The 109261-nt window shown below is 40.1% G+C and overlaps 1 protein-coding gene across 1 annotated transcript; it reads right to left on the bottom strand.

The window, feature by feature from the left end:
* Positions 1 to 30201: 30201 nt before the first annotated feature.
* Ano5 (anoctamin 5) lies at positions 30202 to 95745 on the bottom strand. Its single transcript, XM_035441657.1, has 23 exons — positions 94761 to 95745; positions 94568 to 94693; positions 88077 to 88120; positions 86363 to 86416; positions 78559 to 78594; positions 76336 to 76449; positions 70531 to 70599; positions 68340 to 68624; positions 61864 to 61977; positions 59312 to 59427; positions 52180 to 52314; positions 51382 to 51487; positions 51232 to 51292; positions 49678 to 49829; positions 47366 to 47440; positions 45279 to 45501; positions 43573 to 43742; positions 42507 to 42604; positions 38719 to 38849; positions 37146 to 37351; positions 36206 to 36384; positions 34233 to 34338; positions 30202 to 30423 (listed from the first exon to the last, which is right to left on the bottom strand). The coding sequence occupies exons 1-23, from the start codon at positions 95743 to 95745 to the stop codon at positions 30202 to 30204; spliced, it is 3807 nt and encodes a 1268-aa protein (XP_035297548.1).
* Positions 95746 to 109261: the final 13516 nt, after the last annotated feature.

Raw genomic sequence — 109261 nt, 5'->3', positions numbered from 1 at the left:
TCCCCTGTTCTGGAAGTCAGCTCACTGAAAAACAACGTAAATTCCCAGTTTTGAAGGCTTATTGCAATCAAATCCGCTGGCTATTAATCTGAGGGACGAGAAACGTCATCGAACCCTTGTGTTAGGGAAAAATCAAAAGAACCCTACTGTTTAAAGCTGTGACTTTGCTGATCAGAACTCATAGCTCTCAGAACCCTTGGGAGCTTCCCAGGCCTCAGGTGAGCGATGCTGCTGTTAGCTTCCTGCCTTAGCGTGGTCTCCTCCCATCGCGCCGGCGTAACTGTGCTCTGCCGCAGAGTGGCAGAGTCGAATTAAGACTGAGGTTAGCTGCTTTTTGTGAACGTGCGTGAGTAACAGACACACAGCTGTGATTTAGGGAGCGTCAGGGGAGGCTATCCAAAAAAGCTGACCGCACCCGTTAGCGCGCGCGTCGCAGCTGAACATTTCAGCACCACGGACAGAGGAAGTTCAGGAACCCAGAATGCCGCTTTTGGCTAGCCAGCTTGCCAACTTCCTAGGGGAGCTGGGCGGATCGCCCTGACCAAGGGCCTTTCTAGGGCTCTTCAGGAACGGATGCTATGGAAACCAAGTGGGGAGATGTCATCATCTGCAGAGTTCTCAGGAGGAAGGCTGCATTTGGGTATGCAAGTCAGGAGGGCTGTATTAAGCATTGACAAGTTACTCTGCTTGGTCAGCTTGTCCATACCAGCTCTGACAACATGGTGGGGGAACCAACACTGCAGAAGCTTCCAGCAGTGTGGTATCCAGATGAACACCTGGTCTCCCTTGGATATAAAGGATGTGTTTATGGGATGTGTAATAATATTCTTGTGTGTTTGATTCCATCCCTAAGACGAACAAGAAAGGATGTAGAGAGAAAGAAATTGAGGGAGACAAAGAAGATGTGGGAGAAAGAGGATAAATAGAAAGAAAATGACAGCTGTGATCTTAGAGTACTCTGTTAAGTAAAGACAGGCAGTTTGATATGAACTCTCCGGAATTCTAAGCTGTTTTAAATTAACTAGTATACAGCACACTACTGAATTATCTCCATACAGGTAAAATTTATGCCTATACTTATACTTGTCAGCAAATACTAATGGATAATGTTTTAAAATTTATTTCAATATACTTGCACTCTATTGAAATCTCATTTTTCGCCTTTATGATACCTTCTCCCAATGGGGAGGAGGCTATTTTTGCTGCTGTTCTTTGTTATGGGAAATGGTCACACAAGGTTTTCCATCTTGGTTGCATATGTATAACATAAGTGAGCTTACTTCATTAAGCAAAACAATTAAATAGTGCCAAATTAATGTAAATTATTAATGCTGTTCACATGGATTATAACCCTCTTAGATGCAGTTCAGGCAAGAGCTTATGAAACAGACTGGCCTTGAGCTACATCCCCAAGGTCAAACTTTCCATGCTATTTAAACCAACCGGGGAAGGGGGTTTATATAGGGACTATTGAATTACATTCTGAAGGTATAGCTGTACATGCAGCATCATGTAAGAATATCCTTATATATTCTTACAATATAAGAATAACATTTCAAATGATATGTAGAAATGTATTTTCCAAAGACAGAGATGAAAAAATATCACAAATAGCTAAAACACTTTTGCAATTGTTCAATACAATGCTGGTAAAATTATATTTCACTAGGAAGTATAGTTGAGAAAGGGTATCAGTCACATATCTCTGTTATTTTGGTACATATGCATTATGTGAATGTATTATATGTTACATTAAATATATATTTCAAAATATGTGAAGTCATCTTCAAAAAGATATCCCTGGAAGGCCACTAAATGCTCTGTACTTCCATAGGAGATTGTGTATAAAGAAAAAAATTTCTTATCAAATTGTTTCATCACAAACAAAATTTCATGCCCCTCAGAACATGGTTGTCTTTCAAAATACAGGTTTCACAAATCCTTAGCTACTGAAGTCTCTGAAATGAATTCATTTAGGACTATCTGTGCCCTTTTCATTGTGGAAGTTTATGAAAAATGGAAGTTACATTAAATATCTGTGAGGCTGAGATGATGATGCAAAAGTGATTCTCCTAAGCATTTCTCAGTTGACTAGAAGTCAAAACCACCAAAAACCAAGATGGCTGCATCATTCATATATATTCCAAGCAATAGTACTCTGGCATGATGATATTGCTTCTAGAATAAATAATTGCATTCATTGGCATTGAGAAATACTATCTAGTTTTTCCTCCTTTTCCCAGAAATGGTCTCAGTGTCTGAATTGAAATAAGAGCTAATATTGATTTCTTCATTCTAAAAACATTTGTTGAGAGCCGAGAATTGCACTAGGCTGGAAACATCTCTTTAAAGATCTCAGAAACCACGTGGCAGATACACATACATTTCATTAAATATAATTATGGATAATATTAGACACAATAAAAAATAGTCTCTGTGTAAAGGTGTACGGGAAGCATTTTAGGAGGCAAGGCATCCTTGTTTGTCTTAATATTTAAAAGAACTTAGAAAATGATGACAGCCCAGTGGCCAGGGAAGTTGTACAAAGAGAGCTGGTAATACTTGGAGAACATTTCCATCAGTGGAGAGATTAAAGCATAGTCATGAATAAGAGGAATCACCGAACAGTGAAAATTATAAGAATTGATGCTCAGTCTCCATAGTCTGAGTGTGCCCTCAGGCTCTGCTCACATGAGTAGCTGGTCCCATCATAGCACATCTATTTACCAACTCAACAGATTTTCTTCAGCCTTTTTAATGTGTTCCAAAATCCCAGACACTGACCATAAACTCATTGGGCCCTAGTGAATTCATTAGATTCATCTTTAGGCAAATATATGGTAATACTTATGAATATGACTTAGATAAAAGCATTCATTTCTATGGACACTCTCCTTTTCCCTGTGAATTAATAGTATATCAAATTTTAACCATCTCCTCTATTCCACCATTAGCTTTCCCTCTGAGAGCATACCTCCTTTCCTACAGGGTTTCATTAATTTAACTCATGTGCATAACTGATTATAGTTTATGAATGGTTCACACTCAGATGACCTCATTCATCCCTGGCAATTCTCTGAACTGAAATTGATTTTTACTCCCATTTTCTAGAGGATAAGAATGAGGTCTACAAATTGCAGTAAACTGTGTACCTGGTAATGAAGATGAGGGAGCTGTATAGGTTGTAATACTCTCCCATATTCAGAGATCCTGTTAAAATAAAGAAATAATTCAAGAGGTCCAGCTGGAGTCCCAGATGAGGCAAATTTCTAAGGCACATCTCTCTCTGGATCATACTTTGAACACCAGCACCCTGGAGAATGCAGCTGAGAACAGCTGTTTTGGGGTTGGCTCAGATTGTATTGCTGTAATCAGAGGCTCAATGACTCTAAATAAAAAAAAAAAAATCCATTTCCCATTGTTACAGGGAAAGGTTTATAGTAGGTTATCTCTATCATGTCTTCCTTTTGCAAAATCACTTTCTATTTTTTATTGATGAGAATTGTTTGTTTTGCTCCCCCTGTAGTAAGATGTTTCAATATTTAAACTTTCTTTTAATAATAAGATATGCACAGGGTAACAAAAATAATCCTTAAAAGCAGGTTTCTTTTTGAAAATTCTATTTTTTTATATAGATGTATTGCTTGTCTTTGACTAGATAGGTATTCATATGTGATTGTTCAAATAACTGTATGCATGGATACCTTGATATTTACATAAGGGATTACCCACAGCAATGAGGCAGGTTTACATTTGTTTATGTGAGGAAATACTTGCAAGGATTATTTAAATGTCTTGCAAATGTTGCCCTCTGGTGGAAGGATATGTTATCACATTAAAAAAATCATAACCCTTAATTATGTAATTTACACTATTTGCTCTTTTTATTTTCTTTTGCTTCTTCCTTTCTTATTCCTTTCCCTGTTACCATTTGTTAAAATTAAATCTACAACTAAAATTATAGAGTTTGTCTTGTAGACAATGTGTTTGCTATTGTCATACTGATTACTAAATTTCTGCTGTATACTAGTTAATTGCTTGAGTATCTCTCACTTGAACACAAAGCAAATTTCACTGTGATGAGGTCGAGAAATGCCAGCTAACCCTACACAGGGGATGGTTTAAAATGGGACTGCACAATAGATTATATTATGTTTCTCTTGTAGGCTGTGCTTCCTCCCATATCACTGTATACACATTTGTGTGTGTGTGTGTGTGTGTGTGTGTGTGTGTGTGTGTGTGTGTGTGTGTTGTGTGTGTGTGTGTGTGTGTGTATTATAGACATCCTGCTTGGCATCATATTGGAAGTCATACATAAATCATTTCTAGGGGTGTTGTAATCACAAGTCAAAATTATCAATTCTCCAAGTATTTTAAATGGAACATTTGGTTTGTTGTAGACATTTAGCGCTACTATGGTTCCACCCTTTGCTTGATCACAGTAAACTCATGAGCTCAGTAAGAAAAGCATGAGTGCATATTCTCAAAGAGAGAAATACATTTCAGTGCTTTCTGACAGCACAGCTTTGTTTGCTTCTGGATGCTTAAGTAAATGCTCACTGTAATAACCCCACTACTTTCAGGTTTAGGCCAAGTAAGCTCCAGGATTCCACTTGGCTCTTTTCTTATCAAGGGTTTTTAAGTGGACAGTTTTTAGTTCATCTTTATTTACTTCTACTCTGCAGCATTATCCTCAGAGACATTTTAAATAAGTTATTATGATACAGTTTCTTGAGTGACAGAAATAGAAGAAATAATTCATTTTGGGTTTCATGTACAGAGCACAACTATGCTGTTGTGTTAAGTGGCCTATCATAAATTTTCTTTTGATTTCTCTGTCATCTGCCCAAATAAAAATATGTAAGCAGGGAAAGTTAAATAAATATACATTCCTGGGGCTGGGGAGATGGCTCAGTGGAATTCTTGCTGTTCTTCCAGAGGACCAGAGTTCAGTTCCCAGCACCTCCATTAGGTAGCTGACAACCAACCACCTGTAATTCCAGTTCCAGGGGATCTGACACCATCTTCTAGCCTCTGCAGGTATCTGCACGCACATGGATATGTACACAGAGAAACAAACACATACATATAAGTAAAAATAACTCTTTAAAATATGTATTCTTGCCTTGGCTATATATTTTAATCATGAAAAATATATGCATACAATCACATGTAAGACATATCCTTTTTGTATGACCCAAATCTGTATGTATGATTAAAAGGAATTAGACATCTAATTCTTTCTATACTCCAGGGAAAATTAACTTACTTCAGACTATGCCCCTGGGCCTAGAAGAGCCCATGTTTTAAAGCAAACGGAAAACACTAGCAGAAATAATAATATCCTTTATGTTCCATGCCAGAAAAGAGTTTCCAGGTTTTAATTCCTCAGTCAATCGTTCTCTGCACAGAGCCTGGTGATAAGTTCCAAGACAACATTGAAATCATTGGTCTCTTTGAACCCCTAAGAAGTATTTCCTTACAGAAAAAGTTATGATCACATAAAGATTGACTTGTGGAAAATAAGATTAAAAAAGAGGTACAAACTATATAAATATATAAACACATTCCCTTTATTAAAGATACTAAGGCAGAGGTCATCATGGCTTATGACATTTCTGTCTGGTTGTCTTTCTTCCTTCCTTCCTTCCTTCCTTCCTTCCTTCCTTCCTTCCTTCCTTCCTCTCTCTCTTCCTTCCTTTTTTGAAATAGGCAAGTAGCCTTGACTGGCCAGGAACTCACTTTGTAGACCAGGCTGGATTTGAACTCACAAAAATTCACCTGCCTCTGTCTACTGAGTGCTGGAATTAAAGGCACATTCCACTGTGCTTGATGCTTATGGTGTTTCACAGATGAATAAAAAGAGTGAATTACAAAGATGTGTTGGTATTTGGGTGTGACTTTCTTTCCTTCTAGATTCTGCAATAACCTTATTCTCTCTCTCTCTCTCTCTCTCTCTCTCTCTCTCTCTCTCTCTCTCTCTCTCTCTCTCTCTCCCCCCTCTCTCTCCATCTCTTCCTCTCTCCCTCTCTGTCATCATATATTGACATGTACTACCTTCCCTGAAAAAAAGTTATCCAAAATTATTGAAAGCTTCTACCTGTCAGTCAACATCTAGAGAGTTTGTAATTTATACTCTAACTTCTACATACTTCAACAACTGACTACAGAGTGCCCAACCGCAAGTGATGTATCTACTATGCAACCCCTACACCCAAGTCTTAGGGAACATTGTGGAAAGGGGGCAGAAAAATGGTAAAAGTCAGAGGACAAAGGTGCCTTTTGTGAAACAGTATCTTCTATATATGACAGAGAAGCTGCATCTATGAAATATTAATAATATGGCTGTCTAATCAAGACCTGAACAATAAGGATACTATTGGCATGCAGCTGTAAATAGGTAAATCACTCAAGCCCTCACCTTTAGATGAAGAATTACAACAAATCAATGGCTTCTGAGAGAGAGATGATGTAGGTTATACAATCTCAAGTATCCAGCCCTAAACATATGTACAAATGATCAACACTAAACTTGTCAGTTTATACACACACACTCACACTCACACACACCATATATACCTATATTTAAAGAAGAAGTCAAAAAATTGAGAGGCAGTTGGGAGGGATACAGAAGAAATTCAAAGGAAGACAGAGAAGGGTATAAGTGATGTAAACATAGAACTCATCTATGAAATTCTCAAATAAAATTCAAACAAAATAAATAAACGAATACACCATGGAAAGCAGAGAGTGGAGGTCTTTCCCACATTTAGAATAATTATAGTGATATTCCCAAACCAAAGATTGAAATAAATAATTTTATTATAGAACATAAATGTAACCAGGTTGTAAACATCCTCTAACCATAACTAGAAAAAACAAGGTCTTCAGAGTGGTGTTGATATTTCTCTAGCTGCTGCACTCTAGTGGCAATAAAAAAAACAAAGGTTACTTCAATTGGTCCAGACAAATGACTCATTGCAACGAACTTGTGCAGGTGGGGCTGATTGAACAAAAAGGTATAGTGTGTGACAAATAGCACATCTCAAAGTGCTAGGACAAATGAAGAGGTGTTGGAGAGGCAGGGAAAATGGGCGAGCAAGGTGGTTTTGTTTGTTTGTTTGTTTTATTTTGGGGGTGTTTCTTTTATTGGTGACACTTAAGGGGTGAAGGGTGGATATGGAGGAGTTGGGAGGTGAGTGGAATAGAGGTGCATGCTGTGATATTCCCAAAGAATCAGTAAAGCATTATGTTTCTTTAAAAAAAATTAGTAAAGTTACTTGAAAGTGATGGCTGAACAGGTTTCCAGGAATGCTAACATTTTATGCAGGAATTTGTCCTAGAAAGATGAATAATCTCATCAACAAGTCATGATAGATAAGGTGTGCCACCACTGGCATAGTATCTGCTTTGAAGACACATGCTTTGAAGACTTCAGAACTGGCAATGCACTAGAACAATTTCAATAGGGAGTGACAGTCCTGTCATTTATGCTGTAGAAGCAGAGGTAGAGGGATGATCAAGCCACACTGAAATGCAATCTTTAACTGGACAAAGCCAGAATTATTTTTAATTAATATTTTTGCCTATTTGAGTTAGATTTTCTTTATTTGTAGATCATCCTGATAGGTTACTATATTGATTAGTTTTTGCTATTAACTTGAAACAAAGTAAAGACACTTTTTGTGGAAGACAATGTGTGTGTGTTTGTATATGCATATGTATGGATTTATGTGTGTATGCTCTTGTCAGGATTTGTGTACATGTATATATGTACTTTTGTTCCTGTCTATGTATGTCTCTCTCTCTGTGTGCTTGCATCTCTGTGCATACATACATTTGAATGTATGTGTGCTTGCATATGTGTATATATGTGTGTATGTGCATGCTTATATATGTATGTAGGTGTACATGTGTGTCTTTGTGTACATATGTATGTATATATGCATTTGTTTATGTATATATGCTTATTGTGTAGGAGTGTAGTTCAGTATAAATCAGTGTGTAAAAGAATGAGTACCTCATGAGTTAGTTATATAATAGCTATACTTGCTGATTTTCAATTTTTTATGACTATGACTCTGTAGGCTTACTCCTCTGGAAGATGCAGTTAAATCTCTCCCTGCCCATCTCGTTTCTCTGTCTCGCTCTGTGTCTTTCCCTCCATCCATATAAGCACATTTGCTCTGGCCTATATTCTATTTTATTTTAAACCAAGCATTATCTGTACATAATGACTGCAACAATTAGTGGTAGGCTACTCTCCAGGTCATGTGATCCCATGACAGAATTTAAATTCCAAGCCCCACAACCCCTTTGCTGCTCACAGCCTACTCACAAGGTCACCCGGTTATTATGTCCTATCATGCACAGTGTTTCTTTTCCCTGGGCTTCATGACATCCTTCTGTTTGCTGGTGTTTTATAATGTTTCCTGCCCCCTAGTCCCATACTCAAAGAGAACATTAAGATTTCCCAAGTGTGATCAGATTATTGATGCTCTCAGCTCCACGTGGCCCACAAGATACTTCTCTCCAGATGCCCTCTGCTCTTCTGCTTTAATACAAACAAAACACTCATTAGTTGGGCTACTCTGCTGCCTATTTGGGGGGTCCTCATCATTGATAATCTTGAGAGATCACCCACCTCTTTTATGAATCAATTCCTCATGTTTGCTTTTCTACACCCTTCCTTGATGACATATTTTTGCTCATCTCTGGAATAAGGAACACAGGGGTAAAATATTTGGAACTGGTGTATCTGAAAATTGATTATTTTTCTGCCTTCACACTTGATTTTCTTGAGTCTATGAGTAGCAGTATTTTTTTGGTAATCTGTGGCCTTGCTCCATTGCTTTCTGCTTAGTGTTGTCTGTAGTAGCCTCACACTATGATTTCTGAAATTTTATGACACACCCAATAGTTTCATAAAAATTAAAAAAGAGCTCGGTTTTTGTTTTTGTTTTGTTTTGTTTGAATCTGTGCTTGTTACAAATTGCTTCCTGTCCTTCAAATCTCAAATGTTTTCATTAATCTATTTTATAATTTCCTTACCTCTGCCTCCCCCATTGTCTTAATTAGGGTTTCTGTTGCATCCAAACACCATGACCAAATAGCAAGTTGGAGAGGAAAGGGTTTATTTAGATTATGCTTCCATATTTCTGTTCATCACCAAAGGAATTCAGGACAAGAACTCAAACAGGGCAGGATCCCAGAGGCAGGAACTGATGCAAGAGGCCATGGAGGGATGGAGGTGCTGCTTACTGGATTGCTTGCCCTGGCCTGCTCAATCTGCTGTTTTACAGAACCCAGGATTATTAGCCCAGGAAGGCCCCACCCACAACGAACTGGGTCGTTGCTTACTGAGAAAATGCCTTACAGCTGGATCTCACTGAAGGATTTCCTCAACTGAGGCTCCTCTCTTTCTGATGACTCTAGTTTGTGTTGACACAAACCCAGCCAGTACACCTATTCTTTCTTAAGATTCTGTGAGTTAGACATCAGTCATGTTGAATTGGTCTTCAGTTTAAACAATCATTTTCTCTTCTATATATTTACCCTGATTTTTTTTTGTAGATTTCCATTTTTTTCAGGCCCATCGATTTTTAAGACTTCTGCATTGAGATTTTTAAGTTCCAAGATCTCTTTACTCTCTGAACCCCCTTTTCTTTTTTAAATTACTTTTTAAATTTATTCTTTGTGTCTGTCTTTCACATCATGCATTCCAATCCCACCCATCTCTCATCACCTCACATCGTCCCTCTGTCCTGGCAACCTCCCCTAACCAATAAAACAAAGTAAAAATTAAGATAAAAAAGGAAAAAGAAGGGGTAAAGAGGAATAAAGGGAAAAGTCTCACCATGGAAGTTGCAGCGTGACACAGTGAGTCATACAGTAAATCCCTTTACCCATGAATCTTTACAGGCAGGCCTTCATCACAAAGAATAATTGCTTTGGTTTGAAGCTCCTGGCCTCTGCTATACTGTCCACACTGAGCCCTCACTGGGACTCTTCCTGGACATCCCATTACTGCCCTATGTTGTGGAGATCCTGTAGCCCTAGGTCTGCAGGACTGTCCTCCTCCCCACCTGTGCTCCAGCAGATCACAGATGGGGTGGACATTGGGATGGGCCAACACTTAACCCTGTGAATCACCCTTTTATTTTTTTCAAGACAGGGTTTCTCTGTATTGCTTTGGAGGTTGCCCTGGAACTCTCTGTAAACCAGGCTGGACTCAAACTCAAAGAGATCCACTTGCCTCTGCCTCCCAATTGCTAGGATTAAAGGAGTGTGTTACCACTGCCCAGCTCACCCCTCTTTTTCTAATAACATATTATTCTCATTTGAAGGGGATACTACTTTTCTTCTCCCCATGAAAAATTTAAAACTTGTTGCTACAATTTAAACTCATGTTTAGACCTCCATTTCCATCAATGTCCCTTGGTTGCATTGTTTTAGATTATTCCAGGGTATTTTACTAAATGTCTAGTAGTTTTTGGCTATCGATTTTGTTTAAGAGAAAGGCAAGGAGGGCCTATCAAACTTGTCAGTCAGGTTGTTCCTGCAGCATTTCTGGTGCAGCCCAGTGGGTGGCAGGTGGTGGGTACCTTTTGTCTTTAATTTATGAGCTTCCCTCCATACAAGTCCTTCAGTCTTTTTCATAGAGAGGATTAGATCTTATGCAAACAGTTTTCTGGAAGCTAAGCAGGAAAGGGGCTGGGGGCTGGTTCTTCCCATTCATTCAGATTTTAATTTTTAGTGCTTTATTTCATTGAGGGATATCCTTTCAGATCCCTGTGTGCTTTGGGGCTCACATCTGTCTGTGCATCCATCCATAGAGATACATTTCCATTGCCTACCATGATTACAAGTCCATTTCCTTGGTTTTATAGGTTGGGAAATGCAAAGTTCCTTATACAGACATAGAAGTTAAATGTGGTGGTCCATGGCTGTACTCCCAGCACCTAGACTATGGCAGGAGGCTTTCTGGGAGAAGCTAAGTCAGAGGCCAAATAACAATATATAAATAACAACGAAAGACTGGGACAGTATGTCCTACTGACATCCCGGGGACAGCAGCCCTGACAGTGACAATTAAAACTCTTTCTAGTGTGTGCACAATCAGGCTGCTATTCCTAAAAGGCAGTAGGTTTCATCTTTCTCCACCTATGTCATCCCCCCATTTGTTCATTAGTGTACAACCTGTCAACATCTAGTCAAAATTTTTAGAATCTGTGACCTTGGAACTGCTCTCTTTTTTGTACCATTTTTAAAACTGCTGTACTGGGGCTGGAGAGATGATGGTTTCATGGTCAAAAGCACTTGTTGCTCTTCCAGAGTACCTGCAGTCAATTGACAGCCCCACATGGTGACTCACAAACATCTATAACTCCATTTACAGGGAACCCACCTCCCTTATGCCCACTGAGGGCACCAGACATGCATGTGGACATGCATGTATAGGTAAAACACCTACACATGAAACATAAAATAAAAATAATTTAAAAAAATCTCCTGTCTTGCTATTTTAGTAAGGTCCAAGGTGAAAATGTTCATAAATCCATAGGTTCAATCAATGCTTCAGATTTAATATGAAACAAACTGTTTGACTGGGTAAATCCTGAGGAAAGGCATGAGTTAGAAAAACCATTTCAATACTAGCCACAGCATGTGCAGACAGGGTAAGACTTAGGTCAGCTTCTATTTAATCTACAAATTTAACTGAATTCATGGGCCTGTGTATATGTGCATATACCATCAGACATAGCTAGATTTTTTTTCTAATAAAACAATCAATAGCAACAAAACAAAATCAACAACAACAAAACAATTCAATAGTTTCCTTTACTTTATTAAAGATATTTGTGTTGTTGACACAATTTGTTTTTATTTTCTTTTTTAAGTAACTATAGAAAGACAGCTAGATTTCTCCATTGGTAGCGCCTCCACATTAAGTGGCTAAGTACTGGCTGGGGACTGCAATCAAGTATTTAGCAGAGGATTGCTGAACATGTATAGAGGAGGACAAACATCTGCTCTTCTCCACACAGCCTGGAACCTCAGGCTGGGGAGCAATGCACTCATGGTGAGACTGGCTACTCACTCTAAAACTGGTCCTTGGTCACAGCCTTTTCTGCTATAACTGCTCCCTTCCTTGCATCCTTTTCAAGATGTTTACAGAGTTGAGAACAAGGAAGACCTCATGTGGAGCTCATATGCTCTGTACAAGCAGAAGTTTCTAGAACAATATCTATCACACCCAAGTGTGGTGTGACATTGATGGAAGTATTCAGAAAGTAGAGGAAACAAGTATATAATGACAGAAAGTTGTCCTTTGTGTTACTATGGGAGCACAAGCCAAGGTACTATGGACTCTACTTCATACGGAAAGTCTCAAAAGGTGCATTTGCGAAAAGGAAGATAGTCTGTTCAGATAATGACACAAATCAAGTAAAAGTCCAAATAATAATAATAACAACAAAAGTGCCACTGCAAACAAGACTCGGTGCTTGTGTAGGAAACATATATAGATTCACAGGTTCTTGTAACTTCCCTTGTTGGTGGACTCCTCCAAGGACATTCTCAGCTCACTTTTCTCTTGGGATCTTTTTCTGTAGGGATGAGCACTGTTAGAACAGAATCCATTGCTCTAGACTCTGCAGAAGGCTGAGTTGACTACATAACCAAGTTTTGGACAGAAGGGATACTCAGAAATCTAGACTTCACAGAAATATGCATGGAAGAGAGCAAGGCAAGTAAAGTTGCCATAGTACCCTCCTTATTTGGATACACATCTGTGTATCCATTGCTTTTAGCTGCCTAGGTGGAAATCAGTGTCACATCATTGAGTAATCCCATCTTAAACTATTTTAAGACATGGGATTGAGTGTTGTTAGGGGAAAGTTGATGGTGTGTCAAATCTTACCATATGTGGTAAAAGCTCAGAAAGATGGTGCTGAGCACTTGGCAGTGGTAGTGCTTCCTTGGTGGTGGATACAGTATTCATCTTGGTTTGCTTGGAGTTTCTTGTTTCACTACTGAAATGCTCATGTCCCTAAAAAGCCCTATAATCTCAGAGTCATGGACACTTGGTTACCTATAGCTATGGTGATGTTCCTGAAGCAAGTGTCAGTGCATTCTACTCCATTTTCTCTATATACATGCTATCACAGAAAAGATAATTTATAGGAATGGGGTTCCAAGAAATTGAATTCTTGTAGGCAAAGTCATGGATGAGTTGAAGGCACAGCAGTCTAGGAGATGAAACTTGAAAGAGAGCTAGAGGTGAGTTAGAACTTACTAACCATTGATTGCATGAGCTTATCAGCTCATTCATGAAGACCAAGCCCAAACAGCTTCGTGAGATCCTCCCGTCTCCTCTCCATCACTCATAATGAGGATTACCTTTCAACATGTCCTTTGGACATGAAATCCAGTATTCAAACTATAGCATAGTGGAAACAGTCCTTGGATTTAGTGCTTCATGATGGCAGTGGACAATGTTTTTTTTTTGTTTTTTATCATTTTTAGTTTGTGGTGGATGTGGCCATTCCCTCACAGAAGCTGAGCCTTGGGTCTCTCTCTCAAGTTTCCAGTGTTTTCATGAGTTGGTAGATATTATTTAAACACCTTTAGGCATGTAGCTTATAGTCAAGGCCTCTCACTAACACATAATCTTTCTCCCCCAGTTAGAGTAGTCATATGTAACATAAAATGATAAGAAACTAGGGTGAAAGCCAACAATTAATTATGGCTGAGTGAAAAGAAAGGATGAGCTGTGCTCTTGATGGATGTGTTAGCTGGTTTCTGTTGCTGTGGTAAAACAACACCATCAAAAGAAACTTATAGAGGAAAGGGTTTATTTCATCTTACAACCCTCTGGTCACACTATCACTGAGCAGTCAGGGCAGGAACTCAAGACAGGAACCTGAAGGTAGGGACTGAAGCAGAGGCCATATACAGGAGTGCTTCTCATTGGCTTGCTCTCTATGGCTTGCTCATTTTGATTTCTTATACAACTCAGGACCACCTGTCCATTAGTGGCATTGCCCACAGTAGGCTGGGCCCTTCCATATCAATTACTAATTAACAAAATGCCCCACTGACTGAGCTACAGCCAGAAATTATGGAGACATTTTATCAACTAAGGTTATTTCTTCTCAGATGACCCTGGCTGGTAAACAGCTGACAAAAAGCCAACCAGCACTGAGGCAACATTGAAGCAATGGATAAATTCAAGCAATGTCTATCTATGACCTCTCTTAATCCAAAAAATTAAATGTCTGGCCTTACATCATTGTATATGGCTTTAGGAAAAGTGCCACAAGGTTTTAAGCTTTCTCAAAAAAAAAAAAAAAAAAAAAAAAAACTCTGGCTCAAGTTAATCACCTTTGATGTGACCTGCATTTTTCATTACTTAGTAAGATTCAGCTTTGGACTTTTCTGTCAAGAGTGTAGCTGATGATTTCTAGGAAGGCAAACCCCACATTTCCTTGCATGGTTACCCCAACTTTTCAGTGTTTTGAAGTATTTTCTAATTCTTTCATGTATCATAGAAGTTCCTGGATAAAATATAAGAAATGGTTAAAGTTTTATAAAAACAGGGTATGAAATGGTGGTAAAGTTTACCATTTAGAATCTGCTGGAAAGCCTTTACAGCTTTCTGTGGAAGCTCATAGTTCTATGGAATCAGGAATCATTCCTCATTTTTCCTTGTTTATGTTATGACTATTCAAACCGGTCCTGGGAGAGATGGTTGGAATACCTTGTTAAAAACAAAACAAAACAAAAAAACCTCTTCCAAACAAGGGGAAGACAGTTTTCAGCTGGATGAAGTTTTACCAGATCAGATGATGAAGAAGAGAGAAGATTGATAAAGAGGGGCATGAAGGAATGAATGAAGAAAAGACTGAAAGAACCAACACAAATACTGTGACTTAGAAGCTCTGACCCCATTTGTCATCTTATTTTTTAAAAGTCTTTCAAATAAATTTATTGTTTCCTCCCTTCAGCTCAGTGACTCTGTAAAATGCAAGGTGACCTCTGTGTTCGAAGAAAGAACATTTTGTCAAGGGAAGATGCTGTTCTCAGGGCACAGTGCTTCTGGCCAACTTCCCCTCAGCCTGGAATCTATCTGCAGCACCTGTAAAGTAAAGTAGATGTCATTTTCTACATCACAGCAACTGCTCTTCCAGGACCATTGTGAATCATAGCATTGCAATATGGATCTGCTTCAAAGGAGGAGAAGTTTTTCATTTATTACTGGGACTGAAGCCACCTTCATTATTCACAGCCCCTTGCTAGTATGTCAACTTCCTTCCCAGATGGCTTTCTGCATCTTATCTCTTCATTGTGTAATGTATGCCAGAACCCAGAGTGGTAAACCATATCACATACCTACTTGATCAGCCTTCATAAATAATTACCATGGTGATGGAAATCCAGCTATGAAAGGACTTCTAGAGGATAGTTATTTAGTTCTATTTTGAGCATTTTTAGAATGATATTTGTTTATCATATATTACCATGCCATTATCCAAAGCAGCATCATTTTAATTGTGTATCTGAAGCCCTAATGAAGGGCTCAGACACCACAAAATTGGTGAAGGATGAAGCAAGCATTTAGATTGTAAAGGCTTAAGAAGAGCACTGTGAAAATATTGCAGTTCCTCCCTTATCCCTAGTACTGCTTTCCCTCCAAAATTTCACGTTTCCTTCCCCCCATAGCCAGTGTCCATTTGTGCTGTTTTTATATGCATGTATATAGTACCATCAGCTGGGACATGGGTAGCCACTCAGGGGCTTCCCTCAAGCAAACAGATTCCTCCCCAGCAGCTCTCAATTTCCCATAGTTCCTCAGCTAGAGTGGGACTTTGTGATCCCCTTCCCCATCCATGTGCAGGTTGGAGTGGCTCAATACTGTGCAGATCATGGTTGCTATGAGCTTGTGTATGCAATGGAAACCATCATTAGTCTGTTGTTATGGTTTTGTGGCACTCTTCTCCAGTAAGACAGCCATCATATTCATCATCTTTATCGTATCAGCTCTCCAGATCTGCAAAAGTCAGTCATATCTGGACTGTGGACTGTTGAGATTCCCTCACAGAAGAGTGGAAAGGATCATTGGAACCTCACCTGAGTGTCTAGCCACTGGTCCTAGCCATTTGAATGGAACTTGGTACTGATTGCACATGGCCTAGGGGGTCTCATGGAGGTGTTGGAGTATATAGATTGGAGAAAGCTAGCAGAAATGTGCTCCATCCATGATGGGATGGGGGAGCCACCAATCATGCTAGTTGAAGACTTTCCAGTCTTTCCAACTGCTTTAGGGTCATCCATGTTCTGTACTTAAAACTCATGGATTTTGTAGCATGTACTTTGGTAGAATGACAGTGTGGTTTGTTGTTTGGGCATTGTGAGGAGGCATAGGTGGTGTTTACATCTCCTCCAGACCTGAGGAATAGTTTCTTACATCTGACACTAAATTTCTTTATAAGTGACATAGTAGCATTCAAAAGTCCAAGTCAGGAGGATCACAACTTTGAGGCCATTCTTAGCTATTGCACCTCCAGGTGTGTACTCGGGAAGAAAGGAAATGAAAATTGTGCTCACACAAAAATGTGTCATGTGTCTTTAAATCAGATGTCTTTATAATGGTCAAAAGGCTTTAGGGGTCCTCAAGGCCCTGGCTGGTGGGAAGACATCCTGCCACACATCTTGTGCTGCTGGGCAGACGCACCCCCTTATGACAAGCAAATATGTGGTGGAGAAGTGAAAATGGTCCTTGCACTGTGGAAAGAGACAGAAAGGAAGAAATGAAGACAGTGTGGAGTAGGCTGATGTTGGAGGCCTGCTTGCCACCTGGGGCTGTGGTGAAGGCAATGATGAGTAGGCTGATGGGGGAGGTCTGCTTGCCACCCAGGACCATGGTGCTATCCAGTCTCAGCCTGAGACCTCATAGAGGCCATGATCTAGATTGACATACGTGGCTCGTGTTACCACTGAAGGCCACAAGGATGCCCAGGGTCAGGTCAGCTACCTGTGTCCAGGTTGGTGTCATAGGACCAGTATGCATCCAGATCTGAGAGACCTTCACTGCTACTCAATGCCATGGTGACATCCAGGCCAGAGCTGCAGCTGAGGGCCATGTCTGGGTCTATGGTCTTACTGCAGCCAGACTGTACTGATATCCAATGGTCCTGTTACCATTGAAGACCTTGCAGACACCTTAGGTCTGGGGCCATGTTGGTGTCTGAGGTCCACACTGCTGCTGGGGCCAGTGCAGATGAGTAACCTGCACTCTCACCTGGGGCAATGGTGACATCCAGACCCAGCTGCTGAGGACCATGCCTGGGTCCATGGTCTTACTGCAGACTGTACTAAAGCCATTGAAGGTCACATAGAAACCCAGGTTTGGAGGTGCAACCTGAGACCTGTGGCTGAGGGCCTGTAGTCCAGGGACAGCTGGGGTCTGTGTTGATGTCTGAGGCCCGTGTCACCTTAGGGGACTTTAGGAACCATGCAAGATGAATTCAGAGGGCCATGTTGAGCTGGCCCTATGCTTCGCTGACCCAGGGAAAGCTGGCTATGCCTCTTGCTGGACACTGAAACAAGAGAGCTGGCACCTGCAGTTGAGAGATGGCCCTACCCCTCAACACAGGAGAAGGTGAACTGACCCTGATGGCACAGGCATGGGGGGCTGACTCTGCCCTCCAGCTCAGCTACCACCCAGGCCCACAGCTGGGCCTTGGGTTGGCCCACCCTAACATCTACCCCATCTAGGACCTGCTGCAGCTTGTGAAGGGAGCAATACCAACAGGATCCCCAAGACTCAGGACAGCCATCAGATATCCCAGAGGAGCTCCAAGGAGGATCCAGTGAGGATAATGTACCAGAAAGCAGAGGCCTTGAGCCAGATCAGTGACTCATTACAAGAAGCATTTGCTAGTAAAGCTGATAGGACAAAAGGGTATACTATATGACACACCAAGGCCCACAGTGCCACCAGGATGAAAGAATAGGTGTTGGAGAGGAGCGAATGAAGAAGAGGTTTTCTTGTTCTTGGTTTTGTTTGTTTGATTATTTTGTTTTGTTTTGTGTGTTGGGGTGCTGCAGGGGTGAGGATATGGGAGGACCAGGAGGTGAGCAAAATTGGGGTGCATGAAATAGAACCTCCAAAGAATCAATAAAGAAAAGTTATATTTTTAAAAATGTGAGTTCTGTGGTACATATTTATATCTCAATAAGGCTGTTTCATTAGCAAACACATTCATGTCTTAATTTCACAAATGAAGAGATGAGCACAGCACAGCCACCAGAGTGTTCTTCCAGTGAACAACGGGGGAGCTTTGTTCATCCAAAGCTTAAGCACAGCTAGATTTAAGATTGGAAAATGCAAAGCATGGAAAAGGGGAAACTCACTGCTTGCAGCTATGCTGAATGGAGATAAAATGATGGAAACAGAGCTGCAAGTCATACTGACTGGACTCAGATCCTGTCCCTTTTCCTAGGCCTCAGAACAGATGCAAGGGAACACATGTCCTGATACCCATCCCACTCCTCACCCAGAGCTAATCCTTGGCTTGTTTGGGAGGTGAGATTTTCATTCCTTGTTGAAATCTCCAGTCGTGAAGGATCTTGCTTGTCTCTCAGTGGGGTGATTCTGAGCTTGGCTTTAAGCAGTCTGGGGAGACGTCTCAGTGGGGTTTGCTTCTAATTTCTGGTGGTGACAATGCACTGTTAGACCCCTGCTGAATTTCTTGTCTAGTTTTCAACACTTAGAACCCCTTCTAAGCACAGCACCTCACCCACATCATAAGGGACTTCCATATCAATCAGGCAGAGCCTCCTTAACTTTCCAGCTGGGCAATCTAGTGGAGAACTGGAAGATATTACACAGGACTCTGTCTAGCCTGGCACACTAATGAGAGGTAGGTCAAGATGATCAGACAAGATATCTGTTGACTTACCCTCAGTTCCTCTGTATAACCAGTTTTAGAATGTGTGAAGCTCTGTGGCATGAACTATAATGCAGATGGTAACAGAAGGAGGATTGAGCTTTACATGGAACATGGCATACGCCTAGGGGATTGCAGCCAACACATGCCGAAGGGCAGGGAGACTGGACTGTGCAATGCAGTTGTCACTCCACAAGAGTTATGTACAAATCAAAGAATATGCTGCAACCAGGTACTCAGGAGGCAGAGACAGGAAGATCTCTCTGAGTTCAAGGCCAGCTTGGTCTACATACTGTGTTCCAGGACTGCCAGAGCTAAGTAGAAATACTGTCTCAAAAAAAAAAAAGAAAGAAAGAAAAAGAAAGAAAGAAAGGAAGGAAGGAAGGAAGGAAGGAAGGAAGGAAGGAAGAAAGGGCAGAGGTGGCACACTCCTTTATTCCCAGCACTTGGGAGGCATAGGCAGGTGAGTCTCTGGCCAGCTTGTTCTACAGAGAGAGTTCCAGGATGGCCGGAGCTACACACACACACACACACACACACACACACACACTCACACACACACACACACACACACACACAATGCCTTAGAAAACCAAAATGAGAGAGAGAGAGAGAGAGAGAGAGAGAGAGAGAGAGAGAGAGAGAGAGAGAGAGAGAGAGAGAGAGAGAGAGAAGCAATATGCACTGCTGCTTCATTTACCATAGGATATCAGAATCACAGGATCATTTGCCAAGTGACAGTGGATTGCAGCTCACACAGACTCCCAAACTGTGAATCATACACTCTTTTTGAACCACAGCATATTTCTCTCTACTAATAGACCAGACACAACTTTTACAGTAAGAACATGAATGAGGAGGGTTTCCCAAAGATTAAACATTTTTATCCAGGTGAAAAAACAGCTTAGTTTCCTAGTTTAGTTAGAAACCAATTTTTATTTCTCCTTCATAGCCAGCAGGTGGCAACCAAGATAGCAGAAAAAAAATTATAACAAGAAACTATTTTATTGTTTATCTCTGTAGTGGGAATTAAGTTGTACACTTATGCTTTGCAATGCACACTGTGACTATGACTACTGTACTGAAGTGGGTTTATTAGCAATAAACAGCATTATTGCCACATTAATTTTGAGAGGACTGCATTGTTTTTCAAAACTTTTAAAATGAATTTTGGTTGTGATTTCATGTATTTGTCTAATATCAATTTTCTATCCATAGCTCAGAGATTGTATTTCTGAACATAGAAGTATTATTATGCTCAACTTTATAGTATGAGATTACTCAACAGGTGGTATGCAGGGTGTGTATGTGTGAGACAGACAGAGAGAGAGAGAGAGAGAGAGAGAGAGAGAGAGAGAGAGAGAGAGAGAGCTCGTGTGCCATATTTTTACTGTAGTTTTTGAAACATCAGTTTTCAAAACCCACAGGTCTCCCTTACCGAGATAAAAAACATGTTCATATGTTTGTTTTATAAAACTCCCTTCTTATTTAACCTCTCCTTTCCCATCTGGAATCATATGAAGGAGATTCCAGGCACCATGTCTTTTCAGAATATACCTCAGAAATAAATGTACTCTCAAAATCCAAGTAATGCCACATACAAAATGGGCAACAAATTGGACTTTTTTTTGTCTGTGAGTCTGTTTGTCTTTTGAAAGGGCAAAAGGGTGGGAGGAATGGGAAGCAAGTGTGATGGGGATGTGTTTATGAAATTCCCAAATACTTAATAAAAATACTATGTTGGGAGGGGAGTTAAAAGTGATTCATGACTCAGAGTATGGTGTTGCTGGCTCTCAGCCTGTTCTGGTTATCTGTTAATTTAGATTTCATGGATGGTTGAGGTCAGATTCCAAAGAGAAGGCACAAATGAGCGATGTCTCCTGAGCATCTTGAACTGGCAGATTCTCCTTCTCTTTTTGCCTCCAATTCACTTGCATAGGAAAGCTGGTTGTAATCACAGGGAGATCTTTTCAGTCTGAGTATTGGTGACTTGTCTGGTTTAACATGATCCCCAGAAACCCAGGCTTCCTGGGAATGGGTGGATTTAGATGTAAATGAGAATTCTCTTTTTTTACTTATGGAGTTGCTAGGTTTTTTTTTGTTTTGTTTTGTTTTTGTTTTTTGTTTTTTGTTTTTTTTTAGAAAGGGTTTCTCTGTGTATCCCTGGCTGTGGTGGTACTTGTTCTGTAGACCAGGCTGCTGGCATTGAAATCACAGAGGTACCCCTGCCTCTGCCTCCAGGTGCTGATTAAAGGCATGTGTCACCACCACCTGGCTCTTCTAGTGTTTCTTTTTCCTCTGTTCATAATAAACATGTTGAATAGGAGGGATAATTAGAAACCTTCTTAACCAACTTTTATTTGACAGTCTTCAAATACACAGAGTCGAAAACAATATACCCAAATGACAGTATACCTACTTGTAGCTTTGATTCAGATTTTAATAATGTGAAGCAATTGCTCTTATGAATGTGTTCAGAGGTTTAGTAAGTGTGTTGGTGGAGGCCCTTTTCTGGCCTCCATGGACACCTCATACACTTGACAAACATGCAGAGAAAACATCCCTACATATAAAATAAATTAAAATTTAAAACAAAAATCATTTACAAGATTAAAAACTTAAATGCCCATCAGATTTTTAAAATTGCTCCATTAATCACTCTTAGGTAAGTAGTTATTAGGTTTTCCTGTTCTTATTTTTATTTATGAAATAAAAATTGCATATATTTGTCATATATAATATGGTATTTTGAAATATGCAGGCAGTACAAGAAGAGATAGAGGCAGGAATATGTGCTGGTCTCATCCTCTTGAATCAGTAGTATTCAGGCTGGTTCATCAGGCCCAGCTACTATTTATTGCTCCTTTGAAAAATTTCAGTGTGTGTTTCCTCTAAAAAAGTGACATGGCTTCACACAAATTACAACATTTACTGGTAGATATTTGACCTGGTACAGTTTCTATTTAAACCTCAGGCTGCATTTGACCCTTAGCCTTTACCATCAGATCATAATCACACAGTGTACTTGTCAAATTTCTTTAGTGTATTCTGGTCCAGGACATCTCCTTAAGGATCACAAATACTTTTGTGGCTTTCTCTTCCATCTAGACATGTTCACCCATAATTTTATTGAGAGCTTATTTATTTTCAAGATGATTCTGTATTTTTACCTTTCACCTTTTGAGAATTTTCATGCATCGTAGCATAGCAAGATGGCCCAAGATCAATGTAGGTACTGCATGCTCCAGCCCTGTTCCCTATGAGTTCATATGAATACTTGCGTGTTTCTGTGTGTATACACATAGTTACACCGTGAATTGTTTTATCTCCACTTTCATTCAAATGTGACAGTACTTGCTCTAGATTTATCCCTTCAGTTTCAATAGCTACTCCATCTTCCAACAATTACTTGCAGTGTCTTGATAATTACTTACACGTGGACTCTTCCCTTCTCAGATGCCTTCCTTCTTTCTCTTAGGATCCCCCACTCAAATTAGCCACACCCATATAGATGCAAGGTGGCTTTCAATATTTGGCTTTTGAGGCTTCAGTGTGTGTATCTGTGTGAGCCTCCTAAGTCTACTCCCTGGACTCCCACCACCATGGCCAAACATGCAAGTCCTAACTACTGACCTTCAGCTTTCCATGGCATTGGATGGGCACCCTCTTCATGCCACCCAGACTCCAGGCTAACATTATGTATACCCCATCTTCTTCCACTTTCACTTTGCTTCTTGCTCCAAGCTCCCTTTTGTATGGATGCACCGACGGCTTCTCTTGGGCACTGACACCTCATGTTGTACTTCTACCATCACCTCTCCATCCTCTTTAGGCTCCAGTATTTTGGATCAGAACCACTTCTATCTCCACTGAGTGCTCTCATCTCTTCCTGCTCCTAGACTCAGTCTTCAAACCAACTACCCCACAAACTCACCATTCACAATGCTGGGTCTGAGGCCAGGGTGCTCCCTTGAATAGGGAGGGCTTTGACTCCCTCAGCAAAGCAGTTGTCACAGATAGGCATGTAATGGGACTCCCTCAAAATCAGGATTTTAGTTCTAGTTCCCACAGAAAGTCATCTGAGCACAGAGACAATCCCCACCCTCCATCTTCCTGCCAGAACAGCCACCCTCCCAGCCTCACTCTCTGGGCCCCTACCTCATCTTTGCTGCAAGTTTCCTGGCGTTTCTTCCACTATTCTATAAATGGTAATGCTGCTATGGGGGAATATGGAGACAGGCTGAAAATGTTTCACACCAGCTTTGTCCAAAACAATAAATAAATGATTTTCATCTTACACATCTATGCCATGCCTTCTTGTCACAATGGACACACTCTGGGACTGTAGTAAAAAAATGCATTATAGCCAAATTTGTATCTGTTCTGAGAATTTTATCACAGCAACAGAAATGAGCCAGGACTCTCTCTCAGTGCTTTTCATTCTAAAGTCTGAACACATCTCACTTATGATGTGGGTAGCCTTTCCAAGCTTTTCAGCCACTTTATAGTGTTATTTGTGAAATGCTGTTATGTTCTTTGCCTACTTTTACAGTTAAGTTGATCTTTTATAATTTGATTTATAGGACTTCCTTATTTAGTCTAGATGAGTCTTATCTTTAGGGAATGTCATCCTTACCTGTGGTACGCATTTTCTATGTTCTCAGGTAGTGAATTGTTGAAGAGAATTTTATAGTTTTAAAGAAGTCAGTGTAATAACCATTCCTGTCCTGTTTTCTTTTTTATCTAGCCCTCCTTTCTCCTGATCTGGGCAGCTTGTTATTTCTTTTCCTCTCTCACAATTTTAATTATTTAAAACAATCAGCATTTGTGCTATTGCTTTTCAGAAGTTTTCTTTAGTTCACTGATTTCTCATACACTTTCCTCATTCTTTGGATTTACTTAGCTAATTCCCACCTATATATGTGAAAAACATAGCCTAATTTGTTTTTATAGCTTCCTTTCCTAATAACGTGAGGATTATAATCATTATGTATTTCTGTTAAGTCTACATTTAGTTATTTTCCATCCACACTTCAGTGTGACTCCCCATCTGTTTGGCATAATCTTTAACACATTGTGGTTTCTTCTTATCCATATGTCCATAAGAACTTTGTTGCCTGTTTCATTTCATTTTCTTCCTCTTAATGAGTTTAATTTGCTACAGTGAGACATATACTCTGGATCAACCAGTCCTTTGAGGTTAATTTTGTCTGTCTTCTGGTCCAGGATGCTTTTCCTTTTGAACAATAATCTAAAAATACCTGGAAGGAATGTCTGTCCTGCCACTATCAGATGCCATGTCAGCTGTCATGTGGATAGATGGCATTGCTTGAATTTTGCATCTTTACAGAATCTGCTCCCCATGTGGCCAATCATTCATTGTATCAACTGTGGGTTCACTAATCCCACATTTTAACTCTAAGGATTTCTTTTATAGACTTTCTGCCTGTTTTTATTAGCTGGACACATATTTGAAACAGTTCATTTTTTAAAAAAAACATTTATTTCATGTATATGGGTGTTCTATCTGCATTACAGCTTTATGCTAGAAGAGGGAATCAGATTCCACTAGAAATGGCTGTGAGCCACCATGTGGTTGCTGGGAATTGAACTCATGACCTCTGGAAGAGCAGTTGGTGTTCATAACCGCTGAGCCATTTCTCCAGCCCCCAGTTATATTCTTATAATTAGCATTTTAATTTCAAAATCACAATTTTCTGTATTACATCTTACCCCATGCCTATCTTTGCATGATATGAACAGGGACTGACTTTACTTACTTTATTATTTCTCTTATTTTTTCCATTCTCTTATTTTCCATCTCTCTGGGTCTTTACACTTCATGTCTTCAGAGACGGATCAGGGATTTCATGAAGATATGTGATCCTTGGTGGATCCTATACTTAAATTTTTCTTCCAAATACACCCTAAATCTGTTGGGAGTGCAGGGAGACTTTGCTTTCTTTCACACATTGCTTTTCCTCTTAGGAGTCGCCAATTACTCTCATAGAAAATCCACCACACAGTGGACTTATTTCCCTCTAATTGTCTTTCTTCTCAAAGTTACTGGTTCCACATGGGTCCTTTGCCTTATAATTATTTTGAAGTTTTTGATGAAGTATTTAGGGTTGGTGATTTTCTTCTTAACAAACTGCATATTTTATTAATTCATGAAGTATAAACAAATAATGAATATAGTTTTACAATTTTCCGGGGAGGGCAAGAATGTGTTCAACATATATAATATATACCTGCATGCAGAAGCCCTTAGATAACACAATACAATGAATATATTAAGTCTGTTTTTAAATATTTTAACCACTTCTTATCTACCTTTTCTCATAGTTACAATAGTCTGGATAAATCCAGTCTATTACTGATGGATCTGAGGTCTGTCACTGCTGATTCATAAAGTCAGAACTCCAGTAACCTGTCATGATGCGGAGTGACTTCGTGTCCTTTTCTCTTGGTTTTCCTCACTTTCAGTTTCTTTTCCATTGTATTGTTTTATTCTCAGTTCCTAGGATGCTAACCATGGCTTTTCTATGTTTTTAAAATAGCTGCACATTTTCCATAAAAATGGCCCACCAGATTAATTAATTTGGATGAGCATTTTGAAGCTAATTAGTTGTATTTGTTTTTGATAAATACATGTTTTTGATCATGTACATGATCAAATGTTTAAAATGTTTAAAATGTGAGTGAAAAAACTGTTCGTTTTCATTTACAGAGAACATTTTATGGAAATAAACTACATCTAGTTTGCTAAATATGTTGTTTGAGTGGTCAATAGCCTTACTAAGCTTTGGGCAGCATTTGGTTTATAGTCTGTGCCTGGTAAGTAGACTTGTTTGTCTGGAAGTCTTTACCTATGAAGTCTGAGATGGCTAATCCTGTCAATATGGCTGGGCTTTGAATCATTACTAGAACACATTTCTGAGTTTTTCTGTGAGGTATTTCTATATAAGTTTATCTGGAAGGTAAGATGCCTTCCTTGAATAGTGTGGCATCTCCTATAGGCTGGAGTTCACAGCTAAATAAAAAGGAGTGAACGGGTAACCAGTATCTATGCCCCCAATTGTGGATACAATGCAACCAGCTGCCTTCCCACCATGATGAACTGGATCCTCAGGCTGTGAGCTCAAATAAATCCCATCTTCCTTAACTTGCTTTGTCCAGGTATTTTGTCTCTGAAAAAGTAACCAGATCCTACTTGCCAAAGTAATAGACAGCAGTAAAGCAGCTAAGGCATCTTTCTGTGACTTTTCTTGAAGGTTCATATGGTACAATACATGAACAATCCACATGGTATAATGCACACACAATCCACATGGCACAATGCACACACAATTCATATGGTGCAATGCACACACAATCCATCTAGCCTGTTTGCTTTCTTTTCTCCTCATGTCCCTTCCTGACCAGTCCTGGGCTCCCATCAGTGAAACCCAATTGTAGATTGACACAAGCAGTAGAAGACACTGGCCACTTATACAGAAGTTTGGGAACTCTGCTGTCTCAGGCCTGTAACTGATGGTCATGCAGTTTTCAGCTTGTCAACATTTCATCCCAGATTCTCTATAATTTCAAAAGAAACTCCTTCCCTATAATATTGGTAATTTTGTTTTGCTACTTAAGTCCTATATGATAGTATGCTTAATGCATAAAATACTTACAATCACTTGAGTTTCTGATTACTCTGCACTTAAAAAACTTATATAGGTTGAATGAAATGAACAGTGTCTTTAATAAGTGTAGACTAAACGTGTAAGTTTGTCAACTGTGAGTCTCCAGATGAACCCAAAGGACAGGGTTAGAGCAGCAATGGAAGCGTGGCTGCCCTGATGCTACATGACTTTACCTAACTCATGGTGGGCCAGGCTGCCTGGTCAGGAGTCTTTGTCAAAGTGCTTCAGCTGCAGATTTGCCATTTACAGTGTTCTTAACCATCCCCAAGCAACACCTTCCAAAGTCACGGCGAGGGTGGGAGGAGGTAAGCAATACAAGAAAAGTTTCCACTGTATACAACTTCTCTAGATCTGCAGCTGCTCTTGTATGGCTCTGCACTTTGCAGGTGGACAGTGACATTCTGGGCTAACCCTGAGAGTGGAGTGTGCTCAGAAGTCTCTGCGGAGGGAGGGAGGGAGGGGAGAGAGAGGGAAGGAGGGAAGGAGGGAAGGAAGGAAAAGCAAGCTTGTATACTCTGAGTTAACCTCAGGCACAACATCTTGTATCAGGAGAGTTGCATCCTGTATCCAATGATGTTTTTTAGAGGAATGGGCAGTTATATCTCACACAGACTACACCACACTATATATTACATTTTAAACATCGCCATTAATTTTACATAATGCTGAAATAACTGACATACTTTAATTACTACACAGAAAAGTAGATTAAAATTGCAAGAACAGTATCACGATAGTTCTATTGATTCCTTGTGGCAGAGTCCAAAGCCTGACAATGCAATGTTTTCCTTCATGGCATCATTCAATTACATAATAACTATGAGAGGTTTGTCCAAAGCAATAGGTTATTTTTTTGAATGACCAGTATCATTGTTCCTGGAGAGCAGGGCCAATGATTGTCCATGGTACCTGACTCTACAAACACACTTTGCAAGCAAAGGCTTTCTTTTGACACACGATAAATGTCAACCTGTAATTTCTCCAGATATATTCTCTTACCCTTAGTAACTGACACTTAGAAGAGTTCTGCATCTTTCTACCCACAGCCATATCCCCAAAGAATCCAAAGGAAACAGCTCTCTCTTTCCTCTTAACAATGGGAGAAATCCAGTAGTTTAGAAACACTACAAAATTAAGACATCTTTCATTTGTTGTCAGTTCTTTGAAGTATTTTGCTTTCTGTGTGAAAAGAAGCAATGAAGATAATGATTACAAAAGACCTTTGAAATGAGTTGTTTGGTTTGGGACTTTGGCACCTAAAGATCCTATTTTCACATAAGATTCCAAATGTTCCCTGGGATATCAGTGAAAAAATAGTAAACTATTTGTTTGACTAAAGGATAAAAACATCACAGCCACACTCCTAAATATGAACATTCGTCCTGTAGTCAGTTGCTTTTAGCTCAGTGTTCTGACAGCAACTAGTGCACTGGTGAAATGAGGCAAGTCAGCCTGAACAAACTCCACCTGATTTTGGCTAACAGGCCTTCCAGAAAGTGACTCTGGGTAAAACATGAAACAAGAAGAAAGTGCTCAATAAAAAATGATAAGGCAAATATGCAGTGAAAACACAGGTAAATACTAAGAAGCACTTGCCGTAGAAGAAATTCCAGTTTTGTTAATTTCTGCAATTACTTTAGACACTCAGGGCTTGTGTTGATTTTGAACTTGCAGTATAGTGGCAGCTTTTCAAGTCAGCTCTATCCTTGACTGGCAGTCTAGCTCTGCAATACTCTAAAGTCACAAGATTAAAGTGTTTCCAAAAAACTATAATTCCCTTGCCCCCCCTTTTTTTTAAATTAGCACCCATGAAGAAGGCGATGTGAGCTACGTGTGAAGAGCACTGTGGTGACAACATAATTTGACAGTCTACAAGAACCACATCTGTGGCTTGATCATGCCCTAAAGGACAGGTTTTCTTAAGCTGACCATCTCCACATATGAAATTATCTTTCAATTATGAAATCATTCAAGTAACTCAAACATGTAATATACCTACTATATAACAAATCAATATTGCCAATAATGTGATGTGCTAACTCTTCTGCCATCTTTACAAAAAATACATAATCCCTAATTTTAGATACTTAGTATCTATCAGTAGTTAGTTAATACTGTATTATCAGCTATGCTGTAGGACTCTGTTATTGTTAAGGGAACACTACTTTTAAAAATCTTGTGATCTAGTTTCTTTATATGTATGTGATTAAAAAATATTCCTTTGTAGCCAAATTCTAATTTAAATCTAAAGATTTGAGTACTCTACAGCTAGACCATATCTCCCACGCTAGTGGTAAGTACATATGGGTACATATGAGATATTGCATTAACTGAACCAATGACAAGAATTGCTGTATACCCACATAGGATAAATGTGGATGGGATACTTCAATAAATATGCTTTTTTTCTTCCACCAAATTATCACCTTCTCACTTGGTTGATTATCTTTGGTGATAAACTCTGTGCTCACAACACTGACAGTTTCTCTAAATACTCTGATGTCTGAAATACTCTATCATATCAAATTAACAGTCACCTAGATAATTTCTCATGTGTCAAAGGCATAGAAAGAAGGCACTGGACATTGTAAGGGTGAAATAGCCCATGAAAAGACTATAAACTTTGGTGTTTCTTAGAGCAAATAGATCACATTTTGTAAGCAGTTTGTGCCCAACTTATACAAATTGCTAGAGCTCGAAAAGGCTTCATGATGCAAAAATCAGCATTTCAGAGAAATTTAAAAGTTCACTTTATAATTGAATAAGTTAATGTCTATGCACTGTCTTGCATTCTTTAGTTTCTAAGCAGACACATTGGCTCTGCACAGTACCTTCACTTGGAAACTTGTAGTCACCTGACACCATGGTGGTGAAGTTAGTCAACAAAATGAAAACACTACGTTTAAAAGCCTCTGAGGGTCTTTCATGAAACTTCTTTCAGTATCATGGAAAATTTGATCCTACCTTTACCAGGAAAGGCAATCTGGGATTCTGTCAGAAGCTAAGTTTCATCTACATTGTCAAGAGCACACTCCTGCTATGATTTTTAAGCAGCATTTGTCAATAGGCGAGATTTCTCAAGACATCTGATTTTGTCTTTTCATTTGTAAATCTTACAATGGCAGATGTTCTATGAAATGATGGGTCTCTTTGCTAGCTTCCTTTTTGGTTTGACCCTTTTCTTGTTGGGAGGGAGATGGAAGACACTCAACACAAGACAGTAGAGATGTGCAGTTGCCCTGGGAAGTAACAGAGCATGCCCCAGGCCCGAATTTCACTCTAAGTAGCAACACTCCATGATTTCCCAGATTCTGAATCCACCTGCACCACCTGCAACTGTTTACAGGACCCCATGAGTCACACCCTGGGAGAGCTCAGTGGATGGTGCCCACCTGTGTTCTCTTCTGATGCCAGCCTCTATCACAGTGCATAAAGACTCCAAGTTAAAAATAAAAGAAAGAAAGAAAAACAAATGGATATATGGATTCTAACATCCAGCCAGAAACCCAGAGGCAACAGTGGACAGAGAAAGGCACAGAGCTTCTCGCCTTATGTGTGGATTAGATGGAGGTTTTGTTGCTCAGGGTTCCGTTGTCTTCCACTGTGTCATTCCTAATAAAGTTACTATATTCATAATCCAAGTTTTCTTTCAACTTGTTGAGCTCAAAGTCATGAATAATTTTGACAGTCATTAACTTTTCTCGTTTGATTTTCTCTATGACATCTTTTGGGACATCCGGTATCATCCAGGCCAATAAGAATTTAAACAGAAACACGATGTGCTAAAAGAGTGATAAAAGAAAGAAATACTGTTAGTATAATCGAGCACTCAGCAAGGAGTCCTTAAAGGTCCTCTTGAGCATCTAATAAACTCTACTGAACACAGGAAGCACTAAGTTGAATCCTATATACAAGTAAATATGAGAGTGTACATGTGCACATGTGTGTATCCTGTAATTTTAACACATACAATTAAATTAAATAAACATATATTTAAAAAAGCAACTAGGTAAATGGAACATGGCTATTAAAAAAAACCTGCCCTTTATCTGTGCCCCACCCTAAGAATCTAATAAAATATCTCTAAAATAGTCCTAATTTCCTTTAGATAAGAAAGCTCACATTCAGCCATGTAATTGGTGATTTAGTGTTAAGTTGAAACTTAAAGCCTACTGGCCATTTTGTTTTAAACTCTCAGAAAGTTTTCAGGAATGAAGATAGCTAGGCCTTCTGAGGACAGTAGTGTAGTGTAGAATTGAAAACAAGAGCATCAGTTGGCATTTCTACGAGAAGTTGTAGAATGTTCAGGAACTAAGTGAAGAGTTTTATTTTTAAAGCAGAAAGCTGTGACCACTGGGGCATAGGCTGTGGTGTAGGGGGGTAGGGAACATATTGAAAGCAACATTTCTACAATGTGAAATTCAGAATACTGAATGTGGGCAGGAAAGAAAGAGCAAAAATGGAGACACAGGGAGGGGAAGAAACCGCTGGCCTGCTGAGAACAGAGTCCCACATGATCATCAACACTAAAGCCTTCTTTCCCTTTTCAGCTGTGAATCTATAGTTAGGAGTCTCACCAGGAAATACTTTGACATTCCTAGTGGCTCCTGGTTGTACCTCATCATATTATAATCCCACCTAAAGTACCTCCTTTAGAATCATCCTCTAATCTCATGTATCAAAAGGAAAGAAAAAAGTTTCTTAGTAAATTCTGGAGAGTGAACCTCAGAGCTGCTGGGATTACCATTGTGGTTAATGCCAAACACTCAATTGCGACTCTAATGTGGAGCCCATACCTACTTAGGTAGGATCTTCTTCTTTCTCCCTCTTCACTCATGTGCTTAAAATATATGTTAAAACATCTTAATAGGGGGCTGGGTTGTGATTCAGTGGTTAAGAGCACCAGCTGCTCTTCCAAAGGACCTGGGTTCAGTTCCTAGCACAGGGCAGCTAACAAATGGAACTCTGGCTTCAAGGAAGCTGACATCATCTTCTGAGCTATGTGGGCACTGCATTAATGTAATATACATACATGAAGGCAACACACACACACACACACTAAATTAAATATAAGAAGGACATCTTAGTAAACAGTGACAGCCTCTGGAGAAGCTGACACCATGCTCTTGGGTGTGCTTGGATGTCTTTCTTGGGTGATTTTCTTTATAGTTCTAAAATTGGTTGTTGATTAATTGTGTCATATGTAGGTATGTGGATGATTCATAGAGGTCATAGGACAACTTAGGGAAGCTAGTTTTCTCATTCTATCATACGGGTTCTAGAAATCTGACTTGAATTGTCAGGATTGGAAGCAAGCACCCTTACCCACTGAGACATCTTGCCAGACCCCTCTATTAAAAACAAAACAAACAGAAACAAAAAACCAACACTGTTTTATACTGGGTAGGCCTGAAACCCTTTTCTGCATCGACCCATCTGGAATATGGGATGGCAGACTGAACTTTTGTGGATTTCTAATGAAAGGTGGGGTCACACCTCTGTACCCCAAGCTTGTAACCTTGAACCCTGATTCTTGAATATACAATACTGTCTACTGTGCAATAAAATGTCTAACAAGAAAGAGAAAGAACAAAACAAACTGGAACCAAGAGGAAAAAGCTAATGAAGAGAGCAAAGGTATGGCTTCCAGCTCTTTACAAGTGAGAAAATATGGTCACTGAAGTTTGGAACAGAGAAACAATAGAGGAAGGGGACATTTGAAAAGGAAATCACAGAGACAGACATTTTTTGCCCTTCCCCCAAACTTAAGAATGTGATTTCAGAACTAGGGGCCTCAGCATTCAGAACAACTGTGCTATCCAGTAGCAAATACCTTGCTTGTGAAGTTTCAGACTGGCAGGGCTGGTGAGAGAACATTTAAAGTTTGTTCATCTTAAGGTCATTAACAAGGAAGGGAACTGAATGGCCCTGACCTTGATAACAGCATTAGAATCTGGACAGAAATGGAGCAATGTCTTAAATGTTTTTAAAGATTGCCTAAACTAAGGTTAAAAAAATTAATGACAACAGCTTCGGACTTTTAATTTCAGACCAAATAATTATAATATTTTTTGGTAAATTTTCAATATTCAAGGTTTCAAAAACAAACCACATCTAATTTTTCTTCAGAGTGTTTCTGAAAGATGAATCTCAAAATTAGGTAGTAAATCTCAGGGGAATATTGAAAGAGTGGTCTAGACCTTTTGTGGGAAATGTGAAATAAATTTAAGAAGAATTAAAATCTGATGGAGTGGAAAGGAAGCGGGGGAGAGAGAGGGAAGAAAGAGCAGGAGTGGGAGGAACATAAGCCTAAACAAAGAAAAGTTTTTGGAGCATATTGTATGAAACAAACATTACTAATATTTACAAAGTATATATAAACCTTGACTAAACTCCTAGGTGAAACCTTGATGGATACACCATTTCAGTGTCGATAGTGATTAAACACCAAAAACTGTATCATTTAGTGTATAAAACAAGTACCAGCAGGTTCTGAAGTGTTCCTTTGGCATTTCTGTAGCAATTTTGACCAACAGTCACTCCAAAGAGAATGAATAAGGCTACTTATTAACTGAAACAGTATCATATCAAGGTTACATAGCTACTAACTCAAAAAACAATTGTTTTTTGAGATTTTGTACTTCAGGAGAGGAATTATAGGGCTCAATAAATCAGATATACATATATATGCATATGTTATAATTATCTTTAGGAGTAGGAGGAAGATGATGGTATGTAAATGAAGCCAGTGTCAAGTGTGCTCCTGTGTGTGACATGTCACTGTAGGAGGTCAACAATTACAGCCTAACACTGAAATCTGAGTCTGTTGTGATAGTGTTTCAAAGTTGACAATGTTTGCCTCTGGAGATCAGGTTTTGAAGCTAGTGAGATATGTGTAAGGCTTCTCTCTGTTAGCTACATAGAGCTATCTAATTTTAAACAGGCATAGACTGCCTGAATAGCAATCATTAGTCATGTATAGCAATAATGAGTCCAAGAAACTGTAATTGAGCAGCACGTGCTCAGGTTGCATCTGTGTTGTACTTGGACACTCCCACAGGGAGACCCCATCTTATTTTTTTCTCTGTTCCTATTTAACGAGATTTATCCATTCTCCCTCTGTGGGAGTTACATTTTCTTGTCAATGGTCTCTCCAAATACTGCACATGGAAGTAGTGCCCTGCAGTGAGTAGGACTGAGTTTGGACTGATGCACAGAAGCTAACTAACTAACCTCAAGCTAATGACATAGTTTGATGAACATCAGTTTCATCTGTAAACAGTAAAAAGTGAGGTTAGTTGATAAGAGTGTTCTGGAGGAGAGCCTTTGGAACAGGATTTCTACAAATCAGCCTCTTCCTGACCTTGCCATGCATTACCCTTCCTTTTCTGTTGCCAAGGTGTTTTATACCAATTGTAAGTGAATAACAAGTTTCCAAGAGAAGTTGCAACTTATGACAACAAATGATTCCTTCCAAAGAAAGGAGAGGAAGTTGACCTACTGATGGCAGGTGTGTTTAGAAACAGCTGCTTAGGGGAACAAAAGAGATGGGAGAGATGAAAGAGATGGGGGAGAGTCCAGGTCTGCTTACTTCCATTACTATGATGAAGGTCATCTTGGCCGCAAGGACATGCCAGAACTGCATGTTATGGACATACTTGTTCTCATGATCAGGAGGGTTCCTGTAATCTCTGTACCTACAAAACAAAGAAAAAGAACAATAATGAACATACGTAGGTAGGCATTAAGACAGAGAGAAGATCTATGGCAGATAGATATGATAGATAATAGACAGGTAGGTAGATGGAGAGAAGTTGATCTATGATAGACACAGATGATAGTTGACAGATGATAGGTAGATAAACAGACATTAATATAGATGAGAGATACATAATCTGAGATAGATAAATAGGTAAATATGTGATAGACATATATGACAGATGGACAGAATGACAGATAGATGATAGACATTTGTGGTAAGTTGAATAAAGAGAACTTAAGTAAACTACTATTATTTCTCTTAGGCAACAGTACAAACCCAGGTCACAGGAAAGTTAACAGATAGTATTAAACCTTTTCCTGTACTCACAGCTCCAGGCTTGTGCTACTTATCCATATTACCTCCCTAATGGGAGATAAACCAGAGAAACTTCCTTGGTCTAGTGCAACTTCTCCCACAAGAGACCAAGCTTCCATGGCATTTCATCAAAATCCCCCTCCCATCTGACCCATCCAACTTGCTGTGTGGACCACTTCTGTTATGCAGAGACTGCTTCCTTTTAGATGTACTGACAAGGCAGTGTTCTCTTTCTGGACTCTTCTTGTGATCAGACTTTCATATTATTCCTTTCTACAAACTCACTAGATGGATGTTCTTCAAAAACTCATCCCAGCTTTTAGAAAGAGGTTAAATCAAGAGATTCGACAACAGAGATTTCAGTCTTGAACACTGTGCCATGATTCCTTTGATTTCAAATGTGCCATAGATCAGTGTTTTTGTCTTATTGTCCGGAAATGGTTTTCTTGCTCTTTGCTGGAATCCCCAAGGGAGAGGTTAGTGTGAGGTTGAAGTTAAGATTAAAGGCTTTGTGTGTACATATGTGTACATATGTTTATCAGTCTGTTACCTATTTATGATCTACTATCTATCTGTATTATCTATCATAGATTATGTCTACCTATCAATCTATTTAGCTATCTATGAAAATATATCTTTAACAAATATCAGTACCATCTACCTATTTATCTCTATTATTTATCAATCTATCTTTATCTTATTTCTATTATATATATACATATCCACATCTATCTTTACTGTTTATATCTGTTATCTCTATATTTCTATTAATCCATCTTTATCATCTATCACTGTCATCTAGTTATACCATAATTATCATATATGTATGTATGTATGTATGTATGTATGTATGTATGTATGTATCTATCTATCTATCTATCTATCTATCTATCTATCTATCTTTCCATCCATCCATCCACCCAACCACCTGCCTATCTCCATCCGTGATCTATCTATAATATCTCTATTATCCATCCACTTACTTACTGACTATTGTTTTCATATTCTATGGTATGGAGATCCCCACAGAATATGATGCACCGAGTGTGGTAATAACAGTTGACAAACCCCACCTCATACATTGTATACTGAAGAAAACCTTTAAACCAGATGATGACTGCTGAAATGGTCCCATTGTTACATTGTTATTTCTCTATTTCTCAGTATATTTTCTGAGGATAAATGGTAGAATTCATTTAATTAACCATACAGACTGATAGATGTTATGGCTCAAGTCCAGGGAGCTTGTCCCAGTTAGTGAGCAACATTTTAAAAAATAATTCAAAACTAAGAAACTATTTAAGAACAACATGACCTCCACCCATAATTCCTTCCTTTGGATAGTCTGTTAGGTCATACAACATATAAATTCCAAGAAATGAGTTGACTCAAGTAAACCCTTTATACTATAAGACAAGCATTAAGAAAAAAAGATAATTTAAGAAAGACATTAAAAGTACAGTGCTAAAACCAAGACAGAAGGAGACCTGCAAGTGATGAAGTCTTTTTTCCCCATGGGTACTGTGTGGTTGGGGAAGTCATCTATCAGGAACACTGACAGGCTGTTATTGACATATCCACTCAAGGGCTCCGTGGAATTCTTTGAGTAAGCATAGAAGTAAACTAACCGTGGGATGATGTCAGATGTGAACGCAACAATGAAGGCCTGATGGACAAAGGGAGAGAATGATTATGAGCCCAATCCAGATTTCAAAGTCTGACTTGTAGGCAAGCCCACTTCCATTTTTTTTTTTTATTGCCTCTATTCACGTATTGTGCCTCTGAGTTTTCCTTTGGTGGCTGAAGTCACATGCTTAGATTAAGTCTTCCTGTCTTAGTATTTAAAGAGTGTTACCAGCCATGAGGTTTTCTGTAACTGTGCTCCACCTCCTTTTTTCATGTTCTCACTGAATTTAAACTCTACAATTTCAGCCCTGTGTCCTTTACATAAAACTCTAAAATAAATCACAATATTATGTTGTCAAATCTCCTTTTGATTACCTCAGTAAAACTTCAATTGGTAAAACATAATTTTAGACAAAAATGAAGGCTAAAAAGTTAGTGTTTGTGAAATTTAGTTTTAAAAATCATTTTGTAAGTAAAAATTAAGTAAACTTATATTCTTCATATAACATATATTTGTGTATAATCAATCTTTGACTCCATTTTTTCAAACCTGTTACATTGTCACTGATTTTCTGCCTAGATTAGCACAGTATGTAAAACAACATCATTGTAGTTTTATTAGAAAATACTATTTTCTTCCTATTGATCTTGCTCAGAAAATAAAGTTTCAGCTTGTCCTTACAAGTCATCACTGTGATGAAATTGGTGCAAACTAGGATTGAGTTAGGTGTCATTCACACTCCGCCACCCCAGCAGAAACAAAAAGAAGGGCAAAGTCATCCCATGGAAAGGGGCACTTACATTAGTTGCAACAGAGACAATGGCCATTCCATAGAGAATGTCCTGCCAGATACCTATTGAGTGAGCTTTCGCAGCTACAGGTCTCCTGTACTGAGTTGTCAGCTTCCAGGCGTCCACTCGGATTTCCATAATGTTGTTTATGAGAGCGAATAGGGGGGCCAAGGGAAAGGAGGCCACAAACAGCGTGACAAACCCGAACTGGATAACTGAGGAGACACAGGTCACCCATCATTATCGAGGAGACGAAGGGCCAATCCACCCTGCTTCTGCCATCTCACCTCTTCTCACCTGCCTCGTTATGAAGTGTACAAGCAACACTGATCCATTCCTCACTCCTCTGAAGGGACCTATAACTAACTACTCTGAGGGAGAGGCATCCTGGGTTTCAAGGTGTTAGTCTCAGATCTTTATCTAGGAAACTAATTAATCTATTGAATTTCAGCATCTTCAACACCAAAAACAAATACAGTCAATGAGCACACTGCACCATTATCTCATGACTCGAAGAATCTGTGAGAGCTTTCAGTATAAACTAAGTCTTGGTTGGCCCTCAAGACACAGAAGCTAATTTTATTATAAATGATATTTCACATTTCTGTGTTGGCACTAACCTTCCCTGTCTGTGTAAACACAGTTATTCAGAATTCCCACAGTGAGAAAAAAACACTGTGTCATCATCATCCTATAAAGCAAGAACAACCTAATTGCATACTGAGCTGCATGAAACAAGAATTCCCATTTCTCTATACAACAATGTGCACAGTATTACCCATCTAATGCCATACAATATAAAGTAAACTAGGGTAACACTGGTTTATGTTGAAGCATAAAAATGTTTTCTATCACACTGGCAGATTTTAATATAAAATATATAGCATATCTAATAAATGTTAATCACTTAGTTTTTACATCATCCCCTTTGTTACACCAGGATTTTGATACTAAGTACATGGAATGCCCCCTATAGTTCCACCAAAGCAGGGGATATTGGTGAGCAGAAATGCCCTTGGCATATCAAACAAACAGCCTGAGGACTAGTTCTCTAAGAACTCACCTCAGTGTTTCTTCCATGTTCAATAATTGGGATGAAGGAAAACTAAACTGTTTTCTCCATCTATCCATCCATTCATCTATCTTCCATCAATACATATCCATATATCTTCTTCTATCCACCTGCTATTCACACAGACATATACCTGTGTATATATATATATATATATATATATATATATATATATATATCTGCTATCCATACATCAATACATTCATCTATCTTTCTTCCATATGTGTATATCTGCCATTTATTAATCTATATGCCTATCCATTCATCTGCCTATCCACCATTCATCTACACATGAATAACCCACCTACCAATCCATCTGCCACTATTCATGTCTATCATCATCTATCCATCTGCCATCTATCCATATATCCATCATCTATCCATCCATTCTATTTTTTCATTCGGTAATTCAAACATCTACTGTAAATAAAACAGAAAGAAATTGCAAGACCTGAAAACTATCCATTTTATTACTGTTATTGCTGCCACAGAATCGTGATTACAAATTACCTGTTTCCAAGTACTCATAGAATAGCCCAAGTTGTCCAAAAACCTGAAGGTCATTATCTTGCTCCCAGCGACTGTATAGTTTCTCAGAGTTGGTTCGGGATTTTCGGCGTCTCCACCAATTAAAAATTAAGCTGTAAGAAATGGTAAAAGTTGACACTTGAAGACAGAAGTAAGAGAGCCAGTATGCCAAATCCAAGTCTTGAAACTGTCAGAAAGAGAGGCTACACACCTTAAGCTAGCATAATAGGAGATGAAATCCAGGTGAAAACCTGTTTTTGCCACATATGGAGGTGGGGAGAAGTCGGGCAGCTCTGCCTTTACCTGCTGCTTAGTAGAGCACTCACTCAGAGACAGGCAGGTTGATGGAGCATGCGAAGGAGGTGGTCAGGGCAACAGCCAAACCCCGCACCTCTGCAATGCTCAGTAAACATTTGCAGAAGTGAGAAATCGAGTATAATATAAAATATACTTGAAAGGAAAAGCAGAGGCCTATCTAAGTAAATGCAATAATACTACAAATGCTGGTATATTTAATGTCAAACACAATAGTGTGTGTTATCAAATCCCTTCTGGTCTACTTCTAAGAGATAATCAGCGATGGAATTGGTGTTAGCTCAGTCTGGGTGAAGCATATAAGATACAGGTAGATTCCTCATTGGTATAAAGACATTTGGAATAAAAACTGAAGTGAGAAAGTGCATGATCATATTCAAGTGAATAGCATGAATAAAAAATAAATGAAATACAAAGCACTAAGATTATAAAACAGACTGTGTCTGTGGAAGAAAAATAAAACAAAAAGTTAAGACTTATGATAGGACAAAATATTCTCTGAACATATACTCAAAAAAGAAGGAAACAAAGAAGACTCGGGAGCTAAAGCTTTTGAAGTGTCACTGAAAGAGAGAGAGAGAGAGAGAAGAGAGAGAGAGAGAGAGAGAGAGAGAGAGAGAGAGAGAGAGAGAAGCAGCAAGGTAGGGAAGGCATCAGACTACATGAACAAGCACACCGAACCTAAGAATAATAGGTATAGAAGAAGGTGAAGAAATACAACTCAAAGGTACAGAAAACATATTCAACAAAATCATAGAAGAAAACTCCCCCAACCTACAGAAGGATATGCCTATGAAAGTACAAGAAGCTTACAGAACACCAATAGACTGGACCACAAAAAGAAGTTCCTTGCCACATAATAATCAAAATACCATTTACAGAATAAAGAGAAAATATTAAGAGCATCAAACGAAAAGGCCAAGTAACATATAAAGGCAGACCTATCAGAATTACACCTCACTTCTCAATGGAAACTTTGAAAGCCAGAAGGTCCTAGATAGATGTACTACAAACACTAAGGGAACATGGATGCCAACTCAGACTACTGTACCCAGCAAAGCTTTCAATCACTATAGATGGAGAAAAAAGATATTCCATGACAAAACCATATTTAAACAATACATATCCACAAATCCAGCCCTACAGAAAGTTCTGGAAGGAAAACTCCAACCCAATGAAGATAACTACACTCACAAAATATAGGTAATAGATAATCAAACTTTACCAAACAGGAAAAGAAACAGGAGGGCAAAATCCACACACAATGACACTACCACCAATAAATCCAAAACAAACAAGAACCAACAATCAATGGACATTAATATCCCTCAATGTCAGTGGTCTTAACCTTCCTATAAAAAGATACAGGCTTACCGAATGGATACAAAGACAGAATCCATCCTTCTGCTGTACACAAGAAATACACCTCAACTTAAAAGACAGGTGTTACGTCAGAGTAAAGGGTTGGGAAAAGATTTTCCAATCAAATGGACCCAAGAAACAAGCTGGTGTAGCAATACTAATATCTAACAAATTAGACTTCAAACTAAAATCAATCAAAAGAAATGAAGAAGGGCATTTATACTTGTCACAGGAAAAGTCCATCGAGATGAAGTCTCAATCCTGAATATCTATGCCCCAAATACAAAGGCACCCACATTTGTAAAAGAAACATTACTAAAGCTCAAGGCATACATAAATCCCCACACATTTATAGCAGGAGACTTCAATACTCCACTTTCACCACTAGACAGGACAATCAGACAGAAACTTAACAAAGAAACAAGGGATCTAACAGAAGTTATGACCCAATTGGGATTAACAGACATCTATAGAACATTCCACCCAAACACAAAAGAATATACCTTCTCTTGCCAAATGGAACCTTTTCTAAAATTGACCACATACTTGGCAACATAGCAAACCTCCACAGATACAAAAAATTGAAATAAGCCCCTGTATCTTATCAGATCACCACCCTTTAAAGTTAGTATTCAACACCACCACAAATAGCAGAAAACCTACAAACTCATGAAAATTGAATAACGCACAATTGCACTATTCCTTTCTCTTTCATTGATGGAAATGCTCCTCTGTGTGTGAAATCAGCTGGTATTTTAGCTCATATATGTGTGTGTGTGTGTGTGTGTGTGTGTGTGTGTGTGTGTGTGTGTGTGTGTACACAGCATAACACAAGGATTAAAAAGGAAAAGGTTCAACGTTTAGTAATAGTAACAATTATATGTAACATCCCAAAGCTCAGGTACCATCTCAGAAGAGGGGGCTGGACGACTGTAAACAACAGAGGTTAGAAGGACTGGGTGAGGGAGAAATAGTATCTTCTGAACGTGACAGGACTGTTGTACTCATGGACTTGCAGCTGGGGCTGTTGCACGAAAGATTGAGACACTCAACATTCCAGCACAGAGAAGTGTGTTTTTTGGGGGGTGGGGTGGTAAGCCCCCACCAATGGATAAATAGTTATTGAAAGTTGATGACTTCTGGGGAGGGAGAGTCAGTTTTCTTTAAAGCTTTGGCCTCTGGTAGGTTGAGCATCCTCTAGTGAGTGGCTATACACCAGTGAGTATATGCACAGTATAAACTGAACTCAGTGTACCACAGCAAAAGAAAAGTGAAAGAACAGGAAGTGGGAAGTTGTGGGGAGATGAAGAGTAGTGGATAGAGAAGTTAGGAAGAAGAGGGGACTGAGCAGGATTAAAGTACAGAATATGCAGGCATGAAATTCTCAAAGAATCAACATAAATTTTATCCTACTGGGAATCTAATATATTGATTTCCCCAGTTAAATATTTACAGTTGCACTTAATAGCAGAAATATTCACTTAAAAGCACTACAGGGTGTGAGGCTCATGCTTTTAATCCCAACATTGCAGAAAGCAGAGGCTGACAGATCTCTGTGAGTTATGAGTTCCAGACCAGCCAGAGCTACATGGGGAAACCCTATCTCAAAAACACACAAAAAAGCCTGTACTGAAACATCACATTGCAGTCAGTAAATATGTACATTCAAGTGAGTATACATAATAGTTATTTGTCAGTTGAAAATAAAACTAAGGAAGGAAAGCTTTGTTGTTGTTGTTATTGTTTGTTTTTGAGATAAGCTTTCTCTGTGTAGCAGGGCTATCCTGGAACTCACTATGTAGACTAGGTTGACCTTGAACCCAGGGATATGCCTGTCTCTGCCTTCCAAGTGCTATGATTAAAGGCATGTACCACTGCCTGGCCTGGAAGAAAAGCTTGGCTGGCCATGCAATTAAAAAAATACAACAAAAGCCTCTATTACCAGAGGCATTCTGCTCTGTTCATTAAACATAAATTGTTCCTGTTTGCATAGACATTTTTTGACAAAGATACAATGACAGTAAAAAAATATATACACCCAGCTTCTTGAATTGCTATTTAAATCAAAGATGCAAAGTGTAAGTCATACATACGGTTGGAAGGCTTCATGGATGTTTCCAAAAAGTTGTTTCGCAATCATGATGATAGTTAGCTGGGTTGTCAGCTCTACCAGACAACCTGCAGGATCACACTGTTCAGAAACAGTAGAGGAGAAAACAGAGATAGAAGAGGAGAAACAGAATTTTGCAACGTCTAGAATATCAGAAACTCAAAAAGGTATAGTAAGGGATTACAATATGGTCGGGAGAGGCAATGATGGGATTCAGGAGCCATTCAGTTGCATAGACCATGGACTAGTACCGGGGTAACTACATCAAACCCATTTCAGGGTCTCAATGTAAATAAAGAATTCGAGTCTTAGAAAATTAATCTTGATGTCTGTGCAAAGACTAAAAGGTGGTATAATTTTAATGTGATCAGTTTGTAAACATTTGGTCATGTGTATCAGGCCATGGAAGAGCACTTTCTTGACTCTTGACCCTTTGCAGGATGCTTTCAAGAATAAAAGCTCTGTTCCCCATACTCTATATTTTACTGCCAGACCATAGGATCTTTGATAGCTAGTGTCAATTGTCATCCTGTTAGAATGTAGTGGAATCATTTGGGTAATGAGCCTTCGGACATGTATATGGAGGACCATTTCTATTAGAGTAATTAAAGTGGGAAAACCTGCCCACTATGGGTGGCACCATTCTCTAGGTGGGATCCTGGACTGTGTAAATGGAGAAAGGGTTTGAGTAGCCACACAGGCAGTCATTGCTTTCTGATTCCTGACTGGATGCCATGTAAACAGCTGCTTCAAGTTCCTGCTGCATTGACTTTCCTGCCATGATATGCTTGAATGGTGAGAGGAAATAAGTCCTTTCTCCCATAAGTTGCATTTGCCAGGGTATTTTATCATAGCAACAGCAAACAAAACAAGACAGGCCCCATAAAAATTCTTGCTCACAGGAAACTAAAAAAATCTAACAGATGATAAGATTGATCAGAGGGTGTGTCTGGACTTCTACACCTTGACAATGTCTGTGATAGTGCTAGGGAGAAAGGCATGCCTTGATTATCTGAGAACACAGATCTGAGCTGGAAGAGAGTCCTTACCTCTTCACTTCTCCATAAGTTAAACATATATGTGTACTTCCCAGGATAGCCCACGAGCTTCCCTTTAAAGAAGGCCACGTAAAAGCAAGCTGAGTAATAGTTCACAAACTGGAAGAGAAACATCTTCAGAGTGAGACTGCTCTCATACTCCTGGTAAGTTCGAGGGATTTCTGCCAATAGAAACCACCAAGGATAAATGCTCTTTCCCTGAATGCTGTACTTATAAGTAGCTATCTAGGCATGCCGTCTCAAAGTGTGTGAACATGCTCCTTGTTCTGACTCAGGCGACCAATGTTGAGGAGCTGTGTGTTTGTGCTGGCTTCTTGTTGGTCATGTTGTGTTCATCCCATGGCTGGGAGAGTCTAGGAAGCAGTCACTACATTTCAAGGGTGGGGATTTCTCTATGTGTAATAGAGTCTGAATGTGGAGTTTGAATCCCTACAAGATGGGAAGTGCCCCTCACCATCACTGCTAGACACTACAAAAATCCCATCTTGCTTCTCTCTCCTTCACCTGTTGTCAAGTTGGTGTAAACCAGGTAAGCTTATGGCTAGGGCTGGGAAGGTTTCTAACTCCATTGTACTTTCCTTCTCTTGAACTAAACTGTACCCGAAAATGCTGGCAGAGATAATATATGCTTGCTCTTTCCTTAATTAAAATGCAGTCATGGTTTGTAAATTAACAAATTCTAAAGATAAGAAGTATTAACTTCTCTTCAAAGTCTGTTAGAGAATTGCGAGGAGTGCAGAGAGTAAGGGAACACACTTTCTTTCAAGAATGGGCAATTTCCTATTAGAACAGCTGACCTAGACATTCCCATGACACTTTCAGGAGTAGAACAAAATATTCCAAGGACACAGACAACTTCCATTTTGGTGAAGCTCGGTTGAATTTATTAAAAACATCTCAGAGAGAAGCTCAGGGATAGTTTCCACTGAAGAAAGCCATGACTTGATGGTGTCTTTCAGAACATTTTATCTGCTGTGATTTGCTCACTATTGCCCAGAAAAAAAGGAGACTTGAGTGAGAACTCAAAATTTGAAAATGATGCAAGGGTTGTTCCCAAGCAGTGCTTGCCTGGTGCTTGCCCTTGTGTGGAGCCATGAGAAGGGATGCCCTTGACTGCTAGCTAAGGGGCTAGGCTTGTCTATCTCTAATGGGTCCAGATAGCAACAGAAGCACATGTGCTCTTTGCAGTATTCCTTGCTCAGGTCCTTGCTTTACCCATGATCCCATCACTTTCCATTTCAGGAAAAATTTGAAAACTTAGCAAGAACATAATCTAGGGTGTAACAGATGCCACTTAGACAGAGAGGCACCATGCTCAGGAGGGGCTGGTGTTCTGTTTGTTTTTGTTATTTTTTTTCTATCTCAGAATGATTTCCAGAAACAAATACCTTCCAGAAACATAACATGTAAAACTAGATCATCCCATGGTTTTAGTACCCTGGGAATACTGAGATAAGAGCCCTCAAAATGGCCCAAGGAGTCCTGGAGTCTTTTTAGAGTTTTTCCCTCCATTGTGAAATGACTGAGTGTGGATCTTAAGGAATTACTAAAAATCAAGTGTGGATCTGCTCAGAGAACAAAGCAGGCTAAAAATTGTACTCTTCGGATGCCAATTCCCTGTGAGGGGGCCCAAAAATGGATGTGCAGTATTGGCTGAAATCTTTGTTTACCTCACTCTCATAATTTGGCCAGCTTACCCATTTTTGTAATCCAGGCAGATATCCTCTCATAAAAAAAATTCAAGATCAAGATGGCAATACAATTCAGACATGATCCAGAGAGATTGGTGGCCAGCTGGGGGGTGAAGAAGCTCTTTACATTCTGTAAGGTGGCTTCACTCTCCATGAAGCTGGCAAAGGTGGCAAAGACTGACAGGCGATACACAATGATGGACACCATGCTGCTGAGGAGGAGACCCATCTGAGGGGAAAACCGAGAGCCACTGGATGTACTGTTTGCCCATTCAGTTATAAGCTCAGCAGCTGCATAGGCAAAGCAACCCCTCTTACCATAGAGGCATCAGATAAAATACCACAAGGTAGAAAGAAGGCTTAAAGAGAAATCATTTGTTGGCTATGGGTTAAGCATGAAATAGGGAAAAACCATTACCCACTGTGATGTCAAACATGGTCAATTCGACAGAAGACACATCTAAGTGAGTTATTCAGATTATGTTAATTGAAACAGAAGAGCCATCTTAACTGGGAGTGATGCCACTCCATAGGCCTAGGATCTGGACAGGATAAAAGGGGGAAAGTGAGCTGAGTACTGGCTGGCATTTCTCTCTCTTTTCTTTGTGACCCTGAAAGCAATGTGACCAGCTGCCTCAAGTAGCCATTGCCATGCATTCTCTGCCATGATGAACTGTGTCCTTGAACTGTGAACCAAATTAAACTCACTTTCCTTTTAGTTGATTCTTGCCAGTTATTTTATCATAGCAATATGAGAGGGGACTATTACAACTTTGTAATTCATTTTATCAGTGTTTGCTAATGACAGCCTTATTTCTGAATCCTTACTCTGGCTTGGTATGTTTTGATGTGGCTCTTGAGATAAGCTTATCATTTATCTTCTGTCTGTCTATTTTCCTTGCTGCCTGTCTGTCTATCATCAATGAACCCTTCATCCATCCATTTATCTATCCATCATCCATCCAACATCTATCTATCTATCTATCTATCTATCTATCTATCTATCATCTATCTATCTATATTATCTCTACCAATACAGACTAATTTTTAATGTTCTAAAGAAAATAAAACATAATCCTGAACCAGAGATTTTGTAGCCATGAATGAATTCCCCTTCAGGAAAAATTTGCCAAAATATGATCTAGGCTTTGGTTATGTAGTTCCCACAACAATTTTGTATACATTGTATATTGCCAAGCACTATGTCTCTATATCAATTCAATGACTGGAAAACTTCAAAGTTGAGGAAGCAAATCACATTGTGTGATAAGGAGAAAATGAGAACAAAACAACAATTCTGGGACTGTGCTTCCAAGTTCGTTTCTCAGAATTGATCCCAAGGTCGTTATTTGTTTCTCCTTCATTTGTCTTTTTCTTTTAAAGTTCCTATGTAAGCTAAGGAAACATATTTCAGCTAACTATTTAAAGATATACAAATATTTTAATAAGAACTGTTAAAACTGTACAGTGTACATATATACACACATACACACAGGAGAAGTTAAACTCTAGTCTAAAATAGTTAATTTCTTTACACCTCAATATGAAATTCTCTCAGAGGCTAACATCTTCATCCCTCTTCCAACTGAGACAAGTTCACAAATTTAGAAAGGAAAGGAATCATGGTGAGGATAAAGGTATTAGCTATAGATATTGAGAGAAACCAACTCCCTCTCACAGATTTGTCTTCTTCGGATTTTATTCTGTTTATTTCAACAAGAAAAGGATGTTTAATTCTTGGTCAAATGTGTAGATACTTTAAGGAAATGAATGATGTTGATAACATTAACCAGAGACTGCAATGAAGATGAATATAATGTTTTGCTTTGGTTTCAAGGTATCAGTCAATGAGACAGACAGGAACAGGCTGTGAAATCTGGACTCTCCCCCCACAACTTTTTACAAATTTCAGTTTGGGGGAAAATCTATTTAAATTATGGCATGCTTTGTATAAGAGGTGTAGCCAATGTAGGAAGAATGGGGCATTGCAGGAATGATCCAAAAGCCTGATGCAGACAGAGTTATGGAGATACTGTGGTTCATCGAGGATTGTGTTACAAAGAAATGGTAAAAGATTGCAAAATGGTGCTTACCCCAAAGGTCACTGTGGTCCCTGACACAAAGTACCATGGTATGCGATGGCACAGAGGCATGTATGGCTCCATCTCCTGTAATATTGGAGAGATAAGTCACACTTCATCCTCACAGTTGGGAATCCAAATGACAGTAGAACAGTCAATGAGTATGCTGAAGGTAGAGACCTCACAAAGGGCCCTCTCATTACTTAGCTCATGGAAAGTATCTCCTTCCCTTGAAGAGAAGGCCATAAGACCCCAAAGTGACATTCCACCTGAGCTGAGAGACTTGATTGAGACAGCCTGCTTCCTAAGTGTTGGGTTACAGTGGCCTCCAGGGTCTCACAGAGACAATGTCCAAACCAATGTATGCTAAGGTACAATTTAATTCCAGGTGGAATGTTTGCTACTTGTTTTATAGCTTATGAAGTTCCTGTGTTATTACCCAAAACTCAGCAGGTCAGGCTCTTCTCCCTGAGTCTTCACAACCTTTAATATACAAAATATTAACTGGATCCACTGACATTCTGAGCTACAGTCAAACATGGATTTTTATTTACAAAGATTGCTATAAAGTAAAGAAGATCTGTCAGGAAATATGCAAACCATAGAATTATACAAAATGTAAAATTACACGCTTATGGATTTTCAAATTGGACCAAGAGTTACAGAACATTCCCTGGGCTAAGAAGCCTTCTAAGAGCTCTATGGATATGCAGGCTTTGCACACATGTGTGCACATGGGATCCTTTGCACTGGCCCTGTGTACACCCAATGTATGTGTGCTAGTGCCCATTGTGTGTGTATGTGTGTATCCACACACATGTGCCATTGATACAGACCCACATGTGAGATTTCTGCTTAAACACTAAAATCTATTACCAGAAATGAAAAATTCCTGTCTTGTCACTTTGTGTCTGTTAGAGCTAAACAAAATAAGAGAATCATGGAGAATCTACATATTACTTGCCATAAAGGCCAAATGTAAAGACTCAGCCCATCTTTTATGTTGGTGAAACCAAGTGGCATGCCTCTGTTGTCTTTTTCTACTATGAACAAACAAATACACGTCATCTCATGTCATTATTTTATCCAATGTATTTTCTTAACACCTCTTCTGGCTTAAGAAAGAAATGTTCCCCATAAGCTCAAACATTTGAACACTTATTCTCCAGCTGGTGGAACGGTTTAGGGTAGTTATGGAACCTTTAGGGGGTATAGTCTTGCAGGAGGAAGTACATCACCATGAGAGGGCTTTGAGCATCTAAAGGCTAGTCCATCCTCTCTCTCCCTCCACCCCGCCACTTCCTGTGTGTGGGTGTAATTCTTGGATTCCTGCTTCAGCTGCTGAGCATTGAGCATTTCCTTTCCTGACTTTATGGATGTTCCCTTTGTAACCTAAGCAAAAACTAAACTCTCTTTTCTATAGGTTACTTTTGCCAATGGTATTTTATCACAACAACAAGAAAAATTAACTCACACAACACCCAGATTAAGTAGGTATTAAACATGCTGCACATTTTATGATATTTCAATTAAATTTAAGAGATATTGGCTTATTTCTAAACTGTGAAAAGAATCTTGGGAGTTGTACTGAAATGGTGCTATCAAGAAAGTACAGGATTCTACAGAAGACATAGAACTTGAAGTGTAGCACACTCTTTCTCAGAGCACATAACAACTCCCAGCCTGTGAAGCTAACAGTCTGCCCTCTGAAGGCAAAGCATATTCCACTTTCAAATGAGAATAGGGAGGTTGCAGGAAGTCGATGCCTTAATCAAGGACACACAGACAGTTTGATGGTTGAAGATATGAAAACTTAGACTCTTCTCACTTCCAGTGGAGTGACTTTCCCATCAACAATCTATGTAAAAGCACCATGGAAAGAGAAATTCAGTCAAATAAAACTTCACTCTTAAATCCACTGTCTTAAAACAACTACTGTTTGAGTTTAACACATTAACTCATTTCCATATACACTAGCTTCCATTTTACTTCTTCTCACCTTGTAGTAGAATTACATATTTCATATTCTGATGCATTGGATTTGCTTTAAAAATAATCTAGTAGCAGGAGGGTGTGTGGATATGTACGAAAAAATGCTGTCTCTGGCGTGAAAATGCAATGTTGAGTAGCAGGTCCACCCATGGGCTGAACTATAGCTTTCTATTTGTAAATATGTTTGAAATTTTTCATATATATGACTATGTGTACATGAGGAAAAATAGGATCTTATTGATTAACTTGTATATTGATGGGACATGACCATTCCAGGGCAGCCGATAGCAGAGGGTTGCCTAAAGCAAACTCCTAATCCATGTCTACTGTACCTTCGTCACAGGATTCATCTTCTTCAGTTTACACATGGCTTCAAACTCAGGCCGCAGCTGGAGCTGCTGCTGTTCTTCTTCAAAGTCCACCAGATCCCACTCATACTCAAGCCTGGCTTGTCGCTGTTTCCAGAACTCCAGAAACAGTGTGACTACAGTAGAAGAAAGCATCAGGGTGGGGCCATCAGTAGATGGACAAACAAAAGCTGCAGGACAGCAACCCTCGGGGATGGAGGGGTAGCTTACAGTTTAGAGGGCCTGTTGTTCTAACAGAATATCTGAGCTCCATCCCCAGCATTCACATCTTGGGGCTTATAACCACCTTTAACTCCAGCTCCAGGATATCCAATGCTGTCATGCCTCATTGGGTAGCCAATGTGCACCTATGACATGCATGTGTATGTGCATGTTTGCACACACAATTGAAAATAATAAAAATACATCTTTAAAAAAGAAACTTTCACTTCTGCTTTTAATTATTTTGTTTGCAAAGCACTTCACATGTCAGTTGGAAATGTTGACCATCTTTGGTGGGTTTTTGATGATGGTTTTTATCAATGACTACTTTTGGTGTGACACTAAGTAATAACAAATTATTCATTATGGAAATTCAAGTTAATTTCTTAGTAGTTAAAGCTATAAATTTCCAGATCATCTACACTGCTTCCTCACTGAAATACTGTTATAATATTTCATCTTGACATTAGTCAAACACTAACAACTGGTATAAATTTTATAAACAGTATTTGATGAGTGTAGAAATATCTTAAATATATGAGTTCAATTGCCAGCAACCACATGGTGGCTGATAACCATCTATAGTGGGATCTGATGTCCTCTTCTGGCATAAAGAGTTGATACAATATATATATATATATATATATATATATATATATATATATATATGAAATAAATTCATATTTTAAAAAATACTTCCAGTGCCAAGAAAGTCCAATATCAAATATCAGAAATACTTGTGATCAAATAACCACAAATGAGAAGTGTAAGAAGATGACACCCAATCCATCAAGCTGCATCTTCAGTGTTAAAATTTAAGGTCAGAATGTGCATAAAAGTCCAATTTTATGTAAGTCATGTAAGCATATAGTAAAGCTTTCATGTTGTAAATACAAATTTCCCCATAAATTCACATACTAAGTATTACTCTTAGAAGGTTTATATTTAAATACATAAAGATATTTGTTCCAGAAGCTGGGGATATACCTCAAAGGTAGAGTGCTGGCCTAAAATGCACAAATCCCTGGGTTCCATGCCCAGGAGCACATAGACTCTGTGTCATAGTGCACAGTAGTAATGCCAGAATTTAGGAGGCAGAGGCAGGAGGATCAAGGCCATCCTCAGTTACACTGAGAGCTCAAAGCAGCCTGCACTTTAAGAGATCTTATTTCAGAAAAGTTTATTCCAGAGCCATTTCCAGTGGTAAAAAGAAAACAGTCAGTTACCCAAATTACACAGCAGATTAGACAAAATGTGTTAAATTCATCAATAGTGAAAATACAAAGAAAATTAAGTTGGAGGAGACTTTGTACTCACCCCAGATCCCCATGAAGATTGCAAAGAACACGGTTGACTCATTATCAAACAGATGGGAGAACTGTAAAAGCAATACCATCATAAAAGCCACTTAATATGAAACACATCACCATAGGAAGGAAGCTCTGTCCCACCATATGGCACACTTACCTTTGAATGCAAGCACGTAGTGTTCAGTCTCCAGTAATCGCACACTTCATCACAAAGTGGACACATGATCATCTGACCTCCGATGTTAGGGTCACAGATTTCCATGCTACCCAGAGAAGTCAGATAAAAAGCAATGCAGTTTGGAGTGGACAATTTAAGCAGCTCTCACCAGACTGTTTAATGAGTGTCCACTCACAACAAAAGTGGGGACAAAAAAACAAATGTTTCTATAGTGGCATAAATCATAGTCTACAGAACAGATTTCTTAGACTACATTTTTAAAACATTTGATGTAGAAAACCTGAGCAGGGTTGAGCCGGATAGGGAATGAGGGGTCATGAGGTCCTACTCTTAGTGGAAGAGCTGCTGACAATTGATGGCTGGTGCTGGGGTACTGAGAGTGAGACCACATGCTCCAGTACATAGTGCTCCATGCATGCACATGAGGGCAACACCAAGTGGACTCGGGTTTAAAAGTGAATGCAGGAAATCGGGAAGGAAAATGGAGGAGGAATTGAGGGGGCAGGGGTGGATTTGCTTAAAACACAATGTATGCATTATGAAATTCTCAAACAAAGAAAAGAATGAATGGAGTTAAAATAAATGAAATTAAAACCTAACAACAACAAAAAGGCAGTTTTCACAAAGCCCTCTTCAAGGGGAAACATTACATGTGTATCTGCTTTGAAAACACTGCCTGCTACCACAAGGAAGCATTTGGAGGTAAATGGAAAAGTAAGGAGACTGCAGAAGCTTAGACCACAGCAGTCTCTATTTGTGCCAGTCTCTTGTGCTCACCTAGTTTGGTTATTTTCCATTGATAACAAGCCATAGATGAAACAGGCTAAGCCAACAAGAGCCGCAATCAACAGCATTTCTGTGTAATACCCAAGAAACACAAAATAGATTCCGATTTTTTCTCCATAATAATCCCTGTGAAAGAGAGTCAAGATCAGAGGCTGGAAGAAAACTGTGGGTCAGGTGCACCGACTCCATTCGGGCAGGCAAAGTTTATAGTTGTAGAGCTTAAAAGCATTAGCCCATGGAAAAAGGAAGCCATGAGGCTAGAATTTAAATTTTAAATACCATATTGAGAACTCGTGAATTTTAAAGTTTCCATGTGTTTTAAGTAAGTCATTAAATATTAAACAAACATATTATAAATTATTAAACAAAGAAATGTAACCTGTAGCAACTGACAAGTTAGAGTGGCAGACACAATCTGCCTGAACGATCATTGTCTTGCTTCTTTCTCCAGTTGAAGTGGATGCTCTGATGGCAGGTGTGCCTTCGGCCCTCGCTTCGCAGAGTGTAGAAGCTTACAGTGTCGTTCGGACTACCTGCTTGTACTCACAGCCAGGTTTAGCTGAGTTCACCCTCAGAGACCTTCAAACAACCCTCCCTGCCTCAGAGAACTCGTCACCAGGTTCATGACCTTCCCACAGATGTGACTGCTCTGAGGGTCCCTGAATAGCTTGGAGAACTACAGATAGTGACCTGCGGTTTCTAAGTTTGCCCTGCGAGGGGACAACAGTGAGTGAGCAAGAGGGACATAAATGTCACCTCCCACAGAGACCATTTTCAGCAGATTTTAAATAGATTTCTCATGCCCCGCACTGATTCTTCAGCTTTTGAAACCTTTCTAATTAAATAGGTGTCTCTCTGTGTGTTGCATTTTCTTTTCAATGCTGATATATATTTTTGCAGTTTTGCTTTTAATTTTTTCCACATTGCTGTCTGTCACGTTCCCTAAACAATCTGCTATGGACACTTCCCCAAAGTAAATGTGAATGACCCTGCATCTCTTGGAAATTTTACTAAAGAATAAAGAAATTTCTATAATACTGCACAATGCCAAGATCACCAAAAGACACTAATATTCTTTTTCTTTCTTGTTGGGACCCAGCCCCCACGGGTTCTCTGTGAGTTGTTTTCCAGCATAACCACAGGTACCTCCTGTTTTCCTTGCCTTGCCTACTAGTATCAACATCCTGTTCTGAACATTATGCCCTGTCCCCATCCCCTTCTTGTTTCGTTGGCAGTGGGCGGGAGTTGTGGTTCCCTTGTTTATGATAGGGCGTGGGAGTGCATTATGCTAGCAGGTGGTGTTTTTCCATCTCCTCTTGTATATAAACTGCTGCTCCAATAAACCGATGACATTCCCTTCTACCAAATGACCAGGAGTTGTGTCCTTAATCCACAGACTCTCGCCTGGTCTGGTTCTTTGGTCACTGGCGCTGGCGCCGGTGACACTTTCTGTCTTTCCTTTTTGAGAATCTCACTCTTTAGCCTAGGCTAGCCTTGGATTCTCAGCCAAGCCCCTACTTCTGCCTCCCCCATGCTGGGATTGCAATGGATGCCTGTACTGTATTTAAGTACTAAATATTTATTTTTTAAACATAGTCTATTTGCTTTCCTTCCGCAGTATTAAAGCTCACAGAATCCATTTTAGGAAGTTCAGTGAGTATACCCGCCACAGGCACAAGAATTCTCAGGAATTCATGAGGAAACTGGATGTCTGAAAAACTAGATTTTTGTGTTTTTCCTTGCCTTTTTTCTTTTATTGGAAATAGATTTTTCCATTACTATATTTTGATTATGGTTCTCCTCCCCCAACTCCTTCAAGATCCTCCCCACCTCCCTACCCACCCAAATACACACCTTTTCTTTCTCTCATTTAGAACATAAACAGGTGCCTAAATAACAGTAAGATAAACACAAACCAGAATAAGAGAAAACAAACAGAAACCAAAAGACCCAAAGAAAAACACAAGAAGCACAGACACTGACACACACACATTCACACACACACACAGAAAACTCATACAAGATCTGAAACCATAAAATATAAACAAAAGACCTGTGCCATAAAAATAAATTAATAAAGATAAAACAATAAAAAATGCTGTCAAAACACTGTGAGACTAAAAATCCTCCCAAGATTCCATAGAGCTCATTTTGTGTTGGCTATTTTTTTCTTTGTGAGTAGTTATCAATTGGATATAACTTGTAAGTTTGAAATGGGAGCTTGTGCCTCCTCTCAAACCTTGGACCTTATCTGGGGCAGCCCTGTGCAGGCAGGCCCTCTGCAGGCTGCTGTCATCTCTGTGAATTCATAATGTGCATTGGTCTTGCTGTTTTTAGAAGGCTTTGTTTCCTTGGTGTCCTCCACCCCTTCTGGCTCTTAAAGTCTGTTTGCCTTCTCCACAGAGTTGAGGGGAGGGATTTGATGGAGACATCCCATTTGGAACTGAGTGTTTCAAGGTCTCTCACATTGTGCAGTTGCGAATTTCTCTATTTGTTCCATCTACTGCAGAAGGAAGCTTCTCTGGTGATGGCAGAGTAAGACACTGATCTATGAGTATAGCAGAATGCCATTAGGAATCGTTTTATTGCTTTGTTCCTTCAACAGAAAAGTAGTATTTAGTTTTCCCCCAGGCTTATGACCTATCTAGTCTCAGGCTCTTGGCCACTTAGACAATGTTGAACATAGGTTGCCTCTCAGTGAGTGGGCCTTTATTCAAAGCAGATCACTGTTGGTTACTCTGACAACTTTTGGGCCTAGTTTAAAATGACCACTTTTATCTCCCATTCAAATTTCAAGAATAATATCTCTTCATATTAAAAACATAAAAGGCCTGTAGGCTTATAATTATTATTAAAATTGTCTCAATGTAGGAGATTGCTGAGCCATTTCCTAAATAGGGTCATATAAGAAATGAAAATTTATTGTTTATAAAATGAGGAAGTATAGGAAGTGTTTTTTACTAAACTGTGGATTTGGTGAATATACTTAAAAGCACAGGCTAACAAACAAAACTTTGTGTATGTGTAATTTGCATACTAAGCGAGTATAGTAGGCTGCAGCCATGGCCCTCGTCTTATCTCCATCCTTTTGTTCATTTGTTTGTTTCTTGATAATCCCAGGCATGTACAATACGCATTCTGATTATTTTAATCCTCCCTTCTAATCTTCATCCCAACTTTACACTCCCTGTCCACAGTCACAGCTCCATTGTTGTTTTATGTGATTTTTATTCTCAATTTGAATTATGTGTGTGTATGTGTCTCTGTATACATGCACAGAGTGTAATGCTCACAGAGGCCAGAAGCAGGCATTGGATGCCCTCAACTGATGTCACCAGTGATTGTTCCCGGTATCCACTCAGGTGTGGGGGCTAAGACTGAATTTGTGTCCTCTGGAAGAGCAGCATATGCTCTCAGGTGCTGAGCCACACTTCCACTTTCAGTTGTTATTTTGGCACAGGACCACACCCAGACTGGCCCTGAGTCAGTCTGTACCTCAGGTAGGCCTTGGCTTGTGACCCCCTACCTTAGCCCCTTGAGTAACTAGGATTATAGACCTGAGCCACCAGGGCTGGTACCACTAAACTTTTTATTTTGATGGCATTGAAAGCAAAAGGCACATCATTTTACTATAGTAAAAATATAGATAATTAAAATACCATTTAAACATTAAGTATTATGACATTAACCTTTTCCTTATTTGTGACAAAAATCTAAAAATTCAAGAAATATTTAAAAGACTCAAATACATAAACATTCCTTTTTTCAAGTATTTTTATGAAACTGGCATGTATATTGTATTTCTTTTTTTTATTTGTATATGGTATTTCTTAAGATGCTCATTTTACATTCCAGACCACTAACTCATACCATCTATATACCCTCTATGGACAGAGAAGTTTCAGTAGTAATGTCTGTGGTGTGTATGAAGGGGTCTATTTATTATGTCCATGATGAAACAATATGAGAAATTATGGCAGAACTGATTGGAATAAAGCCTTGAGGAATCAATGAACAAAAGTCAATATTTGTTCTAAAATAACTCCTTTGCATGTAAGTGAACTGGCATCTGAGGATCAGATATCCCACTGCCATGGTGTTATGAACATACCATTAGAGTCATTGCTGATCCACTTATTCTAAGTTATTTAGTATGTAGAGGTGTCCAATTTTATCTCTAAGCATCAGGACAAGAACAACAGGCACATTACAGAGAAATTACATGAAGCTGTGACACTGGGAAGGAAGGAAAAAGTGCCAACAGAGCACATGCAACTGTAGATGAAGATACCTGTGACAGCAATGCTGGTATTAGCATTTTTCATGGAATATGAAAAAATTATCACTGCCAATTGCCAAAAGAAATTTAAAAATACTTGGACACGGTACAGAGTTCACGTGGGTTGTGTGTAATCTGCGAGAGGAGGAATATGTATCTGAATCCTCTCTATTTGGCCTATCTCCATACCCAGTCACCCACTAGTTCCCAGAAGTTCTGTCCTAAAGACAGCTTTCTAACTGTCTTAGTTAGGGTTTCTATTGCTGTGAAGAAACACCATGACCATGACAACTCTTCTAAAGGCAAGAATTTAATTAGGGCTTGATTATATTCGGAGGTATAGTCCATTATCATCATGGTGGGAGGTGTGGTGGCAAACAGGCAGACCTGGTGCTGGACAGGGAGCTGAGAGTTCTTCATCTTAGCAGGTAACAGAAAGAGAGAGACACTGAGCCTGTCTTGAGCATTTGAAATCTCTAAGCCCACTCCTAGTGATACACTTCCACCAACAAGGCCACACCTCCTCCAACAGGGCCACACCTCCTAATAGTGCCATTCCTTGTGTGCCTACTGGGGACATTTTCATTCAAACCAACACACTAACTCATGGCTGACTCTTTCCCCTGATACCAGTGTCTTGAAGATCCTCGGTGTTTGTGGGCCCATTTTTAACAGGCCTCTTTTGTCTTTGGCTTCCTTCTTGTTCCATCTCTGTGTTTTCTTTTCACAGCCAGAATCTTTCTCTATTTTAGTTCTCTCCTAAGAAAAGTGTCTTTCTTTTTATAATTTCAAGTCAAACAAACTGCAGTAATATAATGCATATGCAATAAAATGTTTTGTCTGAATATACATTTATATCATTTATATATTAGAATACATAATTTCATTTTAAAAAATTAAAATTTTGTCTTTACTTTATTCTTTAGAATTTCATACATGAACATAATGAAATATGATGAATGCAACCCCTGTCTTCTCCCTCTAGACTCCATATCCCTCCCATCATGCCTCACAAAAAACTTGATGTCTTTTTTTGTTTTTTTTAATAATTCATGAAGCCCAGTTACTGAGCATGTTTCAAATGTAGGCCTTTGTATAAGCACAACCTGAATCACACCCAGAACACCACCACCAGCTCAAAAAGGCCCTGCACTCATGCAACTGCATCTTTCCCCAGACACCCACTTCTAGGCAGCCTCTCTTCTGTCTCCAGGGCCTGTAGTTCTGCCCTTCCCAAAAGAATGGTTTTAATAGTAACACGAGTGTGTAGCTTTCTGGGTCTTCTCCTGTCCTTCAGCACAGTACTTGCAAGTTTCTCACCTGGTGCTAAGTGTGTTTCTGTATAAAAATGTCACTTATTTACACAATACCAGTTCTTAGATGTCTCATGGTTCCGAGTCTTTCCAGCCAAGTGGCTTTGAATAGTCAAATGATGTCTCTGTGGACAGGTGCTTCATTTTTCCTGGTTAAATACTTGTGGGTAGAATGGGTTGATCACTCAGAAAGAACACATTTAACTTCGTAAGAAGCTAACCAAGTGTTTGGCCATGCAGTCCCGCCAATGGTGTCTAGGATTTCCAATGGCTGCCAGCCTGGTGCTGTGATCTTTTTCTTGTGTGGCCTTTGATTTTGACCTCACTCATAGCAGCACAGTGTCCCCTCGATGGCATTGTTTCTATTTCCCTGTGGATGACTAGGCATAGGTTTCCTGGTGTGCTGCTGCCATCCATAATCATAATTCTATAGTGAAGCATTTGTTAGACCCTTTTGTCAGTTTCTATATTATCACATATGTCTTTCCTACTCTTTGAGAGAAATATATTTTATTGATATGTTTATTGTATACATTTTTCTTTTTTTCTTTTAATTATTATTTTTTATTTTAAAGACTTATATTTACATATCCATCCCCCTTCCCTCACCCTCCTGTATTGTATACATTTTCCATGCTGTACTATGTCTTTAAACAAACACTCCTTATAGTGTGTATTCTGTCTGACTTGAGAAATCCAGGCCCCATTCAGGACCTAGAAATTCTTCTCTTCTACACCCTTACATTTTTTGGTAGTTTTAACTCTGATATTTATTAATTTAAGTTTATACTTATATTTTTGCATAGGAAATGGTTCAGATACACATCTTGTACGTGTTCATCCACCTGGGCCAGTTTCATTTACTCTTGCAACTGCCTTTTCTCACAGGGACTTCTTAGTCACCTTTGCTGAAAAGCAAGTCATTGTTATATATGTGTCTATTTCTGAGCTCACTTTTTTATTATAGTTCTCATTTGGAAAAATTTCAAATACATGGAAAAGTTATAAGAAAAATTAAAAACATCTACATATATCTTTGATTTTATTATTCATTATGCATTGATTGTATGTATGTTTAAAAAATTGAGATTATAAAACCAAAATCTCTGAGATCAATATTCACAGGCCAGTTTCTCCTGTAATCTAAATTTTTTTAATTGGGAAATAAAATTTGTATACACATACAAACTAAAATGTAGATAAATCACATCACATATTCAAAGGAAAATAAAGCATCATGTCCATGTTAAAGACACAGCATTTCAGTACCACAAGTCCTGCTTGTACAAGGCAGAAATTAGGCTGATTGCATCCTAGCTAAATGCTATGTCCTGACCCTTAATAGCCATGCTACATCCTTCCTTTCATAGATGGAGGCAACAACTATCATATTCCAAAGTAACAATTAATACTGAAGAGAGGGGCTGGGGAATGTAGTGAGTAACAAAGGCAGTGAACACAGTCTCCATTAGAACTGTAAACCAAGATCACTCCATTGGCTTTTAATGGTCACAATGCTGAATGAACTTACCGAATCAAATCTAAAGGTTGTTCCTTGTAAAAGTAGGAAAACCGAGCCCAGTTCTGGCGAAGGATGTATCTCTCATTAATGTGAGTAGGAGATTTTGATGGCTTCCAATACTGGCCCTGCGCACAGTCAAGAACAGAGAGTATAAGAGGAGAAATTAAGGGACACAGATGATGGAGAGGGGGCTTCTCTGGATCGATGGCCAGTGGACAAAACTGACACCATCTTTTACTGATGGATTTCTAATTCATATTCCACCCACGTGAAATCATTTGCTAACATTATCTAAAAACACCACAGTCAGAGTGTATTAAGCTGGCCTAGTAAACAAAGTGACACACAAGCAGCTGTTCAACCCATTAGAAAATTATGTGAACATGAGAACTGCTAAGGGCAGTGTGAGTGAGTTTCCCGCTTCAAGTTAAACACAAGTGAAGATTTATGATAAACTGAGACATCTTATATCCTACCAAATCGAGCTTTTTGATGTTCTATAGGTAACTCCACTGACTTTCGAGAAGTGAAACTTACAGACAGTGTCCTTAGAGTGGTGTTTGGGGATGGTGTAAAACACCACTCTATAAGCACACAAGAGATAACCCAGCACTTTGAGATTTGCATTCAAAACAGGTATTAAAAATGGTGCCATCTAGCTGCTCCTATAGACAACTCAGAGCCATTCATTTCCAAAGAACAGATGAGGCTGAGCTGAAAGGCTGGATGTACAGGTTCAAAAACCCCAGTACTATGTATGGCAGGAGTTGGGTTTAAACAGGGCAATAGGTTAAAAGAATCAATGTCCTGCAGGTAAATAAATGAACAAAAATCCTCCAAGTCTTCAAAACCTTTGTAAAGAAACATTGGCAAAGAATGCCTGGCAGCATGTTCACTAATCTAACAGGACCTTTTTATACTAATCTAACAGGACCTTTTTATACTATCAGTATCTTGACTCTGAAGTCCCCACACCATTCTTCTCCAGAAGACTGTGGCTGTCTTAGGGGTGGGAGGGAGGCGTTATAGGAGGGCTGGTCAGTTTCTCCTCTTTTACATTAAAGGATCACACATGAGTTAAAAAGGGAAATGCTTATATGAAATTGCTGCCGCAACCTATGGGAAGCAGATCACAGTCTCCTTGTAGAATCAACTTAAACTCATATTTCACAGTGCTGATCAGTTGGTTGCAGTTAAATTCAGGTGGAAAAGTTTAAAAATCACTTCTAATGAGAGACAGAAAGAGTGTGGACTTGGATGGGAGGAGAGGTATGGAGGACCTTGGAGGATTTGGGTGAGGGGAAATCATATCAGAATATATTGTATGAAAAAATCTGTATTCAATAAAATAAAAATAGGAAAAATATCACTTCAGCAATGCAACCATAAGACAATCAGCACTCAGAATGGAGAAAAATGTCTCCCATTTGTTCCAATGTAAATGTGTTTCTTCTCCTTCCTGAGGGATGAATTTCTTGCAGGAAATACATCATATAAAAGTCTTTTACAGTTAGGACAAAGCAATTGAAACAGGGAAATGAGATCCAAGGGATAGTCTACCTGGTTGCTTACTGTGAAGCCACAGTGAAACTGAATGGGCTTCACCTTCCAAATGCAAACACCACCACCCCCATCCCAAAGCCTCAGGTTGCCAAGCTATTTTAAGGTTTGACTAACTGGCCTCAACATCTGGAACATTTACTCCTTTGTGGAACATATAAAGCTCCATATTTTTGTGCAATGAGTCATCAATTCCAAAGAAAAAGGTCTTTGGAATTTTGACTGTTAGTGAAAATACTTGATGTCTGGTATCTTCAGCACCCTCAGCTAGTCATCTGCTTATTTTCTAGGTAATCCCTGATCTCTGAACTTGGAGTCATGGTAGGTAGTGTAAAAATAATAGCCAACAAAACTGCTTTCCCTGTAATGGAAATCAGTTCTACATTTGATGGATAAATGTGAGTTCATTTACTACTTTTTTGTTATTGTTTTTGTTTTTTTGTTTTGTTTTGTTTTGTTTTTCGAGACAAGGTTTCTCTGTGGCTTAGGAGGCTGTCCTGGAACTAGCTCGTGTAGAGACCAGGCTGGTCTTGAACTCACAGAAATCCACGTGCCTCTGCCTCCCGAGTGCTGGGATTAAAGGCATGTGTCACCAATGCCCGGCTGCATTTACTATTTTAAAAAGTCAAAAATCTATGAGAAGAGACATTTTAGAAATTTCTGAGTAATATGATACCTGATATATATATATATATATATATATATATATATATATATATATTCCGGAATGGATTCTAAAGAGAATATTGTGGGCAAGTACAAATGACCATTAAAAAGACTTTCCATTTGAAATGCCAGCATGAGAAGGTGTTGAGTGCACTTTAGCCTCACTAGTGAACTTCTCAGCCTAGGAATCTGGAATATTTCCCTCAGTGAAGGAGTACTAAGTAGTTCATAAAGAAATGGAAAGATACTGGACAATTGCTCCATCCCCCAGGAAGGTGAGCCCTGACTGTGGGAGAGGAAATGGGGTCTGCATTATGGAGGTCGCTGATACTCACATCATGGAGTGGGTAGGCAGATAAGTAAGTGCTCGAGTTTAGCAGTCTTTCAATCCCAATCTTTTTCTTCCCCTCTTCTACTCCAAAAGGGCATCGTGACAGAATATAGTAAACCTGCCAGTGGGTACCAGAGAGAAATCAGCACATGAATCCTTCCAGATAAGTATGCAGGGACCTCAGTACGTTAAATCTATGAGGTAAAAATGAGAGGCTAAGCACACTAAACCAAGAGACCTCAGTACCTGGCAGAACTTCATGCTTTTTTTTTTACACTTTGAAAATTGCAAAGTGGTTGTGTCTCTTCTACTATGTTCTAGTCACCTCTATCAGCTTTCTCTTTGGTGTTTCCTGTGATTGTTTTTTTTTTTTTTTTTTTTTTTTTTTTTTTTTTTTTTTTTTTTTTTTTTTTGCAACCCTACTTATTCTTCTTTGCCCTTCAGCAGCTTGTCAAATGCTGAATTTTCAGCTTGCTGAATTTGGTCCTTCTGTCACTGTGTTAGTTACACTACCTAGCTTTCTTCTCTCACATTTCATCTCTCAAAGACTCTTTGCCTACACTGGATACTATCTATGGATTGTCATCATCTAATCTGGTCATCAAGCTAAAGGACACTTAATATTCGTCTTGCTTAGTTGAAAGACAGAGGGCTGAGTGTTCTCTTGTGGGGAGAGGAAAGGAAGGTTCAGGGACCCTCTATGCCAATGTTCCTGTTCACTGGGGCTCAGGGTAGCCTATGGTCAGGTTCCTGTGAGGATCAGAGAAGTGCCATCAGTTGGGTAGCATTAGTGTTAGGAAAAAAATGCATGGGGGACCTTGCTGGATTCCATGGCAGGCAAGAGTGACCGAGGTGGAGGGACAAACACGCCAGGCACACAGAGCTTGAGTGAGTAGGGAAGGGAAGGGGGGAGGAAAAAAGAGGTAAAGAGACACAGAGACAGAGAGAGGACAGAAGAGAAGAGGGAGACAGGAAAAGTCCTGTCTGCTCCAGGGGAACAGCAGGAAAGAAAGAGGAAAGAGAGCTAGAAAGAAAGCATAAGTGGGCAAAGGTCTGTCTTTTAAAGGGGTCCTTTGCACCTGTGTGCAGACTATGCAATCATGGGCTGACCAGGATACTGCCTGAGTACATTCTGCCAGGTGACAGGGGCAGGCCAGCATAATGCCTCCTTACAGTTAGCCATCAAGTGCTTTCTTCTGAAGGGTGGAATGGCTCTGGTAACCATTTGCAAGACAAACAAGCAATGTGGGATGAGTATGTTGGCCTTTGTTACTAAAGGTTTCAACAATGTGAGAAATGGGAGCGTGAGCATAGGCCCCAAAACACTGAACTTTCTCTGATGACAAAAAAGGAATTAATTCTCACCCTCTTCTTTTCTGAGGGCATTCTTGACTTGTCCTTTGGGATAAAAAGAAGTCTGAACAAAAGCCTAAGTTAGCCTCTTGTCACTGTTAGAGACTGTAGTGTTCAATAGTTTTGGCCCTATTTCTTTTTATAAATTTATTTAACCTTTATTTTATGTGCATTGGGGTGAAGGTATCAGATCCTCTAGAACTAGAGTTACAGTCAGTTGTAAGCTGCCACATGGGTGCTGGGAATTGAACCTGGGTCCTCTGGAAGAACAGTCAGTACTCTTAACCACTGAGCCATCTCTCCAGCCCCAGCCCTATTTCTTTTAAGTGTGGGAAACTGGCAATGGACAAACTCGGGGAGCATGTCAAGGACTGAAGAGTACCATGGTAACCGAGTGAGATGGTACTTGGGAGCCAAGGTGGTGGTGAGGACAGGTATCTCTAAGGTCAGCTGAGGGAGAACGTGTCTATAGCAAGCATATCCCAGGAGAAACACAGGAGGACTGGTTGCAGGGGCTTCCTTAGCTGCCCTTTCTTTTGCAAATTACAGAAATTGTGAAGGTCAATTCTGTGAACATTGATACAAAACTAGACAAACCTGTCAGAACAGCAAGAGTCCATAGCAATCATGTTTTGAGTACCTGATATGCAGTATCAAGAAAGACTGACAGGTCATCACAGCTTACACAGAAAGTACTTCCACAGTGGCATCTGCCTCAGACTGATGCCATTTGAATAAGTATAGCAAATAATGATTACTTTTTTCAAATATGTAGTTGTCTTGATTCTCGTTCTCATCTTTATTTCAGTCTGACTAGGCCATGGTTTACTATGTTTGCTCTGCTAATGCATGTGTATATGTTCCTGATGTGTATGCACATGTATATGTATACACACATACTTTGGAGAAGTCTTTTTTTAGGTTGACAAACTATGCTTTAGTTAAATGTAAAGCTGCACTGCAAAGCAGAAAGTTGGCTGTTTTCTGTAGTTGCTGCAAATTGGTGGACCATACATCTGAGAAGAAATAGAGCTTTTTTTCTTTTACCAATGCCAAAAGTTAACTCCAGGTAGAAAGTAATCTTCAGCATAGAAAATAAAACAGTGCGAGCTTCTGGCAGTCACCACTATATGTCTCACTATGTAACATGCTGGGACTGTTGGCTGAGCTCAGACTCTTGGCTGACTCCTAGTGCCTAGATCCTGGATCACTGTCTCTCAGCGGTAGCCTTGTAAAACACTTTTGCTGCGTCAAAGGCTGAAGAATGGAGGTCATGCTAGCAGTATGAAAACAAGCAGTCTTAGGCTTCTCAGTCTGAGCTGCAGGGAGAACAACCAGACTTCCAGAGGCATTGTTCCTGAGGTAACAAAAGGAATCCTTTTCCTGTTCATTCTATCCGTGGGTTAACTTACGTAGCTTGAGGCAGCTGTGCTGCCCTGCCAATCTGGGCTTTGTTGTTCTGTTTACGGAGAACCAAGGGAAATTCCCTAGTACAGTTCTAAAATACACTAGGATTTTCAGAATGCCATGTGAACGTGTGTTTCATTTTAAAGTCATCAACTGAGCCCCTAGCAAAACAGTAATCCTGCCCTTTGATGCTCTGAAGCCAGCCTCTCCTACAGTGCAGTCCTAGAGAACAGGGTCCAATCCTGGAAGACATTGCTGGCTGGTTAGAGGTCTCCCCATGGCCTGGCAGCTTATTTCATTAGCTTGGCAACATGGAGCTCCCTCCCTCCAACAAAGCTTCCTGCTCTCTGCCTAGCCTTATCTGGAGAACATCCCTGGGCCTGGAGGACTGACCTTATCTAAAAGTTGTCTCTAAACCAGATGAAGAATTGTCTTTAGCTCAGTACATACAAGCTTACAGTCTTCTGCTAAGAAGACTCCTGCTAGGGGCTCTGCTATAGGACCCTGCTGCCGCCTACCAAGCCTTTTGATAGGACTGAATCACTTAATGCAAATTAGGGTTTGTTCCCAGGCTACCCAATCTTATGTTTTCCTTATACTCTGGAATAAAGTTGAGCTGATTTCACTGAAATCTGTCTCCTGGAGGGCTGTCTCTATTCATGCTCATGGTCTGCCAAAGCTTTCTGTCACCTAATCTGCTTCTTTCCCTTCTGGACCTGGTGGCCAAAAGGCTGAGGGGGAAAGAGGACCCCCGAAGTTTGATATAAAGCTACTCCATGTACACTGAGAGTCTGCTAAGAGCACAGCTACCTTCACCAGTTCCCTGGCCCAGATCTTGAGAGCATCAAGCTGTAGCTCCTCCCCCAGCACCTGCAGCTTCCTCTGTATGGGTGTACAGGAGACAGCTTCTCCAGCAAGCATCTTCACAGGTTTCAAGCTCTTCGGTAGCAGCTTCCTCACACTGCTGTGGACTAAATCCACATTAGGTTTTGATGTAAGGGAATGTTGGCTTAAAGGTTTGATCTATCTGACCCCAAAATGTTCAGCTACAAGGCTGAAAGACTGTCTTATTGTATGTCTGTCAACCATAATATATTTTTAAATCCCTTCAAGAACCACTGCTTGGCGTCCAAAATTTGACTGTCTGGCACAAGTGGCCTCGCTGCTGGCCATCCTCAGCATTCCACATACCTTTCTTATTAAGCTTTCTCACTTCTGGCTTTTGATTCAAATTGAGGGACTTTGACTTGATCACACAGAGGCCACTGTGACATTGTATGCCTGGACCAATTTCCATGGTGTTTTGTCTCAGGGAAGAGGGATCCTAGGGAGTGCCAGAGAGATGGGGGAAATGCTAGTTAAGGGAAGAGTCAAAATATATCCAGTATTCTCTACCTCTCCATCTTGTGTGTGTGTGTGTGTGTGTGTGTGTGTGTGTGTGTGTGTGTGTGTGAGAGAGAGAGAGAGAGAGAGAGAGAGAGAGAGAGAGAGAGAGTGTTTGTGATTATTATTTTTGTGGATTTATTTTGAGATGGGTCTCTGCTCAGGCTTGGCTAGAGCTCACTGTGTAGCCCAGGCTGGTCCCAAACTCATGATAAACTTCCTGCTTCAGCCTTGGAAGGGCTGGAATCCCAGGCATGGACCCCCAGGCCTAGCAAGTCCACTATACCACACAGGTCTACTTGTGATGCTCATGAAAGATTCTAACAGTCATATAGAAACACAAAGATTCAAAAGAGTTATGTACAGTTGGGAAAATGCTGTCTGTAGTGTTTCTCAGGGCAGGGTTCCACCAATATTTGGAAAACATGCTGTCTGTAAAGCACTGCCAAGGGGCACATGCATGTAACTATAGCAATGGAATGTAACCACCATAAATGATAGGAAGCTGATGCTCTTCTTTTAGTGTTTTCTGAGAGCCATCTCTGTCCTTATGACCAAGTTACACAAAATTTCCTATTTGTTTCTCTTTCCAAGCAGATGCATTAATCAGGCATTTAATTTAAAACTCATGTTAACTACGTTAGCTTTGCCACCCAAATATGTGCCTAAATCCACAGCTTCATTCATGTCAAAAGTTCTGTCCTTTTTCTGCTACAATGATGTGCACACACTTACATGTCATGGGTAAATCTATAGATGACTATGGTGTTTGGAGAGGTGCTTTCAAGTATGAGCATCTATCTTAGTAAGATGCTCCAGAAATTTATTCATCATGTCCAGACACTGAGTACAATAATGGGTGGGACAGGAAGAAAGGAACTCTTTCAACATCAGCTTTCTAAACAGGGAGCATGGTGCTTCTACATGACAGAAGGAGGGACGCCCATGCTTATCACTTAGAAAACCCACTGGCAAGGTTCACAAGTGACAACATGAAATGAAGGATGAAGGGAAGGAATAGCAGCAACCTTTCTATGTTGAACAACCTCCTGGTCCATCCTTTTGGAAGGTAGGATGAAGCCTAAATCCAGTGTTCTGTATGCAATAGGCTGGCACTCTGCCAATGAGTAGCAACCCCAGTTCTTCCCACCAAATATTAAAGGAACAAGTTACTGAAGAGATTTCAATTATAGCACATGACAGTAGCAGGATCTCTGCTTCCAGAGAAGTGATCTTATTCAGAAAATGGCAGCGTTATGGCTATACAACAGGTCTCTGATACAATAACAGGACTTCTTTATTCCCTGAAAGACGATGGTATGACTTGTTGGTCTCTATCTTTTAATCCCAGTGGGAAAAGTGAAATTTTTTCTCAATTCATATTCAATTCATATTGTACCAAAACTCTAGAAGCAACAATTTTTGATATCTCTGTGAATTTAAATAAAAGTATTTGTTTAACAGAATCAGGAAGAAAGTTGAATGAGCCATGTTTTCTATTTGCAAAGGGAGAATGTGTAGTCTCAAGGGGGAACAGGTCTGTAGTGGTTGGGAATCAGATGGTGAAATTAAAACACACATACACACACATACACACACACACACACACACACACACACACACACACACACGATACAAAGTGTAAGACCAAAATGTGACCAGATTTTTTTTTCGTCTGAAGTCAGATGACTAATGATAATGGCAGCTAATCATCACTGAACACTTGTTGTGTGTTAAAAAAAAATAGCTTTCTACAGCTGAATTCAATTAATTCTCAGGATAACACAAGAAATGTATGTGGTCTCAACCTAGCACAAGGAAACAGCAGTATGTGCAGCTTTCAATCAGCAATTTACAAGACCCAGTACTATAGAAGGAGAAGAAATATTGCTGACAGGGCTGAAGATAATTTTAATAGGAGAGAAAAATATCTGAGGCTCCTTGAAGCCTATCCATATATAAAGAAATTAAAATATTCAAACTGAATTATAGTGATCAATATTCTCTGACTTTAAACTTGTAAAACCCAATTTCAAGATCATGAAATCAATTAACAATGATGATATAAAACCCAAACCTCTGGCTGTCAGTAAGAGGCTATTCTGGGGTTACATAATGCCTCTTCCACTATTGTAGTCAATCAGTTTCGTGCTCTTAAATAGTATTTGAGAAATAGCAAGTTAAAGGTGTACCTAAGAGGCTTTCAGCCCTGCACAGTGCTATCAGATGGTTATATTATGCCTAGGAAAACCCTGCATTCTTAGCCTGCTCAAGCACAAAGCTCAGTGTCTTATACACCATGCTCGGAAAGGGGTCCCCGAGGCCTTCACTACTTACAATTCTGTTTCTTGTTGAGGATGGAAAGAAAGTGGCCTCGTCTTCAATGAGGAAGAGCTCCTGACGGGGTCTGCTGAACTGGGCAGTGAAATACTCAGGGTGAGGGTACTTCACAGTGGCTGGGAGCTTCACTGGCCCGAGCATGTAACTCAGGGGTAGGTAATTTGGCCTTGGGATGTCGCTCAACTTAATAGGCATCTTGATTCCCAGCACTTCAGCATAAGTGAGTAGGACCTCCCATGGGGCATGGATCTTCACAAAAAAGGTTTTTCCATCTTCAGAGTTCTGTATAAGAATTAGACAGAGTGAAAGAAAGTTAAAGATTAAAGAAAGCAAATTTCATAAATTCTCAATGATGAAAATAAGTTTCAATTTAATTTTTAAGCAAAAGTTTTAGGAAATGAGATTCCTCTAAGACATTTATGTATGTGTACTATGGTGGTTTGAAGGAGAATGGCCTTCATAGGCTTAATATAAGTGCTTTGTCCCTAGTTAGTGGAACCATTTGGGAAGGATTAGGAAGTGTGGCATTCCTGGAGGAGGAGTCTCCCTGGGGAAAAGCTTTAAAGTCAAAAGCATGCCTCAGGTCCAGTGTAGGAGGTCCTCTCTGCCTCCTACTTGTGGATCAAGTTGTAATCTGTTAGCTGTTCCTGGTTCCACAATGTGCTTCTCAATCACATATTCTAACCATTTGAAATCATTGGCCCCCAGGAAACTTTCTTTTATAAGTTCCTTTGACAATGGTATCTTATCACAGTAAAAGAAAAGAAACCAAGACATGTACCAACATATATACATTATATATATATATATATATATATTATATATATGTGTGTGTGTGTGTGTGTGTGTGTGTGTGTGTGTGTGTGCGTGTGTGTGTGTGTGTGTGTGTGTGTGTGTATGCATATCACAGGGATAGAGAGACACAGATAACGTGGAAACTGAGAAAGAATTTTGTTTAAATATACTTCAGTTATATGGCTATACTATCATGAACATGCTCAATGTCGACTAAAATATACTTCAGTATGACTAGTTCACTCAACACTAAATTGATTCACAGATACATATATATTTTTCTGGATACCATAATATTTTTTGAGCTCAGGATTTTGTTTAGATAATTATATGGGGTAACCAATATGTATTATATTATATTATATTATATTATATTATATTATATGCATGCTGTTAAATATTTCCTCTCTTCTTACACAGTAACTGCATAGAGCCACCTGAAGGTCCAGCACATAGGAAAATAAGTCACAGATTGTGTTCTATTACACGTGTTTATTGGTTCATTAAAAACTGATGAGGAATAATAATTAGAAAACAAAATCAAAGTTAGAGCATAACAGAAGAGTCACAAATAGAATGTGATCTTATATAGGGCTTTAAACACAACTTGAAAGATAATTGCTGAAAAACAGTAAATGAACATGAATGGGGTTAAAGAATAAAATAATGTAACCTATTCATGAACAGAGCACCAAGGGTTAAATAGTGGGCTATCCTGCAGTACAGCCAGGTTTGGTGTAAAATGTGACAGGCTGCTTCAAGGTAAAACAGCTATGTAAACACAGTGTTTCACCTTTCTGTACCCTGAGGAGAAAGTATGTGTGTTCACGTGTGTGTGTGTGTGTGTGTGTGTGTGTGTGTGTGTGTGTGTGTGTGTATCATGTTGCATATGTAGTGCATGGGTGTGGGTGGCTGAAGTCAATCTTCGGTGTAGTTCCTTAGGAGCCATTCACCTTGTTTGTTTGTGTGCTTTGAGACAGGGTATTTCACTGGGACCTGGGGCTCACCAATGAGGATAGACTGGAGATGGACAGTATGTCTCAGGGACCCACTTGTCTCCTGTTGTTGGCATTATAAATACATATTACCACGTCTAAATTTTTCAATGCCTTCTGGGTAAAGCATGGGTGTTCATGCTTGTACGGCAAGCACTTTACAGCCTGGTCATTCTCCCACTTCCCATGCTCCTACACATTTGAAAGATGTTTCACTGACACTTCACCACATTGACTACTGATTTGTGACAATGCAGGTCTTCTTGTCTCCATGTACATTTCTGTAGCCAAAAGATTTGTGTATTGCTCCAAACCCAACATCTATCCAGCTAAATACATGAATAGGAGAAAAGCCCACTTAAAATAAGATCCTTGCATAATTTATTAAATACAGTTACCGATTTGTCTTCGATTTCCAACTCCAGACCTGTTTTTCTGAGATTTTGTTCAAACTCACGTCTTCTTTCCTATGGCAAAAGCAAATGAAAAGGGTGATGCAGGTACTCTGTACTAGTGGTCAGTGCCAAACTGACCCTCCATGGTAGCTGGCAATGCCAGGCCAAACCTTTGTATTTGTTAGTGCTGCTAGGGTGACTATCTGTGTTAGGCCATAACTCCATGTTATCTGGCATTCCTGGTTAACATTGGTGATGGCTTATTTAGGGTTAGGCAGACTCAAGGCTGTGCTTCCAAAGGGTTCTAGCACCTTCTATGACTGTATATAAAAATACCTTACAAAACATCTCTACCTTCAGGCGATGGTCTGTATAACATAATTGACAAAACTCTGGAAATACAAAACAGGATCAATCTCTAATATTTATAGGCTCTATTTGAAGATAAGCACAAAATTTCGCTGAGTGATTTGAAAGTACGAGAATCCTTTGGGGACAGAGACACATAGGCTCCTAGGTGGTAAAGACTCAACATTATTACAAAGACCAGAGATCCTCACATAAATTATTCAATGCCACTTAAGGCTATAATCACATCATGGGTTTTGCTCTTGAACAGCAAGAGGGCTTTCACATAGAGAAAGCAAATTAAAATTCACTATAGTTCATGGCTTGCAAGTAATAATTACTGTAAGATTTAGACAAAGCATTGACAAGTAAATCTTCTTCCAGCCTTCATTGTGATTGAAATATGAACATTTTCAGAAAGACTGAAATCTGAAAGGCTTCACTAGGATGTTCTGAGTATTTGTGCCCAATAGGTTCCTGTAGTGGTCTTTCTGGTGAACCTGTAACAGTGGCCACACCACTTTGGGCATGGCTTCAGGCAGACAGACACAGAAAGTGGGAAGCTTGAGGCATGACTTCTTTTTGCACAGTCCTTTCTCTTGGGTCAGCTGATCCATTAGAAAGGGCAGAGAGGTGTTCCCGTGGTTTTTTACATTTATCTGTGTAAGTGTTCCCCAATAAACACCCATTTATCATTTATCTTGGGTCTAGTGAAATCTTTACACCCACGCCTTCAAGTTCTGTCAGACTTTATAAGGAATCACTTTAGTATGTCCTTCCACTTCCAATGCTAATATTGAAGGGGCCTATGTAGAAATTCCTTCCTCCTCAGCTATCTTTACTTAAATACATTTCTATAATATAAAAAATAAAAAACCCAGCAGGAATAATTTAAAATGCTGTATCCAGCACCAACAGAGTGACTGAATCTTCAGTTGCAAAGACATGGGCTTTTGTAACTTACAGCATCACCTATCCTCAGAGTTCAACAGAACTTAGGGCAAAACTAAGAGCGAATGCCAGGACATTAAGCATTATTTTAAACATTCATGCTTTGTAATTAATGTTCCAGATTTGTCAAAAGATTTTATTTATTTTTACATATATGAGTGTCTTGCCTAGCTGTATGTCTGTGCACCACATGTGTGAAGTGCCTGCAGAGGACAGAGAGGCCATTTGAGCTCCTGGAACTGAAGATACAGATAGCACCAAGTCTCCACGAATGTGCTGGAAACCACACTAGAGGTTTCTGCAATAACAGTCAAGGCTCTTAACTACTGAGTCACCTCTCCACCCACCTTTTTAAAAAATACTTGTATAAAACTCAGGGGGTTCAATAACTCTCTAGTTCAGTAATTTCAACCTATTGATCCAAATCACCTTACTTTGCACCAAGATATGTAAGAACAAAAGAACATAATTGAACCTGAACCCTTTGATACTAGGAATAATCTTATTCATGCATAAATGATGAAAACAATGTTATGTCCCTGTATCTCATCAATCAATGCATTTATGATATGCATGCTTATGTTAAAATTTTTCTTGTCATATTTTGTAATATATCAGTGATGTTTTATCAGTTATGAACTCATGTAATTATAAATTTTACATAGCCATAAAATTAATCAATACCAAAAGAAAAAATAAGGCTTAGAATGTTATAATTAAAGATAAAAATATTTCAATCTGTTTATGTTTATTGTTGCAAAGCTATGATTTAATGAGTAGTAGAAGATGCACAAGGGTAGCCATTCACATGAGCAAGAAAATGTATGGAAAAATAGGATAGAAACTTTAGGTGAGGAAAGTTTTAGCTGTGAGAGGGGTTTTTCATATATATCTTAAACAACAACAAAAAAGCAGTGAATGATAACATGTGTAGAATTTTCATGTAATTCACTTTCTATAGCTATGCGCTGGGAGGTAATTTATAACATACAAATTATATCTTTTTAAAACTATGTTGTATATTTGTGCGTGTGTGTGTGTGTGTGTGTACATGTGAGTGCAGTGGCTATAGAGGCCTGAAGAGGCCACTGATATCCTAGACCTGGAGTGACAGGCAGTTGTGAGCTGACCCACATGTGTGCTGAGAACTGAACTCAGGTCCTCTGCAAGGGCCATATATTGTCTTACCTACTGATCTTACTCTATCCTCTTTTGTAATTGTTAAACAGATGGAGTATATTTGGAGATGGGTCAGGCTTTGGGGAGCATGTTAGGAGTGGAACCTTTTAGTTTTAGACATTGGTGAAACCCACATAGAGATGTGGATGCACACTGAGTTATGTTCTGTTGTAGAGAATTATGGACTAGAAATGAAGGTTCTAGATTTACAACCATGAGACAAAATGATACCATCAAAGAAGTCAACCCAACTTGAGAAAAAAATGAGGATTGAGAACCATGCCCTTTGTCAATGTCATTGCAAGGGGAAAGGAGAAAGACAATTGACAAGGAGAAGCAAGCAAAGGGGTAGAATGTTCCAGAGGATGTAGAACCCCCCAAAATGAAGAGAAGACACATACAAGGAAGGGACTCACTTCACCAAATATTGACTATTTGTGGTGGCTACTCTTGGTTGCCATCTTGACTACATCTGGAAAGAAGTGCAATTCAGAAATGGTTGGCACACCTACAGAGATTTTTTGACTGGTTTTAAGCTAGAATCCACTTTTGAGGTAGGAAGACACACATCTTTGATCCATATCTTGAAGCAGGAAGATACAACTCTTTAGTTTGGATCTTGAGGTGGGAAGTCACACCTTTAATCTGGGCCACACCTTCTGCTGGAAGCCTATATAAGAACATGGAAGAAGGAAGCTTTTGCTCTCTGCTTGCTTACTCTCACCTTGTTAGCAAGTCCATTCCTTCACCAACATTAGAGCCTATTATTTTGAAATTCCAGTGTCCACTGAAGACCAGCTGAGAGATCCAGCCTTGCGGACTGCAACTTCTGGATTTTGAACTCTCCATTCATAGCCACATAACCAACCAATGTTGTATTTGTTGGACCATTGCTCTAAGTGATACTAAGAAATCTCCTTCATATTTATATATATAAAGAGAGAGTCATTCTATGAGTTCTGCTACTCTAGAAAACCTTGACTAATACACTAGTTAAGCAAGATCAGAGCTGAGATTTGGCTATTGCTTTCTATATGGAGATTGGCATTGAGGTTGGGATTCATGACCTTTGCAAGTAGTACACAGAGGGTTTTATTTAAGGTGGTTTTTTGAAAATAAGTATAATGTAGGAGGAAGGGACATAAAGACATGTATAGCAGCATGATTACAACTGTTGACTATCAGACTTGAGCTGGATGAAGAGGAGTAAAGAGCAGTTACTCGGAAGATGCCTGCAGAACCTCATTTGCTGCAGGTCTCTCACATCAGCTAAAGTATGCAGTCAGCCTGGGTATTCAATAGATGTGGTGCTTTGAATAAGATAGACTCACATATCTGAATGCTTAGTCATCAGAAAGTAGAACTACTTAGAATTAGGAGGCCTTGTTGGAGGAGGTGTGTCACTGCAGGTGGCCTTTGAAGTTTCAAGAGCCCAAGCTAGGCCCAGTTGCTCTCTCTCTTCCTGCTACTTTCTCTAGCTTGCATGCTACCATGATGACAATGAACTAAACCTCTGAAACTATAAGCCAGCCCCAGTTAAATGCCTTCCTTTGTAAAAGATGCTGTGGTCATGGTGTCTCTGCACAGCAATAGAACACTGACTATGACAACAGATGATTGCGTGGACATGGAAAAGTGTTATATGCATAATGGAAAAGAATGAAATTATAGCATTTGCATGAATATATTTGAAACTGGAGATCATCATGTTAAGGGAAGAGAGCTGGACTATCCAAACAAGTACTGCCTGTGGAGGGGTGTGAAAATAAAAGGGAGGGACATTATAGGTGTGGAAGAGGAACAGAGAAAGAAACAGATTGGGTGGACATGAACAAAGCATGTTATATGCATGTATGAGAATGTCACATCTTCCATAATCAATATATGCTAATGAAAGTTTAGGAAGGAAAGAGGGAAATAAGGGAGAGATGGAGAGAGGATGGCTGGTCTGTGTATGATAAAAATAGTGTATGGGCAAGCACTATTTGAGAGGTCAATTAAACAGACCAGTGGAATGAACTTACAGAGTTAAAATCACTTGCTGTGATATAATTAGGAGAATGGGTGGTTAAGTAAAAGCTAAGAGCATTGATAAAGGGCATCAAAGAACAGAAATGCCAAATGCCAAAATAAACACTTATGCATGTGCTGTGTTCATGGGTTACCAGAAAGGAGTGGTGGAGGAGAGAGTGACAGTGAGGCCAAGAAAACAGTGGCAGAAATAACAGGAAGGCTTGGGAGTGGTTAAATAACAATGAACTCAATTTGATATGATTCAAAACTCAGGAACTTTAGGAAGAAAAGAGGGAGAATAAAGTCAACAAGTTACTCAGCCTGTACTGTCCCTATTGAAAAGGAAGGTGGTTATGAGTTGCAAAACTCCTCAAGGAAGGTGTGAAGGGATCATCCATAGAAATATACAAAGACACAAAGATAGCCACTGTCTATGAGGCCATTAATGGATGGTTTCTGGAACAATGTAGAGAGATATAAAGCCAAGAAAGTTCAGGTTTTGAAGTTAACACTCAGTTTCCAAGTTATTATCTGTGCAACATTTCAGCATATAAATAAATGCCTGCATATATATGTACATACATATAAATCCCTGCACATGTACAGCAAGTCTCTTAGTCATCATTTCAAATACTGAGCACTCATCCTACTTTACCTAGGGATGGAACGAGGAACAAGAAAACAAGATTGGCCTGGTGAACCAACCTTGTGGTCTTAGAGGCAGTAAAGCAAAAAGAATAAATAAACTCAGAAAGTAATTAGTGGTAGAGTCAGGATTAGAGATCACCACAAAAGCTATTGTTTTATTAGACTTTGAAGATGAAAACTACATATTAAAAGCAGACACTACGTCAGTGATTCTTCTCCTGTGACCTATGACCTCTTGGGGGTCCCATATCAGATAATCATGCATATCAGATATTTACATTAGGATTTGTAACAGTAGCAAAATCACAGTGATAAAGCAGCAACGTAACAATTTTATGGTGGGGGGTCACCACAACATGAGGCACTATATTAAAGGATCTCAGCATTAGGAAGGTTGAGAATCACTGCCCTAGATTCAGAGATAAATCCTCTATTTGTGGGGTCACACTATCTAAAGCAGGGTGTATAAAATAGATATCAGTAACATAGAAAGAGAAGGAGGAGAAGGGAGGAAGAGAGAAGAAGACGACGGGAGGAGAAAGAAGTTGCTGCTGTCATCATCTCCAAAACATTCAGGAAATGAATGTTTACTGACAGGCTGCACACTCAGTCAGTTCTGCCTATAGAATATTCATCTTTATTCCCCACCTCTCCCACATATGCACTTACTGCCTTTAGTTCTGAGTCTTTTTTCGTATCTTCCACATAGGAAAGGACAAAGTCGATCTGCCTAGTTCCATCTCGGAAGAAGATCGAATCTTTGCTTTGTTCACTTCTCTGGAACTGTAGAAGACGTAAGTGACATGATTTTACATTATTCTTTATTCTCAGAAGGCAAAAACATGAAGGGAAGTAGCTGCAATTTGACCACCACTTCAGTTTTTTCCATACTTAACACAGTAAGTCAAGATAAAACATAACAGAAATTAGATCCCTTTTATAATATAAAATTCCACAGAGAGGATTAAATGATATATACCCAGGAAAGACTGAAACATATTCATCACATGCTTAGACACCACATGCTTTCACAAAAATGCTGCAATTAGGCCAAAATGTAAGATGAATGTACTTATACACTGACAGTAAAATGTATGCTCAGACAGAAATGTGTGGTTTTAATTAAACATACCAATTAGTCCAGAGCATAAGCAAAAATCATGGTGCAGTTAAGAATCAGAAGCAGGTAGCTGGCCAGTGGCCTCACCATGGCTAAGTCCTACGAATGTCTGTCATCAGTGTCTCAGGTGAGCCACAATCCATATTTTCTTTATGGTTTTATGAATTTTCTCAATTTAATAATCAGAATTACACATTCACATTTTACATGACATCCAGCTCATAAATTCCTTCCCTTTTGTGATAGCAAAACAAAACAAAAAACAATACTGAGTATTTCAGGGGGGAAAGAGATTTGCATTCCTCGACATTCATATGAAAAGTGTAACACTTTATACTTTGGAGTGATAGGCCCTTGTGAGAGGCTCAGCATTATGCAGTGCCTGGTGGGAAGTCTCCCAGCTGCTTCCTGGAATTTGTGGATGGGTGCTGGATCTCTTGATTTTTCTCAGCAGGTACACCTGCTAGCTCCTGAGCATCTTCTGCAGGGCCTGTGCTGCTTTGCACTTGTCAGCCCAGCTGAGAGTCCCCATAACAGGGATAAGTGGTGCTTAGCCACAAACAGGACAGAAACCTTATGCGTGATTTGTGGTCTGTGAACACAGTAGTTCCTTTTACCTATGGGTTCCTGGTGGCTGTGGTGGAGGAGGAACAAGCTCTCAAGGGATATGATGGTAAGACTGGGGAAATGAATAAGCAAACAAAAATATCTAGGGATAATAGACTAAGTATCAGAATACTGTAATTCAAATGATAGGCTTGATTTATCTGCCTGTCTCTAAAAAATGACCCACAGCCTCTCCCCTTCTATAAAGGAAAGTAAAATCCTGAGGAAAATTGAGCTCCTGTATGTTGGCGATAACTCCGTTTTTTAAAAAAGGAAAAGCTAAATAAAACACTCACTCACACCATTTTTACTTCATTATAAAATGAACATATTTCATAAAATTCACCAAAATTTATGGAAGCAACTGACAAGAGAAATATAATTAGTCTACATATAATCAAAGGACAAAGTCAGAAAACAAAATAACATCCATGCTTTTCCAGGTATGTGATAACAATATTTTGCATGGTAGAACCTTTAAAAAATCATTAATGTTTTTAGGAGAATTCATATTGTTTAGAAAAGTTAACCTTAGGATCCCCTTAGGACTGGAATTACAGATGAGTGTGAGTCACCATGTGTTGCTGAGGTTCAAACCCAGGAACTCTGAAAGAGCAGCCAGTTCTAGTAAACACTGAGTCATCTCTCCAGTCCCAAGTCTTCAGATTCTTAACAAGAATTGATTAGAGCTAAATGGAGCAGAAAAAAATCCATTCATTTTGTTACAGACAGCTAGATGCTATTAAAATAATCATGCTTTTATTTTTATGAAAACATGACATAAAACACATTTTAGCATATATATGATATATAAAATATATATATTTGTTTGTGTATATATCTGTCCTTAGAGATGCCCAGTTACTTCAAAGCAATACCCGGGTAGAACTTAGCTTACTATGATTTATATTCCTGATGGTTCTTGAGCCTCTGAACCTATTTACACTGTCTGTGTGTAAATGTGTTGTATGTATGCTTTTAGGACATAGGCTCATCCAGTGGAAAAGATTGAGAATAACCATGGTTAAATGCCACTGGGAACTGGGAATGTGTGATCAAACCCCCAGTGTGTATGTCATCCATGGAGTTGAATTCAGAATTCAGAAAGCACTAGGCTGTTACTACAGACACTCAGGCACAGACATCAGCAGCCAGCGCTATTTTACCATAAGACGCCTCCGCAGGAACAAATTGAATCGATTCTCAGGCTGTAAGGCAACCAATGGAGAGTGAGCACAAATCATCTGGGGTTCAAGATTCCAAAACACAGGGACACATGAATAAAACTTCTCTTTGGTGGCTGGCTATGGAGAGATATTCCAGCCTCAGTGCAAGGCTGTTGTTCCCTCAGAGAAGGGGTTTGCTTCCTCCAAGTACAACCACTACCTACCCAGAAAGTTTATCATGGCTTCACAGTATGGATGTCATGCTAGAGCAGCTGATAGTACTGAGATGGCTCTGACTTAGCAAGATTTGCTCTGCCTCAACACTGGCATTGCTAACTACAACAAGCCCCACCATTAATTATCCCAAACCAACATGACACTAAAACAGCCCGAATGCCTGATATCTGGACAAGCTTGTGCTTGAAGGAACCGGCTTCCCTTTTGGCAGCCATAATGGTTGAACATGTGCTTCTATGACCTTGTCCTAGAAACCAGAAAGTCAGATGCCTGTCTTGTGACAAGGAACCAATCAGAAGTTAGCTGGTGGTGCTATGCTTTATGGCTCTGGGTGTGCTTTACGGACAAGCGCACAGCAATGACGTAGAGAGCATAGCAACCACCCTGGGAGGGCCTATGAGCCATAACAACTAGTTGACCAATCAACACAGGGCAAGCCCTCCAAGCCTGGAAGCACACCAATCCTGAGCCTGTGCGTACCCCTAGACACTCCCCTTACGCTGCCCTATAAGATCTTTGGGGAGACCTTAGGAGCCGTCTTTTTCTAGCTGTCTGCCATGGCGGGTGGGTGAAAGACCCGAGCTAACATGGGGTTAGTTCGTTAAATTACAATAAAGCCTCGTGCAGTTTGCAGCAAGCTCTCGAATCCGCCTGGTGATTGGGGTGACCGCGAACCTGGCCTGAGACCCCGGATACTTGAGTTTTCGGGGGTCTAACATTTTGGGGGCTCGTCCGCGATTTGCGACCACCCTTCACCTGAGTGGATTCGATCTTGGAGGTAAGATGATTCGAGCTCGAAACTTATATATGTTCAATGTTCTATGTTTCTTGTTTTGTCTCTTGCTGTTTTGTTTGGTGCCATGATTTGTATTTGATCTGCGCAGAATTTGTATTTGTAATTCGGACTTCTGGGGATGACCCTAAAGTCCTGCCCTGGATGAAAGTCCGAGGGTTGCTTGATTTGATCTGCGCAGAATTTGTAATTTGTATTTGATCTGCGCAGAATTTGTAATTGAACCATAGGGTAAGCAGACTTGCGAGAACCTTGGTTCCACCCTGGATGAAAGTCCAAGGTTTGGTTGTAATTTTGGTTTGGGGCACCATTTCTTTGCCGCGGTTTGTCCTGTCTAATGTTTGTGCTGTCTAATGTGCTGTCATTTGTGTTATGTGTTTCTTAAGCATCTCTTTCTGTCCCACATTGCCCATGCACGTGGCATGCATGGGTCAGGGGTCTTTTCTTGTTGCCCTAAGCACATGGCACGGGAAAGGAGTTCTGCCATGTGTCACGGGTTAGAATGTGTTATGTTGGAGTCCCCCGAGGCTGCTTTTCTGAACTCGAACCACTGCTGCAGCCCTTACAGCTGAGCCTGGCCCATGTAGGTGAGTCTTTCCCTATCCCCACTTGCCGGTCCCATGGGTCCCTGCCATTTGCCTAGCTGCCCGGCATTCTTTGTGCTCTACACACATGGTATGCAGGGGGGCCGCAGGAGTCTTTTTCCCACCCCTGTATTGGCCTAGGGTCTGGGGTTACCAGCAGCACCCCTACCCCAGGTCTCTCTGCCTTGAGCCACATGGAGCTAGAGCGTATGAACTTATCTGGCCTGATCCGGACATCTAAATGGCCTTAAAGTTATTAAGAACTATAAAAGGGACTTTGACAAAATTTTTATGTTAACTAAAAAATAAAAAAAAATGTAAAAAACTTAAATAATAAAAAAAATTGTCTAAAAATGTCTAAGAAAGTCAAAAAAATAAAATAAAAGGTTAAAGAGAGTTAAAACAAATGGTAAAAGTTATAGAGGGTTAAAGCAAGTTGTTAGAGGTCAGAGAAAAAGATTGTTACAGAAAGTTATAGAGGGTTAAAGTAAGTTGTAAAAGGTCAAAGGAAAGTTGTCGAAGGTCAGAGAAAAGGTTGTTACAAGCCAAAAAAAAAAAATGTAAACTGTGCTATGGTTTCTCATGTCTACAAACAGTAAATTTTAAAAATGGTAATATAAGTTAAAATTTTAACCATATTAAGCTGATTTTGTTTTTAAAAAAGTCCTGTTTATTTCTCAAGTAAATTATGTATACTTGTTTTAAAATTGTTCTATTTCCTGGTATAAGCTTAAGCATGTTAAGCAAAGCAAGTTACGGCCATTTTGTAACTGGTCACATGACTTGACTGGTCGCCATTTTGCTAAAGTTAAAAAAAAAAAAAATACTTAAACCGCCATCTTGACTAAAGATGACCACATGGAAATTAGAGGTACCATCTTAGAAACAAGTTTTCAGTTAAGATTTAAAATGTTAATGCTTCTATATATTACAGAAAGACCTTAAGGGAATTTAAATTTCTTTTTAAAACCAGTTTTCAAATGTTTGTTTTTATTAAAGTTTGTACTTAAAGAGCTTCAATTTAGAATTATTCTTAAGCAAAGCCTGACAATGTAAAGTTCTTGTTTTATAAAAGATGCTAATCTGTTACAGTTTGTGTTTTCAGAAGTTAAGTTTAGGGTGTTGGTAGCACACACCTTTAAGCTCAGGATGTAGGTGGCACACGCCTTTAATCCCACCACTCGGGAGTAAGAGGCAAATGGATCTTTATGAGTTCAAGGCCTGCCTGGTCCGGCAGATCGAATTCCAGGACAGGCTCCAAAGTCACAGAAAAACCCTGCCTCAGAAAGAAGTTAAGCTACTGTTTAAGGAATATAAGGTAGCTCTATGCAGTTTTAAGTTCAGCTGTGCTGTTTCAAACATTTTACTAAGTTAAAACCAGTTACAGTCAGACTAAAAATCATTTACAGAAATAAGACCTTACCTAGCCACCTGTGTGCTTCTTGTGTGCTTAAGGAAAGCAACTAAAACAGACCTCTAATGCTTCAGAGATCTTCAGAATATGGCATTTAAATTGTTATCTTTAAAGTTTAAAATGTCAGACAGACTGCCAGATCCTGACAGTGACCCAAAGTCTCCAAAGAAGATTACGAGGCACCTCAGTTCCTGCACCTGGACCAGTGAGCGAGATGCTCAGATGTGATACCTGCCGCCTGCCAGAACCTAGCCGAGACTGTGGACAAAGCTGCTGGACACTGGAAAATTGATTGCACCCCTTTGCCTAGACAAAACAAGGTCAGTCTTTTCCATGTCCCTCTTCCACAGAGAGGAAAAAACTCTCACAGTATAGGCCTGGCGAGGATTGCTGGTCTTTGAGACACCTGCCTCCAGCGGTAATGGAGAAACTTGGGTTTGGCTAACTGTATATAGACTGGCTTCTGTCACTTTTTAGTAGATTCGGACAAAATATACCCTTCTCAGATCTCTGAAATATTACTGGTTGTCAGCTTGACAGCATCAGGCAGTCAGGTCCACTATAGACTAGTCAGTATGTTAGCTAATAAAATAGTAACTATCTACTGTTCAGGCACGAGCTCAAAGTTTTTAAGTTTATTTTGGTTGTCATCTAAGTACAAACTTAAAGGGCTTTTCATCAGGCCAAAGGCACCTCTGTCCAATCCATACCTGGCTCTCTGGACAGAAGAAAAATGTACATGCTTATAGCCCAAATCTGCAGTTTTTGCTAGGACTCAAAGTTATAAATATGTTCTTGCTGTTTAAACAGATATCTGCTTTTTCTACACTGTGGGCTTCAGTAAATAAGTTTTAACCTCTGTTCCTAGTTTAAACATGTCTTAAACAGGTTTCTGCTTCTGGCAGACATCTGAATATCAGTTGCTGACTACAGACTGTTCTAAGACTGCGAGCCCTGGACTTGCTGTGAATGTGAGCCAGTTCAGCTGATATGGACACCCCCTGGGTAGCAGCAACAGTGTCTGCTACCCAGAAGCCCCTGATGAATTCCCCATTGCCTAAATCCCTTTTTGCTTTTGACTAGCATTTCAACCTTCTGGGGTCCCTAACTTCGTCCCAAAGTCAGCAGGAAGCAGTTTAGAAAAGAATTTCGGCGTCCATTTTCCCTGGTTAAAATGCTAAGTCAAAAGGAACTCCCTTACATGGGGATGCCAATATCTATCACTCCCTGATGGGGATGCTAGAGAGACAGCAATTCCATGATTGGAATTTCCAGAAAAGAAAATGGGGGAATGAAGGAACCGGCTTCCCTTTTGGCAGCCATAATGGTTGAACATGTGCTTCTATGACCTTGTCCTAGAAACCAGAAAGTCAGATGCCTGTCTTGTGACAAGGAACCAATCAGAAGTTAGCTGGTGGTGCTATGCTTTATGGCTCTGGGTGTGCTTTACGGACAAGCGCACAGCAATGACGTAGAGAGCATAGCAACCACCCTGGGAGGGCCTATGAGCCATAACAACCAGTTGACCAATCAACACAGGGCAAGCCCTCCAAGCCTGGAGGCACACCAATCATGAGCCTGTGCGTAAGCCTGTGCGTACCCCTAGACACTCCCCTTACGCTGCCCTATAAGATCTTTGGGGAGACCTTAGGAGCCGTCTTTTTCTAGCCGTCTGCCATGGCGGGTGGGTGAAAGACCCGAGCTAACATGGGGTTAGTTCGTTAAATTACAATAAAGCCTCGTGCAGTTTGCAGCAAGCTCTCGAATCCGCCTGGTGATTGGGGTGACCGCGAACCTGGCCTGAGACCCCGGATACTTGAGTTTTCGGGGGTCTAACAGTGCTGAATACTAAATCCTCAGTACTATGAAATGAAAACTTGAAAAGAAAATCAAATGCATAGCATCCAAAGGCCCACGTTGCTCATATTTGATAAAAAGGAAAGGGCAAACAATCATATAAATTAATTATCATTAAAGGAACTCAGTAATTTGCAGGGAGTTTTGCTTCAATACTGGGGTGGCCTAACTAAGTAGCTAATGATGGTTGGTGTGTGCGATGGCTAGTTTTATGACAACTTGACCCAAGCTAGAGCTATCTGAAAGGAGGAAAACCCTTTTGAGAAAATGCCTTTATAAGATCAGGTTTTAGGCATGTAGCCCATAAGGCAATTTCTTAATTGGTGATTGTTTGGGGAGGGTGCATCCTATTGTGGGTAGTCCCATCTCTGGGCAGATGGTCCTGGATTCTATAAGAAAGCAGACTGAGCAAGCTACAAGGAGCAAGCCACAAGCAGCACCCCTACATGGACTCTACATCAGTTTCTGCCTCCAGGTTCCTGTCATGCTAGAGTTCCTGTCCTGATTTCCTTCTGTGGCGAGTGGTACTGTGGAAGTGTAAAGCAACTTGCTTTTGAGTCCTGGTGTTTCATCACAGCAATAGAAACACTAAGACAGTGTGAAGTTATGTGTACAGATGGAGGTGACATGCTGGGTATCAGACATTAAATGAACTATATTCTTCTGCTGGTCTGAAGTTATTCAGCTCAGTGCTTTGGTTTTCCTGCCATATTTGGTGATATCTGAAGATAACTGTCTTTCACAGATGATTTCCCTGAACTGACTACAGATTCCCTACAAGACATGAGAATACTAGGGTGGCATGGTGACCTTCATGATCTCTGAGGTGATGAAAGTTAACCCAAAAGGGGCCACATAGACTAAACACAACTAAAAGCTATTTTGCAGAAGAAATTCAGAGAAATAGTTCCTTACATTGATGGAAGAAAATATTTCTTAAAAAGAACACAAAAATATGGGCTATTAAAGAAAAGAGAAGGGAAACTGAATTTTAAAAACATTTTTACATTATTTTAGAAAAAGAAAATAGCCCAATGATACTCCAACCAAAACCCAGGATGCTTTCCTCCAGCCCTCCTCAGCTTCCTATGTTTAAATTCAATGGTGTCTTATGTACTTGATTTTCTCTTCTGGGTTCTGGAAACAGTCCTCTTCCCTCTGTTCCCCAGTACCACAGGCAGCACAGGGTTCATGGCTGGTATGCTGGGAATCTCCAGCACCTATGGCAGTCTGTCTGTCCAAGTGCCCCTTAAACCATCCTACTATGAATATGTCTAAGAAGATCTTAACTGATACATTTCATGACAATTGGTTGTAATGAAAACACATGTTTTCTAGTAATGATTCATTCTAGGATTAACGCAAGAAATGTATGAGATGAACTTGCAGTATCTTGTAGTATCTGGAATGAAGAAAACACTAAAAATAAAACAGAAAACAATAATGGAGAGTGTCCAAGTTATATAGACATCATAAAACACTCTCCAAAGCCAAGTATTGCTGAGTTAATAACACAGACATAAAATAAGTATCTATGAGTTGATGCATAGGAAAGAATGAGGAGGAGGTGGGAAAGACCACAGAAGAACTCCAGGGAAGGGGAATGTGGCTTAATAGTAGAATGTTTTTCTAGCTGGCCCTGGGTTCAAGCTTTGGAACTGTTAGTGCCAGTAAAAAAATAGTCATTACTATCAGCTATTTTTAAGAGTAAGCATAACCCCTGGCACACTGCATACTGACCCAGAGACTAGTACAGTAAGTATAGGAGAAGAGAAACATACAGAAACATTGTAATGGAGAAATCAAGTAATTAGCCAAGTAATCAAGGCTAAAGCATCACATTGTGCCAGGACATGATGCAAAGCTGGTGCCTTTTTTTTTTTTTTTTTTTTTTACGTTCTCCACCACCAGTTTGAGTCATGAAGAACACATTAGGAAACAGGTGAGGTGCACTCTACAAAGTAAAAGAACATCAACCTCGGAGGTCCCCAGATACAAGAAAGTACTCCGAGTTCTCTCAACCAGGAGGTGCAGAGGGGACATGGTTACTAAGGACCCTCAAAGACAGTATCAGAGGAAACTGAGGACACCTGAACTCCATTTCCTGTCTTCCCAAACATCACCCTTACTTATTTTATTCAGCAAATAAAAAAATACTTAAACTTAATCAAATTTAAAGTTCAATAGTTCCTAAGCTGGATCTAAGTTTAATTTTTAAAGTTTAAATTATGATTATTCTTAGGTATTGATCTATATTGAAGCATACTATAATGCAGTAAGAAGGCTGCTGGTTCAAGTCCAAGACCCTCTTCCTCATAAAAAAGGGTGATTTTGATGGAGCCTCTGCAGCACCAGGACTTATTCAAGCGCAAACTGATGCCCTCTATGTACCATTCCAATTACCCTCTATGTGCCAATTCAAATTTTTGATGGTTGCCTTTTTGGTTTTTTATTTATTTATTTATTTATTTATTTATTTATTACATTCCAATCCCAGTTTCCCCTCCCTCCTCTTCTCCCAATCACCCCCCCCAACACACACCTCCCATCTGCTCCTCATAGAGGGCAAGGCCTCTGTTAGGAAGTCTACTAACTCTGTCCCATCATCCCCTTGAAGCAGGACCAAGGCACCACTCCACCTGCCCCCCACCACAGTATCAGCTGACCTGACCTGGTGAGAGATCACTGACTCAGGTCTGACAAATTGGGAACCTGCATAATACTGAACTAGAGAATTAGACTCTCTTAATATAGGTGACATTGGTAACTTTTTTTAAATAAATATTTTTTCCCAAAAGTAATACATTCTCAGATACCCACATGAGGATCTGAGATTTAGGTGACAGTATCCCCAGTTCAGGCCACAGAAGGAAACCTGTGTCGGTACAGCCAAGAAAGGAAGTACAGGTCACTGCTTACCGATGGCTCTGGCTCTCTAGAGATTAGAGAGCTGGTGTCTCTGGTGCCCATACGCTGTCAAAAGAAAAAGATGGATGAGAGAGGGGAAGAAACAGAACTGTTAAGGATAGGCCGAGTGAAAAACTGTAGCATTTAAGTTTCCAAAGCAAGAACAGTGAGGTTTTCTTTGTAGAAATACTTCACCTTGAAACCTGAACTCTTATTTCCCCATCCAAAATGGCATGCAAAGTTGCAAGTATGTGTACATGCATGCACATATGTGTATGCATATGTATATGTGTCTGTGTATGGTTGGAAAGAAAAAGAGAGATGGGAGGGGCAGAGAAAGGAAAAGAAGCATTGTAAAGGAAGCCCTGCTAAGTCATGAGACATTCTACCACAGGTGAAATGCTAAAAACCCCACAGTAAAATAATCAGGAGCTCTGGCAATTTTTTAGAATTCTGAGCAGGAACAACAGGGAATATACATCATTGATTAGATGTTTCATGCTTCTTGGCATTGGCTTGAAATATTAAAAATTTGTAGCTTTGAAGATGACACATTATTCTTTAAAATGTGTCACACAATGCAAGAAAAGTCCCTGTGAATATATGATACACACAAGCCACTTGCAACTAAAGCATTTCTGCTTTCTTGGACATGGATTTCCAATCCACTTGTTATTCAGTGGTCCACACACCACAGAACTGGCTCATGAATTGCCAGGGATGGGAACAGGAACCTCCCTAGCTAACAGAAGTAACCTGAAGTCCATATCCGCATGGGACACTCAGATATCTCCTTTTGGGAGCATCACATCCAACATCTCACTATGACTGGTTGGTTCTGAACAAATCAGTTTTGACAAACAGTAAATATTGTTTAAGGATACTTCAGGAGCTTTTGGGGATATGTTTGTGTGCTGTAGAACTTACACAGTGAAATTGCCAGGAAATAAGAGTGTCTCTTAGTAATGACAAAGACAGTGCTAGCACTGGTATATCCAATTTACTTCTGCTGACCTAAGTTACACTTGTGAATCCCAACTGATCATCAAACTATAACAAAATATCAAATAAAACTAAACCATCAGACAATTCTGAAATGGTAGCCTCTACAAAAAATGATGAAATGATGAAGGGATACAGTGATGTTTCAGAGCTGCTCATTTGGAGGACATGAGTTTGGTTCCTAGCATCTCCTGTAACTCCTACACCTTCTCCTGGCCTCCATGGGCACCTGAAAACAACTGTGTATAACACACACACACACACACACACACACACACACACACACACACACACACACAAACGAACATATTTTAATAGAAACATAAGGACTCTTTTAATAACCATAAAAATAAGTAAATTCAAACTTATGACTGCTCTCCAATACAACAATAACTTGCTCCTCTTTAGTTTAAAATTTAATTTTTAAAGAAATTTTAGAACTTGTGGGACTCTTAAATCAAGCAACTGGCTTACAGCCAAACTATTCAGAAAGGGTAGGTTTTCTTGAGGAACAATACCAATCTAATTTTAAATTTAAATAGTAAACTAGATGTGGAATCTGTCTCACATTAAAAGATAGATGAGCAAGTCAGAGAAGTCGGAAGACCGTGCATTGTAGGAGTGGAGAAGTCAGTTTAAAGCAGCTACACATCTGAGGTGCTAACCTTGACTTAATCTTTGTGTTCAAAATGGAGTGAAGCTCATACACAAACATTGGACTTACCTCACTCATTTGGAAAGCATTGTCTATTTCTTTGGCTCTTAAGCCTAGAACAAATAAGAAAAAGGAAGATCCATTATGCTGACTAGTCTTGTTTAGAAGTCTTCATAAGGAAGACACAGAAATTCAACAAACCAACAGAATTCAAAGAAAAATGACTGAAATAATATGTATAAGATATTACAGGAGCTAAACTGTTCACATCAGCCTCCAAGGGATGTCTTTCTCTAAAAACTAATTGTTATCATTCGGTCACTAGGAAACAAACATGACTCTGATGAACACACCAAACAGAGTCCAAGTGCTGTGAAAGACCATCCAGTGGACTCAAGGACACATACCCATTTGCTCTCTCTCTATGTGAGGGATAATTTGTTTCTGTTATTTTCTGGATTTACCAGAGTTCTATCACTTTTTAAGCTTTTTAAGCACCCAGATACCTTCATAGTGGTCAGGTGTTTAGTCATGTGGACATATATTCTCAGCAGGTTCCTGATGCTGCAGATTGTCACATGCAGAACTGATTCTTAATCTTGGAGGACTCCAACTTGGTGTCTCTCCAGTCAATAATTTCCTATACAACAATGTAGTTTTGGAGAAATATCTCAATAGAAATGATATGAAATTACAGACCAGCCCCAACAAATATTCCTCTGAGAAGAGTTAGCATAAACTCTGAAAATGTAGAAAATATAAAACTACCAGTTATGTGGGGTTTTCATACTTTGAGAAACAATACAGCCCAGAAAAATCTCACAGTCAACAGTGATGTAGGAAGCTCAATACCCCTTCACAGGTTGCAAGTCTATAAAGATGCACAGCAGGTTGAGCATAACAGCATTAATCATTATGAGGGAAAGGGACAAACTACATCCAAATAACTCCATTACAGTATGTGGAGACAGTTATTCTTTGTTGTTAGCTGTAGGTGATCATCTCTTATGTTGACTAATTTAGAAATTAAACTTAAGTGTAAGCATGATATAGAAGATAACAGGGGTTAGTATTAACTTCACTTTCAGGCTCCCACTTGGTCCTCAGGCTGTGTTCCCTACAAATAAAAGGTGGATACTATACACAGAGAGGCAATGCATCATGGCAAACAAGCACAGCATCCATAGCTTCCCCTTCAGCTGACACATCAATGGCAAATCTCTCTCTCTCTCTCTCTCTCTCTCTCTCTCTCTCTCTCTCTCTCTCTGTGTGTGTGTGTGTGTGTGAGAGAGAGAGAGAGAGAGAGAGAGAGAGAGAGAGAGAGAGAGAGAAAGAGAGAGCAAATTGTAAGGTGTGTGAGCATTAAATGAGCTGATGTGTGCACTTGGTGTGTAGGAGATCCTTGTTGATGATGTTACTTTTATGAGGATATGTTATATTCCTAATTAATCTTTCTGAAGTTCTATAAATTATTTGGCTCAAGTTTCAGAATAAAGTTCTGATAATTATTGTTATATTCATAACTTTGTTTTGCAGGAGGTGCCCTTAAGCTGTTAACACTTACATATAAGCACATGAATGTTAACCAACAATGACTGCATCACTTAGATTTTCTGAGTGTGGACTTTTCCATGCGAAAGAGGAAAACAAGTAAAACATCATTTGAAAGGTGTATAACATACAAAACCACATGGCAAGGGATTTTCAAGTGTATACTTTCTCAATATATAGCTCAAGTTTTAACAACGTCCCAAACAGTTCTCATTTGATTTGTGAGAAAATGAAGACTGATCATTTTTACATGCCTTTGTGCTATGGTTTGAGTGTGTGTCCCAGAGTTTCACATGCCATAAGTCTGGCTTCCAGCATGACAATGTTGAGAGGGGACGATAACAGCCTAGTCACACATAATTGGGACACTGCAGGAATAACTTTTAGAATAAACTACTTAAATTCTAGAGGAGGCTCAGTAATTCCTTTGGAGAACAACCTGTCAGAGAAAGAGTACACCATGCCCCAAGTCTTTCTGGCATTGTGTCTCACCATAAAATATTCTCTTGCATTTGCTCCATCATAGGTGGCATAGCCAGAAAGTTCTCAAGCTGCATATACGTTAGTCCTTCAGCACCAAACTCATGAGCTAAATACCATTCTGCTTCTCATATACTACCACTGTCAGGCATTTTATTAAAGCAACAAAAATTAGCATGCTTTTATGACAAAGAGTTCAGAATCAAATCTCTCAGAGATAAGTATTTATCTCCCAATTTAGAAGCAAGGGACACCAACACAGGAAGGTTTTCTTTTCTTGAAGACAAAAATTTGTCAAAATTACACCAAAGAACAATGCAACACACAAATAGGATCCTGTCCCAGAGTCACTAAAAACACATCCTTAAACAAGGTATACAGAGCACTTATAGCTCCATTTCTTATGAAGAGAAAGGTGAAAACTAAACAGCAAATCCTCCTTGACCTGCTTCCTTTTCTCTGTTTAACATAAAATTAGGCAGAATAAACACTTTCAAACTGTCCTCTGAACTTGACAGGATGGGGTTGAAGACTCTGACAAAAGATGCTATAAGTCCCCCAATCTCCTATGAGCCCTGCTATCCTCCCCTCACACTTTCCCCTTTAACCCCATGCTTTCCTTCCCTGGAGTAAACTGTCTCCACTGGCTCTGCCCAGCCGAAACTTTACCTTGTGGCAGTTCAGACATTCTCCTCCCTAGCCTTGCCCCAAACCACTTCATGAGTTCGAGTACTTTTTTATGTGTTGAATCCTCTGAGCCGCAGTATTGAGGCGGATAGATTTTTTTCCTCATATACTACACACACACACACACACACACACACACACAGAGAGAGAGAGAGAGATCACCAGCTATCTCATACACAAGTGTTCACACCTCAGTCATATTTACATTACAAACAAGAGGCCTGGGACTAGAATGAGGTCTCAGGGATCCAGAGTACACAGTGTTCTTCCAGAGGACCAAGGTTCCCAACACTCATATCAGGAAGCTCATAAATGCCTGTTATTCCAGATCCAAGAAACCCAAGGTTCTCTTCTGGCCGCCATGGGAACCTGTACACTCATGGCAGATACATGAGGAAATCAAAAATAAGAGGCTGGGGAGCAGGCTACGCAGTTTAGAGCACATGCAGCTCTTGTAGAGGACTAGGCTCCATTCCCAGGACTCACACTGGTATTTACAACCATATGTAACTCCAGTCCCAGGGGGCTACAACACCCTCTTCTGGTTTCCCAGGACATCATATATGCAAGTGCTACACATACACACAGATAAGACTTTCATACATATAAAATAAAATAAACAAATCTAAAAACCATTTATAATAAATAAAACAAGTTTTTTTTTATGTTAAAAAAGAAAAAAAAAGGGCCGGGCGTTGGTGGTGCACGCCTTTAATCCCAGCACTTGGGAGGCAGAGGCCGGAGGATCTCTGTGAGTTCGAGGCCAGCCTGGTCTCCAGAGCAAGTGCCAGGATAGGCTCCAAAGCTACACAGAGAAACCCTGTCTCAAAAAATCAAAAACAAAAACAAAAAAAAGAAAAAAAAGAAAAAAAAAAGAAAGAAAAAAGGGGTGGGGGTCTAAGGAGATCTAACTTGGAGCCAGCTCCAAGTGATCACTTTGAGATTCCACCAGCACTGGAGACTTGCTGTAGACAGGAAGCCAGAGACGTGAAGGTTAGAACCAACCATTGAGGAGAATCACCATTCACACACTAAAAAGAAAAGCCAGTACAGACTGAGTGACCAGTTTCCATGGAATGTACCTTACCAAGAACATGCTCTCTTGCAAAACCAGAGCCCCAAATAGCCCCTGTGTTTGCCAAGAGGTCATCTCACATTACACACTTACCAGCAGCTCAAAATAAAACACAGCCATGTAGGGCCATAAACAGTGTCTTGGTCCATATCAAACCACTGATGGATTAGTGTTCCCAAGTTTGTACTGTGTCCTGGTGTGCAAGAGGAAGCTCTACCACCCAGGCTGTTGAAATCACCTAACAGCAGATCTCTTAGCGTCTATTCCTACTGAGAACAACAACTGTTCGGGAACTTAAGTAACCTCTTGGCTATGGGGCAGGTGTTTTTTTTGTTGTTGTTGTTGTTGTTTTTGTTTGTTTTTTTGTTTTTTTTGATACACTCTTTAAGATAGCTATATTAGTATGACTTTACATGCAGCTTTTAAACTTCCATTTCCAATGCTAAATTTTTAATCTACTTTTTCCAGTGCCAGCTTGTCAACAGCAGTCACAGAAACATAGGCAACAGTGTGGTAATTTGAATAAGAATGGCTGCTGTAGGGTTATGTACTTGAATTCATCCATGTGGACCTGTTGGGGGAAGGACTGAGAGGTGTGTCTATTGGAGGAAGTGTGCCACTGGAGGTGAACTCTGAGGTATCAAAAGATCATACCAGTTCCCTCTCTCTCTCTCTCTTATGCCCCTGGTTCAGTATGTAAGGCCTCAGCTTCTGCTCCAATGTCATGTTCTCTGCTATGATGGTCATGGACTCTAATAACCCTCTGTAAGCCCTAATAAATGTCTTTTTTATAAATTGCCTTGGTCATGGTGTCCCTTCACAGCATAGAAAAGCAACTATGACAAATGGGCACCCGACCAACACACCAAAGCTTTCTGATTTCATGCTAGAGAAACAGGAGTTGTTCAAGGAACTCTGTGGCTGAGTTTCTGCTCCCTTGAGTGTCATGCTGCCAGGTCCACAGACATGGACAAGATGTAGATATCAGACTTCCCATCAAAATAATCTTCCCCTGCCTGCATCCAAATCAGAGAGATAGCTGTGATTACACGAGGAAGCATACACCACAATAACATTTGCCACGAAAAGAGATGAGGTTCAGGAATGTTCTGAAACTTCTTAGGGAGACAGAAGCTACATGAGTCCTCATGCCAGAGGCTTGCTAACCCACACCCTCTAGTAAATGGTTCACCTTGAGATTAAACCACGTCAAGCCACACACACCTGAAGTGGTTCATCTCCATGGGACTGCAATGAAATGTTTTCCTTCATTTCCCAGAAAACATCACATCATGTATATTCTTGTTTCATATTTTTCCTTCAAAGAAGAAATGGGAATTACTCCTGGGATTAAAAACTTTGTAGACACTTAGCAAACAGTGGTCGTGTCTTAAAATAGTCAATACAGAGTGACTACATGTTCCATAGACCTCCTGTGATAGACACAAGAAAAACAAAAAACAGTGTTTAAATAATAACTTACAAATGAATGTTCATTGCTGTATCATTCATTGTAGCATAAAGGGGGAAATTAGCCTAATGTCCAGGGTTTGTCTAACAAATGGGTGTGGTGTTCCTCCACAATGGAATACCACTTGTCAAATAAAAGGAATGGTGCACTATGGGACTGAACTTCAAAAAACATATCAAGAGATAGAAGCTAGTTTCAACAGAGCACAACTTCATTGTTCCACTTACTTGAAATATCTGAGATAAGGGAATCTACAGAGACAAGAGGCTCAGATGCCTGTGGCTAAGGATGAGAAATGGCTACACAGAGGGCTATCAGCTGAAATGATGAAAATGATACAAAATGACTCTATGGAAATGGTCACAAAACTCTGTAAATGCACAGAAACCATTAACTGTAATACTTCACTGGTAAGTTTTATGGAAAGAAGATTATGTCTCAATAAAAAAAAAAAAACAACTGTTTTTAAAAGGGAAGAGAGAAATGTGATGTTGGCCCAAGCCTTGAATACCAGCACTTGGGAGGCAAAGGCAGGTATCTGTGTGTTTGGGGCTAGTCTGGTTTACATAGTGAGACTGTTTCAAAAAGAAAAACAAAGGGTGTAGTGGGAGATAATAACAATATTTTCTTGTCCCTTTAAGACCAGATAGCCAGACTACACTTGTATCTTCTAATGATTTTTTTTTTTAAATGGAGCCAGGGGTGGTGGCTCCTGCCTATAATTTCAGCAAACAGTCTAAGACAGGATTTCTGCCATGAGTTTGAAGTCTGCCTGGGCTACACAGTGGGAGATCTTAACCTCTCCTCTTCCAACACCCAAACACCTTTATATTTAAATAATGTGAAAAGACAACAAACAAACAAAAACCCAGAATTACTAAGAGAATTGAGGCTTGGTGATTTCAGCAGGAAAACTGTATGTTTAGAAATAATGTATTAACTAAATTATAAATTGACAGAATATAGGTCAATGGGAACCTTAGTAGAAACTGACTAGTGTTCTCAACAGAAGTAAGGCATCACACACACACACACACACACACAGTAGTGTTCCCAAGAGCTGATAGACCTTAAGTCTGTCCATCCCATAATCATAGTCTCAAAAGGTATCTGAAGGTCTGCAAAGAGCTGACAGGAAGGGATTGGCCCTAAGGTCTGCCTGTCACCATCTATGCAGGCTATCCTCGGAAAAGCCATCTTCCACGAGTGGGTTTCCCTGGCCAATGCGCCACACCACGCCAGTCACTCGGGGTCAATGGGGTCCAAGAAAGGTGCCCGGATATCCTAGGGAGTCACAGGTTGCAGGTCCCGGGTGCGCAGGTGCATCCGGGGACATCGCGGGGCGTAGAATGTTACCCACCTTCTGGCAAGCGCAGCGCGGACTAGCCGCGCTGCGAACGTTCCCGGGACAGAGACCCACACCTGCCAACGTCCCCCAGAAACCGCGAGAAAGTTCACGCGCCTGTTTAGCGCTGGCCTACGGTCCTACCTTCCTCCTCCACCATCTCCAGCAGGTCCGGGTCGCCCATCTTTGCCAGCTCGTTGAAGGCACTGATGAGCGAGACGCAGGGGGTGTCAGACCGCTGTGACAGGCGGCGAGATGCCTTGGGGCGGAGGCTGAAGCGGATGGTAGGCCGCCGGTATTGCATGTCTGGCACCTGTACACAGCTGGAGCTTTCACCCCTTAAGGTGCTAGAAAAGGGTGAGTCCAGACCCACGGACACCCGGGGAGACATCCGGGAAGCTAGAGATGACTTGGGAGCAGCCTGGGATGAGCCAGTAGCCAGGGACGTGTGAGGTGCCAAGGACGAGCGGCGGGAAGCCAAAGATTCAGCAAGGATCCTCAGGCTAGGCTTCCTTTCCAGGCGGTACTTGCCCTGACTACTGCGGCGGTCCAGCAGACTGTCAGTTAAGCCTTTGTGCTTCACTGTCCGTGAACGATAGCGCTGCACTGTCCCCTCCATATAGGACTCTAAGTACTTGCCCTCATCCTGGATACCCTGGCCTGAATAACTTTCTTGACTCTGCGGCTGCACCAGTTCACGCTGGCGAATCCTCTGCTTCCCTTTCGACTTTCCTGGCACTTTGATCTTAGAGACCCCAATTTCGCTGGTATCTCGGGACAGCCAAGACTCATCCCCAGTTTCTGGCTCCTGGACGCTCAGCAGATCCATTCTTTTTCCTCCCTCCTCCAGGATTTCCACCTGATAATCCTCAGAGATCCTCACTATGCTCTCATCCCTGGAGACTCCAGGTCTTTCCACCCTTCTTGCCCTCTCGGGGACCCTCGACATGTCTACAGCCAGGGAGACTTCAGGCCCCTCTACCTGTCTTGCCTCCTCAGAGGCCCTCGCCACATCTACATCTTCAGAGACTCCTGGCCCCTCCACCCTACCAGCTTCCCTGGGGATCCCATCCCGGGTGGGCTCCTGGGAGTCTCTTGGCTCCCTTCCCTCTTGATCCTCCGGCTCCATACTCAACAGGCTTAGAGCTTCCTGTTTCCACTGGTCCACCTACTCAGGTCAGGTACCCACAGATCACCATCTCCAACCCTTCTACCATCCCCTCTGGTGGGCAGCCTCAGCCTACTAGTAGGCCTGGTTTCCCTGGATTGCTTGGGGCTACACTCAATGTGAGGCCCGCTGGGCCAAAACCTTCTTCCCAGTTGGAGGTTATTTTCTGTCGGGTGAGAAAAAGAATCACTTCCCTTAAAGCATCTCACTCCCTTTAAGGCATGAGCGTGAGACGGTCTTCCCCCAGGTTCCAGAAGACTCTTGGCTAGGAAGAATGTTAACCTTGAAAATGAAGCAGAGGAATCCCCAGGAAACAAATTGCTCTGAATTGGTCCTGGCAGCCCCACAGTAATCAGAAGGTAAGGATTACTGCAGGGGTAACCAGTGAGTGGTGGGCTGAAGGTGAGCTGGTCAGGCACCTGAGCTGAGGACCTTGGCAATGCAGGGGCACTTCATGTCACCGTCTAGGGCTAAACTGGGGTGATCTGAGAATTAAGGATCAATCGACCAAAGAAAACTGTGTGGCTTGGTTGCATGGCTGCTATGTGTTTCTCTGTTCTAGCGATGTTCTGAACTGGACAATCACCTTCTAGAGATTCCAAGATTGCTAGTATAGTGGGAAATTACCAATACGGAGTCAGGTAGAAATATAAGGGTATTTAATAGGGAAAAGCCTTACTTACAGAGCGACCTAGCCAGCTGGCGTGGCAGAGGTCTGTAGGCAAGCCCAAAAGAGAGACCAAAAGAGAAAACAGTAGTCCCCTTCCAGTCTCGCTCTATGTCAGCCTGACCACGCCCTCGTAAGCGTGGTCAGGCACACCTGTAGCCAGCCCCTAAGTAGGCGTGGCTACAGCTTCCCCTACAGGCTAGGATTTTGCTGCAGAACTGAGCTCTGTATACAGTCCAGATTTTCTCCCGCTGAGGTTCTGGAAACACGTCAGACGTGGCCAAGCGATTCAAGGCTTCGCAAAATTCTCTCCTTGATGTATTTTTCAATTGTATTTGAAGAGTGGCTATGCATAAGGTGAGCAACAGACGTGTTTGCCTGTGAATGAAAAAAAAAAAAAAGAAATAAAAAGGAAATGGAAGGGTATGATTGCTCCTTGGTATGGTGGAGAAAGTTTATTGTGGGTAAAAGGGTAGGTAGAGGCAGAGATATCTGGGAGAGTCCAGAGAGGACTGACCATACCGAGCTGGGCCATTCAGAGAGAGGAGAAAGGGAAGACAAAGGGAAGAGGGGAACCAGCTGCAGCAGCCAGGAGATCAAACGTCCAAAATGGGCAGGTAACAAAAAATGTCTGGATTATATAGGGAAGAGCTCTGGAGGAAGGGCAGCCCAGCCCCTGGGCTGGAGAGTTCAGGGTAGAGGATGGGGTATGAGAACCAGATCCTGAAACAGGTAGAGACTGAGGGATGCTGGGAGAAACTGGTGGCCATGTATGCTTTGATATGTTCAATAGGCACCTCAGCCTATAATCATAATTATGACAGAACTGTTTGGTTCTTTCTCATTGACCTCCCCTTACACACTTCAGTTAAATCTTTCTGGGAACATTGTCATGGAAACACCCAAAGATGTGTCTCTTGGGTGATTCTAAATCCAGACACCATGTCAATCAAGATTAACCTTTTTACTATGTAGTTGCTGTTTTTCCTTGTTTCATTTCTTTTACTAAGACAAAATACCCTAACACAAAGCAACTTAGAGGAGAAAGGCTTTCATTGAACCTACAGGATTTAGTCCATCATAGAAGAAGGAAGACACAGAGGAAGACACAGCAGGAACTTGAACCAGCTTGAAACAAATGAAACAAAGTAAAAGACAACTTCTAAGAAACCTCCACTGGCTTGGCTCTTGAGCAATGGTTCAAGGTTACTTGTAGAGTGGGCATTCTAGCAGAGCAGGCCCTAAGGGCCTGCCCATCCCATGGTGCAGTTGAAACTGGCTCCATGGCTTCTAGAGGTAGTGTTCCTACTGATGAGTAGTAGGCTACGGGGCTGGAAAGGGAGAACATGATAGCAGAAGAGAAGGGACTAGATTCATATGATACCCTACCTCCAAAGGCAGCTTCTGGCACCAAGCAAAATCCTACTTTAGTCCCATCCATCACCAACAAGCAAGGAGTGGGCTGCATCTGTGAGGAGGACAACTGTAGAGTCATCTGGATTTGGCTGCACAAAGGTGAGACTCGGCTAGTGCCCTACCAACTGGCCCCCTGAGCCTCTGCACTAACTTTTCAGAAACTGATGGAAAACCATTGCATTGGTTCCAACTCCCCACCCCAAGAAAAGAATGTTCCACCTGTTTCAGGAAAAAGATCCCAGACCATCTCATAGACAAGGGACTAAATATGAAGTAACCAAGAACAACTTCTGTCACACCTTGGTAACTGTGATAGGAGTTACAGACTGACCCAGGAGTGTGGGAACAAAGGGAGCTTGGAACAAAGAGCAGCACTTGAGACATCTGTGAGGTCCAGAACAGTCAGTGATTATGCCCAGCAGACAGCACGCTCTTCTATCAGCTTTCTCTCTGCTCCTGTATGATTCTTCCTAACTCTCACGTGCCTGAGCAGTCTTCTTGCAGCACGTCACATTCCAGGCTCCTAACTGGAATCCTTAAAAAGGCATTTAGGAATCTGGGCCTGAAAAGAGGACAAATAACTGTGCAGATTACAATACAATATTTTAAAAGGAACAATATGCAGGAGAGCCTGACAGCACAGGCTGTCATCTTCACGTCATTCTTTAAAGTGGAAACAAGCCAGTTCTGATGTTGTCAAGTAATTTAAAATTATATTTAGACTATTTTTTTTGTCATTTCTCTTAAAATGCCTGACTCACCACTTACCGGACATGATTTAATGTAGTTTGAAGCCGCAATGGGCAATTTGGGAACCACCCCCGATTCATCCTGCTTCCACCTTCCTGCTCCTGTCCCCATCCCTATCTAATTGGGGTTTAATTACTTGATGGCTCAGTGGAGCCAATTATAATCACTAGCCCATTTCATGTTTTAGCTGTACACCTTTGTGCTTCTTAACCTTTCTCAGTGGTGCTCTGTTATCCAGAAAATGAAGAAAACAATTCTTCCTGCACAAGGTTGTTCAGTATTTTCATTTATCTGAGCCAGGTGGCTTGCTGCTCATGGAGAGTGTTAGCAGTCAGGCATCTGTACTGGCCTGTCCTTGGGGTTCTGACAGAATACACTCTCAGCTGAAGCCACTAAGAACACCACCTGTGCACATTCACTATGTTCCCTTTTAAAAGGGCCTGCCAGCCGCCCATTTTTCTCTCTTCCTCTCTATGCTTATTTGCCTGTCTCTGTCTCTCCTTCTCTCTCCCTCTCTTCCCCCCTTTGCCTCTCTTCTGCCACTCCTGTTCCTAGAGGCTTGTCTCTCCTCTCCCCTCCCCCCTTTTCCCATTCACTTCCCCCAATTAAAACAAAACTAAAACTAAAAACCCTCCACCCAAGCTCTGTCACATGGCATTTTTCTCACTGCTTGCTTTTCAAAATTATAATAGAGAGGATCTGAGTTCAGTTCCCAGCATTCATGTCAGGTGGCTCACAACCATCTGTAACTTCAGTTCCAAGAGGTCTAAAGCCCTATCCTGGTCTTTTAAGGCACCTGCATACATGTGTACATACACATACATGTATACATATAAAATTTTGAAAATAAATAAAACATAAGATGTCTTCACTCTGTTGTACTTATTATTATTGAGGAAGTGCTGTAACTTTTTGCCACTAATATCTTTAATTTCTGCAAGGAGATTGATTTTAGCAGTATGTCATATTTCCACAACTCATGATACAAACGCAAAAGTTTCCAAACTTAAAAAATTAAGTACACAACACATAAAAATGTCAATATAAACATTGCTTAGAATATTGAAACTGATTCTTAATGCCCAGTGGACTCTCATGTATATTAGAGTGTTCATTAACTCAGCATTTAAGTGGCTGTTAGTGCTGTGGCAATGCAGTTAAAGCCACTGAGAAACAGTAGACACCTATCAAAGGATGACCTTGGATTCAAATAAACTGTCAACCAATTCAGGTTTCCCCAAAACATACTTACTATCAAAATCTCAAAAGCTTCAAGGGAAGCTCGAGTTTCAAAAAAAACAAATTTGAATAAATTGGAAGAGCTTCAAGTTAGTGAAAACACATACATTATGTATAAGGAAATTGGACAGAATAGTTATAAAATATGTCTAAATAAAGACTTTCCATTTTCAAGGTTTATCATTTATATGCAATTTCAATAAATGATATCAAGTGAATGAAATTAAAGAGTTTCAGTGACCCAGCAGTTAAGTCTGGGATTTATCTACCCCTAAGTAAAACTTGATGTGCGTGTTCCATGAAGTGGTAGCACGGTACTTACCAGGGGCATTTGAAGTGTCAGGAATGTATTTGATTTCTCCAGATGTTGGGCAAGCTTAAGCCTGTGTGGTTTGTAATTTCATGCTTTAAGGACACAGTTACTAATCAAATTCTTTATTTAGTCCCTTCTAACAAATTCCTCTTTGTAAGAATGGTCTCTCACAGAGAATAGGAGTCCGCCCTACTGGATTATATATCCATTTGATGTGGAGATCAGGGCTCTAATCCAGCCCTGTCATAAAAAAGTCACCTCCAAAGGCAATGAAGAGGGAGTTTTTACAACCAGTGAACTGCGCCTCTACTGTTAAGTCATCACTATGTACTTCACTGACGACAGACACCTCTGACAGATCAGTCTCAGGCCTGGATCTGCACAGCCAAGACCTACATGGGTAGGACATTTAGCTACCAAGATCAAACACTGATGATTCCTGTCTGAGTATACCCCTCTGCAGTTATTCAGCCAGGTATTTGCTACTTCCAGCCATGCTAGTGGCTAAACCCACCTGCTTTTCTGAATCACGAAGAAAAGCTTAAGTTTTTATTTTAACTATTTTCCTTCTCTTGAATACTTGCCAAATCCTAGACATGCATTCTCAGACACTCAGGGCCTTTACACTCTTTTTCTATCAAGTTAATTCCACACCCTAATCCCCTTTCCTTCATGTGGCTGTTTATAAATGGCATAGATTTCTCTCTTCTTCATCTTCTTCCTCCCCAAATCTGCCAGGATTTACAGCTTGCCTGCTATGGAGGTTTTCTTTTTAAACTCTAATAAAATTATCCTAAAACATACAGTTTTGATGACTTCTGCAAACATATTTCTAAAGACACATTGAGCAATACAAATTACCAAATTTGACTGATTTTGCCCCATTCCACACATGTTTCACATGATTCTATTTAACTACTGGACAGTGCCAAAGCCTGAGGAACCAAGGGAAAAATGCGTTTTTGTGTGACTGGAGTTTAACTCAAGGCTGTGCCATTGAATAGCTTTAAAATACTTATTGAGATGTAAATATCGTGATGCCTCAGTTTCTTCAGCTTTGAAATGGGCATGGTGGTTGTTCAAGAGGGAGTGATGTAAAGAGCATTAGGTAAAGTTCAAACTCTAAAGTCCTCAGCATATCTCAGACTTAATAATAGGAATTAATCCCCACCCCAGTTGAGGGATGAGGAGTTAGATTTCCTGGGAGGTAGAAAGACAGGGAGAGGGACCTTTGGCTAGATAACAAAGATGGTGAACTCCCAAGATGGCTGGCTGCTATCTCACCTTCCTGACCTGAGACAAAAGCCTGCTTATTGACTGCCTCAAGAAGTTCAAGGTCTGATTAGGAATGTTTAAACAATAGTTGTGGGCCAATCAGCCATTCTTTTTTTTTTTTTTTTTTTTTTTTTTTTTTTTTTTTTTTTTAAGCCAACCTGGAATTAGTGGAGGAAGACCCTTCAAAGACTTAAAACTCCCCAGACCTCAGGGAGAAGCTGGGCTTCCTCTTCCAATCCCCACTTTGTGTTGCACAGGGTTTTCTTCTCTGTCAGCCTATTGTATGTGTTTCCTCATTCCAATAAAAGCCTTTCTTCCACTGTTAATTCTGTCTGCTCCTGTTTGCTATCATCACTATTTCTCCACTGGGCTGGAGACATTTTTTCTGCCTTTTATTCTTTAGCTGTCAGAGAAAACAGAACCTTAGGGTCTAGGCTCGAGACAGTAATACAGTCATCCTACACAAGGATCTTCATACTTCCTTGGCAACATTTGTAGATCAGGCAGAATGGATGCCATGGATATCTCTGGGAGGCACAGTTCAAAGTTTTTGTTTTATCACTTAATCCTTCCATAATGAGCATGTGTTATCAGAGAGGCATTCTTATTATTAAGGCTTGTTCCACACTTTATAGATAAGACACTTAAAAGTGGCTCAGAGATATGCTTAGAAAAATCATAGTCTAGTATAGTGGGAGTAAATTTGACTTGAGCATAAAGATGTTCAGACCTTTAGATCATGGGAGAAAAAATAAGCGATGAGGTAGGAAGGTGTGGAGAGTGAGGAAAGGAGGGAGAGAGAGGAAGAGAGGGAGAATGTGCTACCGGTGTTTGAATTGGCTTGGTTCATACATTTATTTTTCTTAGTTTGTAAATGCCAGCCTGGTGCCTAGCACATACCTCCAGGTGCCACTCCTTTATTTGGTGTAATCTTGGGGTGTCTGTCTCTGAGACTTTGAAAATCTTTGAGCAATTTTGGTTTAGTACTTTAGAATAAAAGAAGGGTAATAGTCTACAAATGTATGTATTGTGCCTTTCCCTGCCCTCTTCATTTAATCACAGGGGTTGGGGGTGGCGGGAGTGAGGAGAGTAAGGGCTTCACCCACCACCTAGTGGTCCCTTGCCCATTTTAACAAGAGAATTCTAGTAGCCCAATCCTGTGAGCCTTGTAGATGCTTTAATTCCATATTTTGCATACTGTTTGGAAGGAAGTCACAATACACATCTTAACCTTAGGCTGGGAAGCCATGCTCCATCTCCTCAAGACTAAGGAACTACCTAAGTTATTCAGAATCCTTCCTCACTGAAAAGTTGTCCCTTGCTTCTGATTAATTCATTCCATAATTTATTTGTATCAGTGATACAAATAGGTATTTATTTTATACATTGGATTACAGGGTTTTTTTGTTTTTGTTTTTGTTTTTGTTTTTTTCAAAAAATGAAGGCTAATGAGATGGCTCAGCCAGTAAAGGTGCTTGCTGCCAAACCCAATGGCCTGAGTTCAAGCCCTCAAACCCACGTGGTAAAAGGAAAGAATGCACACACACACTGTGGCATGTAACCTTCCTCACACAAACTCAGACATATACACAAAATAAACAAATGCTGTTACAAAAGCTCTTAAAATGTTAAGCATTGTAAAAAACCAACACAAGAAATGTTTCTATTTTGGAGTCACATTAAAATACACTAATAAGCACATATAGATCCTCAATTTAGCTTTTTCTATTAAGCCAATTTTAATCAACTATAACTATCTTTGTACAAAAAAAAATCAGTAATATAACTACTTTGAAGGAAATAAAAGTATTAAGCAAATGACTTTTTTTTTTTCAAATGATCTTAAACATAAAGGAAAATTTGGTCATTATTCTCCAATCCCTATGTTTTAAGAACAGACAGGGCTGTGAAAGACCAATGAGCTGATTGTGGCATGCCTAGCGTGTGCTCTTGGGATTCTGAAAAAATGCTGATGATGTAAGAAGCAGACTTTCCACTCTCAGCACAGGGGCTGGGCATATAGGAAATGGGAAGCAAGGGGGACAATGCAGTGTTGACTTGGAAGCTCCCACAGTTTCTCAGGATAAAACATACAAAATGAGCATGGAACATTTTAGGTACTGCCAGGTAAGGACATGCCCAAAGGAAAACTAAAAACTAGCAGGCAGTGTCAAGAGTACAATGGGGATGTCCCCTGGTGACTCCTCAGGGCTCAAAGCTGAGGATAGAAGCTCAAATTAAGAAGTGGCATTGGTAGATTGGTGAATTTCAATCCACCCACTACAAGAAGAATACAGAGGCATATGCTGTTAGCATTAGGATAAAGCTTGAGGGGACCTTGTGTGGAGGACCATGGCGGATTCCATGGCAGGCAAGAGTGACACAGACGGGGGACAAACATACCAGGTAGACAGAGTTTGATAAGTTTTATTAGAAAGGGGAGGAGGGGGATGGAAAGAGAAAACAGGTAAAAAGACACAGAGACACAGAGAGAGGACAGAAAAAAGAGCGTTACAGGAAAAGTCCTGTGTGCCCAGGAGAACAGCAGGAAGACAGAGCGGGAAGAGAGCTGGCAAAGTGCAGAAAAAGTACATAAGTGGGCAGGGATTTTTCATTTAAAAGGATCACCTGCATGGAGACTAGTAGTCATGGAACCCTGGGCTGACCAGGGTACTGCCTGAGTGCATTCTGCCAGGTGGCAGGGTCAGGCCAGCATAATGCCTGAATACACACACACACACACACACACACACACACACACACACAATTTTTTACTATTATATAATCAAGCTGTCAGTAGATAGAAGAGTTATAACATAGCTCTTTCTCCCTCTGTATCTCTCTCTCTCTCTTTCTCTCTCTCTCTCTCTCTCTCTCTCTCTCTCTCTCTCTCTCTCCTGCTCTTGCTCTCTCTTTCAAGACATCATTTCTTTATGTAACTCACTCACAGACCCACCTGCCTCTGCCTCCCAAGTGCTGGGACTAAAGGTGTGTGCCACCATGCCCAGCTAGTTTTATTAAGTTTTAAGAAAATCTTCATGACTATATTATATGTACATATACACAGATATGATTAAAAAGGTTATATTTCTATGTTGATATAATATTTTATTCTCTGAGACATTCATAAGTTTGTTTATATTCAGCCCCAAATTTTCCCTCTCATCCTCCCAGATCCATCCCCACCCCTCCTTTTTCCTTCATTTTTAAAAAATAGTCCCCAGAGATCAATTTTCTTTCTAAAGTAAATATTTTCACACCAACACCATGTTTTTTTTAATTTTCATTTTATTGTGGACCTGATCTAATCTCACATACATTAAATGTATTATTTGTCTGGTTCTGCATTTCATGGCTTCTAGTAATAACAACGATTTTTCAATATATATTCTGGGAATACCAGTGGCTTAGGGGCATCCACTATTTTGTATTGATACTTTTCTCATTGCTTAATTTTGATGGTGGGGCAAGGGGTGAACTATACCCAGAGAGAGCAATAAAGGCTTGATGACATGAAGATAGCAAAAAGGGAGGAGGAGGGATTAGACGATTACTTACAATTCAGAATCAAATTTCTTGGTCTCTTTAAGAGAAGATCTCAGTTATCAGTTTAATTTTCATCACAGTCGGGTAGTAGCCTGTTTCTCTAGATTGCAACCCACATGCACCCTCTGTGTTGAAGCAGCACGGATATTCTATACTTTCATATCTGGACTTTGTCTTTAATCCCTTTAGTGAGGTCTGTGTACACTCTACCAAATTTCTGCCATTTTCTTCAGTATTTAGTGCCCTCTGGTGTTTACAAAGAGTCAGTCACAATGAGGTGTTTTTTTTTTTTTTTGTTTGTTTTGTTTTGTTTTGTTTTTGTTTTTCCGGCTTTTCTCACCTTAAGATTTCTGGGTGCAGGTGAATTTTATCTATACAAAGTTTATCTAGGGTTCAAATATTTGCAAATTTGTTACAAAAATCGAAGGACTGGCAGGACATTGAATTCAGGGGAGGAATTTAAAAATTACCGGAAATTCCCATTTTCTCAAATGAGGAAAAAGCATTGCTGAGATACAATTACAGGGTTGGGGGACGATTTTCATTTTTCAGAGTCAGAAAATTAACCCCTGTAGTAGCATCTTCTTGCAAGTGAATGTGTTATTGGCCACATTCCTTTGGGCGTGGCTTCAGGCATATGTGACTGGAAGGTGAAGCATGGGGTGGGCTCTCGCTACCCCCTGGTGATCCTGGCACTGCCCACCAGGTGACCCTGCAGATGCCTGTGAGCACATCACATCCTAACAAACAGATCATTATCCCTTTGTCTGCCCTTCAGCAGCCTAGACAAGAGAGCAGGTTGTTTCGGAGGAGTTCCTGCCCCATCTACCTAGCCATGTCTCATCTTGTGAGTTAGTCCTTTCTCCCTCGGTTAACAAAGAGCCTAAGCCACGCCAAAAGGGGTGTGCCACTAACGCAAATTCACCACAAGGGGATGCTACTACAAACCCCTCCTCCCTTCATCTGCAAATCTTATCTCTTGATAGTATAGGGGATATAAGCGAAGGTAACTAATGGAGGTTGGATACAGGGTGGAGCCAGCTTCCTTTGTTACATGAGTACTGTATTATTTCTGGGCAGCTTCCCTGCTCCTAAGGACTTTCCATTCTTCCATCTAATTCCATACCTCTGCATTTGGCATCACGGAGTCTTTTGATTATTTCACGTGTTTTAATACATGCTTCAGTTTCCCCATCTGTACTCTGAGCTTAGCTACTTAATATCTCCAAGTCTAGTGGAGGTTAGTAGAGAAACTGTCACATGTATAAAACCACAGAGCAGTCCCTGGATTCTAACCTGTAACACAGGCTAACGTGGATAAAGTAGAGAGCTTGCGATAGTTTGGGTCCCTGCCATTTGTCAAACCCTAGCTTGACTCTCTGGACCACCTGAGATCTTCTAATTCCCCAAGACACACTGCTCTGTCAACAGCAGTGCAAAATTGAAATTCATAAAATGATCCTTCTTGTAAGTTGTTATTAAACATTGCTTTGAATCTATGCTCTGCAAGTGATTTTGTATCTCCAAGTGTGATGACTCAAGTTCCATTCCTGGGTCCCACATGATGAGAGAACTGACTACCAGAAATTGTCCTCTGCCCTCCACTAGGACTAGGGCATGAGCACTTCACCCCCAAATAATGTTTTTCTTTTAGAGCTTGGTGATTGTGACTGGTGAACTAGCAAGAAAGTTGTAATCCAAAGCCACATTTCTTTAGTCCACTTGTTGGCCTTTCATTGCCAACCCTTATGTCTGGCTAAAATCCGGGTAACTATGAAAACCTTTGAAATGTACTCTTATTAGCTTCAGCCCACCAAAAGCTATCCACAGCCTCATAGCTGGTCCAACCATGGTGTTGCCATCCTATCTAAGGGCATCCTCTACTTACCTGCATTGAGTTCTAAGAATGTTACACAGCATCTGAGACCTATGGTAGAAATATCTGTATTGCAACAAGCCACCTATCTGTGGTTCCCACTAGTGTGTTTGGTAAATGCCTTGATAGATTCTTTTGCTCTTTATTAATAAAATCTTCATGGTGGAGCATGGTATTTTGGGCAGCTTGAATCCATAGTCTAGGCCATAGCCACCCAGACTTGGCTCAGTAATAAGGTCTTGTTGTCTTTAGGGTGAGAACTGTGTGTTTGTGGTCAACTAAGCTTTGCCTGAGACAGAAGGAGTTATGTGGTAACCACATAGAGATGAAGCCTTGGGGGATGAATATTTATTTCAAATGAAAATTAATGTATGTTTAAACAGCATCAGAATGACCCAAGGACATGTAGCAATATGTATGAAAGGAAAGGAAAAAAGAGATGGTTAATCATTTGCATGGTCTTCCAGAAGAGTAATGATAGAACTGGATGCAGGTAGGTAGGGGATGCCTTTATATATGACGGGAGCAACAAGATGGGACCAATGGGGATGTGGATAATGTAAAGGAAAAGATTCATGTCTTCATTCAGTATCATGCATGGATGTATACCGAGGACTTGTATTTTCTCCTCAAAGTCGGTATTCTCATCTGCCTGACTTTAAGTGGGAAAAGAAGGAAAAGGTTTAAATTTGGAACAGAAGACCAAAGTAAGAGAAATATCAGTTAACTAGACAGATACCAAAGGATGGGCCAGCAATACCAAGAGAGTATTGGGGTGGGTTACCTAATGTATGGGGTGTCCTGTTTGCTTTTCTTGACTCACTCTAATACTATTTGCTTTTCCCCGAATACACAGTGTAGCTGAGTCAAATCCAATAACAAGGAGGCCATGGAAAATATATTTTACATTTGTTCCTAGTAGTCAGCACAATGTCCTCTTGCCTACTCACTGTACATAATTACATTTTGAAATTCCTGGGATCTGTTCCTAACATAATTGAATACATTAACACAAACATAGCCAGTGATCTAATTGGTGAACATTTGAAAATATTCAGAAGATGAAAGGAGGACATCAGAGACCATGAAACAAACTATAAAACCCAGAGACATAGTAGCATCTTGATGTATTGACCCTTCCTGGAGTCGGGGAGGGCTGAAAGAGGTAGAAGCTATCATGAGTGCTTCTGAAGGTTAATCTCTGAAGCATGAGCACACACCAATGAAAACCTCCTATACAACAGGAAGGAAGGACATTCCACAGGACAGATTCAGCTCCAAACAAGATTTCACATTACTCTGTGAGACCTTGAGTCCTAAAGCTAGGAAGGAAAATGTCAAAAGTGGTAAGGTAATCCTCTATATTTCTTGCTGCTTCTGATTTATCTATGCAATCTATTATTCTATCAGTGATACTGGCCTTATGTAGTAAACAGACCTCTAATATAAAAATGACTATGGTTTCCTCTGCTTTAGCTCTTCGGCATATTTGCTGTATTAATATTAAGAAATTTGGGCTACATTTCTGAACAGAAAAGTAGATGGGTTGGGAAAACAGGAGGTGGGGGGAGGGAATGGGAAGAGAGGAGGGAATGCAAACTGTGGTGGATATGTAAAATAAACTGAAAATTTAGGAAAAAAATTGGGCTAAGTGTGGTAGCTTGTTCCTGCAATCCCAGCATCTGAAGGCAGAGATAGGAGGACCCACTTGGACTACAAAGTGAGTTTGGGCTACAAAGTGACAACCTGTCTCAGTAAACAAACAGACAAATACACACACACACACACACACACACACACACATACATACATACATACATACATACCTGTATAGAAAATACACATGTACATAAACACATGTACATTCTCATAAATGTACATATATACATGTACATGAATGTACATGCATATGCATATGCATACATACAAACATACATAGAAAATACACATGTACTTATATATATATGTATGCATATTCATAAGTATGCATACATATACACATACAAACACACTGTATTAGGGTTCTCTACAGTAATAGAATTGACAGAAGTTATCTATTTATGAATCTGTATGTGCCCAGTTGATTGAGGGAATCACATCTCTGGGTGTGGTCCAGCTGGTCCAACAATGGTTAGCTCCCAACAGAAAGCCAAAGAATCCAGTAGTTGTGCAGCACATGAGACTGGATGTCCCAGCTGGTCTTCAGTATAGGCCAAAGAATTAGACTCTAATGCCTGTAGAGGAATGGACTAATGAGAATGACAGCAAGCAGGCAGGCAAAGAGAAAACATTCCTTTCTTCCATGTCCTTACACAGGCTGCCAACAGAAGGTGTGGCCCAGATTACAAGTGGATCTTCCCACCTGAAAAGATCTGGATTAAAGGTGGGCCTTCCC

Source organism: Cricetulus griseus, chromosome 3 (assembly GCF_003668045.3).
Source record: "Cricetulus griseus strain 17A/GY chromosome 3, alternate assembly CriGri-PICRH-1.0, whole genome shotgun sequence".
NCBI lineage: Eukaryota > Metazoa > Chordata > Mammalia > Rodentia > Cricetidae > Cricetulus > Cricetulus griseus.
The sequence above is the reverse complement of the archived record's forward strand: the minus strand, read 5'-3'. Positions and strand labels throughout refer to the sequence as shown.

What these genes read in the sequence shown, in the direction of transcription:
- Ano5 (XM_035441657.1), bottom strand. Translation starts at nt 95,745, where the DNA reads ATGGAGCCGGAGGATCAAGAGGGAAGGGAGCCAAGAGACTCCCAGGAG. An exon ending in ATGGAAAATAACCAAACTAG is followed by an intron (nt 51,488 to 52,179) that starts GTGAGCACAAGA and finishes TTCTCTGGGTAG; the next exon opens with CATGGAAATCTGTGACCCTA. An exon ending in TGCCTGGATTACAAAAATGG is followed by an intron (nt 43,743 to 45,278) that starts GTAAGCTGGCCA and finishes TTCTATTGGCAG; the next exon opens with AAATCCCTCGAACTTACCAG.